This window comes from Canis lupus, chromosome 21 (genome assembly GCF_048164855.1).
Source record: "Canis lupus baileyi chromosome 21, mCanLup2.hap1, whole genome shotgun sequence".
In the NCBI taxonomy this organism is placed as follows: domain Eukaryota; kingdom Metazoa; phylum Chordata; class Mammalia; order Carnivora; family Canidae; genus Canis; species Canis lupus.
Window position 1 is genome coordinate 4,237,911 of NC_132858.1, and position 135,585 is coordinate 4,373,495.

Genomic DNA, 135,585 nt, shown 5'->3' on the forward strand with positions numbered 1-135,585 from the left:
TGTCCTGAGCATTAAGTGAGATAATTCATGCAAAGCCCTTCATACAGCGCCAAAGAAAACAGGCACCAAAAGTTGAATAGTATTCTTTTTAAAAGATTTTATTTATTTGAGAGAGAGAGAGAGAACACGAGCAGGGAGAAGGGGGAGGCACAGAAGGAGAAGCAGATCCCCCGCTGAACAAGGAGCCTGATGCAGGGCTTGATCCCAGGACTCTGAGATCATGACCTGAGCCAAAGGCAGATGCTTAACCAACTGAGCCACCGAGGTGCTCCGAAAGCTGAATAGTATTATTTCTATCACTGCATCATCTAGCTCTTTCTTGTTTCTTTTTTTTTTAAACACACTGCTTTGTGTTCTTTTTTTTTTTTTTATGATAGTCACAGAGAGAGAGAGAGAGAGGCAGAGACATAGGCAGAGGGAGAAGCAGAGAAGCAGGCTCCATGCACCGGGAGCCCGACGTGAGACTCGATCCCGGGTCTCCAGGATTGGGCCCTGGGCCAAAGGCAGGTGCTAAACCGCTGCGCCACCCAGGGATCCCTCTTTCCTGTTTCACAGAAACGTCAGGCCAATTCACATCTTGGTGAAAAACAAGAAGAAAAACTGACCCCTTTTGAGTGCCTGTTAGTGTGAAACTACAATAACGTAAGTTATGTTTTTCAGACTCACAGCTATTCAGCATAGACCACTTGGTACTGTGTGAACCTGACCTCCAAACCAGGCAGTCAAGCGGTGGCTGGAATAGAGTTGTGTGAGCATATGTGCCACCATGGTGTTTGCTGTCCCTGAGGAATGGGCCTAACTACCACCACGTCAACAATGCCACAGGTAGGGGCAGATGTTGGGCTGCCTCACTTCAGGGTGTGATAGATTCTTTGGTGAGGGAATAGTCTGAAAGAGCCCAAGCCCACTGCTTCCCAGACAACTGGTGTACCCACCACGATTGCTATGAAAAGGCTTTACTGTCAGCTTTTCTAGGATTTTCTGTGTACCCCTGTCAAGGACTGGGAAGGGGCTGAGATCGTCCCCTACTTGCAAACTAATAAGTGAGCCCACCACTGCTTTGTGTGTGCTGGCAGAAGACACGAGATTCTTGGGTCAGAGACAAAGGACTTTATTACTCATGATGTAGTAAACAGTGTGATCATCAGCCTATTGACATCAATCCCCTTGTCCCTAAGTCCCATGGAAAGAGCACTAGGGGGCCAGATAGATGTCTGCACACAGGGCATTGCAATGTGGAGAGGACTCTAAATTTAGAGAACGCCAAGTCTTTTCAAATGGTTAACAAGCACGTCTGTTCTTTGCTTTGGAGGAGACATCGTCTCCATCTTCCATGGCTGCTCATTACACAAACATTCCTGAGAAGAGTCCAGGACAAGGGAGTCAGTGCATAATGTGCGAGTCCTGGAAAATTGTTTTTGTGATAATAACCAACCCTCATTTCTGAACTGTCTTTGATTTTGGCAGATTTTCCCATGACTGCATCACTCTATTGGCAAACCTGATCAACAGGGTCTGGAGCCAAACCCATTCAATTTGTCACACAGCATTACTTAAGGCTGCTCTCAACAGGACTTTAAGCAGCAGGATGAGGCCAATTTACAGTACTCACCTCAACCAGACCCCTCAGGGTCTTAGCTGAACAAATTCATTGAAGCATCAGATCTGCCTTAAAAAGCAAGGTTGCTTGCTCCTTAGTTCTCTGTATCAGCCCCTCCACTTGGTCAAAAGTGTTAACCCAGGCATAGCAGAATATATTAACAGTCGCACAGACTCTGCCCTGACCTGCAAGGAAGAAGACCAGGGAATTTCTATCATCCATAGCAACGTTAGTGAATGAAAGGGCTCCTAAGAGCCTTCCAGGCCAACATTTGCCATCAATTACTTCAACTAAAGTTGGGGATAAGTTTCAAGTCATCCTGTTTTCAAGAAAGAGACAGGTTTCTGTTTGACTTCCATACAAGTTGTGTGGTCTTAAAGGTGCACATGGTGCCTCTGGAAAGAAATCTGGCACCCCCCAAGTGGGACAGACCTACATCAGCTGGGGAGCCCAGGTTGACAGTGCCCCCAGCGTGGCCACTCCACACATTAGTAGCCTTTGAGTTTCCAGTCCGAGCCAAAGAATTGAGTCTAGTCCCTGTTTTGGGATGGACCCACTGAGGGCCCAGCCTGTCCTGCTTGTCCATGCCACTAGCCAAATGGCATTCATCTGCCCCAGGGAATTGTGAGTGATGACGGCTACAAGATGGGGGATGAGGAGGGCACCTGGAGGTGCTGGCGTTGGCATAGTATTTTATGTGGGAAATATTGGAGCTGAGGATGCCCTCTGCTGCTTCCATGCCTTCAGTAGGATTAGAACGGCAATCAAATCAAGGTCAGACTGTCTAGTGGAGGATACCAGACCCAGCAGTCAGTTAAATTTAAGTGACAGTCCAACTCATACAAATTGGACCAAGATATTTTGCTCAGTAAGGGAGACTCCAGGTGGCTTGGAAATACAAAGATCATTAAAGTCTCTTCTTCCTCTATGTCTCCTGTGTTTGACGAACTCCTTCCCCAGCTGCTGAGGTGGTGGTTTTCCTTCCATTGTTATAAAATCAATCTATTCTATTCCAGTGGCTAGAATTTCACCTTTTCCTAAACATTCCCTACTTATACCTCTCATCTGGAAGGATATGGCACAAGAAGGACATTGTTTTTAAAAAGGTTTTATTTATTTATTCATGAGAGACACAGAGAGAGGCAGAGACACAGGTAGAGGGAGAAGGAGGCTCCCTGCGGGGAGCCTAATGAGGGACTTGATCCCAGGACTCTGGGATCATAACCTGAGCCAAAGGCAGATGCTCAACCACTGAGACACCCAGGTGTCCCAAAGGAAATTTTTATACAATGTACAGGGACTCATTATGTCCCCCCAGTCTACATGTGGGCCACTGACTCAAAGAGATATAACTGAACACTCCAGTTATTCTCATGATCCAGGGCCATAGCAGTCCAACAAGAGAACCTCAGTGGTTGAACCACAATTCAGTGTAAATCGTGTAGGCCCCCTTTTGACTGAGCTGCCACCCAGGAGATGCACCAACCAGGCTGGGGCTAGTGTGAGGGGGAAGAAAGAATCCTATGTCCATGAATGGTGAGTGTAGAAGCCTGAATTTTTATTTATTTTATTTTATTTTATTTTATTTTATTTTATTTTATTTTTTATTTATGATAGTTACAGAGAGAGAGAGAGAGAGGCAGAGACACAGGCAGAGGGAGAAGCAGGCTCCATGCACCGGGAGCCCGATGTGGGATTCGATCCCGGGTCTCCAGGACCGCGCCCTGGGCCAAAGGCAGGCGCCAAACTGCTGCGCCACCCAGGGATCCCTTTTTATTTATTTTAAAGTAATCTCTACACCCAATGTGGGGCTCAAACTCACAACCCTGAGATTAAGGGTCTATGCTCTCCTGACCAAGCCAGCCAGATGCCCCAGTGAATTTTTAACACTGGTCTATCTAAACCCCATACTTCGTATCCTGATCATTAAAAAAGGACCTGACCAAGAGGAGATGGCTTCATCCTGGGGACAGCTACATTCAGTGATTGAACTGCTGCACTGTGTGTGGGCCAGGAGGGAGGGCCAGAAATCTTTCTGAGTTTTTTCTTAAGTAAACTCTATCCCCAATGTGGGACTTGAACTCATGACCCCGAGATCAAGAGTTGAATGCTTTTTTGAGTTTACATATATATTTTAAAGATTTTATTTATTTACTCATGAGGGGCAGAGAGAGAGGCAGAGACACAGGCAGAGGGAGAAGCAGGCTCCTCACAGGGAAACCGATGTGGGAGTTGATCCTGGGACTCTGGGATCACGATCTGAGCCAAAGACAGACACTCAACCACTGAGCCACCCAGGCATCCGTTGAGTTTATATTTGAGGAGACCACTTCAACACTCAACACTCAACAGTATCCACTCAACAGTGGATAATAGAGAGCTTGGAAGGACCACAAAATACTTAGACTATCAGCCCATTGTTGAGTAGCTTTTGGGATAAAAGTTGCACTGTTGTTAAATGAAATCACCCAGAAAATAAAAAACACAGATAAGTCTCAGGAACCACAATGATGTGGCTGAAGTTGGCTGATTGGACTGGAGCAGCACCATTGTAACCTGGAAAAGTGTGAGCCATCACCCATAGCCCCAAGGAGGAGTAAAAGATTCTATGTATTTAAACCCCTTAGGAGTGAACAGGAGCAACACTGCATACAATGTGGCCTCTCTAGTTCCGGGACATACAGATGAAAGTTGTCAGGAATCACAAGTCTGGCATGGGGCAGTGGGCTCTGCACCAGAAGTAAAGAGTCCTTTACTTTGCTCCCACTCTGTGATGGTGGACACGTTGTCATGTCTGTTATGATGAAGGACCCAGGCAGAAATGGAGACAATCTGGGCAATGCAGTGTCAATCAACAGCTTGATTCCTGTCAGTCTCATTAGAGAATGACCCATTAGCATGGGCATCTACCTAAGTGCTCTAGATGGATCAGCTGTAATTTGTTTCCACAGTCAGCTGGAAATGTTACTGTCTAAAACCCCCTATTGGGTGGTCACTGACATTATTTACCTCACATCTGGGGACTCCTTGACTTAGCAACCACAGTCACATTGCTTTCCAGTTGGAGCTGCAAAGTTCATATCCTTTGGCTAAGCTGGGCTTGAGTTGGTCAGTCTAGGTAAAGGTTTGTCAATTTTGTTGCTCTTTTCAATGAATTAATTTGTAGGTTAGTTGATTTTCTCTAATCTTTTTTTAAAGATTTTATTTATTTATGAGAGACACAGAGAGGCAGAGACACAGGCAGAGGGAGAAGCAGGCTTCCTGCAGGGAGCCCAAGGCGGGACTCAATCCCAGGAGCCTGGGAACATGCCCTGAGCCAAAGGCAGATGCTCAACCAAGGAGCCACCCAGGCATCCCCCCTCCTTTTAGATCATTTCAGCCTACTTTCAGATTAACAAGTTATGGTGACACAATTTCATGGATACTGGCAGAGGACATGAGACTTGTGGGTCAGAGATAAAGGACTTTATTCCTCCCAACACACAAGTGTTATGAACATGAGTATATTTGTCACTTCCCCTTATCCTCAAGTCTCACCAAAGCAAGGCAGGTGGACTCATATGAATGCCTACACACAGCGGTGAGTTGTGTTACAGTGGAGGGACTAACTCTGAGCTTGGGGCATCTAGGTATTTTATAATGGGCAGTAAGTATGCCTGCCCTTTGCTCTGGAGGGAGCCAGTTATCTCTGTTGTCCAAGGCTGTTCACTATACAAGCATTCTGGAAAAGACAGTCCAGAACAAAGGTGGTGTCTCTGCTCACTAAACCTGCATTCATGTGAGAGACTGGGAGTCAATTGTCTCCTACCACCTATCTCCTCACATCTCACTAAATCCTCACGGCAACCCCTGCCAAGTAGGCATAACTGACCCAGTTTCACGGATGAGGAATTGAAGTCCAGAGAAATGAAGTGAATTACTCCTGGGGACACAGCAGCAGATCCAGGATCAAACCCAAGCCAGCCTAATTCCAGGCCTGTGCCTTGTCCATCCTCTTGCAGAACTTGAGGCAGGCAGGGGCCCTGAGGGGAGAAAGGTGATGGGAGTGCCCTTGAGTAGTGAGAAGGGGTTGTAGGGGGAGTGGGAAGGGATGAGCAGGGCCAGGAACCAGATTTGTGGGACTTTGGATTTTTGTCTAAGTGTGATGGGGGGATGCCAGAGAGTTTTGAGCAAGAGTGATTTGACCTGATTTATGTTTTTTTTTTAAATATTTTATTTATTTAGGGATGCCTGCGTGGCTCAACGGTTGGGTGTTTGCTTTTGGCTCAGGGTGTGATTCCAGATTCCGGGGATCAAGTCCACATGGGGCTTCTTGCATGAGCCTGCTTCTCCTCCCTCAGCCTGTGTCTCTGCCTCTCTGTCTCTCATGAATTAATAAGTAAAATATTTAAAAATATATTTTATTTATTTGAGAGCATAAGAGAGAGCATGAGCAGGGGGCAGAGGGAGAGGGAGAAGCAGACTCCCCGCTGACCAGGGAGCCAGATCTGGGGCTTGATCCCAGGACCTTGGGATGAAGACCTGAGCCAAAGGCAGATGCTTAGCCAACTGAGACACCCAGGCACCCTTGACCTAATTTATGTTTTAAAGACTTATTTATTGGGACACGTGTGGCTCAGCGGTTGAGCATCTGCCTTCAGCTCAGGGCATGGTCCCGGGATCCGGGATTGAATCCCACATCAGGCTCCCTGTGGGGAGCCTGCTTCTCCTTCTGCCTGTATCTCTGCTTCTCTCTTTCTCTGTGTCTCTCATGAATAAATAAATCTTTAAAAAAAGATTTATTTATGGGATCCCTGGGTGGTGCAGCGGTTTGGCGCCTGCCTTTGGCCCAGGGCACGATCCTGGAGACCTGGGATCGAATCCCACATCAGGCTCCCGGTGCATGGAGCCTGCTTCTCCCTCTGCCTATGTCTCTGCCTCTCTCTCTCTCTCTCTATCATAAGTAAATAAAAATTTAAAAAAAAATTAAAAAAAAAGATTTATTTATTTGAGAGAGCACATGTGCGCAAGAGCATGGTGGGGAGGGGTAGAAAGGAAGGGAGCTGAGTGAAGAGCCCCGTGTAGGGCTTGATCCCATCACCCCAAGGTCATGACCTGAGCCAAAACCAAGAGTCTGATGCGCAACCACTGAGCCACCCAGGCACCCTCTGATTTATGATTTTTGTTTGTCTTTTTTATTCATGGGAGACACACAGAGAGGCTGAGGGAGAAGCAGGCTCCCCACAGGGATCCCAATGCGGGACTTGATCCCCAAACTGGGATCATGCCCTGAGCCAAAGGCAGACGCCCAACTGCTAAGCCCCCCAGGAGTCCCTGATTTTTGTTTTAAAGGGATTATTGGGGACGCACAGGTGGCTTGGTGGTTGAGTGCCTGCCTTCAGCCCAGGGCGTGATCCTGGAGTCCCGGGATTGAGTCCTACATCAAGCTCCCTGCATGGAGCCTGCTTATCTCTCTGCCTGTGTCTCTGTGTCTCTCTCTGTTTCTCTCATGAATGGATAGAATATTTTAAAAAAATAATAAATAAAGGATTATTGTTTCCTGTTCTGTTAAATGGAGATAACAGTAGTATCTTCCTGGTAAGGCTGTCATGAGGACTAAATGACAGGGATTAAATAGGAGGACAGGGATCCCTGAGTGGCTCAGTGGTTTGGCGCCTGCCTTTGGCCCAGGGCGTGATCCTGGAGACCCAGGATCGAGTCCCACATCAGGCTCCCTGCATGGAGCCTGCTTCTCCCTCTGCCTGTGTCTCTGCCTCTCTCTCTCTCTGTCTCTCATGAATAAATAAATAAAATATTAAAAAAAAATAAATAGGAGGACAAATGCCAGGGTTTTATTTGGTTCCAGAAAGAATAAGCTGTTGAATGGATACTGGCCATTATGATGACCCAGAAGGGTACACTGAGGAATTTCGGATGGTGTTGGGAGATGAAGACAGTACGGACCTGGAGGGTCTGTGCACGCAGGCTAGAGTCCAAGAGTTCCTCTAATCAGCTTGGCAGAACTGACCTAGGGTCAGACCCTGAGTCAGGAACACCGCTGGCAGACAGCCTGCTGGTGAGTGAAGAGGGGCACAAGGCTCTGCAAGCAGGTGGCAGCAAGGGTCAGATGATGGCAGTTCCATGGAGTCTATGAAGAAGGAAGATGGCACCAGAAGGGCATTCGCTCTTCAGGTAAGAATGCAGAAGCACGGGCTGTCTAGTCAAAAAAGGAGGCTGCAGTGAGATTGTACGGTCTAAATCCTAGCTCCTTCTCCTCTGCCCTGATGTGCCGCCTTAAGGCACTTCAGGCGGCACATCTGGGCACCACTACCTGCCCTATCTGGCTTCTCCAAATCTAATAAGGGAGAGGATGCGTAAAGAAAGAGAACGCAGAAGAGGGGGCAACATTAAGGTCAGTGCTCAGGGAGCACTAGTAATTTTAACAGAGCCCACCTAAAAAAAAGCATAACGGTCATAAGCGTAACTATTAGGTCCTTCAGCCTCACCATCCACCAGGAACCCCTCTGCAGCTGCTGCGGACCCGGACCTGGGCAAGCCCAGGGCAGTGCTTTTCCAAGCAGCCTGCGTTTGAGGGCCTTAAACTTAAAACAGAAAAAAAAAAGTTAGGGGCGGAGTTAAGGGGATCCGCAGACTGGGCCTCTGAACATGCAGAAGGGGGTGAGGGTGTCTTGAAATAGGCTGAAAGGTATAGGAAGGGAGAAGGACCCCCGCCTGGCCCGCCTGGCCGGCTGAAGTGAGAAAGCACCGAGTACTGAAGGGACTTCAGTGGCCACTTGTTATCCAGGGGGTGTTGTGATGACGCCGCTGCCCCGCCTGGCCCAGGTCCGACCGGTGCGGAACGGGAAATCCAAGGGGAGGCGGAGGCCAGCGTGGATTTCTCAAGCCAAGGCGGCTTCTCCATCTGCGGCCGGCAGGAAGGGCGACCCCGCGCAGCCACTTTCAGGTCCTGCGACCCGAGCGACGTTACCCCGGGGACTGCCCTCCTGCGGCCCCGCCAGCCCGGTTCGTCCACTGGGTTCGGGCCGAGGGCTCGCCCCTAGGCCGGGATCTCCCGCCGCAGACACGCCCCGCTACCGGCATCCGCACGCCCGAGGCGCTCTCTCCGCGCTCCTCCCAGGTCTAAGCGGCGGGGGCGGAGCCGAGCGTCCAGCGCTCCGCTGGTACGTCACGTCCGTTGAGCCTGGTGGCGACAACGGCAACATGGCCCTGAACGGTGCTGGTGAGGACTTGGGCCGTGGGGGCCTCTGGTTGCGGGGTGCAGGAGGTAGCCCGCTCGGGCAAGACCCCTCTGCCTCTTGTGCCTCTCTAACCCCAGAAGTCGACGACTTCTCCTGGGAGCCCCCAACCGAAGCGGAGACGAAGGTTCTGCAAGCGCGAAGGGAGCGACAGGATCGCATCTCTCGGCTCATGGGCGACTACCTGCTGCGTGGTTACCGCATGCTGGGCGAGACGTGCGCGGACTGCGGGGTGAGGAGAGGCTCGGGACCTGGGATCGGGCATGGGGCCGCGGACCAGGCCGCACGGCCCTACCCCAGCTCTCCCCTCTGGACCGCATCGCCCTGCGTCTCACCCATGTCCCCGTGCTTTCTGCTTCTAGACGATCCTCCTTCAAGACAAACAGCGGAAAATCTACTGCGTGGCTTGTCAGGAGCTCGACTCAGACGTGGATAAAGATAATCCGGGTGAGGGGCCGAGTGTGCTTGGTGGAGAAGCCGCGGGGTGATAAAGGCCCGGTAACAGTAGGTTTGGGAGGTGACAGTGGAGTCTGTGGGTGAAGCGGAGGTAAGGCGCTTTCTACTTTCGGCTCTAGAGAGGAGCATTCATTTATTAGGGGCACTAAACACCTGTGTGCCAGACAGTATGAAAAGTCTGAGCTAAGTCGGGCATAGTGTTGATGGGAGAGATGAAGCAAGGGCATAAATAACTGTGACCCCAAGAAGAAAATGGATGAGTTACCTTATAGAGAGGCATCTCAAGTACAGAATGAACAGAGCAGTAAGGAGGAAGTGGTCCAGGGCTGACGCGGGACATGCTTCCTGATCATTCCACCCACTTTCTCCTCTTTTAGCTCTGAATGCCCAGGCCGCTCTCTCCCAAGCTCGGGAACACCAGCTTGCCTCTGCCGTGGAGCTCCCCTCGGGCTCTCGGCCAGCCCCTCAGCCCCCAGTACCCCGTCCAGAGCACTGTGAGGGAGCTGCAGCAGGGCTCAAGGCAGCCCAGGGGCCACCCCCTCCTGCTGTGCCTCCAAATGCAGATGTCTTGGCCTGCACACAGGAGGCCCTCCTGCAGAAGCTGACCTGGGCCTCAGCTGACCTGGGCTCTAGCACCTCCCTGGAGACTAGCATCCAGCTGTGTAGCTTGATCCGGGCTTGTGCTGAGGCTCTGCGCAGCCTTCGGCAGCTTCAACACTAAAAAAGCCCCGCCTGAGAAAAACCCTCTAGAAAAACAGCTGTCCTCTTGTGTGGTTTGTTCTTTCCTTGGTTCTGAGTGTGCATGCCAGCTCCAGTTCCGGTTGCCTTTTTCCTGCCTTTGGCCTCTTACCCTGCCACTGTTCTGCTCTCCTTGATGCCCTGAGAGATTAATTGGGCTTGTTTCAGCTTGGATTCCCCACTCAGAATGAGGGAGGAGGGAGAGAACTATGTGATAGTTTTTTTCTGAGGAGAAAGTCAGAGCCTTCTTAAAAGCAGAACCAAGAGAGATGGACCACTACAGCACCCCTTCAGGCTCCTCAGCCCTCCAATGCTCAGTTCCCACCCTTGAATGAGATTTTGGGTTCCAGGCCCCTTTGGGGTCTTCTTCCCCTGAGCATTCTGATACCATCATCCCGACCCACCTCATGCCCCTGTCTCAGACACTGAGACACTGACAGGGCATCAGGTTGCACGTTGGGGACCAAGTATGGACTTACCCTAGTCTCATGACCCCGCCCTCCCTCCGCCCCAACCCCAGGTTTAGATCTTACCCTGGAGACTTAAAATTGGGCAGAATAACTAAACATGTTGTTGTGGGGGGAGCAAAACGAGCCGTAAAAGAGACGTGTTCGTCGCTTTTGGGGTCTTTCCCCACCGCCCCCCCCCCACGCCCCTTTTTCTGGCTCCCTTTCAGCGGCTGCCCCACTCCCTTGCCCAGGATTCGCACTGTGGGCCCACCAACGTAGCCCTTTTAAGGGAGGCCCTGCCTATGCGAAGGGGGTGGGGCAGGGGCGGAGTCGGAGGAGTCGGGGGAAGGAACAAAGCGCGGCCTGCGGGCGGCGGCTGGGTTCGGCCGGCGGGGCCGCGCGGTGCGGAGCCTGCGGGCTGCGGCCCGGGCGGAGCGTTGAAGGGCAGTAGGCAGCGTCGCGGTCCGCGCCGGCCAGGCCATGAATGGGCTGCCCTCGGCCGAGGCGCCGGGCGGCGCTGGCTGCGCCCTGGCCGGGCTCCCTCCGCTACCGCGCGGCCTCAGCGGTCTCCTCAACGCAAGCGGGGGTTCGTGGCGGGAGCTGGAGCGCGTCTACAGCCAGCGCAGCCGCATCCACGACGAGCTGAGCCGCGCCGCCCGCCTCCCAGATGGGCCCCGCTACGCGGCGGGCGCCACCAACGCGGGAGCCGCCGCAGGTCCCCCCGGCCCGCGTCGTCCTGTTAATCTCGACTCAGCACTAGCAGCGCTGCGCAAAGAGATGGTGAGTAGCTGGGCCCCGGGCCAGCTGGGCGGGGGGCCGCAGCTGAATATGAGGGTCCCAGGATGGGGCGCAGCGCAGAGGCACGGAACCGGGAACTCATGGCTTGAGTTTCAGAAGATCTACAAAAGCCCTTTGGGTCAGAGGGGATATAGTAACAATGATTATAGTTATTACCTATGGCAGTACTTACCATGTATTTTTAAATGCTTTACTCATATTATTTCATTGCATCCTGCTAGGTAAATGTTATCCCCTTTTACAGTTGAGGATCAGTGACTTACCTAAGGAGTCAGCTTGCAGGTGGCAATCTGATGTCCACAAATCTTTATGCTTAAAAAGGTGCAGGAAGATTGGTTAGGGCTGAGGGTGGCCTGGACCCCAACCCCAGCCCACCCTCAGTCTTTTGCAGGTGGGGCTGCGGCAGCTGGATATGTCCCTGCTGTGCCAGCTGTGGGGCCTGTACGAGTCAATCCAAGACTATAAGCACCTGTGCCAAGACTTGAGCCTGTGCCAGGACCTGTCATCCTCCCTGCACTCAGACAGCTCTTATCCACCTGATGCTGGCCTTTCTGATGACGATGAGCCTCCTGATGCCAGCCTACCCCCGGACCCACCACCCCTCACTGTGCCCCAGACACACAATGCCCGTGACCAGTGGCTGCAGGACGCCTTTCACATCAGCCTCTGAAGAGCTGAGGGTGGGGGGAACATGCACCCATGCAAAAGGCTCAGAAACTCACCCCTTAGTAAGTACTCAGACTTATAGTGCCTGCTTTCCCCTATACCCACTTCACAAGGCAAGCCTTGAGCCCCTCAGAGGCAAAACTGCCAACCACCTCTTTTCTGACTCTGGTTAGCTAACACTGGGGCAGGCACCTGGGCCACAGCCTTTGCCCACCGCACTGGACCTCCACTACTCCCACATGTGTGCACCCCAGCTTGGCCAACCTTCAGTCTAGTGGTGGGGCCCAAAGCATCTGGCACTCCCCTTGACGTCTCTGGGATTGGGATGAGTGCTTGGTTCCCATCTTTTCACCTTTTGCTGCTATGGCAGCTGCTGGCTCAGGGGCATCCCACCTTTGGTCCCTGGGTTCCACTGCTCTAGACCAGGGCATTCCCATTCTTGCACCCACCCACGGCCGGGAGGGCCAAGGCTCCGTGCTGGATATTTAAGTTTAGGGGCCAGACTCTTGGGCACGTAGTTAAATAAATCCTCTCTCGGCTTTCTTGTGTTTTGAATGCCTGGCTCTGGGGCGGGGAGATAGCGGTGTTTCTGGCAAGTGCGGCCCCGCGCTCTGCCGGCAGGTGGCGCGCAAGACCCCCGAGTGGAAGAAAGGCCTGCCGGCGAAGGAGTGCGAGTCCTCCCTCCACTGACGAGGTTGGGGAGCACATCCAGCTGGCGGAGCTAGTCCCGCGGTTCTGCGACGGCGGGCGAGTAATTTCCCCTCTCTGGCCAGAGATCTGGGAGCCCACCCCCCACCCCGACTTGCTTTGGTCCTTCCCGGCGGGAAGGAAGGAGAAGGAACCGCCTATCTTGAGAGAAACTTTCCACCCCGAATAGGGGCGGAGTTGGGGCGGCACAGGAAATGGGTGGGCCTGAGCCCTTGGGCCTAGGGCCTCTAGGCGGGAGAGGGGAAGGCGCCTCCCGGAAGGGCCTGGGAGCTAGTGAGTGCTCTTTGAGTGGGAGGAAACCGCTGCAGAAGCTGAAGGGGGTGAAGTTGCATTGGCCCGTGGCTCCCTGGAGGCCACATAAACCCTGGGGCGGGGGAGAGAAGGGGGCAGGGTCCTGGGCTTCGGTACCTGAGACCCAGTTTCGGTGAGGAGTGATTGGGTGCCAGATACTCTGCACAGGCCTCCTGGCTGCCCCCCATAGCACTTGGAGCCTTTGGTCTGTATGTAAAAGGCTTTCTCTTACAGAGGAAACCGAGGACCACAACCCTGGGCCTGGGAGCCAGACCACGTGTCAGGCTCGCTAAAAGAAGCCTGCACATTTGGGGACGGTGGATGCTCAGACATCTGGGCACATACACCCCCGCAACTCCCTGAGACGAAGAGGAGAGGACCTCGAAGTTACACACTTAGGCTTACAGGCTGCTCATCCCCACACCCTATGCACAGTCACTTGCCTCTGGAGACAACCGCGATCACTCTTGGCAGATCAGACAGATACCCTGTTCAAACCAAGTATTAAGCACCCAGTTCATTCACAACCCTTGCTGAGTGCTGGCCAAGAGGGAAAGAAGCTGATGCGCTGCCCCAGGACAGTTCTCTAACTCCGGCTGTGATACTTGCTGGTGCTCATTACCATGCCAGGCCAGCGGGTGGGCGATAAGGGTTCTAATCGAGGTGTGAACAGGGCGGCTACCGCCTGGGGCAGGCTTCTTAGGGGAGAGTAAACACGTGTTTGCGCAGGCGCGCATACTCACGCACTTTCTCGTCCGCGATAACGGATTCTAATGAGACTGTAGAAAACCAGCCAGTCTCCGAACTAAATGCTTCCCAAGATTTCATGCTCTCAGTGGCTGTGTAAGAGACAGAAACATAATTATTTCTATTTAACAGAGGTAGAAACTGAGGCTCAGAGTGTAAGGCTTTGCCCAAGGTCCCATAGTTTTTGGAAATCGGCTGCTTGTGGGATGTTCGGACCATCCTCCCACTTGACAGCTAAGGAACTAGGTTGAGACTGGCAAATGGGTGCTGCCCACAGGTAGGGCCACCCAGGTTGATCCTGGACTCTGCTCCTTCCTATTGAGGTTGAGACGTGGGTGGCAGAGACTCCTGATGTTGAGAACAGCTGGCTCTGGCCCAGATTCTCGGTGTGGCCCTGAGCAAGTCTGTTCTTTCTGGGGCTCTATTTCCCCCGCCTGTGAAATGGGGCCATCAGTACGTACCTCCCAGGGCTGCGGGCAGGAAGGGTGGCGTTCCGGGCCATGCTCCCGGGGGCGGCACTAGGTTCTCTCCCCGGCCTGCGCGTCCACACCGCCGCCGCGCGCTACGAGCGGGCGCTGCGGTCCAGGCTTCCCCCTTGGTACGGCCCCCCCACCCCCCAACCGCGGCGACGGCACGAAGTCCCGGAAGCCGGGCCGCCCCGCCCCTCGCTCCCGCTCCCGCCCCGGCCGGGCCCCGCCCGCCTCCCGACGGGGGGTGCGGCTCCAGGAAACGGCGCGCGGGCCGCTCAGCGCTCCCGCGACCCGACGCGCCCCGGACGACCGGGCGGCCGACTCAGCCAGAGCCCCCGGCGGGCCCCAGCGGCCGCAGCGGGGAGATCGGCCCCGGGTCCGAGCCTCGGACATCTGCGACGGACGGGGCGGGCGGCGCGGATAGCAGCCCGGGAGGCCATGGGGACCCAGGCCGGGCCGGCGGTCGCGGGCCAGCGGAAGCCCCGAGTCTGAAGAGCCAGCAGCCGGGCGGCGGGGGCCATGACCTCGGTGTGGAAGCGCCTGCAGCGCGTGGGCAAGCGGGCCGCCAAGTTCCAGTTTGTGGCCTGTTACCACGAGCTGGTGGTGGAGTGCACCAAGAAATGGTGAGTGGCTGGGAGGCCTGGGGTACTCGGCTGGGACCCCATGGCGCTGCTGGGAGCCAGAGAGAACCTTTCCCCAGCCCCCTGGCCAACTAGGCCCCTCGCCCCCACCTTGGGCTCTGGTGTCCCAGACACAGAGACTCAAAAGTGCCCTTGCAGCTTGTGGGACCCCCGGAGTTGGGGCTGTGGGTAGCTTTTGGGGTGTTGAGGTCAGAACTTGCAGGCCTGAGAATCTGTCTGTGCTCACACCTTCCTCAGCTGCATGCAGCACTGGGGGAAGGGAGGCCTCATTTTTTTTTTGACTAGAGGGATGGTTCGGGATAACATCAGAAAAGGTAGCAAATTTTGAGGTCTGTTGGTGGCCAGGCTGTGGCTGAAACCTTCATGGACTGCGGTACAGCCCAGAACAAGGATGTTGCCTCCCCCACCCACTTGTTGAGCCAAAGGAACCCACACACCCACTTCAGCTGAGTGGGTGCTGGGAGGCTGGATATGTTTCCACTATGTCCTTAAAAGGGGAAACTGAGCATCAAGACGGATGAGGAGGGAGGCAGGGATGGCTTAAAGGGGCCTGCAGGCCTAGAAGGTTGTGAGTCGGGAAGGAGAGGTCTTGGGGCTGGTGAGGTGGCCTGGTGCGGGGAGATTTGTGAGAAGAGTACAGGACCTGGCCTGGACTGCCTAAGGGCCCAGAGGCATCTTGTCCACATGCTCCCACCCGCAGCTGCCCGGACCCCTGCGTCACACCCTAAATATACGTGTTCACTGGTGTCGGCTTCCCTTGGCTGGATTAGGGCACAGCTGTGGGGGCCTCACCCGTCAGGCGGGGCTAAATTTAGGTTCCCAAGAGGAAGAGCTGCTGGGGCAGGAAGGGATCATGGGGTCCAAAGGGAGGGGGGTAGTGAGCAGGAGGCTAGGGTCCCTTGGGCAGCAGCCATGTCCCTGGTTTTCACTGGGCCAGCCAGAAAGCCATTCACTCCATTTGGTGCGGCCCAGAGAAGACAAGAGCTAAAGTAGCACAGCACAGAGCTAGGACTTTAACTCTGGTCTCTGGCTTCTGCCTTCTGCCCCAGCATCCTGGGTGAGGCCAAGGGGACGCTGGGCTTGGTCCCAGAGAGCAGGCCTGGGGTGCGGGCAGTATCAATGCATCTGAGTCACGGGGGTGGGCAGGGCTTCCTGGGCTTCCTAGCCAGGAGCCCATGCTAGGAAGCTGCCCCTGCCCAGGTCTTGGCTCCCCAGGAAGGCGTGCCCAGCCTGAGTCAGGCTGCCTAGCCAGGCCCCGCCCTCTCTAGGCACCCCCTGTCTGCTTCCCCTTTCTGGGAAGTTTGCAGTTTGCATTGTCTGCAATTTAGGGTTCGGGAGGGGAGCTTGGCTATAGGCCAGAGAGCTCTGGGCTCGGCTTTGTGACCTACCCTGGCTCCCAACTTCTCTGGGCCTCAGCATTCTCAGGGGTTGACAGCAGAGCCAATTATCCTGGCTCAGCCTGCAGAGGGCCAGGGGGGTGGGTGTACCTAAGTGTCCTGGCATGGGGCTGGGTGCAGGCAAGAAGGGCTCCTGCATTGTCCTCGGCTTCATGGTCCCCTCAACCATCTCCACCCTCCTGAGCAGGAGCTGGACCTTCTAACCCAAAACAACCTTCTCCCTCCCAGGCCCAGCCACACATTAGCTCTGTGGGGCCGGGCCTGCTCAGGCAACTCTTTGCTCTCTTCACATCTCTGCCTCTCCTCTGAGTCTGCCCTGGCATATGCAGTTCAGCTTGGAGGTCACCCTCTGGAAGTCTTCCTTGATGCCCCCTGTGGGAATCAGGGGCCCTGCAAAGCTAGAGTCCCGGGCTCGGGGCTTGAGAGGTGGGGAGCATGGCTGACTCTCAGGGCCCCTGGGCTCAGCAGAGGGCTGGACATAGAAGGCCCTGGGTGGCTGTCTAATGACAAGCTGATGCTCTGCCTCCCTGACCACCTCCCAACCTCTGACTCTCACTCTAACCCTGAATCTCCCCACAATCTCAGACCTCTGTGCTTACCATTCCTTCTTCCTGAGCCTTCCTTCTCTAGACAACTCACATAGCCCATCCCTCCCCTGAGCCTCTGCTCAGACACCCCAACCTCAAGGAGACCCCAGTGGCTCTCTCCTATCTCCCTAAAGTCAGCTGGTTAATTTATTTCCCTTCTCGATTGGCACTCTTCCCCAACCTCTGTTGTCCTCAGCCTGAGAAGGTCTTGCTTCTCCTTTGCCCTGCTCTGCCTCTAAACTGGGCTGGGTTTACAGTCCACACTGCCCAAATATTTGTGAGCAAATGGGTTTGTTTTACTCCATGTCTGTCTCTCTGAGTCAGTGTGTCTCTTGGAGGGTCCTTGCTGTGTGCATGTGGTTCTCTCTGTGTGTGCTGGTCTCTCTGTATGTCTCTGTGTCTCTCATTGTCAGTCTTCGTAATCCCTGTCGACCCACTGGAGCCTTTGCCCTTCTGCCCTGGGCCCCACCCTGCCTCCACAGCCCCACCCTGCTCCTGGTGGCTCCAGATAAGGGGCTGTGCGGGGGGCCCTCTCCTGGGGGAGGGGGATGTGGGCAGAAGGAAGACCCTGGAGGATATGGAGAGGCTGGGTGGGTGGGCCTGACTGAGAAGACCCCCTCTCCCAACTCCCAGGCAACCGGATAAGCTGGTGGTGGTGTGGACCCGGCGGAATCGACGCATCTGCTCCAAGGTGGGGGAGGTTGTCAACTGGAAAGGGGTCCAGGTTGTGGGTTGTGGGTGAGGCTAACAGAGGGTGTGGGGAAAGTGGGTACATGAGAACTGATGGGGGAGTAGAGTCAGGTTCAGGTTTGGATTAGAATCCATAGAAGGGAGAGAAAGATGAGATCAAGTCTGGAGCTAAGGGCAGGTGGTGAGGGGAGAGTTAAGAGTCAGGGGAGGCCTTCCACCACTCCCTGCAGGCCCACAGCTGGCAGCCAGGCATCCAGAACCCATACCGGGGCACCGTGGTGTGGATGGTGCCAGAGAATGTGGACATCTCTGTGACTCTCTACAGGGTGAGTCTCTAGCCCTTCTGCATAGGTGGGAATGTGGGGGTGGGGGGACGATTACCACCCAGGCAGCCCCGGGGGATCCCCATTGAGTTATCCACCCAAATAGGATAGAACAGAGGGGTGAGATGGAGAACCAAGATGGGGTAGGGGTGGCCCAAGAGGTCTCCTCGGAGGGGGTGGCATGCACACATACTTGCCACACACAGTGAGAGACAGCTGGCCCTTCTCCCCACACTGCTCTCACCCCAGAGCCCTTGTACTCACTGGTGCCCTCGTTTCCTAGGACCCTCACGTGGACCAGTACGAGGCCAAGGAGTGGACATTTGTTATCGAGAATGTGAGTGGCCAGGCAGGCTGGGACCTGGGCTCTTGGGGACTCTGGGGCAGCACTGACTATCCTTCCCCGCCCGCCTCTTTTCCTGGCTCACAGGAATCTAAGGGACAACGGAAGGTGCTGGCCACTGCTGAGGTGGACCTGGCCCACTACGCGGGGCCCGTGCCTGCCCGAGCACCCCTGCGGCTGCGGCTAAAGCCCAAGTCCGTGAAGGTGGTACAAGCTGAGCTGAGCCTCACTCTCTCGGGGGTACTGCTGCGGGAGGGCCGTGCCACGTGAGTGCCCATCCTCCTTCCTTGGCCTGAGTCTGGAACCTCTGACCTCAGCCCTCAACCCTGACCTCTGACCCCCCAGGGACGATGACATGCAGAGTCTTGCGAGCCTCATGAGCGTGAAGCCTAGCGATGTGGGCAACCTGGATGACTTTGCTGAGAGTGACGAGGAGGAGGCTAATGGCCCAGGGGCCCCTGAGACACGGTCTCATGTCCCCCAGCCAGGTGGGCTCACAGCCTGCCATGGATGAGATCACCAGGATGTAGGGAAGGCTGGGGATAAGCCAGGCCAGGAGCTGCTGGCTGTGCAGTGGGGGGGACGGGGTGGTGCTTGCGCATGCCCAGTCGGGGGGCTCACCTGCCCAGGCAGTCCCAACCTGCCCAGCAGCTCTGACTATCCAAACTTGGCTCCTAGTCCCATGGCGGCCTGGGTCCTTAGCTGAGTCCCACAGGCCCTGTCCTCAGCCCTGAGTGGGTGCCTGACTGGGTCAGTACCTGCCCTGAACTGGCTGGGCCAAAAGCACAGTGGGGAGATGCAGTCTACTCTCTCCAGGCCTCACCACCCACCCTGGTACTCAGCCACTAGCTTTCTCATCCCTCCTTTTTGCTTGTTAAGGCTTTGTTTCTGTCTGTCCTTGTGGTTCTCTCTCTCTCTCTCTTTCTGTCTGCATCCGAGGGCCTGTCTCTTCTCGCAGGTCGGGGCAGTGCCCTGAGGCTGGGGCGTTTCCCAGGTAGGCCCAAAACTCTGGTTGGGGGGAAGCCGTCAGACCTGTGGGGTCCTCCCCTGGGCTGACCTGCCCCCCATCCCCACCCCAGATCCCTCTCGGGAGCTGAAGACACTTTGTGAGGAGGACGAGGAGGGCCGGGTACAGTCCCGGCAGGCAGGTGAGGCCCAGGCTGGGGTTGGGGTTGGGGAGGGAATGGACCTCCAGTCTGGGGCCCAGGCCTCAGCGCCCCTCCCTTCCTTCCTCCCCAGCTGCCAGCCCTTCTAGTGCGGAGGATACCAGTCCCACCCCTGTGAGTGCCCCTGCGCCCCCAGCCAGGGCCTCCCGGGGCCAGGGACCAGAACCAGCTACTGTAGCAGGGGGCCAGGTGGGGCTCAAGGCCCCAAGGCCCCTGGGAACCCCACCAGAGGAGAGGTGAGCTTTGGAATGAGCCCCACTTCCATCCCCTGCTCTACTGTTAGAAAGCTGCATTCCCCCTACCAACCTGTCTTTCCAGTGCCCTAGCAACCTGAAGGGTGGGGATGGGGCTGACAGTAGGCAGCCAAGTGGGTTCCCCAATGCTTCCTCCTGCTCTCTCCTCAGGTCCTCAAGACAGCCACGCCAGGATGTGGCCCCTACTCCAGCCCCTCGGTTCCGGAAAGGCTCTGATGCCCCCTGGCCCCCAGGCCCCCAAGGGGAAGATGAGGCTTCCAAAGCCTCAGGGCCCCCCCTAGCAGGAGTGGGTTCTTCTGGGGAGATCCAAGTCCAGGAAAGCCCTCAGGAAGGGACAGAGGCTCAGGGAGCCAGGCTGGGCCCAGGCATTGAGGATGAAGGCTCCAGAGACTCTCTGGTAGGGCAGAAAAACAAGGTTGAAGAGGGGAGCCCTGGGGACAGGCCAGGGGCTAGAGGGGTGGACACAGAGCATGAGTCAGAAGTCACAGAGGTGAACACTAAGAGATTAGACATCAGAGCTGGGAAGGCTGAAGAGAGTTTAGAAGTGAGTCAAGTGGATGCTGAGCAGAGGTCAAAGGTGAGACATGTGGACACTAAGGGACCAGAGGCTATAGGGGTGATGTCTGAGACAAGATTCAAGGAGACTCCCGAGGCTCCACCAAGAGGCTCTCAAGGGAGGACAGGGGTCAGGACTGGGGATGAGGCTCCTACAATCCTGAGCACACCTGCAGCAGAGCCTGTAGGGCACCCCAGGCATCTTGGTGACCTCAAAGGTGACAAGGCTGCTGCAGGACACGAGAGAGAGGGTACAGAGGTGAGAGGCAGAGTCCCTGGTATTGGGGGGACAGGCCCGGAGCAGGGTCCCTCTGTTGGAGCAGCGGATGTCAGGCCCCAGGTGAGCAGGTACAAGGGGGCCCCACCAGCAGCTGACCAAGGGGTGATGTCTAGAGATCTGGAGTTCTGGGAGGCAGAGGCTGGGGATTCGAGAATCCTGGGAACAGAGACTGGGGTGGCAGAGTCCGAGGTACTGGGGACCCAGGAGACAGAAGTGGGGAGATCAGGATTCCTGGAGATAGAGGCTGGGACAGCAAAGGCTGAGGCCCTGGAGGCCCAGGAGACGGAGAGCATGGGGTTGGGGGTCCTGGAGTCAGAGGCTGCTGGAATGGCAGAGTCTGAGGAACTGGGGACCCAGAAAACAGAGGCTGGGGATTCAGGATTTCTGGGGACAAAGACTAGAATGGCAGAGACTGAGATATTGGGGACCCAGGAGACAGCTGGTGGTTCAGGGATGCTGGGGACAGAGGCTGAGGCAGCAGAATCTGAAATATGGGGGGCTCAGGAGGCAGAGGTGGGAGGTGCCAGCATGCCAGAGATCGAGGCTGGGAGGGCAGAGGCTGAGATATTGGGGACCCAAGAGACAAAAGTAAGGGGCTCAGGGATAAAATACAAGATGGCAGGGACCCAGGAAGCAGAGATAGGCGGTTCAGAGGTTCCATGGTTTGAGACCAGGACAGCAGCAGCTGAGATACTGGGGACCCAGGAGGTAGCAGCTGGGGGTGCAGGGGTCCCAAGGATAGAGAATGAAGTAGCAGGAGCCCAGGAGACAGAGGTGGCTGATTCAAGGGTTTTGAGACCAGAGGTTGGAATGGCAGAGATGGAGGGACTGTGGACTCAACAGACAGAAACTACAGTTTTAGTGACTGAGAAAGTGAAGGCAGAGACTTTGGGGGCCCAGGAGGCAGAGCCTGGGCTCTGGGAGACCCTCAAATATGAGGCTCTACAGGACTCCATCACTAAGCATGGAGTTGTAGTGCCCCAGGGGGTAGAGTCAGAGGCAGAGACTACAGTTTTGAGGGTCCAGGAGGTGGAAGCTGGGGTTTGGGGGGTTTCAGAGGCCAGATCTGGGGTTTTGGGGGCCCAGGAAGCAGAGATGGAGGGTTTAGGGCCTCCCGAGAACGAATTAAGTATTTTGGAGCCCCAGGATGCAGAAACTGGGGTCTCAGGAACTGAGAAGGGAAAAGACGCTGAGTTAAACCTCCCAGAGGCCAGCCTGACTGAGGCACAGGTGGCCAGTAGGGCGGGGGCTGGGGTGCGCAAGCCCTCAGGGGCCTCTTCCCCAGAGGAGCCTGAAGAGGACGGGAGGCTGCTGGGCAGCCAGGTAGGGATGGGGGCCGCCGAGGGCCCAGTCTGCTGCTTCCCGCTAACCTGGGGCTGAGCTAACGGCGGCTCTGCATGGACCCACCTGGTCAACTGGGGTGTGGTAGGACCGGGGCTCAGCTACAAGGAGCCCCCCTCACCCTCTCCTCTCTCAGGATGCCCTGGCTCCCCCATCTTGTCTTCCCTGGGCTGCATGGAGCCAGACACCCCCCCTGATTTTCTGGGCTGACTTTTAGGTGTGGCTGCTGGTTACCTCTGATCTTGCCTGGGGCCACTGGCCTTTTAGGTGACCTTGGTAGATAACCACAGAGCTGGAAACCCTTTGCCTGGTCCCAGGGCTCTGGCCAGTGGTCTCTGGTGACCCCTGTAAACCCAGAGCTGGAGCTATTTTGTGTCCAAGGGGCAGAGGGCACAGTCCTATGTTCACATTCCCTGAGTGCATCCTTGTGTCTCTAGGCACCACCTGCCCAGGTCAGCTCCAGTCAATCCCTGCTGGAGTGGTGCCAGGAAGTCACTGCTGGTTACCGTGGTGTCCGAGTCACCAACTTTACTACGTCTTGGCGCAACGGCTTGGCATTCTGTGCCATCCTGCACCGATTCCACCCAGACAAGATGTGAGCTGCCAGAGGGGGTGGGAATGAAGGAGGGAGTCTCCTGGGAGGGCAGTGTGATTCCAGCCTCCGACCAGCCCTCTCCCTGCAGTGACTACGCCTCCCTGGATCCGCTCAACATCAAACAGAACAACAAGCAGGTGAGATGGGACAGGACCAAGGCCTGGAGGGAAAGGTTCCCGAGCTAGGCCCTAGATCCCAGATTTAGAGTCGGCCGGTCTTTGGGAGAGGAATCTATGGGCTGCAGGGCCCCCAGAGCGGACTTTAGAAGTTCTGCCACTTTTTACTCTCTTGGTCTTTACATTGTTCGTTTTCCTTAGTTTAGTTAGTTTTGTTTTAAAGCATATTTCCACCAGATGGTTTTTCCAAAACCACCCTTTGGTGTGCAGTTGCTGGGTGGCGGGAGGGCGGGCCCTGTTGCTGGATCTCCCCAGCAGAAGGGTGAAGGCTCGCTGGGCAAACCCCCGCCTGAGAGTCGCGGGACTCCGCCTGCGGCGGCCGAGGGCGGGGCGGGGGCCGCGGCGTCCCTGGGTACCGCCCGCCGCCGCTCATCAGCGCTCGGTCCCTAGGCCTTCGATGGCTTCGCGGCCCTGGGCGTGTCGCGGCTGCTGGAGCCGGCGGACATGGTGCTGCTGTCGGTGCCCGACAAGCTCATCGTCATGACGTACCTGTGCCAGATCCGCGCCTTCTGCACGGGGCAGGAGTTGCAGCTGGTGCAGCTGGAGGGCGGCGGCGGCGCTGGCACGTACTGTGTGGCCAGCGCCCGGCCCGGCCCGCCCGACAGCCTGGACACCGGGGGCCTGGCGCAGCGGCTGCGGGAGCACCGGCCCGAGGCGCCGGCGGAGCCCAAGGAGCCCGAGAACCGCGCTGACCGCGCGGCTCCCGAGGCCACCTCCGAGGACGGCGGCGCCGAGCCCGCCCTGGAAGCGCGCTCCGCGGAGGCCCCTGGCGACGGCCCCGGGGCCCGGCCATCCGCGCCCCCGGCCCAAGGGCTGGTGAACGGGTCCGGGGCCCCGGGCGCGGGGGGCGGCGCGAGGCAGCGGCGGCCGTCGGTCAACGGGGAGGCCGGGCCGGTGCCCCCGCCCCGCGCCCACGGCTCCTTCTCCCACGTGCGCGACGCCGACCTCCTCAGGAAGAGGCGCTCGCGGCTGCGGAACAGCAACTCTTTCTCGGCCGAGGACCCGGACTCGGGAGCGGCTGGAGCCAGCGGAGCGACCGGAGCCCCGGCGGCAGTGAGTGCCCTCCTGCGGCATAGGGGGGAGCTGGGCAGAGAAGCCCCAAGGGCGGAGCTGGCCCAGGGGTGGCCGCTGCCGGGCAGCAGGGCTCATCTGGACCCCGCGGAGTGCTTTCTGAGTGGAGGGACCATGGTGCCACGGAAGAGTACCCTGGCAAGGTAGTGAGCTCCTGCTCTGGGGACACATGCAAGCCGAGGCCCCCTGGGGGACGAGCAGCGGCCTGGGCAGGGTCTCCACCTTTGCTGCCAACCTTGGGACATATGCTAATGTGTTTTGCTTTTTAAGATTTTATATATTTATTCATGAGAGACACACACGGAGAGGCAGAGGCACAGGCAGAGGGAGAAGCAGGCTCCATGCGGGGAGCCCAATGTGGGCTCCATCCCGGGTCTCCAGTACGAAGGCGGCGCCAAACTGCTGAGCCACCCGGGCTGCCCATATATACTAATGTTTTTTTTTTTTTTTTAAGATTTTTTTAAAATTTTTTATTTATTTATGATAGTTACGGAGAGAGAGAGAGAGAGAGAGAGAGAGAGGCAGAGACATAGGCAGAGGGAGAAGCAGGCTCCATGCACCAGGAGCCTGATGTGGGATTCGATCCCGGGTCTCCAGGATCGTGCCCTGGGCCAAAGGCAGGCGCCAAACGGCTGCACCACCCAGGGATCCCTATACTAATGGTTTTTAATGCTTGACATCCAGGTAGAGTAGAATCATGGTAGTGGGTAGTTCCTAGAAGGCTCTAGGTTTTCAGCACTCAGTGCACTGCTCTTTATAGACTGTAAAGTGGGTTGGGGTGTTTCTTTCCCTGCAGGGGTCGACCAGCAGCCACTATTTGTTCTGTAAGTTGGGACAGAGCTTCTGTGCTCCAGGGGACCATCCAGGGCCTCCCAACCCCAAGTTTCTCTGACTTGGATCCTTAACTCAAGATCCTGGAAACCCATTCTTCTCTAATAATGGGAGGTTGGGGATGGTAGACCCTACCGGGTGCCCGTGTCCCTCACCCCAGCCCCTGCAGGTCTCAGGTCAGGGTCTCCCTGGGTGTCACATGATCACTGCACTGAAGGGGAGATGGTCCTAGAGAAGGTACAGATTTGCTCAAGGACTCAGAGCCACTGAAGTAGCCTCTGAGCTGGGGCTCCTTCCACTCACTGTACCCGTCCTGCCTGGGACAACAGGGGCAGCTCTGTCAGGCCACTCCAAGCCTTCAGCTGCCCAGGGATGACCCCTGAGTGCTAAAGAAAGGCGAGAATTGGGCAGCCCAGGTGGCTCCGTGGTTTGGCACCGCCTTCAACCCAGGGTGTGATCCTGGAGACCTGGGATCAAGTCCTGTGTCGGGCTCCCTGCATGGAGCCTGCTTCTCCCTCTGCCTCTGCCTGTGTCTGTGCCTTTCTCTCTGTGTGTGTCTCTCATGAATAAATAAATAAAAGCTTTAAAAAAGCGAGAATAAATGGGGAAGGTCTTTCTGGAAGCGGCCACCATGTGAGCGAGGCTGATAAGGTGGGCAAGCTCTCCAGGTGAAAACTGGGAGGGGGTAGTTCTCATGTGGAGGGACCTGCTGAAGTAAAAGTGTGTTAGCAGGAAGGCTCAGGTTTCGTTTTGGGGTCTGCCTGCCACTCCCCTCCCAGAATGTCAGCAGGCGGCAGTGGTGGTGAGGCTGGCTTATAGAACTGAAGCATTGAGAACAGAGTCAGAGGCACCGCATTGTGAATGGGAGACAGGGAGGGCTACCTGGGGCACCCATAGGAGATGTGATAGGCTGGGGTCAGGGGGACACAGCCGTCCATGGCTGTGGCCATGACCGCAGCCTTGTTCATGTGTGTCAGTGGCTCAGCAAATCTTAAGAGGGAAGGCTCCATCCCACACCCTTCTCTGCCCAAGTCCCAGCGTCTGGTCCTTCCAAGCCAGGCCACTCTCTAGCCCTTGTCCCACAGGAGGTTTTTGACCCACAGGCCTGGAGAGGACTCCTTCCCCCCCCCCCGCCCACGTAAAGATTTATTTATTTGAGAGAAGTGGGAGGAGGGACAGAAGGAGAGAGGATCTCACGCAGACTCCCAGCTGAGTGCTGAGCCCGCTGAAGGACTCAATCCCATGACCTCGAGACCAGCACTTGAGCGGAAACCAAGATCAACTGACTGACCCACCCAGGCACCCTGGGACTCCTCCATGTTGGCCAGTCCCATCCCCCATGCCCTATGCCTGTGGTGGGAGGAGGTCAGGCCCTGCTGCGCCCTTGGCAATTCCCAGAATCCTGGATGGGACAAAGTCGGGCACCAGAAGCTGGGATAGGGCTGACACAACACTGTGAGCAGGGCAGGGTGCCTCTCTTGCAGCCCAGTAAGACTTCCTGGAGGAGGGGCCACACATGAAGGTGCAGAAAAAGGGGAATTGGGGTCAGACATGAGGAAGCATTGGAATGAATTCCCATCAGGGCCAGTGTGAGTAAGCTCTGTTGTTGCTGAGGTTGGGGTTTCTCCTTCACTCCCCTGCCCCTGCCTGCTCTGTGGGTAGAGTGCCTGCTTCTCTGTGCCTGGCCCAGCTCCATGACCCCTCATCAACTCCTAAGTGACTCCACAATGCCCCTTCCAGGGAGGAACCATTACCCCATTTTGCAGGTGGGAACATTGAGACTTAGGGAGGTGAAGACAGAGGCAAAGGAAGTTGAGAACACCTGTGAACACAGAACTCTTAAATGGTGCTCTCTACTAGGTCCTGTGCTATTGACCCGCTGTGTGACCCCGGGCAAGCCATTTAACCTCTTTGTGCTCTTTCCCTGAGGATGAGAGCCAAACACATGAAAGTTCTTATGGAGTGGCCTTGAGACACCAGCTCAGGGTGCTGTCAAAAAAGCGGCACTGTGTTCTCCCCCAGATGCCTTTCAGGAGCCCTGCAGCCCCCAGGTTACATGAGTCTGGGATTTCTCTCACATACAAAGACACAAATGGAAGCCTTGTGGGTGTGATTGGCCCAGAGGCAAACAGTACATTGGTGGCCAAGCTTGGGAGCAAATCTTTGGATTAGACAGCCATGGGTCCAAGGCCGGGTTCTGTATGAGCCTCACCTCTGACCTCCAGTTTCCTCATCTGTGAATTCGGGATGGTGATCACCATGACTCACAGGGTTGTTGGGGGAACTGAAGGAGTCAATGTACATGCGCGGGGTCCAATGCATAACTGTGGTCAATAAGCTCTCATCAGCGGCCCTGAATGCCGGCTCTGGGCCCCACCCTGCCTGCAGAGGTGACCTCTGGGCAGGGAGACATGGGTCACCTCACCAGCGGCCCTGACTGGGGTAGGAGCTGTGCTGAGGAAGGCCAGGGAAGCTGTGAGGGGAGCATCGTGCGGCCTGGGGATCACGGCCTTGGGAGGCATGAAGGTCAGGAAGAGATACAGAAACCCAAGTGGGAACCCGAAGGGTGCTTGAAGAGGCTGAGCTGAGCTGGGTCATGGAGGTTGCTGAAGTGAGGCAGCCCCTGCTAGAGGCCAGCCCAGGCTGAGGAAACTGTTTGGGGAAGTGAAAGCCCAAGCCTGTTGCTATGGCTAGGCGGAGTCTGGGTGCTGTGTGGGGTACTAGGAGCTGAGGCTGGAGCTGGCCCCAGGCCTTGGCAACAATACTGGGGGCTGAGAGGGCTCGGGGGAGAGGAACACCATCGGGTGAAGCTTTTAGGCAGATCCCTCCGTTATGGCTTGAGGGGAGCGTCAGCAGGCAGGGCCTGGGCAGTGGCTGGTGAGGAGGCTGCTACTGGCCCAGGCCAGAGAAGATGGCACCTGAGTGGGATCTGCCCAGCGATGGCTCACAGAGAAGTGTGGGGTGGAGTGGACAGTAGAGTGGTTCCACCTCTTCTTCCCACCCTGTGACCTAGAAGGGTAGCCAGAGCAGGAGCCATCAAAGGGGCTAGGCTGTCTTCAGATCTAAGTCCCCAGCGCTGACTCTCCCAGCAAGTTGCCGGGGCAGGGGGCGGTGGGGAACGCACAGTAGGGGCCAGCCCTGCCTTTCCAGGCTAAAAGTGGTAGGTCCAGCCAACCTGTCCTGTTCTGAGTGTTCTAGGAAGAGCACTACGGTCCCTAGCATGGGAATTGATAAGGTGGGAGGGTGCCCTCTTTAGGACAGGATATGGAGGTGGTGGTTCAGGACAGCCTAGGTCTGGAGATGAGGTGAGTCAGGTCAGCTCACTGTCACTGTGTAGTCCCCTGACCATGCTGGAGATGCAAGAGCTAGGTCATGGGAGTCAGAGGTGACCTGAGGGAGATCCATGGAGGAAGGGGTGAGACAGGGAAGGAGAGGCCCCACTCAGGCCCTTCTTAGCCTTTCACTGATGACTCTCACAAAATCCCTATAAAGCCAGGATTATCAGCCCAGCCCAGGGAATGAGGACTGTGAGGCTCCAAGAGTGGGAGTGGACTGGCCCAGGACCACAGAGCCAGGGAGGGTGAAGGCCGTGGCCTTTGCTTGAGGAGGCATTTTTCCTAAAGGAGGTGGGGGTGGAGTTCTGTGCCTGCAGGACTGGAGAAGCAGCTGGGGTGGCCAGGGCCTGGAGTTGAGGGCCCCTCCTGCCCTGTGTGTGCACTGAGCCTCTGGCTGGCCCCAGGGTGGGGCTGTTGGGAAACCCCCACAAGCCTCACTGGCCTCTTTCTCTACAGGAAGCCCTGAGCCCTGACCCCAGCTCTGTCCCTGGCCCACCCACAACCGCAGCCCCACAGCAGTCCCCTGGTGAGTAGTTTTGGAGTAGTGACCGAGCTCAGCTCTGGCTGATCCTGAACTGGGGATACCCTGAGGGCAGATGTCAGTTGGAGGTGCCTTAGCTTGGTCTCTGTCTGCAGGTAAGAGTCTCCCATCAGAGGAGCCACCCCCAAGTCCAGGGGAAGAGGCTGGGCTGGTAAGGATGGCCGAGGTGGGTGGAACTGGTGGGTGGCATTTCCTAGGCAGAGCTCGGGCTGAGTCCACCCTGTCCTTTGCCCCCGTTTCTTGCAGCAACGGTTCCAGGACACAAGTCAGTATGTGTGTGCAGAGCTGCAGGCCCTGGAACAGGAGCAGAGACAGATTGATGGGCGGGCAGCCGAGGTGGAGACACAACTGAGGAGACTTATGGAGTCAGGTGGGGCAGGCGCCTGGAGTCCACTCCCCAGCACAATGTACCAGATCTGCTTAGCCCTGCAGCACTTCCTGTTCTGGGGAGGAGCTGGGAGAGGGCAAAGCTGGGGTCACTGTCCCCATTTACAGCTGGGTAAGGGAAGCAGCTTGCCAGAGGCACACTGGCTTCCGGGATGCCATAATGAAGCAAGCCCCTTCCCCACTCTCCAGCCACCTTACCCTGCCACCTGGGTTGGTGGCAGGCCTGGTGACACTCTTGGCCTGGTTCAGGTGCTGACAAGCTGCAGGAGGAGATGTTGATCCAGGAGTGGTTCACACTGGTCAACAAGAAGAATGCTCTCATCAGAAGGCAGGACCAGCTGCAGCTGCTGTGAGTGCAGGCAGGCCCCACCTGGGGCAGGCGTCCACCACCCCAACCCAGGGCCTGCAGAATAGGGAATCTTGGCTACATTGGTTACAAATATTCACAGCTTTCTTCTTTCTTCAAAGATTCTTTTTTTTTTTTTTTTTTCAAAGATTCTTTTGAAAAATTGTTCAGTCATCTTATTTTTTCTTTTTTTTCTTTTTTTTTAATTTTTATTTATTTATGATAGTCACAGAGAGAGAGAGAGAGAGAGAGGCAGAGACACAGGCAGGGGGAGAAGCAGGCTCCATGCACCGGGAGCCTGATGTGGGATTCGATCCCGGGTCTCCAGGATCGTGCCCTGGGCCAAAGGCAGGTGCGAAACCGCTGCACCACCCAGGGATCCCCTTATTTTTTCTTCTCAAAAGTCCAGTATAAGTTACATATCTCTTAAATTGGAACTGTTTTATGAATCCAAAACCCAAGAGAAAAACATAGTACAGGCGGGTCAGGGCTTAGTGCCCCAGTTTGACCTTGTTCTTTTACAATAAGGAAAACTGAGGCCCAGGGAGATCTGAGCTGGTTTCCCAAGTGGGATCAAACGTGATTCTTCTTTTTATAGTCCGGCATGATGAAGGTGGTTTTTCTTCCCTTTTGCATTTTGGATCAATTTTCAGAATAATTTTGTCTAATACTTGCTGTTTGTGAATAATGTTCATCCAAACAATCCTGCAAGATTGTTTCTTAATTGAAAAAAAAAAACAAAAAAAAGAGCAGCGAGGATGGGAGGAGACAATATAAACATTCAGCATTTGGAGAAGAGTTGGAAGGAAGACGATTTGGAGCAGGGACGGGGTATAGGGCTGCTCTCAGCCCAGGCCTCCGCGCAAATCGGTCATGGAGTGGGATGGGGGCCAGGGAGTGGTCAGAGCCCTGAGACCCCTCCCCCTCCCATTCCCTCTTCCTGACCCACCCCTACTCCCACCCCCTACCCCCACCCCCTACCCCTACCCCAGCATCGAGGAGCAGGACCTGGAGCGGAGGTTTGAGTTGCTGAGCCGGGAGCTACGGGCCATGCTGGCGATCGAAGGTGGGACATGGGACCTGGGAGATGGCGCCGGAGGGGGCCCGAGAGCAGGACCCAGCCGGGCCGGCGCCTCCTGACTCCTAGCCCCCTCCGCTCCCAGACTGGCTGAAAACCGCGGCGCAGCAGCACCGAGAGCAGCTGCTCCTGGAGGAGCTGGTGTCGCTGGTGAACCAGCGCGACGAGCTGGTCCGGGACCTGGACCACAAGGAGCGGATGTGAGTGGGGTAGGGTCGGCGCGGGGAGGCGGGGAGGGCCTGGGGCGCGCTCCCGGGGGTTGCTCGGCCCGGCGGCAGGGGGCGGAGGGGGCCAGCGCCCCGGCTCTGACCGGATGGGGTTCCCTCGCAGCGCCCTGGAGGAGGATGAGCGCCTGGAACGCGGCCTGGAGCAGCGGCGCCGCAAGCTGAGCCGCCAGCTGAGCCGGCGCGAGCGCTGTTCGCTGAGCTGAGGCCTCCGGCTCGCACCGCAGCCCTTCTCGCCGCAGCGCAGCACGGGGTCGCCGCCCCGGGGCTGGCGCCTGGAGGACCGCACGTGGTCGCAGCGCGCTCCACTCATGGGGCCGCCGTCGCCCACAGGGCGGGGAGCAGGGCGGCCCCCGAGCCCGACCGATGGGAGCGGCTGGACGGCCGTGCAGTCCGGGGCCGTATTTATTTGTTCGTGTGAGTGTGTGCGTGTGTTCGCCGGGGGCGGGGGGGGGGGGGGGTCCCAGGGTCCCAGGGTCCCAGGAGTGTCCCGAAGTACGACACCGCCCCCCAGGCCGAGGGCCCTGGGCCTGCGGGCGGGGGAGCTGGGATGGCCGCTGGACCGTGCGCCCCCGCCCTCCCCCATTCTTGATCTTCGTGAGCAATAAAGTTGGACGAAGCTACACCACAATGGCCTTTCTCAGGAGGGGGCTTTCAATAGACGGAAGGGGGTGGGGCAGAGGCCGAAGAGGTTATCTGCGATCCCAAGTGGGGCCTGCTCAGGCTTTGAGGTTCCCAGATGCGGAGGAGGGCTCTGCCCGGCTTTCACTTTCAAAGGACTGGGGGTAGGTGGTTAAGGATGATGGGGTTTGGGTCGTTGATCGCTCTAGGGGTCCCGTTTTGAAGGAAGAGACAAAAACAGTTGGGGTTCTTACACCACCCCCTTTTTAAAACACATTATTATCTGAGGTCCTTACAATCCCCCCTCCCATCTCTGGAGGCTTCGTTGTGGGGCTTGTCCACTTGAGAGGAGCTCCACTCCATCACCTGACACCCGTCAGCAGGTTGCGGCCTGTTCTGGGGCTGCTGCTGAGGGTGGCAGGGTGCTCAGAGCCAGTTCATCCTGGCCTAGGATGCCACCTTGGTCTTCAGCAGTCAGCAGGCCACTGGACCCAAAGAACTTCACCATGGCACGGACCTGTGGCAGCTCTGAGAAGGTCTCCACAGTCAGCAGCATGGCCAGGAGCCCAAGGAGCAAGTAACCTGGTGAGGAGAGGTTGCTAGGGCAGCTCTTGGGGTGCCAGTGATGCTCCTTGCCCACCTCCCAGGCAGGTGACCCCCTCCCCACCAGTACCTAGTGCCAGTCACAACTCTCTCAACTCCACCATCAGGGTTCTTCCAACTACAACTCCCACTCCACAGCCTAGGGCAGTGCTCCTTCACCCTTGAGGCTCAGCCTTCCTGGTGGCTTATGGGAGTTTTAGTCCAGGCTCCTCTTCCCTCCTCTCCTTTCTCCCACACTCTGTGGCAGCTGGACTCACCAAGAAGTGCAAGCTGGCCAAGGTGGTAAAGTACTGGATGAAGGCCACGGCTACCACCTGGCAACAGGTCCCCCAGGCCGATGGTGCTGAGTGAGCTGAAGCAGAAGTAGATGGCCTCCAGCAGGTCGCACTCACCCTGCAACCCCCACAGCACCAGTGCCGGAAGCAGCACGAAGGTCCCAGCCACCAGCAGGCCCAATCCAGCTGCACACAGCAGTGCAGCCGTCTCTGGGGCCAGCTGCCAGTGGATGGCCACCCAGGCCCCAGGATGGCTTAGCAGGGGCAGCAGGCAGCAGCGCAGAGCGGCCAGGAGTGCTAGGGAGGCTGGCAGCCCGAGGGTTGCGTAGACCACACAGAAAGCCTTTCCACCTGCTGAGAGTGGGGCCATGTTGCCATAACCTGGAAAGGAGAGAGGTGGTAGGCAAGGTCACTTGCATGGGGTGCCAGGTGTGGTTCCCCTCCTTCCCCCAACAAGGCCGCTGGCAGAAGGCTGCCCTCTGGTGGCTGAGATGATGGGAACTGTTCAGACCTGGGCTCTGGCTGGCTTTGCTCCTCATTTGCTGGGGGTCCTTTAACCAGTCTTTTAACCTCTGTAACTGCTCTTCCTAGGTAAGTGTCTGACTCTTAATCTTGGCTCAGGTCATGAACTCAGGGTCATGAGATCAAAGCCTGGAGCCTGCTTAAGATTCTCTCTCCTTTTCTCTCTGGGCACCATCCTCCTCCCCAACCTCCCCTACTCTTAAATAAACAAACCAACCAGCGTCTCTGGCCACTCTTTTCTGGAAAATGTAAGGATTAAAAGAAGCAGTCACCTTAGGCCTCTTGTAGCTTGGGACAGTTTTGAGAACTGCTGTCCTGCCCCAGAGGAAGCTTGGTTTTCTCAGATTCCTTAGCTCTGCCCTTGATACTTCCAAATCCCCTAGGAAGAATAATACCCAGTCTATCACTTCCCAAAGGTGTACTGAGACATCCTGTGTGCCAGGCCTTGCACTGGAATCTGAGTGTGCTCAGGCCCTGCCATTTGGAGACAGGCAGGAAAATCAGTAGAGACACTTCATGTGAAGGGTGGCAAGAGAGCCAGCATGCCTGAGAGAAGGCATTCAAAACTGGAAAAACATGTGCAAAGTTAGGGAGAGGTAGGGGAGCAGGGTGTGCTGGGCAAACAGGACCAGCTAGTCCAGAGGTTGTAAATTCAAATGCCTTGAGGAGCCTGTTGTGAGACAAGAGGGAGTGGTGGGGACTGGGCTGGCCTGGAGAGGACACACTCTGCCCAAAGTGCAGGCCTATTCCACTCCAGACAATACGGAATCCCTTGCAGGGTTTCTGGCTCCGTGCAAGTAGGTTTCCTGATTGTTCAAAAGAATCTGGCAATATAGATTTTAATTCAAAAAACACTTAGAGGGATCCCTGGGTGGCGCAGCGGTTTAGCGCCTGCCTTTGGCCCAGAGCGTGATCCTGGAGTCCTGGGATCGAGTCCCACATTGGGCTCCCCGCATGGAGCCTGCTTCTCCCTCTGCCTGTGTCTCTGCCTCTCTCTCTCTGTGTCTCTCATGAATAAATAAATAAAATCTTAAAAAAAAAAATAAAAACAAAACAAAACAAAAACAAAAACAAAAAAACACTTAGACACTTGGCAGGTGGAGAAACCTCCAGGGCTGTGGGTCCCATTCCTTTATTTCTCCAGGCCTTTGCACATGCTGTTCCCTCTGCCAGGAATCCCTTCATCTGCCAGGAATCCCTCATCTCTGTGCCCTCTCACCATGGCTAACATGTCATCAGGGCCTCCTCCCCCTGGACACACTCTCCTGAGTTGGTGGTCCGAATCTGTACTCCTGGGTCTACTCCATTTTCCTCCACTCAAGAATTCGTCCCACAGTATCTGTCCCTTACCTGGCCTCAGGCCACGGGGTCTGGGCATCTTTCCTGGGTCTGGGGGGCAGGCAAGAGGGTGTGGCTGAGTAGGCCACACCCCACCTGGCAGCTGAAGTTGAGGCACCAGTTGGGGTGTTGGGGTGGGAAGCCCCAGCTGTGACGTCAGGCCTAGTCAGTCTGGCATTTTGGGTCTGGCAGAAGGGCTACACCCCCAGTGCCCCCAGGAACCCCTCCTGCTGGGCCGTCTGGTGGCCTTACCCGTGGTAGTGAGGATGCTGGCAGTGAAGAGCAGAGCTGAGGGCAGATCCCAGGTCCTGGCCTCTGAGCCATTGCCCAGGCTGGAGACCCCGTGTACCTGGGCTTCCAGGGCAGTGCCCAGCAGCTCCTCCAGCGCCCCCGGTGGCAGGCAGGCCCCATACTCCGCCTGGAAAGCAGCCAGCTCTGCCCTGAGCTTGGCCTGGAGCTGGAGCGCTGGAGGCCCCTCCAGGGCCTGAAGCACAGCAGCCCCGATCCCCAGGGCCAGCAGGTGGGCTGCCACCAGGAGTGGGAACCGGGCCCAAGGCTTCAGAGTCCCCATGGTGAGCTACCCAGGGTTGGATCCGCTGTGAAAGCTGATGGCGGCGCCACCACAGGCACCTACCTCGGAGGGGCTGGGCAGGGTGGGGTAGGGAGGAGGTGCTACGTGGGTGGCTGAAGACAGAGCAATGCCTAGGACGCAGCAAGGGAGAGTGTGAATGAGCTTGGAGGGCATCTGAGTCCCTCTGCCCGGTTTCCGGGGGCAAGGCGTTGTTTGCTCAATTCCCTGCAGCTGGGGAGATACGGGTGGGGTGAGGCAGGAGGAGGCCCCAAGAGATAGCGACTGGCTCAAAAATCACACTGTGGTGGCTTATTCAAGGAGGAGCTCACCCCTCTGCCACACACACTGCATTCACCTACTCAGCACACACTTTGATCCTGAAGACACTAAGAAGAGGACAGACACAGGTCCCTTCCCTCCTGGTGTTGCCACAAGAAAACTGTTAGCAAGGAGATGTGACAAGTTCACAGTTACACATGCCTGAAGTTCTGGGGGCGGGGGGGACTCCCTGGGAAGGCTCTTGGAGGAGTGAAGAGTGACATTTCAGCTGGGGAACAGAAGAGGCCAGTCAAGGTGGGGGAGAGCTTGGGGTGTGAGAGGAACAGCGGGCTGGCTGTTGGGGGAGAGAGGGTAAAGACATGGGGTCTTGAGGACAAGAATAGCCTAGGGAGACCTCTGGGGGGCTACCGTAGGTAGGAAGGAAGAGGGGAGGGGAGTGGCAGGATCTGGGACAGGCCAGGTAGGGGCAGGGTGGTGAACTAAGAGAAGCCAAGGATGCCCAGAGGACCCTGGACAGATGATGCTCTCACACCTCCGTTCTGAGTCCTCCCTGAGAACCCTCTGCGCTGGGCCCTCCTGAGTCCTGCCCCACTGAACATGGAGGACCCAGAGGGCCTGGCTGCTAGGAAGTGTGTAGGGGAGGGGAGGAGCCTAGGTGTGACTCCCCTGAACCATGGAGGGCCCTGCCCTGGGGCATGATGTGAGGGCGGCTGCTGCCCATAGAAGCCTGCAGCAGTAGAAGCACGGGCAGAGCTGGGTGCCAGCGTGGGTCACTCTTTCCAGTTCCAGACCATGGAACAGACAAACCTGGGACAAATCCCCAAGGTGCTGCCCAGAGGGCTCCAGCCCCCCAAGCTTAGCAAACTAACTGTGGTGGGGGCGGCACAGCCAGGGAAGATGTCCCAGAGGAGGTGATGTTGGAGCTGGGCCCTGACGACAAGCAGGGACTGCCCAGCAGCAGGAAGAATCGGGGTGAATAGTCACCAGTCACTTGTAATGGCAGGAAAGGCCTGGCAAGGGCAGGGTAAAGGTGGGTGAGACCAGTGCGTGTGGATGCCGAGAACCGGCCTAGACCACCTGGCTGAGGCCAGGGGACTCAACTCCAGCCTAGACACAGGCCAACTGCTCATCGCGCTGGGGGCACTAGGTTACCAGGTGTGTGTGATGGGTTGGATCTCCCCCACCCGCCCCATTACCTTCAGAAAGGTGACAGGCTATGCCTGGGGAGACAGCTTGGAGAGTTTATTTGGCTTCATTGGATCCTGAGGCCGAGGCCCCAACCCTGGCCGGGGCAGCAGGAAGGCACCCAGAGAGTCCTAGCCCCAAATGACCCCAGGGCAAGGTGAGGGCGGGTGGGGGGGGTGCCCAGGCACTGAGCCCTGGGGCAGGGGCTAGAGTAGCAGGGCCTGGTCAAAAGTGCTGGTGACAGCTGAGGCTGGCCCCTCTCCCAGGCACATCCCCTCCTTCCTGCACCAACCCTGGGGGCAATTCCCTGAGACAGGCTCTGGTCCTCCCAACCAGCTGGGTACAGTGTTGGGCCCCAATGGGGCAGGTAAGTCGGGGGACCCACAGGTTTCAGGTGTGTCGGGGGACGTAGGCCCCCCCATCCAGTGTGAAGGCTTCCTGTGCAGTGTAGTGTTCCTGACCCCCAGAAGGGGTGGGGTCCCTGGGGGAAACCAAGGCAGCTACAGAGGCTTGCCCGGCTCCTGTTCCAGTGTATACTGTGGCTCCTTTAGGGCAGCTGGAGCGTGGGGGAGCAGCCCGGCCCACTCACGGCCCTGCCTCTGGCGCCCACGGGGCCTGGGCACCTATGTCTTTGGTCTGTGCCCTGCAGTCCTGAGGGCCCCCCCGGAAGGGGTTGGCGGGTGGAGAGTCCCAGAAGGGGTCTGAGTCTGGAAACAAGGTCCAGGGTGCCCGGCGGGGCGCAGGTTGTGGCGAAGACAAAGGTGAAGGCCGGGGCCCAGCTGACACAAAGCTCCACGGGTCGATGCGGCTGCGAAGGGGTGAAGGCCGTGGTCGGCTGATGAGGCCCAGGGGTGGTGAGCGTGGGGTGCCTGGGGTGCCAGGAGCCGAGCGCGATATCCCGGGTGGGGGTGAGACAGTACTTCCTAGGGAGTGGGGAGAGGGGGCCTAGGGTCAGGCAGCCAGCGGGTCCTGGGCATCCACCCGAGGCACGGCCCAGCTCTGGGCCTGGGTTTTACCATCTGCACAGGGAGCGCTTGACTCTGAACTTCCATGCCCCCCGCCCTGTTGTGCTCTGCTGGGTGTGTGTGTGTGTGTGTGTGTGCATCTGTTTAACTATGCAGTGGTTAAGAGCAAGATCTCTGGGGTAGAGGGGCCTGCACTTGGATTCCAGCTCCGCCTGGTACTGGTGGGAGCCTTGAGTCCCCCATCTCTGTGCCTTCGACTTCCTCATCTAAAACATGGGTATGACTGGAGTGCTTTGCGCACAGGGTCCCCCCCACTCCCCCGGTTGTTAAGTGAGACAAGGTCTCTAGGCAGTAGGAACAGCACCTGGCGCCAGTTAGCAACCAGTAGGCGTTTGCTCTCCTCACCCCACGATGATTATTCCTAGTATTTCACAACCCGCCAGGCCGGGCCCCACCCCATCCCCCCCCACCCCCCCGGGTGACTGAACTTGGCAGTCAGCCCCCCATAGGCGCCCCCAGTGCCCGAGGGCCCGGCCTGGCATCCAGCAGCCCCCTCCCCTCCGGCCCCACAGCGGGCGGCCACTGGCCACTCACCACGCCTCTCTCCGTCACGCCGGGGGCTCTTGGCCGACCGCTGGCCCACAGGGACCCCCAGCTCCAGCAGCAGGGGCGCGGGGGCCGGCGGGCCGGGGGCATCGGGGCTCAGCGGGGAGGCGGGGGCGTCAGGCGTCTTGGGGGAGAGGCGGAGGAGCGGGGCCGGGGGCGGCTCGGCCGGGGACACGGAGGGCAGTGCGCGGGGCGTCGGCGGGGTCTCGGCGCGCTCCCGGCCCGGGCCCCCGGGGGGCTGCAGGTCTCGGCCCAGGCCCAGGGAGGCGAGCAGGGCGGTGCCGCGCAGCAGGGCGCGCTGGATCAGCTTGGGCGTCCCCGAGCCGCTCCCGCGCTCCGACAGGCCTGGGCGCCGAGGCTCCTCAGGCTCCGGGCTCCCCCTCGGCCGCGGGGGGTTACCTGGCAGCGGGGGCGGGCACATGTTAGGCCGTCTTCGGGCGGGGACCCCAGGGACCCCTCAGTGGCCCTGGAACAAGGACTGAGTTCTGCTCCCCACCAACGTCTCCCCTGACTCCCTTATTCCCCCACCCAGTTCCTCCACCCCGCCGGCCTCCCCCCACCTCTCTCTCTCTCTCTCTCTCTCTCTCACTTTGGCCTTTCAGAAGGGGTGGGTATGGGAGGGCAGTGTAGGCTAAGGAGCCAGCAGGAGCAAAGCCTGGGAGGCAGCTAGGTGCCTTGGAGCCCAGAGCTGGGGGCTGGGCTGAAGAGAAGGGGTGGGGCTGGGTCCAGCAGGAGGTAAGCTGAGGTCCACCAGGAGGTAAGCTGAGGCCAGATCCCAGCTGACTTCAGTGGCCTTAATGGGCAGCCAGGGGCATCTGCAGGGCTCCAGGGACAGAGCTGGGACCTGTGCCCTGTGCCCACCTCCTTCCTGGCTGTTCAGCCCTGGTCCTTCTGCCCACCTGCTCTTATTCCATCCGTAGCTTGAACTGGGCACACAGGTCAATTATACTGTACACAACAGCCCGGAGAGGCACACATCACTGTCCTCATTCTAGAAATGAGGAAACTGAGACTCGGGTGGTCAGTTGTTTGTGCCAGGCCTGAGCTCAGTGAGTTAGGGGCATTATGTTGTCTGATCCTCGTGCCCCAGGGGTTCCAGGCTCAGAGAGGTTAAGGGTGTGTCTAAGGCTGCACAGCCAGTGAGGGCTAGAGATGGCTTCACTCCAGGTGGAGGCAACGGAGTCTTTTGCTCTCCACTACTTCCTGGCCAGACTCTGCTCTGGATTTCAGGACATCAGTGTCCTACCTATGGGCCTAAAGTTGGCCTGACTCCATTCTAGACCACCAGGGGTGAGTGTTGGGAACCTGACATTGAGGAGGGGGTGGTGGTAGCACCACCTATGATGGCCTCCCACAAAGCCCAAAGTCGTCTTTGGCGCTAGAACTTGCCACTCTCCATTACCACTAAAATAAAGTCCAAGCTCCTCGGCTAGGTTTTCAAAGCCTTCCCTTACTCCACGTACCTTGGGCCAGGCCTGGAGTGGGACATGGGGCTGAGTGTCCAGAGGAAGAAATGCAATGCTGGGGAAATTGAGCTTTTACTACCAAGACTTGGTTCAGGGTCCCTTTTCTCAGCTACAACCCTGATCCAGTCTTTGACTTATCCCTCCTTATCCAGGCCCCTGCCTTTAAAATGCAAATTGGCTAAATTCCCCATCACCGTTCCAGAACTGGCTCCTGCCTGCTTTTCCAGCTTCACCCACTCATTCACTCAATTGACATCTGTTGGGACTGGGCTGGGCCCCACAGACCTGGGGGATGAAGGCCTGCAACTCCCTGGCTCTCAGCTCTCCTCTGAGTTCCAGCCAAGCTTCCTTTTCCTCGGGTGTGATAAGCCCGGTGTCTGCACACACGCTATTCCCTCTGCCCAGCACACCTTCTCCACCTTGGCTTTCCATGATCTCTTATTCACCATTTAACACCTAGGTGAAAGGGCGCCTCCTCTGTGAAGCTGTGGTGCTGTTAATTATAGTAAGAAATATATATTTGGTCTTCATCTCATTCTTGGCACAGAACTTCTAACTAAAACTCTCAGATCTTACTCAGTGATAGGTGGGTAGAAGTAAAAGGAGCATCTTCCGCTCTTCCTAACCAGCCCCTATGAATCACATTTAAGTTCATATTAACAAAGTCATTTTTGGAAAGCCTGTAAAAAATGGAGGTCTAGTTGCCAGGGGAATGAGCCACATGACTAGGCAGCTGGAGATTGAGGTCTATCGCCAACAGCCAATGATTAATCAATTGATCATGTGCACATAATGAAGGCTCCCTAAAAACCCCAGCCAGAGGGTTCGGAGAGCTTCTAGGTTGGTCAGTACATCAAGGTGCTGGAGGGTGGCATGCCCAGAGAGGGTACTGAAGCTCCACACCCCCTCCGACATACATTGCCCTGCACATCTCTTCTCTCTGGTTGTGCTTGGTCTGTGGTCCTTTACACTTAGTTGGTAATCTAATAAGTACACTGCTCTCCTGAGTTCTGTGAGCTCCTCTAGCCAATTATCATGCCCAAGGGGGAGGAACCTGAGATTTAGAACTGGCTGGTCAGAAGCACAGGTGACACCTGGGACTCATGACCGGAGTCTGAACTCGGGTGGGGGGCAGGCTTATGGCACTGACCTTCACCCAGGGGGTCTGATGCTAATAACTCCAGCTAGACTATGTCAGGACTGAACATGAGCCACACCTGTGGTGTCAGAAGTGGAGTTGGCAACACCTAGAGGAGAACAAGAGCTTTTACCTCTTCTAGAAGCCTTCCCTGAACCCCTCTTCACCTGAGCAGTTATTGCTCACAGCATGCATGCCTGATACAGCCTCTGCCTCTGCCCCACCACTTACTACGGTCGGCTCTACTTGTTTGTTTCTGAGCTGCCCCATCCACCAGACTAGGCCCTCTCCCGGGTCAGGGCAGGGCTGATTTCTTACAGGTCCATGCCTGGCTCATAAAATGCATCAATACATGTTTGATGGAAGGGTCCATTCTTATGACCCTAGCAACAACCACCTAAGGTGACTGTTATGATACCACTTTAAGGTGAAGGAACTCACCCTTTACAGTGATATTAAACAGAATAGGGGAAAACATGTTTAAAACCAGGAAGAGAGGGCAGCCCGGGTGGCTCAGCGGTTTAGCGCCACCTTTGGCCCAGGGCATGATCCTGGGGACCCGGGTGAGTCCCATGTCGGGCTCCCTACATGGAGCGTGCTTCTCCCTCTGCCTGGGTCTCTGCCTCTCTCTCTCTCTCTCCCTCTCTCTTTCTCTCTCATGAATAAATAAATAAAATCTTAAAAAAATAAAAAATTAAAAAAGATTTTATTTATTTATTCATGAGAATACACAGAGAGGAGAGAGAGAGGCAGAGACACAGGCAGAGGGGGAAGCAGGCTCCACACAGGGAGCCCAATGTGGGACTCGATCCCGGTTCTCCAGGATCACACCCTGCGCTGAAGGCGGCGCCAAACCTCTGAGCCACACAGGCTGCCCAATAAATAAAATCTTAAAAAAAAAAAAAACAAAAAACAAAACCAGGAAGAGAAATGAGACAAAGTTAAGGGAAGGTGGACATCAGTACCCGCACAAAATGAGAGCATAAAGACGTTCCTGTGCTCAGTGGCCTGAGAAACAGGTTTCCAAAAGGTTAAGTGCCTTGCTCAAGGTAATGCAGCAAGGAGTTCCTTGAATTTGCCTCTAAGCTTCCTAGCATGAAGAGCTGGCAACCCCGTAGTTTAGGATAAAGCAGAGACCCAGAGACCCTTGACCCAGAGATGAAGGTGAAATCGCCTCCATGGGGCCTCACAGAGAGGAGGTGCCATGTGACAGTGGCTCGAGGACAACGTGCTGCACAGGGACGTTCTCTCGTTCTCTCGGTAGAGGCTGACTGCATCCATCAGCAGGCAGCTTACTGCGACCTGTTCCCCAGTAGTATGGCTGACGCCTAGGGCAATCTCACAGGATCTGTTTTGATTCTCAGCCAGGCTTCTGGTTCTGGCTGTAGGTCAAGTTCATGTACTCTTGTGGGCTCAAGACAGCCACAGGAGTGTGGGCTTATGCTCGGGGAACCCAGTGCTCGGCCAGCAGTTGGGCTGAGGTTGGTGAGATCCTTCCAGATAAGGTGCAAGCTTGAGAAGGAGGGGTTCAGGCCCTTGTGTCCCTAGTCCTGCTTCCTCCAGAGGGCTCTGCAGAATATGGTAGGGGCTGCTTCAACCTACACACCTGGGTTGATGGTACTTTAAGTTCTCTCCTGGCCCTTCTAGCTTGGTATGCTCCAGAGCAGGTGAATCCAAGCTGCCTGCTTGGCCTTCTAATTCTCAGTTCAGTCCCTGCAGCACAGCCAGCTGGGGGCAGTAAAATTTCTGGACTGGGGAGTGGTACTGCAGATGTCTAGGACCTGCCTCTGGAGTCAGTCCTTGGTTCAAATCTCTATTCTGCTGTGTGCCCTACATCAAACCACATAACCTTCTGTGCCTCTCTATGATGGTGCTAATGATCATACCCACCTCACAGCATTGTCTGGCACGTAGGAGGCACCCAGTAAATGTTACCCGTTGTTACTACTATCAAGTATAACTTAAGTAAGGGTGGAGGTGATATGCTGGGTGGGGTGACAGGGGCTCTGACGGGACCCAGAGGCAAGGAAGGATGCAGCTTCCTACCCTTTGCCAATCCTGAGCTGAGCCCTTATCCCTCTGAAACCGGGGCCCTGCTCTCTGCCCAACCCCCTAGCTTCCCAAGCAGTGTGTATGTACCCAACTCTTTCTTCAAAAAGCTTCTAAGTCTCTCTGAGTTCTAATCCTTAGCTGAAGGCTCTAGGTAGGTTACTTTACCTCTTGGAGCCTCAATTTTTTCATCTAAAATGGCAATAATAATAGCACATCCTTCACAGGGCTGTTGATCCGATGGAATGCCTGGCACCTAGTAATTGCTGCTATCCTCGTGGAGGACAGAGAAGCTCAGAACTGCCCCAGATACAGTGACAGTGGGTCCTGGATCCCCACCTGCTCAGCTTTCTTATCCTCTTCTCTACCTAGAGGATCCCTGGAAGGGACTCTGAGAAGTGCCAGTGTGGCAGCCACCTGCCTGGCTCCACTATGCATGGGTGGTCTCCCTCCCCTCTCTGAATCCAGTTTCCTTTGGATCCCAAATGGGGAGTACCATTCCCTGTCTTCCTTCCCTCCCTACAGCCTGCTGAGGCACAGTAGCTTCCACAGGGCTAGGAAAGCTCCCTCTTGCAGGCTAGGCCTGAACCCAGGATTAACTTCCTATAGTTCTCCCTGCAGTAGCCACAGGAGTACAGCAAGAGTCTGCTGTGGGGTAGATAAAACCACTCACCATTGAGCATTGGGGGTGTAGAAGGAGATCCCAAGGACGATGAGTCATCTGAATCCAGGTACCACGCGGCTTCATCCAAGCGGGACCTTCTCCTGGGGAGTGGAGGGGATTGGACTTCATGAATCTCAGAACTACTGGGAGGTGGACAATGCTGGGGTGGGGGCACTCAGGCGCTCACCTCCCATTCTGGGCTTCCCCAGGCTTGGGGGAACTGGGACCCCAGGCCCAGCATGCTCGCCGCTCTCCATTGCTGGAGTCCTCCAGACGCCGGGGGGATTGGCGGCCCCATGCCTGGCCTGGTTCTGCAGGCTCCACTGTAGGTGGAAAACCAGGGAGTCTGAGCTGAGGTCAAGAACCCTATCATGAGAGGTGGGCACCAGGGACAACTTCTTAGAGGATGGGGGATGAGGCTGGAACCCATACCATTCTGAGGGTGGGTTTGGGGCCACAGAGAATTTGAGCAGAACTGAGATGGAGTAGGTGGGTTTGTGTCCTGGGCTAGCAATGGGGTGGGACATCTCATCTAGTCCTTCCGCTGGCATCTGTGCTTAATAGTTAGCACACTGTGGCAAACTTGCCTGGGTTTGAATTCTGGCCCTGCCCATCATTAGCTGTGTGACATTAGGCAAGTTACTTTTTTCACTTTTCTCTTCTCCAAATTTAGATAAAATGAATGCTGTCCAGGGAACTTGGAGCTATCAGTCTAGAGACAGGGAAGGGAGCCTGGATGTGGGGAGTTAGAGGAGGAGACAGTGGGTGGAATCCACCTCCTAAGACAAGGTCTGAAAGAAAGATAAGGGGCGGGGGGAAGCACGGGAAGAGGTTTCTTACACTGGATCGCCCGGAACCGGGGGAAGGTGGGCGAATCCCCAGCTCCGACCTCGAAGACATTTCTCCTCCGGTCCAGGCCAGGTGAGGCCTGCACAGTGATGCGGTGTTTGAAATCTGGTGTTGGGGGGGGAAGCAGGGTACAGGTTTGTGGTGGACAAGAGCCAGGATTCCAACCCTCAGGGTCCTCTCGGCCAGCTCCCGGGCCACCAAGGCAGCGCAAGGACCGGGCCTGGCACGGTGGCTGTGACCGAGGCCAGCATCACTACCTTCACGGGCCCCGGGTTCTCGGTAAGAGAAGCAGCCAGCCTGGACGCCGCCACCACCATAAGTGAGGCGGACTCGCTGATTCCCGGGAGGACACCGTCCGGGTCCCCAAGGCCTCACCGGCACTTTCCTGACCCCGCCCCTGCCCGGCCGCCAGCAGAGATTTCCACCAGAGCCCGCCCACACACGGAAACAGCGCTGTGGGCCCCGCCCCCGGCCCGCCCGCCAACACCGCCGGCCAATCCCAGTGTGGCCAGCGCGGCCGCCCCCGCCCCCGCCCCGCCCCCGCCCCCGCCCCCTACCGAGGGGCATGCTGATGCGCTCGCCGCCGTCCCGCGCGCGGAGCTTGCTGCGCTTGAAGGTGCCGCGCCGGCGGCGTACGTGCGGCCGCTCGCGGTCCACCTGCTGCAGTAGCAGCGTCAGCTCGCGCTCGAACACCTCCAACTCCCACTGGGCCAGCAGGTGCTCGCGCCGCCGCAGCTGCTCCGCCTGTGACCGCTGCTCACGCGCCGCGCGGGTCAGCTCCTCCTCGCGGCTCAGAAGTTCCTGTGCCCGAACAGCGAAGGCGGTGGGATCAGCCGGGTCTGGGCCCTAGCGTCGGCGCCCCCCGCCCTGCCCCGCCCCAAGGAAACCGGGGAGGCACTTCCCGGCGTTCCTTTCCAACCTCGTGACCCCCCACCTTTTCCTTGGCCCGCAGCTCGTCGAAGAGGCCTTGGATCTCGCGCTTCCAGCCTTCCTGCATGGAATGGAAGGAGTCCCGCGGCATTTCCCGCAGGACTTGCGCCTCTAGCGCCTCCAGCTGCTGCAGGATGGAGGCAAAGTCGGGCCTGCGATGGGGGTCCTGCGCCCAGCAGTCTGGGGACACGGAGTGGAGGGGGGGACAGAATGAGAAGGGGTCTGTGGGTGGATGTGTCTTGTGCCCAGGAGCTCTGCCCCGCCTCCTCCAGCCCCTTCCCCTTACCTGCCATGAGCTGTGCGAAGGGCTCAGGGCAGGTGGATGGGATGGGCAGCGTGAGCTTGTTGACGGCTACTCCGTAGGCCACAGCAAGGCAGTCGATACCACGGTAGGGCACCTCCCCAGTCAGCAACTCCCACAGCAGCACCCCGAAACTGTGGGCGAGACAAAAGGTCTGTATCCACTCCTCTACCTACTCATTGCCATTTCACCCCAAAACAACTAGGAACCAAATGACGGGTCCCTCTCCACTGGGCACTGCCTCTCTACCCAGCCCTAGATTTTGGCAGCCACCTGTGTCCTCCTCAGCCCCACAGATGGCCTTGCCCAGTCTCTACCCAGGCCTCACCTCCAGACATCGCTGCCCTTAGAGAAGGTGGAAGCCTTGATGACCTCAGGAGCCATCCAGGCATAGGTGCCCGCAGCACTCATTTGTGTGGTTTTGTGCCACTCTCGGGCCAGGCCAAAGTCCGTTATCTTCAAGGTCTTGTGGTCCATGTCATCACCTTCAATGGGCTGCAGCAGCAGAACTGGGGAAAAGGGGGGCTGGATTGTGGGTGCTCCACATCAGGTAGTGGGGACAGGGGAGGAGCTAGGAGCAAGCCATCACCTGACAGACATGCAGGCTAGGTACTGGGAGCATAGAAGTGATCTTGCTCTGGAGAGTTTACAGCTGGGGTTGGGGTAAAATCAGAGAGAAATAGCAATACTGGGAAACTTGTGGAGGGGCTACTTGGGGCGGGGCATATACACTCAGCTCTAACACTCACAAAGCAATCTCTGAGGTACACACCATTATCCTCATTTTATAGAAAAGGAAACTGGGCAGAGAACTTGCCAAGATCATCTGCAAATAAAGAACAAATTTCCACCACATCTATGTGGTTCTAAATCCAGTGTTCTAACTTTTCTCTAGTGCTGCATTGGATAGAAACCCAATGTGTCTTGTCATGTTGCTGAAGCAGGAGAATGAACTAGAACCTCTCTTGGGAGGGGAGCAGGAGGGAGCAGGAGGGAACTCCTTGGTGAGAGAGGAAGCCCAGCAGGCCCCTGGTCCCCTTATCGCCTCTTGGCTAGTACAACCACTCCCGGGAGAGAAAGACTCCAACAAAAGACATCTACTGATGCAGTTGGATGTAAAGAAATAGGGGGTCTAAGAACTGAAGGTTCTTAGAAAAGAAAGAAGCTGGGGACAAATGTAGGATTGGATGGTCAGACTTGGCAGGGGCTCACGGTGTTGACCCAGATGGGGCCACCAAACTCTATACAGAGAGGAGAAGCAGCAACTTGCAAATCTCTCATCAGGACAAACATGGCTCAAATGAGAAGGTTTTGAGGACAGAAAGGGGATAAAGTCATAGACTCATCGAGGGTTTGAAAGGGCCTCTCACTTTTCTACTTACTGCAGAGAAGTGACATCCAAGCCAAATACCTTCCTGCACATATGTCATTTTAGGGCACATGCACCTCTCAGCTCTCCTGTCCAGGGTGACAGCACCCTTCTGGGCACAGCTCAAGGTACTGGGGCTGGGGCAGAGGGGATGGACACCTAACCTAACCTGGCGAAATGGAGGACTTCTCAGGGCTGGTGGCGGAACTAGGATATTCACTTTTCCAGGCATAAAGCTATAACCCCCGATCCTGCGCAGGCCAAACTCTCTGGGCCTTGTGGGGGCAACTGGCACTGCTGTCCACCTGCTCCCTTCTGTCTTTGATTCTGGGGCCTCTGCCTGCTTCTGCTGCCCCCCCCCCTTTTAAAGATTTTATTTATTTATTAATGAGAGACACCGAGAGAGGCACGCTCACTGCTGGTGGGACTCTGATCCCAGGACCCCGGGATCATGCATGACCTGAGTCACTCAACCACCGAGCCACCCAGGTGCCCCTTCTGCTGTTTCCTTAGGCCCTCCTCTAACCTCATCCTTTCCAGTGCCAGTGTTCCTCAGAGCCTGGCCTCTCCTCAACCTCTGCCCACTGCCCTCAGGCTGTCTTGGCCTCTCCCAAGTGCCCCACTGCCCACTCCCCATTGGCTTCTCCCACATTTGGAGCTCTAGGTCGGAAACCAATTCAGCTGCCCATCATCGCCCTGTCTGATGTCCAAAGGCCCTCAACAACCACCTTCATCATCCTACCATACCAGCAAATCTTCCTACAATTTCTCCTGATTCAGAGAATGGTCCTACAATCCACCCTCTCCTCTGAGCCAGACTGACGCTGAGTCCCAAACAATTAATAAAGCTAAGGATGAAAAAAAAAAATAAAGCTAAGGATGATAACAAAACCCACCTCAGATGGTTGTCATAAGTATTTAACAAGATCACACTTTTTTATTTTTTAAGTAGGCTCCACACCCAGTGTGGAGCCCAACATGGGGCTTGAACTCACAGCCCTGAGATCAAGATTTGAGCTGAGATCAAGTTGGATGCTCAACTGACTGAGCAACCCAGACACCCAAACAAAATCATACTTCTTAAATCCTTAGCCCAGGGGGTGACATCTAGTATGAGTACCCTAAAGATTGTCAGCTGTCCTAAAGATTAGTCCTCTACCTTCTCATATGGACTCTCCTTGCTGTCCTCTGTCAAGGGTCCTCCCGGCTTTGCAACAGCCTCTGTCCTGGCTGTTGGAAGCTCAGAACTGGACCACTTAGAAGACACTACACAAGCTCATTCCAACGCAGAACCACAGCAGGGTGGGGGCAGGTGGCTGGAGTGGGACCAGGCAAAGGGGTCTATGTATGGAGGTTGGAGAGGAACTCCCATCTCCTCTGGTAACAGGACCCACCCATCCTCTTGAAGACCAACTGGTCAGGTCTCTAGCCACTCGTACCTCACAGACCAGTGAAGGGCTTCTGCACCAGCCTCTCTGGCTGGGGGGCCAGCCTCCCCTTTTCCATCAGGTAATCTGAAGCCCAAAGACACGCAGCCTCTCATCCAAAATCTTGGGACATCTTTGTCCTAATGGCCTGTCACCTCCCACCACCAACTTGGCCTGACACTTCTGAAGCCTCATCCTCACCTCTGCATCCCCTGCTTTTTTCCAAGTGCCTTGAATTTGTCCCAACCTGATCTGCCCCTTTGGTGTCTGATATGGACCTTGGGGAAGGGGTGGTCAGGGGCCACCTGGAGCGGAGAAGGCTGGAGACCCCAAGCTCAGTCCCATTCAGGGCCCTGGCCCCCACCCCCCTCCCCAGGCCAGCCTCTGTGGGGCCAGGGAGTGGCCTGGGCAGCTCACGCCTCTTCCGCTTCCCTCCCATGGTCCCTACTTCTCCTTTCTGGGAGGCTGAGACCAGGTCTCCAACTGGGAAGGGAGTCCTTTGGGGGAGAAATTGGGGGAGGTCTGACCCAGGCTGGGCTGGCTGGTCAGTCCTGTGACTCGTGGGCCCAGAGAATTCCCCCTCCACTCCCCGCCAGGCTTCCTCACAAGGCCCCCATTGTCCAGGAAAATCACGCCATTGTTTCCTGCCTCTGCCCCCCCCAGCCCAGGGACTCCCCCCACCATCCCACAGACAGCACCCCAAGCCGAGGACTGGGGTCTCCAAGGTGGGAGGCCAGGCTCAGCGAGGCTGAGGGCACCTGGCCTGTCCTTCACCATCACCCAGACTCTGGGAGAGAAACAGGGGAAGGGGGGGGATGCAATCCCTGGCTCCTTCCTCTCCCACAGCACCCCCCTCCCTTGGTTCTTTCCTCCCCGGCAGGCAGCTGGGGTGGGGAGGGAGCAGAGGCTGGAGCAGGGGCAGGAAGCCGGCTCAGGGGCAGCAGGAAACGCAGGAAGCAGTGGGGAGGGTGGGGAGCAGGGGCCTGGGCTATTGTTCCATTTTTTCTGGAAAGAAAACTGGAGGAAAAACAGAAGAAGGGAGTCCCCTCCCCCAAAGCCTTCGGGGAATCTCCCTTGGATTGGGGCAGGGAGTGGGGGTCCCTGGAGGGCTAGCACCAGGCTGAGCAGTGAGAAGTACCCCACTGGATGAGAGGAGTAGGTGGGGTGGCTGGCAGGCCTTTCCTTGTCCCTCCGGGCCTGGCAAGGACTCGGATATTACTGGGTTATGGCGTCCTACTCCCCAGAAGCCACTTGTATATGGCCAGCCCAAGCCAGGCGGTCCAAAATATCTATGCTCACCCCCCACCAAGAGCTGCCCAAGCCTCTCCAATAACCCATCAGCTCCTTCTGCACTTCCTATTGCTCTACAGCCTGGACCCTGGTCCCCCCTTCCCTGGCAAATCTAGCTCTGTGTCCCCACTATTGGGGGCACGGTAGGTGGCTCTGAGTCCTGCCTCTTTGCCTTTGCTCTGGTCGTGTTCTACCTGAACATCCAACAGGGTGCCTGCTTTTGGCCTGGTGTGAAGCTTATCTGCTCCAGGAAGCCCTCGGAACCTGTCACTCGCTTGTCTTGGGCCCATGCTGGGCAGTGTGTTGGGCCTGAAATGGCTGGAGATGCTGTACTGGACTGCTTGAGTCTCCCTTAACCCCACCAGGCCCACCCTAAGTGCTAATTCCAGGCAAAGCCCTCTAGGTGATCCAGCCCTCGAATGTTCCCCCACATAGCTGCAGACCCACTGTGTGCCAGGCAGCAGACACCAGGCTCACCCAGCCCCTTACACCATTTCACCTTCCTGGTCACTCCCTTTTTACAGAGTCCAAAATTGAGGCTCTGAGTTGAAATAACCAGTTAAAGGTCATGTAGTCAGGGGTATGGGCAGAGCCAGAATTCCAGCCCTGTCCCCAGCCTTGACCACCACGGGGTTTAGTGGGGGCTTTCCTCTCCAAGATCTCTGTTCTGGAGGAGCTTTCTACCCCAAGAACAGAGCATCAACAGCATGGGCATGAACTTTAGGGGGGGAAGAAGATGACTGCCAGCATCCAGAGCTCTACTGCCTTGAAGTGGTGCCCATGTTAGGCAGGACACTTATGGCTCACTTGAGAGATCCCAATTTTTTAACCTGGTGGCTGTGAGCCAGGGTCAAAGACTCCTGAGGCTGGGGCTTGAAGGACTGTTCGGTGCCTGGGTCTCCTGCTTTGCGGCCAGTGTGGGTAAATGGCACCCCGACTCTACTAGGACTCCCCTAGGGAAGGAGCTCCTGCCTCGAGTAGATCCCCAGGGGACTCAGCTGAGAAGTTGGCTGGTGTGTGCTTGGGCTATGCCACCCTCCAACCATGCTCCCCAAAACTCACTGTTGTTGGACTTGAGGTCTCGGTGGATGACAGGCACCAGGGCCTCACAGTGCAGGTAATGCATCCCACGGGCAATCTGCACAGCCCAGTTGACCAGTACGTGGGGGGGCACACGCCGCCCAGCCAGGGCACGGCTGAGGGGCCCACCAGCTGCGTACTCCATCACCAAGCACAGGTTGGGCTCCTCCAGGCACACGGCCTTGAGGGCAATGATGTTGGGGTGTGCCAGCATGGCGAAAAGCCGGGCCTCCTGGCGCACACTCTCGGCTGTCACACTGATGTCCTCATCGGGGTCCTGGCGAGCTGCCTTCACAGCCACCAGCTCACCTCGCCAGCTGCCGCGGTAGACCTTGCCGAAGCCACCGATGCCGATCACCTCCTCCAGCCGCAGCTCTTGGAAGCTGGCCACCTCGCAGGGGGGTGGGCCACCGCCCCGAGACACATAGTTGGATGGAAAGATGCCCACCTGGCCACCCACCTGGCCGGCCCACCAGCCCTCATCGCCTGAGATAGCTGCATCCCGGGACAGCACCTCCACACGGTCGCCCTTTCTCAGGGCCAGTTCATCCTGCCCATTGGGCTCATAGTCAAACAGGGCTGTCCACACGGGGTTGGCATAAGCCGCTGTCTTCGGGGACCCCTCTGGCCAGCCTCCGCCACTGCCCCCACCGCCCCCACCGCCACTGCTGTTCCATGACCCCAGCGGGCTCTTGAGAAAGAGGTTCTTCAAGGGCTCCATGGCTGGAGTTGATTTGGGGGCAAGCAGGGTATCTTCCCTGGGTGCCCCTGGTCCCCACCCCTGCTGGCTGCTGAGGCCCTAGTCCCGGAACCTGGGCATCCGGGCCCTGGCCCTCAGCTCCAGACCCACACCTCTCTGGGGAGCCAGGAGTACTGACTCCCGGCCCCCCGCATCTCGGGCTTCTAGAGGGCCACCCAGGGCAGTGTGGTCAGGCTCTGGGGGTGGGACCCCGGGGCCTCCTGCGTCTCACCATGGCCAGCTTGGAGGGGCCTGAAGTCCCTCCGTCCCAGAGCAGTCCGGGGAGATTGGCTCCAGCACTCGCCAAGTGCAAGGTGGGGTCCGCAACGGGCAGCGCGGGGACTCCGTTGGGTCTCTTTGCGCAGGGGGTGGCTGGCGTGTTCCTAGTTTGGCCGAGCTGCCGCTTCCCAGTCCGGCTCCCTCAGCCCGACGGCTCCAACCCCGTTCCCTTCTTCCTCCTCCCTTTGTACTTTGGCCCCGGGGGCGGGAGGCAGAGGTGGAGGGTGGAGTTTCACTTTTTTCCGCTCTTCTCCTTCTTGCAGGAAACAGCATCAGATGACGCGGGCGGGTAGCGCTGCTCCCCTCCCAGAGGCTGCCGGCGCCGGTCCCGGGAGTTCCCGGGTAGGCGGGCAATGAAGGGCAGGAGGGGATGATCGCCCCGAACACCCATCGCAGAAGGTTCAGGGTCAGGGTTGGTCTTTGCTAAGGACAGGCCATCCCTTCCGCATCCGCATCCGCAAAACGGGGTAAAGAACCTGGCTTGGGAGTGGGGCAAGCCTAGTCTTGGCTCCGAAGTTGCAGGACTGCATAACTCATCTTTTCGCCTCCTTCCCTTCATAGCTGAAATAGGGACCAGAAGCTCTGCTTGGGATGGGAGTGGGCAAGACTGGAAGACGGAACTGGCTGCATCTCAAACTCTTGGAACGAGTTGTCTAAGACTGTCCTCTTCCCCTTACCTGGGAAACAATCCACTTCTTCACCCCAAGCCAAGTGGGCGGAAACCTGAGACTGTAATTCTGAACTTCGCCCAGTGGTTGGATTCAGAAGAGCCAAATTGCCCTTACAGCTGCTGGATGGACAGACCCCGCCCCCCCCCATTGCCTTGAGCCTGTCACTTTAAGAAAAGCGACGCTATCCTATTTCTATTATTCATGCCTGTTCTGGAGGGTAGCTCTCCACCCGCTAAGTCTGAGCTCTGACCCGGAAGTAGAGGCTGCTTGGGGCGTGAGTGCGGGTACGCGGTCCTACACTGAAAGGGGCGGACCGAGAGGGGCGTGCCTCGGTGGTGCACAACTATCGCAGTAGCCCCGAGAAGTCCACGCCTCCTTTTGCTCCACCTCCTGTAACTCACTGAGAGAGTTTTGTGCCAATTAATCCCGCCATTACTCAGTGGCCACTCAACTATCCCTTCGGTTCCGCCCAGGGGTGTCCGCTGGGTGGACAACGCCTGGGCGTGCGCATGCGCCCTAGCGCTACCACTTTTGGAGCTCTTTTAGGCCTGGACTCCGCGCACGCCCAAAGGGCTCCGCCGCGTCTTAGCGCTCCACGACCTTCCTGCGCGTGCGTCAGGTTTCATGCCTTCAAGTTTTCCTTTTCCGGGTCCCAACTAGGCCGGTCGGGCGCATGCGCCACTGCTGGCTGGCGGCTCGCTGCTCCTTCCGGCCTCCCCCTTGGGCCGGGTCCCGCAGTAGCCGGGCGATCGCGGAGACCGAAGCGAGTGACCTGTAACCCCGGAAGTGGACCTCAGGGTCCCGGGGCTCTCCCCGGGCCGGAGCCGAGGGAGCCGTCGCCTGCATCCCCGGAGCACCCACCCCACGCCCATCTCTGGATGCCGCCGACGAGGGTCTGGCCCGTGCCCCGCGCCTGTCTACCGGCTCGGCCTCTCGGAGCAGTTGTGGGCCAGGGGTGGGGGCCTGGACCCCGCCCCTGATGAGGCTCCACCCCCGCGTCCAGGCCTCGCACCGCTGACTGCCCGGGTCGGCCCCGCCCCCTGCCCGCCCCCTCGCCCAGCCGACCCCTCTCTCCGGCTGTGGGAGGCCATGGCGTGAGCGCGAGGCCGGGCCCCGGGGCCCTCGGGCGCCAGGCGGGGCGTGGGCCGGCGGCCGCCCCCATGAGGGTCCCGGGAGGGGGGCGCGCGCAGCAGCGGCGGGGCCATGGGGTCGCAGGTATTGCAGATCCTGCGCCAGGGGGTGTGGGCCTCGCTCACCGGCGGTTGGTTCTTCGACCCGCACCAGAGCACCTTCTCCAACTGCTTCCACCTTTATGTCTGGATCTTCCTGCTCACCTTTCCCTTCTTGCTGTACATGGTGAGATGCTCCCGCCACCTGTAACCCCCCTCTGGGGAAAGGGAGGGCAGATGTCACGGAGGGGTGCCAAGCTGGCAGGGATTTGGGGATATGCCTTGTGGAGACAGAGGACTCCCTGCAGAGTTTGGGGGTATATGGAGAAGTGGCCAAATTATTCCTTTCCTGGGCTGGGTGACCTTGAGTCTCTCACTTAATTTCTCTTCAGTAAGAGGACAGAGTTCCCTGAGGAGGGTCTTTGTAGCAGTTCCGAGGGATGGGTGATGAACTCTTGTGAACTAGCTATGATTTTGGTGGTAGGTCTACCCCATAGGGACAGGGCTGCGTGAGGGGGAACCTGACTTGTTGCCACCTCCAGGTCCTGCCCCCCAGCTTGATGGTGGCCTGCGTGTACTGCCTCGTGGTGGCTGTCATCTTCACTACCATCAAGACTGTGAACTATCGGTTACACGCTATGTTCGATCAGGGCGAGATTGTGGAGAAGCGTAACTCTACCATGGGGGAGCCAGAGGAGGAGCCTGCACAGGGGGACAGCAGTCTGCCCAGGTGAGTCTCGGAGGGGCTGTGTTGGGAATTAAGGGTGCTTAGTGCCTGGGCTTAAGCACTGGGGCCTTAGGGACATTGGGTCCATGAGCAGGTGGGCACTTGTTCTGTGGTCAGCCCCAGACTTGTGAGAGGACCTTTGAGAAGAAAGGAGTGCTGGGGTAGTGGAGGAAGTATAGTATAAAGGGGCAGGAGGTTAGCTGAAAGCTGATGCTTTTCTCCACTGCTAGGGACCCTGGAGTGGAAATGACAGTGTTTCGGAAAGTGAGTTCCACACCCCCGGTACGCTGTAGCTCCCAGCATTCTGTGTTTGGCTTCAACCAGGTCTCGGTGAGTGGTCCATAGCTACCCCGTCCCACTCCTCTCCTGGGAGCCCATCCCCATTGGGGTATGTCCTGAGTCTACTTCTTACTCTTTTTGTTCCTTCATTTTTCTCTTTGCTCAGGAGCTGCTGCCCCGGATGGAGGACTCTGGGCCCCTCAGAGGTAGGTGGCTGCTGCTCAGGTCTGAATTTGGCGGTGTGGAATGAGATGGCACAGCGATGCCTCGAAGTCCTGCTGACACCTGTGGGGCCGTGGTTGCAGACATCAAGGAGCTGGTGCGAGAGCAGGGCAGCAATAATGTGATCGTGACCTCAGCGGATCGAGAGATGCTGAAGCTAAGCTCACAGGAGAAACTGAGTGAGTGGGGGTGACGTGGCAGGGGCTTAGGGGGAGGACTAGCTATCTGGTCTTTGAGTCACCTCAACTTTTGCTTCTCCGGAGCTCTCTTTGTCCTTTAGGATGGGGCTTTCTCGTTGTCCTGCCCCATCTGCCCCGTCCTGTAGCCTACCTCATCCTGTGGCCTGGCCACAGGACCCCCTCAGCAGCTGGTTCCTTTTGCAGCATGCCCTCCCCTCATTTTGTCTTCCTTTTTTCTGATAGTTGGAGACCTTCCCCAGACACCCCCGGGGGCTGCCCCAGACCCCTCTCTCCCCAGCACAGACTCTTCAGAACGTTCTCCCTTGGCTGGGGATGGAGCCCCCTGGAGTGGGAGCAGTGTGGCCGACACTCCCATGAGCCCCCTTCTGAAGGGGAGCCTCAGCCAGGAGCTGAGCAAGAGCTTCCTGACCCTGACCCGGCCTGAGCGGGCCCTGGTGAGGACCAGCAGTCGACGGGAACAGCGCCGGGGAGCAGGCGGCTACCAGCCCCTGGACCGGCGGGGCTCGGGTGAGCCCACGCCCCAGAAAGCAGGCTCCTCAGATTCCTGCTTCAGTGGCACTGACAGGGAGACGTTGAGCAGCTTCAAGAGTGAGAAGACCAACTCAACCCACCTGGACAGCCCTCCCGGTGGGCAAGCCCCGGAGGGCAGCGACACAGACCCACCCTCTGAGGCTGAGCTGCCTGCATCGCCAGATGCTGGAGTCCCCTCAGATGACACGCTGCGTTCCTTTGATACAGTCATAGGAGCAGGGACACCACCGGGCCCAGCTGAGCCACTCCTGGTTGTGCGGCCCAAGGACTTGGCCTTGCTGCGACCCACCAAACGGCGGCCACCCATGCGAAGACACTCTCCTCCTGGCCGTGCCCCTCGGCGGCCCCTGCTTGAAAGTGGGGGCTTCTTTGAGGATGAAGACACCAGCGAGGGCAGTGAACTGAGCCCAGCCTCTAGCCTCCGATCTCAGCGCCGCTACAGTACTGACAGTTCTTCTTCTACTTCCTGTTATTCCCCTGAGAGCTCCCGTGGTGCAGCAGGGGGACCCCGGAAGCGACGGGCCCCTCATGGGGCTGAGGAGGGGACTGCTGTACCCCCCAAGCGGCCCTATGGGACCCAGCGGACGCCTAGTACCGCCAGCGCCAAAACACATGCCCGTGTGCTGAGCATGGATGGGGCAGGGGGTGATGTCCTGAGGGCCCCCCTGGCTGGCTCCAAGGCTGAGCTGGAGGCCCAGGCGGGGGTGGAGCTGGCTTCTGTTGAGCCTGCTCTGCTGCCTGCTGAGGTCCACAGGGGACCTGCTGCCAACCAACCCGGCTGGCGGGGGGAGCTGCAAGAGGAAGGTGCTGTGGGGGGAGGTGAGTGCCTGCTGTGCTGGGGGGTGGGGGTAGGGAGGCGAGCTAGGTTTGGGCGTGGGTTTGGACAAGGGCTACGCTGGAGTGGAGCCAGTCAGAGTCATCTTAGCCTCTGTCTCAGGCAGCAGGTGGATGTGGACTGAGTGGTTGAGTGACACCTGCCGAACCCCTCAGATAAGCAGGGCTGGGAGACCTCAGACACTCAGCTCCAGGTCCTGTAGTTTGCACAAAGCACCTACCCATCGACAACTCTCAGCATCCACATTCATTCTCCTGGGCTGTCAGCAGGGCAGGGGAAGATCTTGTCCTTATTTCCAAATGTGGAAACTGAGTCATGAGTGGTTAGGTGACCTGGCTAGGCCCCAGAGGCAGGTCACAGTTGGATTAGGCCTGACCTTTAGCTCCGTGCAGGAGCAGCTATCCCCTCCTGTCCTCCCTCGCCCCAACCATGTCCAAGGCTGTGTCCAAGTCTCTCTGGCTTACGCATGGGACCTCTCTCTGGGCAGCAGCTGAGGAGCCTGGCAAACGGGACCGCACAAGCAGTGTGTGGCGGACTCAGGCCATCCGCAGACGCCACAATGCAGGCAGCAACCCTACTCCTCCAGCCTCTGTCATGGGTTCCCCACCCAGGTGAGCACCTACTGGTTGGTCAGAGGGGCAGTGGGGGCCAGTGGCTCTGAGTGGCGCTCACTTAAGTGCTGACCCCTCCTCAGCAGCCTGCAGGAGGCTCAGCGTGGCCGGGCTGCCTCTCACTCCCGGGCGCTGACACTGCCCTCTGCCCTGCACTTCGCCTCCTCGCTGCTGCTCACACGGGCCGGTGCCACCGTGCACGAAGCCTGCACCTTCGATGACACGTCTGAGGGTGCTGTGCACTACTTCTACGACGAAAGCGGTGAGCCCCTCTCTGAGTCCTGTGGCCAAGCCCCTGATCCCAGCATTCCCCACCCCCCGCCCCTTTCTGCTGCACGTCTTTGTCGCCCCAGTGGTAGTACTTGCTCTATTGGGTACTTAGCACCCTTTCGGGTCTGTAGCGACCACTTTACTTGTGCTGCCTGCTGTCACACTTGCAGCTAGACGTGGGTGGTCTCGTTATCCCTGCTCTGCTTCTGTGGAAGCTGAGGCACAACCTGAAGTGACAGTTGAGCAAATGGCAGAACAGGGACCCAAACCCAGGGCAGGCTGACCCACAGGCCCGCTCTGCTCCAGCTTGTGGTCCCTAGGGGCTGGGCTGTCATGCAGGGGACCAGGGGATGGGGTTCTTCCTCATCAGATGGTCCACTTGGGTCAGGTCCAGGGCTCCTGTCCCTGACGTGCTGCCTTGTGTCCCACACCCCTGACCCAGGCGTGCGGCGTTCCTATACCTTTGGCCTAGCTGGAGGCGGCTATGAGAACCCCGTGGGGCAGCAGGGGGAGCAGGCAGCCAACGGAGCGTGGTGAGTCCCCAGTCCTGAGCTCTCCTGGCCAGCAGCCTGGTGGGTTGCCATTTCTGGGGATTTTCTCTTTCTTCGCAGGGGCAGCTCAGAACTTCTAGAAGGGAGTGGGGAGCAGCAAAGGCCAGGCTTACAGGGATCCTTTGACATTGTAGGAACATGACCTTTCTAGGCAGGAGGCTTCCAGGAAGCCCAGGGCCTGGGAGGGAGGCACTTCTGCCACTTGCTTTCTCCAGATCCTCCTTTTGGGTATCTGAGCAGCCCCCTGTGGCCTTAATCCCACCGCTGTCCCAGGGCTCAACAGTGGCCCCAGTCTTCATGGCTGCTGTTCCCACAGGGACCGCCACTCACATTCCTCCAGCTTCCACTCGGCTGATGTCCCTGAGGCAGCGGGCAGCCTGAACCTGTTGCAGCCAAGGCCCGTGGTTCTGCAGGGCATGCAGGTGCGCCGTGTGCCCCTGGAGATCCCAGAGGTGAGGAGCCAATGGTCAGGGAAGGACCTGCAGGAGGGGCAGCAGCAGGGGAGCAGGTCGCAGAGCAGTTGCCCAGGCACCCAGGGGGACTGGCCACTCGAGTGAGGGCTCTAGGGGGCCCTAGGTGTCTGTCCTGACCTTTGACAGCTGGCACTGGGTGTGCAGGCTCTGGATCTCTGTGATTCAAGGAGTTGTCCGTTTGCTTATCAGACAAGCGTGTCTGGAGTATCTTTATTCTGTAGGGTCCCATAGGTAGAGGGGGCAGTGGGTATCTATGGTGAAACCTGCAGAAGAGACTGGTCAGCTTACTGGGCTGGGCCCAGGCTCATGGCACGGCTTGGGGTACTCTGTGCTTGTTACCGTACCCTCCCATTTCACTCCTGGAAGTGTCCCAGTTTGAACAATAATTCACATGGTCGCTGTAGTAATAGTAGAAGCATTAAAGACACATAAAACACAGACTCGGGACTTGAAGAACAGTGGTAAAAGAGGTACCCACACATCTAATGCTCAGGGTCATAGAGCACATGCAGTGTCTGGAAGCCCCATGTCTCCCTTACTGAGGCACTTATTGTCCCTAATTGTCATACAGGGTAGCCACCATGGTCCTGATAGAGCTGATGGCCACATCCATAGGCGGGGGCTGTGCAACTTTGGCTCTGCATGGTATCTCCAAGGCTGGGTACAGGGTCAGGCCCACAGCTTGCCCTCTAAGTATTTACTGAATGAAGGACACAAGAAATTCCCAGAGATCCAGTAGTTTGTCTCGGGCCTCATAGCATAGCCATCAGCGGGCCTGTCGTCAGGGCTGGTACTTTGTGTGCTCTGCGGTAGAGTGGTCAGAGTGACCTTGATGCTCTGTCCGGGAGGATGGTAGCATTTGTACCAGGTCCCAAAGGACAGGGTGGATTTCACTGAGCCCAGAAAGAAGCAGGAGAGGGTACCCGAGCAGCGAGAACAGGCACAGGCACTGGCGATTCTGGCCCTCAGCAACCCTAGCAGCCCCAGCTGCCATTGAGCCGTGTCTTGGGGACCTGGAGAAAGAAAGGAGCATGCCTTTGTGGTGGAAGATCAGGATAGGCCATAGGGCCACTAGATGGCGGGGACTTCCTGTGCCCAAGGCAATAGCTGACGAGCCAGCGGGCCCTGGGAAGGGGAATGGTGGCAGTGGGCCAGGTTGGGGGGTGAGGGGCTGATGGCTGCGGTATGGGGACCGCAGCTTGACCTGCTGGACCAGGACTCCCTGCACGAATCCCAGGAGCAGACGCTGATGGAGGAGGCACCGCCCCGCGCCCAGCACAGCTACAAGTACTGGCTTCTTCCTGGCCGCTGGACATCTGTGCGCTACGAGCGGCTGGCCCTCCTGGCCCTGCTGGACCGGTGAGTGCCTGCCTGCCTGGTCCCCAGTCCCTGGCCCCTGGCCTTCTGGACCCTCTAAACGTGTGGAAGCCGTTATTGCATTAGAGAATCTAACTGCCGGGGGTCACTGAAGGTACATTGAGGGGTGGGGTCTGCAGTGGGGTTTTACTAGGTTCCTCTGGGGTGAAAAGAGGTGGCCGAGTGGGGGCTGCTGTGGTTATTCCCTGTTCAAAAGTTTCTTTTTGTGTATGTGTTTTCTTTTTTTTTTTTTAGGAGTTTAGGAGATTTATTTATTTATTCACGAGAGACACAGAGAGGGAGAATCAGAGACATAGATAGAGGGAGAAGCAGGCTACTTGTGGGGAGCCCAATGCAGGACTCGATCTCAGGACCCCGGGATCACAACCTGAGCCAAAGGCTGACACTTAACCGCTGAGCCACCCAGGCGTCCCCCTGTCCAAAAGTTCTGCTCAAAACAAACGATTCTCATCTAGTCTCTTGCTTTTATTTTCTTCTGAATTAGATTTGACAAAGTTGAGTTTTATGGTCTAAAAAAACTAGCAAACCCTTTGTCTCAATCTCCCCATTTCTTATGGGGTAACTGAGGCTGGGGAAGTCAGATCAGAAGTCAGATGACTTTTGTTGTCTATGTGGATGACTTGGGCCTTGAGCCTGGGTCCTGGCTTCCCACACTTTGGATTTCCTCCCTGGCACAGTGTTTGTTGGGCATGCTTGATGGGGCACACATTAGCTGGAGCCAGGCAAGCCCCAGGGTGGTGGTGCTTGGAGCCTTTAGAGTCTAGAAGGGGCAAAGATTCGTATGCAGGGTAGCAATGGGGCAGCTTCCTGAACAGGTGCGACCTGGCCCTGTCCCTAAAAGGTATATAGGTTCAGATATTTAGAGGATGAGGGGTGGTGTGGGCACAGCCTCAAATGTGGGTCCTTGTGGCTGGGTCCTGTCTTCCCACCCAACCTGCTTTTGCCCCATTAGCCGGGAAGGTGATGGATGTACCCTGACCCTGCTGTCTCTCCAGGACTCGCGGGCTGGTGGAGAACATACTTGGCGTCGGCCTCAGCAGCCTTGTTGCCTTCCTGGGCTACCTGTTGCTGCTCAAGGGCTTCTTCACGGATATCTGGGTCTTCCAGTTCTGTTTGGTCATTGCCTCCTGCCAGTATTCCCTGCTGAAGGTCAGGCTTTATTCCTTGGCTTTCTTTCCCCCACCCATCTCTTTCCAGACGTCTCTGTTCCCACAACCTGTTTTGAGGAGTGTGAGTTAGAAAGCAGATAAGGTGCTTAAAAGCCCCTGTAATCAGCCCCCCATCTTTCTAATGAGAGAATTGAGGCTCAGGATGGTTTAGGTTCCTGCCCTGGTCACTCCTGACGGTCCCAATGGTAGAACTAAGCAGTCTGGGGGTCTCTGACCCTCTCTTGGGCTCTGGCTCTTGTTGCCAATGTAGCTCCTGTCTCTTCCAGAGTGTCCAGCCTGATGCGGCATCTCCCATGCACGTGAGTACCTGTGCCTTTACCCAGGAGGCTCAGGCAGGGGGCTGAGATAGGCTTGGAGGGTCCTGGGAGGGTCCTGGGAGGTCCTCAGATCCTCAGTCCCGTGGCCCTCACCCTGCCAAGCTTTCTGTCTTGGATCCAGGGCCATGGACAGGGTACACGAGCATGCATTAACATGTGCGTGCATGCATGTGTGTGTGTGTGTGTGTGTGTACGTGTGTGTGGGTTGGTCAGCTAGGGAGATCTGGCTCCTCACAGTCCCACTTCCCAGGGCCACAACTGGGTGATCGCATATAGCCGGCCTGTCTACTTCTGCATCTGCTGTCTGCTCATCTGGCTACTGGACGCCTTGGGCTCAGCTCAGCCCTTCCCACCCGTCTCCCTGTATGGCCTCACGCTCTTCTCCGCCTCCTTCTTCTTCTGTGCCCGGGACGTGGCCACTGGTGAGACTGGGCCACGTTGAGGTGGCCCAGGGGAGCGAAGTCCCAAGGGTGAGCCAGGGGGTGGCCTGCGGGCTGACCGACTGGGCCTTTGCTTTCCCTCCCTGCCAGTATTCACCTTGTGCTTCCCGTTCGTCTTCCTCCTGGGCCTCCTGCCCCAGGTCAACACCTGCCTCATGTACCTGCTGGAGCAGATAGATATGCACGGCTTCGGGGGTACAGGTATGGGGCCCATAGGTGGCTTGGGGGTTGGGGGGGGCAGCGTGAGGCCCAGGAAGTGCTGTGGTTTAGGTATGTGGCTCCAGCCTTTTGCTGATCCTTCTCCTCTGTTTATACTGTGGATTTCAAGAGCCCATCTTGCCCCCTCCCCAAGCAATGGTTTAAACCCAAGAATGCCAGAAGATCTGAAGGCTTCTCAAGGCTTGGGGACCAGAGGAGAATGGGCTGGGGATGGGTTGCAGGGAGGTTAGCTTGTGGGAATCAAGGGGCAGTGGGGTGGGGGTGAGGTGAGGTGCCAGCAGATGGAAGTTAGGCTTTACCTGCTGTTTCTCCCCTCACAGCCGCCACCAGTCCACTCACTGCAGTCTTCAGCCTCTCTCGCAGCCTGCTGGCTGCTGCCCTGCTCTATGGTTTCTGCCTTGGGGCCATCAAGGTAGGGATGACCTATGGGGTGGGGGGGCATGCTGAGACCTGGGGGGTGGGGTGGGATAGGGCTGCGAAGTGGGCTCAGCAGTGGCTTCTCCCGTGGGGGGATCCCCCTACCACCACGCTTACCCTTGCCTCCCTTGACCAGCATGGGTTCTCTCCCCAGACTCCTTGGCCGGAGCAGCACGTCCCTGTCCTCTTCTCGGTCTTCTGTGGCCTCCTGGTGGCACTGTCCTACCACCTGAGCCGTCAGAGCAGTGACCCCACTGTGCTCTGGTGGGTGCCTGCATGTGCCTGTCTGTGCGCATGTGTGTGTTTGTGTGAGTGTCTGTGCATGGCAAGGGTTGGAGGGGTGGTCTTGTGCATGTGCCTGTCACCAACTGACCCTGGAATCTGTGGGAGGAAGAATGGCCTCCGCAGACTCCGGGCTCCTGCCTTTTCTCACCCAACCCAGGTCTCTGATCCGGAGCAAGCTCTTCCCCGAGCTGGAGGAGCGGAGCTTAGAGACTGCTCGGGCTGAGCCCCCAGACCCACTGCCAGACAAGATGCGCCAGTCGGTGGTGAGAGCCTGAAGTGTGGGGTTCTACTCTCGGGGCGGAGGGCTAATAGTGTGTGGTTGCCCTGGGTGGTGGGCACCCAAGCTAGTCTTTCCTGGCCTTGCAGCGTGAGGTCCTGCACTCTGACCTGGTGATGTGTGTGGTGATTGCTGTCCTCACTTTTGCCATCAGTGCCAGCACTGTCTTCATTGCCCTGAAGGTGCGTGTGCCCCCCCCCCGCCCCCATTGCCCCCTCAGTCTTCACAGGAGCCCACTCCACCTGAGGGCCCTGGGCACCCATGGCTTCATGTTCCTCTCCACCCCTTCCTGGCCTGTGCCCAGGCCCTGTGGGCTCCTTGGCCCGCTCCTCTAAGCTGAGCCTCTGGCCTCTCCCCTGCAGTCAGTCCTGGGCTTCGTGCTGTATGCTCTGGCCGGGGCTGTGGGCTTCTTCACACATTACCTGCTGCCGCAGCTCCGCAAACAGCTGCCCTGGTTCTGCCTGTCACAGCCCGTGCTGAAGCCATCGGAGTACAGCCAGTATGAAGTTCGAGGTGAGTCCCTGCCCTGGGACTGGGGCCCCTGCACCCCTGCTGCTCTGATTTCCCGCAGGACCTGCAGCCTGGTGAGAGGGCAGCCTTCTCTTGGCTGAGAGTGCCAGCAGGGGGCAGCCTCTGCCCACACTGCCCTGTCCACTTGGTTCCGTCCAGCCGCGCTGTCCTTGCGGGGCCCCTTTGCAGCCCTGCCCCTGTCCTCTCCTCATGCCTGCTGTGCCTTGGCTGGGCCCCTGCTTCGCTTCCACCCTGCCCACCCTGCCCTTTCTCTGCCCATCTTGCTTTCTGTGGGGAGATGGAGGATGTACAATTCCAAGGGCCCTGTAGGGATCTGTTGTCCAGAATTATCAACTGGTTGTCGATAGACTAGATCTCCCTGGCTGGTTTTCATTTGGTCTGTGCATTCCCACAGTCAGCTCAAGCCAGGTGCCAGTGACCTGGGTCTCTGAGGATGTGGGCCTTACCTAGCCTGCCTTGGCTCCAGTGGGCATCTAGGACATCCTCCTTAGGTTTGTTTATATAGACTGCAGAGCAGGCAAAAGCATGTACCCGAAGACCCTGACACGCCTTGCCCGGGCCTCATCGCCCTCATTTGAGCTGCCACAAATTCTCTGGGAACCTGGAGAGCCACATCTTATAGTTCGCCCTCCCTTCAGCCCTCCCTTCGGGTTCTCTTCAAGAGGGCACCTGACCTGACCTTGCAGGGAGAGGGGGATGTGGAGGACCAACAGTCCTGCCTTCTGTTGCAGGTGCTGCTCAGGTGATGTGGTTTGAGAAGCTCTATGCCAGCCTTCAGTGCATCGAGAAGTATCTTATCTACCCTGCCGTGGTGCTCAACGCCCTCACGGTGGACGCCCACACTGTTGTCAGCCACCCAGACAAGTTCTGCCTCTCGTAAGGACGGCCCCACCCCCCACCATCTCACAGTCCACATTCCCAGGGGCCCGTGGGACGCTGAAGCCCATGGAGGGAATGCAACCTGCCTCAGTTGCCCAGCAAGCTATCACAATGCTCTGGATCCTGATACCCTTCTGTTTGAAAACATGTGTCTCCCAGATGGGTCTTAAAACAGTGATGACTGAGAGTCCCTGGCCCCCCGAGAGTAGGGCCCAGCCCAGCAGAGCCCAGTCCAGGATTCGGGAGGGATGGGCACCCACCGCCTCCGCCCCCTGAGTCCCACTTGGCACACAATGTCTGTTCCTCACCCACAGCTGCCGGGCACTGCTGATGACTGTGGCTGGGCTGAAGCTGTTGCGCTCAGCCTTCTGCTGCCCACCCCAGCAGTACCTGACCTTGGCCTTCACTGTCCTGCTATTCCACTTCGACTACCCGCGCCTCTCCCAGGGCTTTTTGCTTGACTATTTCCTCATGTCCCTGCTCTGCAGCAAGGTGAGTTGGTGGCTGAGTTGTAGGCTCTGGGCTGTACAGGAGAGCAGGACTTTTCTGCCTTGGTGGTGGGGAGAACTTCCCCAGGGGCCTGCAGCGCCACATCAGCCCCAGGTTCCCGAGGGACACAGAGGAAGCTGTGGTTTACAGAGCTAAAGTGACTTGCTTCGGGTTCCCTAGAGAATTGGTGAGCCGGTCTTTCTGACTTCACTGCCTGTTCTCATCTTCCTCTTAAGCAGTTACTAGATGGTGAGGATTTGTCCTTGTCCTCTGGGAACCAGCCTCTGAGCTCTGCCCCTCTCCCAGCCACAGCCCTGGGGAGCAGTTAAGAACAGAGTTTCACAAGCCCCTGGGGCCTGGATGGATCGGGGTATGGGGTGGGGCTCCCTGAATCTGCCAAGCTGTGGTGTGCCCTGATCTGGGGTTGAGGGGGATCACCAAACAAAGAACCATTCTCTGGCACTGTCTGGAAGGCCTGTAGGGTTGCCTGCAGTGGGATCCCGGCAAAGCCCTGAGCCTTTTTCTCTTCTACGTGGGCGTTCCAGTCCAGTTTTCTGGTCTGGTTCCAGACGGTAGTGATCCAAACTGTGCCCCTCTCTGAGGGCAGGGCTTGTCTCGACTTTCAGCATCATGGTGGAAGCCCAGCCTCATCACTGATAGCTTGAGCAACTCATTGTCCTGCTCTGCTTTTTCTGAAGTTTCTCATCTGTGAAACGGGGCAAGAATAGGAAGCTCACAGGGTGGTCCTGCAAATAGATGGCTAATGCTCCCTTAGAGGGTTTGCTAACAGGAACAGGTGCTTTGAGCCAGGTCCAGAGAGAAAGGGCTGGGCGTGAGCTTGGAGCTTGACTCCCACGTGGCAGCCACTGGGGTAGTGGAGGCTCTGAATGGGTCCTTGGCCAACTGCACCTCTGTGTGACCTGCGTATTGTCTACTTTTACCTCCTCTGACTCTGCCAGCTGTGGGACCTGCTGTACAAGCTACGTTTCGTGCTGACCTACATCGCGCCCTGGCAGATCACCTGGGGCTCAGCTTTCCATGCTTTTGCCCAGCCCTTTGCCGTGCCACGTACCCAGCCTGCCGGCCTGCTGCCCGCCGCCTGGCTGGGGGAGTGTGGGGAGGGGGACTGGATGAGGGAGTGTGGGGTGGGTTGATGGGGGGCACGGGGTGGGGTGGTGAGGGAGGCCAGGGCGGGTCCGTATGCCCGCCGCCTCCTTGACTCGTGCCCAGACTCGGCCATGCTGTTTGTTCAAGCTCTGCTCTCCGCACTCTTCTCCACACCGCTCAACCCCCTGCTGGGCAGCGCCGTCTTCATCATGTCCTATGCTCGGCCCCTCAAGTTCTGGGAGCGTGACTACAAGTAAGTCTGGAGGGACCAGGCGGATCACCCACAGGGGCCTTGGAAGGAAAGGGAGCTTGGAGCCCAGGCCAGGTGGGGTGCAGAGACAGGGCACAGCAGGGTTGCAAGTGCTTAAGCACAGTGGGCTTCAGGTGACTGATCTGATGAGGGCAGAACCTGAGTTGGGCCAAGCCTTGGGCTCACACCCTGGGCTTCCTGGCTGGGTGCTCCTGAGGGAGTCCCCTCATGTCCTGGAGCCTCAGCCTCCTGTGAAATGGGACTGTCATGGCATTTGCCCTGAGAACAGGGGTGTGGGCTATGAGGATGTGGTGGTGGGCTGGCAGGATCATCATCTGAACCCTGGCAGCCTCACCCTGTTGGCCAACTGTGTTGTCATTCTGTCTGAACAGCACTAAACGTGTGGATCATTCCAACACCCGCCTGGTCACACAGCTGGATCGGAACCCCGGTGTGTACTCGGCCATCCAGGGGACTTTTGGGCGGTGCCTCCCTGGGGAGGGGGCCTCGCTTATTTGTCATTTTGTCCATTTGTCTGTCTGTCTTGGGTCTCAGGCGCTGACGACAACAACCTCAACTCCATCTTCTACGAGCACTTGACACGCTCACTGCAGCACACACTGTGTGGGGACCTGGTGCTGGGCCGCTGGGGCAACTATGGCCCCGGTGACTGCTTCGTCCTGGCCTCTGACTACCTCAACGCCCTGGTGCACCTCATTGAGGTCGGCAATGGCCTTGTCACCTTCCAGCTGCGTGGCCTTGAGTTCCGGGGTAAGCTGTGGGGCCTGGGCCTGGTGCTGGATTCTAGTCCAGCCCTGCCCTGGTTTGCAGAGTGACTTAGAGCAGAGCATTCTTCCTCCCTAGGCATGGGGTTCATAGGATGAGTGGTGAGGTAGCAGGGTCTCCTGTGGCCACACTGTATCCCTGCCCTGACTCTGGGTCCACTGGCCCGAGTGGGTGGCTTTGGTGGAAGCTCGGGCCTGGAGCTCTGGGTTCTCCCATGGCTCCCCCTGCCTGCTCTCTTTTCTTGGGCTTGGCTCAGGCTGGGCGCCATGTATAGCCCCTGGTAAATGGGCTAGCTCCTTGCCCTCAGGAAGATGTATGTGTCGGATGCCAGTTTCAGAAGAGGGTCCTGAGGGTACAGAACGGCTCAAGCCACCGCTCACTCCTCTCTGAACTGCAGTCTTCACCATGGCCTCTGGGAGTCAGGAGGAAAAGGGTTCATTTGTTGACCCCCGCATTTAACGATTACTCACACGGCATCCCCAGGCAGGGAACGGTGAAGGCCTGGGTGCTTGTGAGGGAAAGGCAGGCAGGGAGGTCTTGGCAGCCCCCTGACTGGCCGTTCTCTGCCTCCAGGTACGTACTGCCAGCAGCGTGAGGTAGAGGCCATCACAGAGGGCGTGGAGGAGGATGAGGGCTGCTGCTGCTGTGAGCCTGGCCACCTGCCTCGGGTTCTGTCCTTCAATGCCGCCTTTGGGCAGCGTTGGCTGGCCTGGGAGGTGACAGCCAGCAAGTATGTGCTGGAAGGCTACAGCATCAGCGACAATAACGCTGCCTCCATGCTGCAGGTGTTTGATCTCCGCAAGATCCTCATCACTTACTATGTCAAGGTATGGCCGGCGGGTGGCTGGGCAGCAGAGTCCCTGCTAATGAGCACTCACTGACTGGGAGCATCCTGAGTGTCATCTCCAGGATGTTTGGGAGCCCATTTTGCCCAAGGGAAACAGGAGCCTTAGAGAGTTTAAGCATCCTGCAAAGTGCCACCTGCCACTGGCCAGTAGGCCTCAGGGGCCCCAGCAGCTTATGTGGCTCTAATGGGGTCTGGGGTAGGGCTCCCTGTCACCCTCCTGGAAGAGGTACCTTGGACAGTGAGTATTGGGGGTAGGTGGGCAGCTTGTGCATGGATCCCCTCATTGGGAATCCATGGTGCTGGGAAGGGCAGCTGCTGAGGCCAGCCTTCTAGACCATCAGGACCCTGCCCAACTCCCACCAGCGGACAGTGACGATAATATTCACAGTGGTAGTGGTAAATGATAATCATAGGAGTGGCTACCAAGCACTGATGCCTACCGAGGGGTAAGCTCTGTGCCAGGCAACCCTCCTGAGCTGGGTGAAGCCCACCACACCCTCCCAGAGAGGTTCCAATGTCTCAGCTGTGGAAGCTGGCTGGGAGAACAAAACGATTAGCCTGAGGCCCCAGATAAGGTGAAGGTGGCAGAGGCAAGCTTAGACCCAAGCCTGGGCCTCCCTATCAGACTCCGGATGCTCTGAGAACCCGCAGGGTTGTTGAGGGTTGTGGGCAGTGTGGGGTCCAGCAGAAGCCCTGGACTGGGTTCTAGGAAGCCTCTTTTGGATTGTCACCTCCGTCACCTCCTCTCCTGTGCCTAAGTGTATCTCCTTGAAGAGGGATTAGTATGGGAGTGGGGTGAGGGTGGCTCCTGTCCACATTCCCTTGTGTCCTCTTAGCATCTACCCTGGGGCTCCCCATGCAGAGCCTGGAGGGGAGGCCTGGAGGGGCCCAGGGAAGCCTGCTCACCTGAGGTTCTCTCCAGGGCAGTCTTCTGCACCTCCCAGCTGTCCTACTACCCCATGGACATCCCATCTGGGACACATGTCAGAGAAGCTATAATTCCTGTAATTTTTTCTATCCACCCATCCACTCCTAGGGAAGGGTTTGCAAATCTTGTGCCCCTCGCCTTCTCCAAGAAAGAGGCTGTGGTCCAAATGGGGACATTCCCAGCCTCAGGTCATGCAGGGGTCACAGTTCTCTCCACCTTCCTCCCCTGTTGTCAGAGAAGTGCTTTTACCCAGGTCACCCTGCTCCCACAAACCCAGTTCAAGGCCAGTGCAGCCTCATGGTAGCACACCAGGCACCCAGCCAGTCTCAGGCTGGCAGACTGAGATGAGCTCCACCCCTGCCAAGTTTAATATCCCCTGGGGGAAGCTAACTCTCCATGGCTCCAGCAGCCTCAAAGGTTGGGCACAGTCAGAGCTGGGTAGAGGTGTCCGGGGTACCTGGGGAATGCTCTGCCAAAGAGAGAGTGTCAGGTGAAGTTTGGAAGGATGAGTTGGGGGTGCCAGCGGCAGTGTCTGGGTGGGGTGGCAGCTGTGCAGGGAAGCCCCTTGGGCCTGCATACTCTACCAGAGCTACCCGGCTGGACATTCCTACTCCTGCTGCCTGGGTGGCCTCTGTTCGTGGCCAGCTGTAGCACCCTCCCCGGCCCTGGACTTCTCACCCTGTACCCAGGCATAGGGCCAGCCCCATCAGCTCCATCCCAGGGTGGCACATGGAATCTTAATAACCTTGCTGGCTGCCAGCCGCCAGCCTTGCACTGCCTATCCATCCTGTCCGCCTTCCAAAAGCTCTTCTCCATTTGCTCAAACCCCTGTTTAGCAACCAGCATTCTTTTAAGGGGTACAAGAGCCTCTGACTTTGGACACACGATATGTGCTTCTGCCTTTTTTCTGAGGGGATGCCTTGTGGCTGTCACACCTCGGCTGCCTAAAGGGACCCGTGACTCAGGCACTTAGGCCCACTGGCCTGCAGGCAGCCCCCACCTGGCCTTCCAAGGCCTCTGAGATATGGATCCCATAGCATTATGATGTGGTAAGATCCTGGGGGTTCCAATCCTAGCTCAGTTTGCCCTGCTGACTAACCTCAGGCAAGTCTGCTGTCTTTTTTTTTTTTTCCTAAAGATTTTTTTGTATGTATGTATGTATGTACGTATGTATGTATGTATTTATTTATTTATTTGAGACAGGGAGGCAGAGACACATGTAGAGGGAGAAGCAGGTTCCCTGCAGGGAGCCTGATGTGGGACTCAATCCCAGGACCCCGGGATCATGACCTGAGCCAAAGGCAGATGCTCAACCACCAAGCCACCCAGGCACCCCAAGTCCATTGTCTTCCCAAGCCTCAGTCTGTCTTACAAATGGGGGATCTTGGGCAGCCCAGGTGGCTCCGTGGTTTAGCACCGCTTTCGGCCCGGGGTGTGATCCTGGAAACCTGGGATTGAGTCCTGCATCCGGCTCCCTGCGTGGAGCCTGCTTCTCCCTCTGCCTGTGTTTCTGCCTGTCTCTCTCCCTTTGTCTCTCATGAATAAATAAATAAAATCTTAAAAAAAAAAAAAAAGCGGGGCGGGGGGGAATCTTTTGAAGCAAGCAGGTGAGCACTTGCCACAGTGCAGACCCTTCCGGGGGATGCTCTATAAGGCAGGGGGTGGAGGGTGCTTCCTGGTAGCTTTCTCACTCCTCTTCCCTGGCCTTGGAGAGGGGAGCACACTAGCCTATGTGGCCTCAGAGAACTCAGAGGGGACATGAGGTTGGTGTCCTAGGAAGCATCCTGGTGCTTTGTCCTCTGAGGCTAGGGCACCACCCCAGTCACTGGCCCCAGCTCTGATGCCTGCCCTCTCCTCCCAGAGCATCATCTACTACGTGAGCCGCTCACCGAAGCTGGAGGCGTGGCTTAGCCATGAGGGCATCTCGGCAGCCCTGCGCCCAGTGAGGGCGCCCGGCTATGCTGACTCGGACCCCACCTTCTCACTGAGTGTGGATGAGGACTATGACCTTCGCCTCTCTGGCCTCTCACTGCCTTCCTTCTGTGCGGTGCACCTCGAGTGGATCCAGTACTGTGCCTCCCGGCGCAGCCAGGTCTGGCCACCACTACCCTGGGGCTGCCCCCCCTCCCTTCCCTGGATGGGTTCCTCTTTCGGCCTCCCTTGGTCTGGGCCCTGGCCCCCATCCCAGGTTCCTTGTCCTGGGTCTGAGCTGGGCTCTGGGGACGGGGTCCTTGTGCCACAGCCCGTGGACCAAGATTGGAACTCGCCGCTGGTCACGCTGTGTTTTGGCCTGTGTGTGTTGGGCCGACGGGCCCTGGGGACAGCTTCGCATAGCATGTCGGCCAGGTGAGTGCCACAGGTCTGGCCCTGTTCCCCTCTAACCCCTCCACAAAGAGCTCTGGGCCAGAAGCCCCCAGGAGCCACCTCAGTCCTTCCTTCAGGGTGGCTCTTCTCCTCGGGCAGGGTACCTCCCACTTATAGACCTTGCCTGTTCCTCACCACCCTACGAGGGACCTAGACAGACACTGGCCTTGTCAGGATGGAGAAACAGAGGCTCAGCATAAAGAATGGTCTCAGCTCAGACCACCATGTGGAGAGCCAGGGCTCAGAAACCATCATGCTTGCCTGTTCCTTCTCATCCCCAGCCTGGAGCCCTTCCTCTATGGCCTGCACGCCCTGTTCAAGGGCGACTTCCGCATCACCTCCCCACGCGACGAGTGGGTCTTTGCAGACATGGACCTGCTTCATCGTGTGGTGGCACCTGGGGTTCGCATGGCCCTCAAGCTTCACCAGGTGGGGAGAAGTGTGCCCAGGTAGGGTGGGCATTTGGGGGATGAAGCCCTCCCCGGGTCAGGGGCCACTGACCAGGCTTCCCATTGGCCCCCCAGGACCACTTCACGTCCCCAGATGAGTACGAGGAGCCGGCTGCTCTGTATGATGCCATCGCCGCCAATGAGGAGCGCCTGGTCATATCGCATGAGGGTGACCCGGCCTGGCGCAGTGCCATCCTCAGCAACACACCCTCACTGCTGGCTCTGCGCCACGTCCTAGATGATGCCTCCGACGAGTACAAGATCATCATGCTTAACCGGCGCCACCTCAGCTTCCGAGTCATCAAGGTGCGGATGGCCCATCCCTGCCAGGCACCTGGCCCCCTGCCAGGCACTGGCCCCCCCCCTGACCCTTGTGCATGGCCCCCCGCAGGTGAACCGTGAGTGTGTCCGTGGCCTATGGGCCGGGCAGCAGCAGGAGCTGGTGTTTCTGCGCAACCGCAACCCTGAACGTGGCAGTATCCAGAATGCCAAGCAGGCACTCCGCAACATGATTAATTCTTCCTGTGACCAGCCGCTGGGCTACCCCATCTATGTGTCGCCCCTCACCACCTCGCTGGCTGGTAGCCACCCCCAGCTGCGGGCTCTGTGGGGTGGCCCAGTCAGCCTGAGTGCCATTGCCCGCTGGCTTCTGCGCAGTTGGGAGAGGTGAGCCCTGAACGCTGCCCCGAGCCTGTGGGGCTGAGGTCCTGGAGTGGGAAGCGGAGGCTCAGCGAGGTGAAGCAGGTTCCTCCTAAGCCTCAGAGTGAAGAAGTGCTGGAGCCAGGCCTGGGTCCTGAGAGGTGACACTGCCTTAGAGCTGACCCATCTTCATGCTGCTTTCCCAAAGTTAGTGGTGGCCTTTTGCCTTCTGAGCTGTCAATGACACCTCTCTTAGAAGACCCTGAAAAGGAGATGGCAACATCTCTTAGAGACGGGATCCTGGGGCTCAGAGATGTTAGCTGGCTTGTCCTAGAGCTGGGGACTTGCGCCTCTGGAGTCTTAGGCCCTCCGCCTGCCAACCTGTCCCTCCCTGCCACCCCCTATTCCAGGCTTCATAAGGGCTGTGGTGCCGGCTGCAACAGCGGTGGGAACGTGGATGACTCGGACTGTGTCGGAGGTGGTGGCTTAACCTCCCTCAGCAATAACCCCGCCCTGGCACACTCCACACCTGAGAACACAGCAGGTGAGTGAGCAAGGCCAACCTAAGCCAGTGAGTGAGGAGGACAGCCTAGCTGAGAGCTTGACCCTCTTACCTGTTTCCCACAGGCAGTGGCGACCAGGCCCTCCCTCCGGGCCCAGGCTGGGGCCCTCGGCCTTCCCTGAGCGGCTCTGGTGATGGGCGACCCCCTCCATTGCTGCAGTGGCCACCCCCTCGGCTCCCTGGACCAACCCCTGCCTCCCCTGCCTCCACGGAGGGTCCCCGGCCCTCAAGGCCCCCTGGCCCTGGGCTCCTCAGTTCTGAGGGTCCCAGTGGGAAGTGGAGCCTGGGGGGTCGAAAGGGGCTAGGGGGATCTGAGGCAGAACCAGCCTCAGGGAGCCCCAAAGGAGGCACCCCCAAATCTCAGGTAAGGGTTCTGTGGAAGGATTGGGTCCTGAGCTACTCAGGTCTGCTCTTCCACCAACCGCTCTCCCCTCCCCTAGGCGCCCCTAGACCTCAGCCTCAGCCCGGATATCAGCACCAATGCTTCCTCGCCCCCCAGAGCAGCCAAGGACATTCCTTGCTTGGACAGCAGTGCTCCTGAAAGTGGCACACCTACTGGGACCCTGGGGGACTGGCCTGCCCCTGCTGAGGAGCGGGAGAGCCCGGCCGCTCAGCCCCTGCTGGAGCATCAATACTGAGTGGCCTGGTACCCTCTGGATCCCAGCCCCAGGATTCAGTAACTTGGATCCCCGGCCTCTGGCCCTCTCTCCTGGACCACAGAACTGAGTGGCTTTGGCTTCCACATCTGAACCCTGACCTCTGGCTGCCTTAGCCAGAGTATCAGAACTAAGTGGCCCAGACCTCTGACCTTGATCCCTGATCTCTCATCCCTAGTCCAGGGCCTGGGCTCCCAAAACTGAGGCAGGCAGCCTCCCAGCCAGGCCCTAAAAGCCAAATCCATGGGCTGGTCCCGCTTCGAGCCCATGGCCAGGACTGACTGGACTTGGCCCCTGGGCCCGCTCTGCCTTCAGAGGCGGCAGCCCTTGGCCTGGACCTGGGGCTGAAATGTGGGAAGGGTGGTTTCTTTTTTTCTTTTTTTTTTTTTTTTTCGTGCTTCGGAGACACCAGAATTAATAACACTATTTTTGATTTTGGTTGGTGTTTTCTTTTTCTGTCTGGGAATGTTTGGGTGGAAGATAGAGGCAGGTGGCCAGGTCAGGGTAGATGAGCAGAGAGGGAGATCAAGAATCTGGGGCTGGGTAATGATGGAGACAGAGGTAAGACCCAGGTGGGGTTCAAGTAGGCTTAGGTCCCCTTCCTCACAACTTTGTTCCTTTTTAAGCCTTGGCCTGAAGTTCATGTTCAGTTTCTCACCCCTGAATTTTCAAAGACTTCTACCTCATGAGGCTAGTGCCTAAAATTATCAGCCTTGACCTTGGCAAAAGCCTTTCTCTGAACCTCAATTTCTCCAGCTATAAAGCAGAGGAGAAAACACCTGTCTAAGGTGTTTTTAAGAACGAGAGCGTGTGGAGAGCAGGGTCCAGTGCTTAGTTAAGTGCTCATAAATGGTCAACTGTTTTCTGGGCACCTGCTCTGTGCTGGCCGGTGCGGGGTGGAGGGGTGTGAGGGAAGGGGCTGCTAAACACTAGGAATCCTGCTGTAGCCCTCCCAGTTGGTCTGGAAGGCAGGTCTACGTTTTTGCGTTTCTCAGCCGACGCAGGGGACCCAACCGCGCGCTGCACTGGGCCTGGCTCGGTTCTCTTGCCCGAGTGCGCCTGGTCTGCAGTCCCCGCCCTCGGGGCTTCCCGCCGCAGACTGCTCCCAGGCCGGCCCCGCCCCCTCCGCGCGGCCCCGCCCCCCGACGAGCCCCGCCCCCGAGGCGGAGCCGGTGCTGGAGCAGCAGCGGGAGAGGCAGCGGGACCCCAGCGCGGGAGGAGGCCACCAGGCGGGAGCCCCAGAGGTACCGGCGGGAGCGGGGGAGTGGAAGCACCGCGGTCGGGCCGGACAGGGGAAAAGGCTTGGCGTGGGCCCGGGGGGTGGATGTGTGGAAGGGGGTTCCTAGCCGCGTTCGCCGCCTGCACCCTCCTAACCTCTGGGCTCCAGCTCCAGTTCCGAGTCAGCGCGTCCACTCCCCTGAGTCCGACCGGCGGCCCCCACTTCTCGGCGTGACCGCCCGGCCCGGTCCGGCCAGTGTGCGGGCGATTGGATGAGGCGGTCCCTGACTCCTCTGGGCGGCGCTGGCGGCTGCCCCTAATGCCGGCCGTGTGTGGGACGACCCCGCTGTCCCGGCGCTCCCCTTGTCGCGAGGCGGCCTCCTCCCCAGCCTTTGCGCGCCGGCCCCTAGTCTCGGGCCTGGCCTGGGAGGAAACATCTGTCGCACCCCCTGGCAGCAGAAATGGGGTCATGACCTCCAGATGTGCTGGGAAGCATCCAGCGCCTCCTCCTGGGGCAGCCAGGCCTTCCGGATCTGTGGGGGCGGGGCCGGCCCTCTCCCCCCAGTGACACAGGCTGAGAGGAATGTCCCGGCCTCAATGGACCCTGTGTGAGGCTGCCGGGTGGGGGGCAGAGCTCAAGAACACCCCCCAAGGCAGGGCCAGAGCCCAGCATTGGGCCGGAACAAGAGGCAGCTCATGGGCTGTGCACACACACATAGGCAGAGCTCAGCCCACACAGAGCAGAGGCCCACTCGGCTTCCCTCTCATGTCCCCTCCCACCCCAACACACACATCACAGCCCAGGCCGAAGAGCTCGGCCCATGGAGCGAGCGCCTGCCTCACCACCACGTCCTTAACACATGGTCAGCTTTACACTCTTGAACCTTCTTGCGGTCTCCCCATGGTGTTGGGAAAGGGCAGAAGGATTAACCCCATTTTAGAGATGAGAGAACAGAGGCTCCGGGTCCGTGGCAAAGACGGGACTCTTTCTTCTAAGAGAAACGGGAGGAGGCACTCCAAGCTTCCTGGAGGCCCACACTTGCTTGGTCCTGGAGCTTTAGATGAGGGGTACACGGAGCCCCTGCCCCCACCCTGTCCTACCCCAGCCACTCACAGTGTCACTGGAGGATGCATGAAGACCTGCCAGCAGTTGTCTGTGTTCTTAGTGGAGCGTCCCACATCCCTTCCCTGCCTGCCCACACCTGCTGGGGTTCACTTGGGGTGGCTTCCCCTCACTTTCTCACACTACCCTTTGCACCTGCCCCTGGTCGCGACATTTCCGCATCTAGCAGGTCCCTGGGGCCTTGGGTGTCTCAGTCTTACATCCTGTGAGACTTTGAACCTCAGCCCAACCCCCACTCACCCAGCACCCACAAACAGGAGTGGGCAGGTACTACACTGTTTAGGCCCCAGAGATTGACAGACCCCAGATCCTAGCTGTAACATGGAATTACTTCAGGAGAGAACATCCCCTTTTCTGGACCTCAGTGTGACCCTTTGTCACATGAGGTTCAGCCTTCCCTGTCAGCATCAGTGAGTCCAGGTAGGCAGAGGACCCGTGGGTCCCAGTTCCTGCAAAGGGGCTCCAGCCTTGTGACCCCTCCCCCTGCCGCCAGGCATGGCCACAGTAGCTTGCAGAGAGTGAGCCTGGGCCTGTCCTTTAGGTCAGGGTGATGGGTCCCATGACTGAGCTGGTGTGACCCCAACACCTTCCTCAGGATAAGGGGCCGGGCTCAGAGCTGGGGCCACTTCCTGTGCTGAAGGAAGTCCTCTTGCCGTTTCTGTTGCCCTGCCAGTGTCCCCTGGGAACCCCTGTGTCCTTGAGGTATTGGAGTCAGAGGGCCAGGGCACCGAGATCCAGCTTCTGGGTGCCCAGCTCCTCAGGGACCCTGGAGGAAGTGGGAGGGGCAAGTCTCTGGGGACAGGACGTCCTCCCTTTGTCAAGCGGGCAGGACCCAGACACCAGTGGCCCCATGGACAGATCATCTGTCCAACTGGGCCAGGACTTGGTGGGGACCCTTATTCTGGTCCCAGGCCAAAGCCGAGGTGTGTGAGTAGGAACCGAGGGAGCCCGGCAGCCCCAGGGCCACCCAGGTTCCCAGATCCCCAGGGCTAAGGCGAGGACAGCCCAGTCCCCAGCCCTGCCCAGCACTCCGTGGAGGAGGGGGCTGGAAACCTCAGCCTTAGGCAGACAAGGAAGTGGCCAGGAAAGCGGAAGCGGCTTTGATGGTCGCGGAGGGGGCCGGAAGCCACCCTGTGCGTGGTGGAGGACCAGGCTGGTGGCCCGGGTTCCTGTTTTCTCCCCAGGCCCCTCTGAGCAGCCCCCTCCTCCCTCAGGGCAGGAGCTGGCCTGCCACTCGGGCACCGACCACCTGTGCCCGCCAATGCGACCCGGCCCCCGGCGAGCCAGGCCCACGGCACGCCCATGTGGGCTGGCGGTGTGGGGAGCCCGCGGCGGGGCGCCGCCCCTGCGCCCACTGATGACCTCTTCGCCCGCAAGCTACGCCAGCCGGCCCGGCCCCCGCTGACCCCGCACACCTTTGAGCCACGGCCAGCCCGGGGCCCGCTCCTCCGCAGCGGCAGCGACGCTGGCGAGGCCCGGCCCCCCACACCGGCCAGCCCCCGCGCCCGTGCCCACAGCCACGAGGAGGCCGGCCGCCCCGCCGCCGGCCCTACCCGGCTCTTCACTGACCCGCTGGCCCTGCTGGGGCTGCCAGCCGAGGAGCCAGAGCCCGCCTTCCCGCCAGTGCCTGAGCCCCACTGGTTTGCCCACTATGATGTGCAGAGTCTGCTCTTTGACTGGGCTCCGAGGCCGCGGGGGACGGGGGGCCATGCAGAGTCCGCCTCTGGGACTCTGGCCTCTGCCGAGGACCGATCTGCCAGCTCGGACCTACTGCTTGAAGCGCCCGGCTTTGTGAGTGAGCTTGGGGGTGAGGGCGAGCTGGGCCTGGGTGGCGCCGTGGCCCCACCTGTGCCGCCTGCGCTGCCCAATGCGGCCGTGTCCGTTCTGGAGGAGCCGCAGAACCGAACTTCAGCCTACAGCCTGGAGCATGCAGACCTGGGTGCTGGCTACTACCGCAAGTACTTCTATGGCAAAGGTAAGGGGAGGGCTTCCTGGCTGGGCAGCCGTCCCTGTCACCTGAGGAGCACACGGTAGAGCTCATGAGTTGTCCTCTCCCTGTTAAGTTCCCGGCCACATGAAGGATCAGGCTCTGCCTCTGAGGCCAAGGCTGTGCTGCGGAGCCTCGCTTTAACCACCTCCCTAAGTAAGGCCTTTGGCCTCCATCTGATTCATCCTCCTATCCCTGAGGGCTGGGGAGAGATTTCCAATCAACGTTTGTGGGAAGTGAGAACTGAGGCCTGAATACCTCTGCACCTGAGAACCTTGTTCTCGTCAGTGTCCAGAAGGGAGGGTCCAAGACATCCTGCCTCAGAATCTGGGCGTGGCGGGCACGGCCTTGCCAAGGGGGCGAGGCATGGGACCAAGCCTCCTAGGGGAGGATCTAGGCCTGGAAGCAAACAGGCATTGGTCCCCTGCGTCTGGGGCAAGGTGTGATGTGTACAGAGCCGCCAAGGCGGCTAGGCGTCGGCTGGAGTGTCAGGGAGCCTGCACGAATAGGGATTTGGCAGCAGAGGGAATGAGCCTTAGTCTAGGGTCTAGACTAGGTTGATGGTTTAGTCTCAGGAGTCATCACTAGGTGATGAAATGGGGCGTGGGCAGGGTTTAGCAATGGGTGTGGTCGAGCCCCAGTGGGACTCCCAGGGGCGCAGGAGCGGTCATCCACTGCCCTGGCTCCCCTCCTCGTCAGAACACCAGAACTTCTTCGGACTGGACGAGGCCCTGGGTCCGGTGGCAGTGAGCCTGCGGCGGGAGGAGAAGGAAGGCAGCGGAGGGGGCACTCTGCACAGCTATCGAATCATTGTGCGGACCACACAGGTGGGCCGGGGTCATGGGATCAGACCGCGGATTGCCTCCTCGGAAACCTGTATGGATTCTGAGGGTCCCTACATTCCCCTCCTCAGCTCCGGACCCTCCGCGGCACCATCTCTGAGGATGTGCTGCCGCCGGGGCCCCCAAGGGGCCTGTCCCCTAGAAAGCTTCTGGAGCACGTGGCTCCGCGGCTGAGCCTGACCTGCCTGCGCCTGGGCTCAGCGTCTCCGAAGGTGCCACGCACGCTACTCACTCTGGATGAACAAGTAGTGAGTAGCCAGTGTCCCCCCACCCCCACCCTCAGCTTAACGGCTATACCTGGTTGCCATCCAGCTTGTCCAGATGGGGAGCACTGGGGAGCCATGGAAAATATGAGAGGCAGAGCAGCCCTCTGGTTGTAGTATGGGAGCCAGACTGGAGGAGCAGGGAGGCCAGGCCAAAGGCTGTTGCATTCATCCAGGCCAGACCTGGTGGTGATGATGGCAGAAGTGAAGAGGAGGTGACAGTCCAGGGATAGATAGGTGGGATGGGAGGATCCAGTGAGAAGATGAGGTGCCAAGGTGAGGAAAGGACATCTGGGCAGCTGGAGAAGGGTGTCTGGAGCTCAGAAGAAAGGTGTGGGCTGGGGGCAGAGACTGGAGTGTGTTCCCATGGAGGCAGCTCTTGCAGTCACTGAGGGCGAAGACTGTGGTAGAGAAGAGGCCCAGGCCTGAGACAACAGGGTCGCTAGGGGCTCAGGCAAAGTAAAGTTCCAGCTCCCTATGGTGAGAGTGTGCCAGGATGAAGCCATGCTGTGGGCCCTCAGGGGAAGCTGGGGTTTAGGAGCTGGAGTGGAAGTGGGGCTGCAGGGCTTAGGAGGGATGAAATGAAAGCAGGGGCTGTGCTGTAGACAGGGCCAGAGCCAGAGGGGCCAGAGCACCTAGAGCTGTGCGTGATTGACCCCAGATGAAAAGAAGCCAAAGGAGCCGGGCGCAGGGTGAGCCGAGATGGTACAGGGTCAAGGCCTCCAGGGGCTGGGCTGGGGGTGCCGGGATTCCAGGGAGGGAAGGACAGGCTAGCCTTGAGATAAAGAGGGTGACAATGTGAACATTTATTGGGATTCAGGATCCTTTCCACCAATCACCTCCACTGTGATCATGTGAGAACTGACCGCCTCCCAGTCCCTTCCCACCTGTGACTTCACTACCTTCCTGAGCACTGGGAGCAGGCATCTTAGGAGTAGAGACCCAGAGGCAGCATAGGGAGGGTGATGCTCAGGGCCCTGCACAGAGATAGCACAGCCACCCTGGGCATCCCCAGAAGCTGTGGGTACAGGGCCTTCTGACTGTGCCCTCCCCTGCAGCTAAGCTTCCAGCGCAAGGTGGGCATCTTGTACTGCCGCGCGGGCCAGGGCTCGGAGGAGGAGATGTACAACAACCAGGAGGCGGGACCGGCCTTCATGCAGTTTCTCACCCTGCTGGGCGACGTGGTGCGGCTCAAAGGCTTTGAGAGCTACAGGGCCCAGCTGGACACCAAAAGTGAGGCCCAGGGGCTGGGGAGTGGGGCAGACCCGTGCCGAGGGGCAGACAGCCTCCATGAGAACCAACTGCCTTGTCATTTCTCTGTCCCGCATTGTCCCGGGCCTGGGGCTGGGGTTGGAGAGCTCTTTGGGTAGGCTGAGGACGCGGGTCAAAGGCCAAGCAAGCCATAGGCTGGAAGGAGCAACTAGGGTGGTGCCCCTGCTGCCTGAGCTGCAGCCAAGGGGGTTTTGCGGGCACCACGCCTGCCCCTCAAATACACATATTCCACCAGCTCAGCTTCCTGGGGAGCGCCCCTGCCTCCCTGGTTGGAAGGGCCCCAGGGCCCCTTCTGGAGCACCGGTCTTGCCTCCCACTCTCAGCAGCTCCACACATGCTGGTGCCTGGGCCAATATCCATCCTCTCCTGGGACTTCCACCCCCTCATCCCTCATAGCAGGCCATTCCTCATTGGGTCATCATTCTCTCTCAGCAACCCCATGACCGGAGCCTGGAGGCCGGAGCCTGGTGGGGAGGGAAAGGGAGCAGCCAAATCTGAGGCCCTTAGACTTCAGGGCCTGGTGGCGTGAAGGGGTAGCCCATCTGTTGGTTGGGGTCATAGGAGCTCCAGACTGCAGGTAGAGATGGCAAGTTCAAGCAGATCCCCCCTCCTCTCCCTCTGCGGCCACAGCGGATTCCACAGGCACGCACTCCCTCTATACCACATACCAGGACCACGAGATCATGTTCCACGTGTCCACGATGCTGCCTTACACCCCCAATAACCAGCAGCAGGTGTGAGGGGGCAACGATGGGGCTGGGGGAATGCCAAGGGCTTCTGGGGGACCAGGGAGAGGTATTGTGGGGGCGGGGGCATTTGAACCTTGGCCTAAGTTCTCCTAAGCTTTAACAACCCTCCCCAAAGACAAACACCCAGGCTTCACCAGGGGCAGGTCGGGGAGCCACTGATACCCAGGCTCTGCCCTGACTGAATGAGGAGGGGCCTGGGGGACAGACAGGTCCAGCTTACATCCCCCACCGTTCTAACTCCCAGCTCCTGCGCAAACGCCACATTGGGAATGACATCGTGACGATCGTGTTCCAGGAACCTGACAGCAAGCCCTTCTGCCCTACCACCATCCGCTCGCACTTCCAGCACGTGTTCCTAGTGGTGCGGGCTCACGCACCCTGCACTCCGCACACCTCCTACAGGTGGGTGCCTAAGTGCTCCTGGTTCTGCCGCTGTCAGGGATCCTCCCAGTTGCCCCTAATTCCCGCCTCCCTCCCCCCAGGGTGGCCGTGAGCCGCACCCAGGACACCCCGGCCTTTGGGCCAGCTCTGCCCCAGGGCGGAGGCCCCTTTGCCGCCAATGCCGACTTCCGTGCCTTCCTGCTGGCCAAGGCGCTCAACGGCGAGCAGGCAGCAGGCCACGCACGCCAGTTCCACGCCATGGCCACGCGCACGCGTCAGCAGTACCTGCAGGAGCTGGCCACCAACGAAGTGACCACGACGTCCCTGGACTCGGCTTCGCGCTTCGGCCTGCCCTCCCTAGGCGGGAGGCGGCGGGCGCCCCCTCGGGGCCTGGGGGCCGAGCTGCAGGCGGCGGGGGCTCTGGTGTGGGGCGTGCGAGCTGCGCCTGGGGCGCGGGGCGCGGCGGGGGCCGGGGCCGAGGCCGGCGGGCTGGACGACGCCGAGGTGCCCTGCCTGCTGGGCGTCTCGGCTGAGGCGCTGGTGCTGGTGGCGCCGCGCGACGGCCGCGTCGTCTTCAACTGCGCCTGTCGCGACGTGCTGGCCTGGACCTTCTCCGAGCAGCGGCTCGACCTGTACCACGGCCGCGGGGAGGCGATCACACTGCGGTTCGACGGGGCCCCCGGCCAAGCCGTGGGCGAGGTGGTCACGCGCCTGCAGGTGAGGCCCCGCGGTGGGGGCGATAGGGCGGTAGGCGATCCGGGCCGGCCCGCGCTTGGCCAAGCTGGGAAGGGGGAGGGGGCCCGGGGCAAGTGGCGCTCTGAGCCCCAGGAGGCCCCTCTGCCTGGGACCCCGCGGGGGGCGGGGGGCTGGCGCGCCCCGCTCACGCCCCGCCGGCCCTAGGTGGTGAGCCGAGGCTGCGAGACCCGCGAGCTGGCGCTGCCCCGCGACGGCCAAGGCCGCCTGGGCTTCGAGGTGGACGCCGAGGGCTTCGTCACACACGTGGAGCGCTTCACGTTCGCAGAGACCGCGGGGCTGCGGCCCGGGGCGCGCCTGCTGCGCGTGTGCGGCCAGACGCTGCCCACGCTGGGCCCCGAGGGGGCTGCCCGGCTGCTGCGCTCGGCGCCCAAGGTCTGCGTCACCGTCCTGCCCCCCGACGAGAGCGGCCGGCCCCGCAGGTCAGGGCGGGGACGCGGGGAGGTGGGAGGAGCAGGCAGCGGGCCCCCCGGAGCCTGTGCCTCCCGCGTGGCCATGAGCGTTCGCCCGAGAATACACGATCCCATGAGGAAGGCTCGCCTCCTCGGGAGAACCCCGCGTCTCTTAATCTGAGTCACATACGTGGAGTGAAGCCAATTGAGCAGGCTGTCTTCACTGCTCATTATTTAACAGCAGCCCTAACTTTTTTTTTAAGTTTAAAAAAATTATTTAGAGAGAGTGAGAGAGCGGGAGCAGGGGGAAGGGCAGAGGCAAAGGAGAGAGCCTCAAGCTGACTTCAGGCTCAGCTGAGTGCAGAGTCCACGCCAGCTGGATCCCGACCCAGAGATCACGCCCCGAGTCAAAAATCAAGACTCAGATGCTCAACAGACTGAGCCACCCAGGCGCCCCTACAACCCATCTTTTTTTTTTTTTTTAAAGGATTATCCACAGAACATACATGATTAATGACTTGCTGCCTTAAGCCAGTATATGTGAACTTTCTCTGTAAAGGGCCAGATAGTAAATATTTAGGTTTTCTGGGCTATCTGGTCTGTGCTACAGCTACACAGCTCTGCTGTAGCACAAAAGCATCCCTAGATGATTGGTAAATGCAGGAGTTGTCTTTATTCCACTAAAACTATTCGTGGACACTGAAATTTGAATTTTATTGATTTTCACATGTCATGAAATATCCTTTTTATTTCTTTCAACTATTTAACAATGTACAAACCACTCTTGGCTCACAGGAGTACAAAAATAGGCATAGCTGCTAAAACAGAAAAAGGCACAGGCTGGATTTGGTTCCCAGGCAGGTTTTAGATCTCTATACTAAGTGATTTACCTGTGTTATTATTGAAAGCTTCACAGCAAGCTATAAATCTACTCTTATCCCCATTTCACAGATGGAGAAATCAATGTTTGGAGTGAGTTGCCCAGGATACACAGGGGCAGCACTGGGTCTGGAAAAATAGCTAGTAGTCAGGCAAACATTTTCCATTGTTAGGGAGTTTGGAGAGTTCTCCTCCTGGAAGTGAGCCTCAGGCGCATTTGGGAGTAGGTTTGGAGATGCAGGACACTGGTGACTGGGGGTTCCTGCCTGACACTGCCCATTCCTCCCCGCAGGAGCTTTTCGGAGCTGTACACGCTATCTCTGCAGGAGCCCAGCCGGCGGGGGGCCCCAGAGCCGGTGCAGGATGAGGCCCTGGGGGTGGTGACCCTGCTGCCCAACACAAAGCAGCTGCTGGAAGTGTGCCTGCACGATGGTGGCATTCCCACAGGGCCTGGGGATCTGGCTGAAGAGAGGACTGAGTTCCTGCACAGCCAGAACTCACCATCACCCCACAGGTGCCGTCTTTCGGCCTTCCCTCTTCAGCCCGGTGAGGCTGGACAGGCACGGTCTGTAAAGACCAGAGCCATGGGGTGCAGCTTCTCTTGCTGAGCTATCTCTGCTCTCCCCAGCTCCCTGTCAGACGAGGCCCCAGTCCTGCCAAACACCACCCCAGACCTCCTCCTGGCCGCCACAGCCAAGCCGGCAGTACCCAGTATTGGCAGAGAGACATCCCCCACCCAGGTAAGCAGAAACAGGACTCTGGAGCCCAAAGAACAGGGGTGGGCACAGTGGTGATGGTGGACATCACTGCATCCATACTCATTAATACCGTCCAGGATGGGCCAGACAGCTCCAGTGGTTGTGAGGAGAGTGGACACCCGGCCCCCGAGCTGAGGGCCTCCTTCCTTCCACGAACCTTGTCTCTGCAGAACTCCATCAGCAAAAGTGAGTCTCAAGCAAGGTGGGGTATGGGGGTGGGGGCTCAGAGGAGCTGGCTTGGGCTTCCCTGGCTGAGCCCACCTCCTTGTGCCCATAGTCATATCCGAGGCGGGCAGTGAGACCCTGGAAGACGAGTGGCAGTCCATCTCGGAGATCGCCTCCTCTTGCAACACCATCCTGGAGTCACTGTCTCGGGATGGTAAGGCACGAGGCACTGGGGGTCAGAGCCAGGATAGGGTAGGGCTCTTTCTCCTTTTACCTACCTGCTCTAATGATCGCTGTCTCCCCACAGGACAGCCCATCCCAGAGAGTGGAGATGTGAAGGAAACTCCAAAGTCTGATGCTGAGTAAGCCTCCCTGTGGTGATCTAGCCCCTTCACTGTGCCCATGTGACCATACACGAGTTAAGCACTGTCCCAGGCAGGGCTCTGCCTTCCCCCATATACAAGTCTGCAAACGCGCCCATCTCATTTAAGTGGGCCTGGGAGCCAGCCAGAGGTACTGCTGCCGACCTGGTCCCATGACCTGACCCTTATGTCCTCAGGCCAGAATCTGGGAGCCTGTCCGAGAAGGTCTCTCACCTGGAGTCCATGCTCTGGAAGCTGCAGGAAGACCTGGAGAAGGTGACAGGGTGGGCTGGGGGTCGGCAGGGAATTACAGGGCTGCCCTGGGAAAGGAGCCAGCGCTCTGACACACGCCTTCCACCACCCCAGGAGAAGGCAGACAGGGCAGCCCTGGAGGAGGAAGTGCGGAGCCTGCGGCACAACAACCAGAGACTGCAGGCGGAGTCGGAGAGCGCAGCCACCCGCTTGCTCCTGGCCTCCAAGCAGCTGGGCTCACCCACCACCGACCCGGTCTGAGCTGTCTGGCCCAGCTGCAGCCTGGCCACGGACCTGCTTGAAACTGCTCAGGTCATCAGGATACCTGGGCCCCCTGGGGCCCTGGGCCCTCCTCAGGAACTCTCTCTTAGCACTGCCCCCCAACTCCCCCGCTGGATACTTGGTGGTGAAGTTGCCCTTCCCCCATCCTTTGTGTGTAAATATTCTGTGGAGAAAAGGGGACTTCAGGGAGTAAAGAAGCCACTACTCTGTGTCTGTGCGGGTGTTCATGACATGACTAGGGGGAGAGGTTTTGCCCCCAGAGGCTCCAGCCAAGTCCCCAGGACCACTCAGGACAGGCCTTTGGAACACTGGCTCGGGGTTAGGTTGGCACTCACTGAGGGCTTCTCGGGTGCTAGGCCACCCGTTGGCTTCTCTCACAAACACTGGTCTGTTGGGAAGCAGATGGTCACATCCCACACCTATTCTGCATTGTCGGGGGAGCCAGCCCCAGCTAGGCCCTTTTCCTGGAACCAAACGTGAGGGATGGAGATCAGGGGCAGAGGAACAGACGTGGACCTGCAGTGGACCTGCAGGGCGGGGGAGGGAGAGATGAAGTTTAGGGATGAAGGAGAGCCTGACTATGCTCTGATGTAAAGGCTCTGACTTTTTAGGCGTAGGCCCGTGCTCCCTTGGCCCCGAGAGAGGTGACTGTGACACTGGGAAAGCTAGGGAGGGGCGTGGCCTGGGCGAGAGGACGGGCTCACTCCTTCCCCTGGGGCCTTAGGCGGCGCGCACCGCTCTCGGCTGTCACCCGCTTCCTCTGGTGAGGAGCCTCCTCACCACTCGTGGTCCAGCTGCAGCCTGGCCACGGCCCGGGTGCTGGGGACCCATCGCGCCCCGCCTCTCGGGGAGCTACTCCGAAGGTTCTCAGGGGTCCTGACCTGACGACCACGCTCGGGACCGCCCATGCGCGGAAGCGCCCCAGGGCCTGGCCCCCGAGTGGCCCGCCCTACTCCAGGCCCCGCCCGTGGCTCCGCCCCCCGGGCCAGAGGCTTGGGGGACGCTCGGCGCTCCCGGCGCTCCCCGGTACCCCGACGCTCCGCGGCCCGCTGGCGTGTTCCAGGCGGCACGCTCCGTGGGAGTCCGCAGCCAGGGCCTGCTGTTCCCAGGGGACGCACTAGCTTTTGAGCAAGCTCCACTGATCACCCGCACGCCTCTGCTTCACCCTCCCACACACCCTCCTGTGCACAGCCCAGAACTTAGATGCCGTCGGACTGTGGGTAGAGGCTTCCCCCGGGCTCCATACCGGCTTCCCCGCAGAAGGCTGTCTGCGCCTGCGCACTTGGAAGGCAGGCTAGCGGGCTGGGCCCTTTCGCGAACACGACTTTACTGCGCCTGCGTGGGGCTGAGCAGGAAGTACTAGAGCTCCGCCGCTTCGGGCTGTGGCCTGGCTTTTGTTTAGGCCTCTCTACGCTGATTTATTTCTTCGGCCCTCGCAGAACAGGATGTCAGAGCATAGACCTTTACCTGGAATCTCCTCTTCCTCAACAGATGTGGACTTTCCCTTGGCCACTCAAGAGATGAAATTCAAACCGTTTTTAAATTCAGAGTCCTTGACCTTTATAGCCTGGCCCCATCCAAGCTTTTCAAGATTGTCTCACACTGGAACGCTGGTAGCGGCTCTGTAAAGACTCTCCTGCCTCTGTTGATCTAAGACCTAAAGCTGGTATGGCCTCTGATGCCCTTCCTGAAACTACTCCATCCCCACAGCCAGTGGGCCCCACTGGGCCTTCTTCTCTATGCTGAGCCCCCACCCACATTAGTTGCCTGCCTTGACCCACGGGCTTTGATCCTCAGACTTCTAGAAGGCACTGTAAATATTCATCCAGCTCTCACTAATGTCCAGCCTGACGTGACCAGCCAAGAGTGTTCGGTTTGCTAAAAGAAGGGAAACCAACGGCCAGCTTGGCAATGAATTTATTAGTTCAGAGTAGAAAGAGCAAGAGTCCAACTGCTTTCATTCTTCAGTAAAAACCGAGCCTCTTGATTGGAGAGCTGCCAGCCTGCCCTCCCCCCTACTCTCCAAACACCTAGCCCTACTATTAAGGCACTTGAGAAAAGGGGGAACAGAAAAGTCTCGGACTGAACCTCCCTGGATCCTGGAAAGGGCCAGTGTTGTCCCACCAGTCCCCCTGGGCCACAGTTGAGCAAGGGAAGAGCTGGTAGAGACCTCTGCTGGGCCAGGGGGACAGGCCCTCAAATGCTGGTGTTAGTTTAAGGACAATGCCAGCACCACAGAGGGGCTGGTAGGGGGCATTATTTTGGCACAAGGTGAGAATGAATCCATGATTTGAGGAAGACACTTGGTGATAAGGCTCTGTGGCCTCAAAGGCCATAGCTCCAGCCCGGCCCTCTCTAGGAGAGTATTAGAAGCTGGAGGGTAGGGATGGGGGCCCCCAGAATTCCTTATAAAGAGAAGGGAGCTGAACATTAGGATAGTGGAAGAGTTTGAGTCCTCCCTGCTCCCCCCTTTCCAGAGAAGTTAATGCTTCTGCTTAAGCACCTCCAAAAAGAGAGACACTGCCAATAAAAGAATAAAATGCACCCCCCCCAAGACATCACCCAAAGAAGGTGGGGGCAGTTGGAGCACATACAACCCCCCCCCCCGCCCCCAGAATCCGTAAGTGCTTGCTTTGGGAGGGCTTCCATCCCCTGCAACCCAGTGCTCTGAGCAGGGTAACACCCACTTAGGAGCTGATCTGACTCAGAAGGGCTGAGAAGTCCATGTCTGCAATGGAGGAGAAGTCTTCATCCCCTGAGAGGAGGCCGTTGGGGAGCCCAGAGGCCCCTACGGGAGCAGGAACTGGGTCAGGGGGCCTCTGGGACCCTGTCACCAGGCGTGTTATTGCCTCAGGGTACTCCATCAGCATGGGCTCGGCTGTGTGGGGGGCCACAGATACACCCTGGTTCAGCAGCTGCTGAAACTCAGAGTTGTCGACGGAGGCCAGGTCTGTGAACACGGCTGGGTCAGCGCTGTTGCCCAGCAGGGCCCCCAGGTCTTCATCAGCATCAAACTGCAGCTGTAGCAGGGCCTCTGTCAGCGTCCCTTCCCCGGCTTGGGTGGTCTTGGGGGCAGGGGGGGCCATGGCCTGAGCAAGGCCTGGGGCTAAGATTGGGGCAGGGGCTGGGGCTGGCGGGGCCGGGGCCAGGATTGGGGCAGGGGCAGGGGCTGATGCCAAGGCAGAGGTCTGGCTTGAGATCTGCCCCGAAGAAAAGACCATGGGGGAGAACTCCTCGAAGTTGATGGTGCTGAGGGATGGCGTAAAGGGATAGGACTGGGGAGCTGGGAGAAAGAGACAGAGAATCAGGGGCCAGAGGAAGCTGTAGAGACCCACCCCGTTGTCTGTGCCCTAGCCCCTGTGCTAGGGATTAGGATCAACACCTCCCTAGGAGCTCCCTGCCAGCACCCTCACTCCTTCCTTTTACTCCATCTGACCTGTGCAGTTCTATCCTCACCCCCTCCTGTGGGGCCCCACAAAGCTCTCCTAGCCTTTAAGAGAAAGGGATGCTGTCAGAGATCAGCTGGTAAAACTTCAAGAGACCAGGAGCCTGGACACTGAGCCCAAGTAGCATCCAGTGTCATGGCCTGAAGCAGGGCACTTTGTTACTCTTTTTTGTTACTCTGCTACCAGCTACCAGCATATACACTCTACTACATTGGAGGGGATTTTGCTTCCCTAATTCGATTGAGAGCTGAGGTCAAAGACTACATTTTTAAACTATCTCCCAAGGCATCCAATATGGGACCTAGCTGACACAGTGGCTCTCAGACCTCAGTGCTCACTAGTGCATTAGCTGCTTCCTGGGCCATGTTTCCAAAGCCTGATTGCACAGGTCAGTAAGGGGCCCGGGAATGCATGTCTTCACCACACCCCAAATGGCTCTGATGTAGTAACTAGGCCTCAAGCCCTGAGAAACATGAGCCCAACAGAGAGCAGGATTCAGACACCTGCTGGTGAAGCTGACTGCTTATCCCCCCAACCCAGAAGGTGTCTAAACCACAGGCTGAACAGATTTGAGCTTGTAGTTCTGGTGGGACAACAGGAAATCCTCACCTGGCTTGGGGACGGAAGTCGTGCTTCGGGAAGGCACAGCAATGCGCCGGGGTGGAGGCCGGGGGTCAGTGGGTCCTGTGGGGTGAGGATGGGTCAGTTCCTAGCCCCCACTTCCTCGTCCCCTTCCCCCATTGGCCACCTCTCTCATGCTCTCCACTGCCCCCTCACCATTGAAAGGACTCTTTTTCATGATGCTCTTGAAGGTCTCATATGTCCTTTTACGTTTCTCTTCAATCCGGTGACGATCATCTAGAAAAGTAATGGGGAGAAGTGGGCCTCGCTCTTTTCAGATGGATCCCCAAGGCTTTCAAAGGACCATCAGGAGGAAGAGGATGAGACAAGCTTTCCGTAAGACCCATTCTCCAAACCCACCCCACCAGGGAGAAGAGCTGCATGATACTTTGACACACAATTGTGAGACTCCCACAGCTTTCTGAGAAGGCCTGTATCAGCTGAATGTGACAGACCAAAGGCCACAGGGATGACTCCAAATGAAGCGGCCAGGCTCTAGGGAACAGGACCCCTCGTGGAGCCCTGTCTCCAGCTTCTTCTCTTACCTGCACTGCCCAGATTCTAGCTCACCCACAGCCTTGATCCAGGCCTGGCCATGATCTTTGTGCTCTGGGGAAGCTGAGGCACGACGGGCTTGCTGAAGACCAACAGAGACCCGTATTCATTTCTGATGGTTGGCTAGCTCAGTCCACAACCTCCAGGACTGCCTTTCTAAGTACTGTGGCATGTGGGGTAACCCCAAAGTACTCAACACCGTCGGTCCAAAGCCAACCTCATCATCTCACCTCAAAAACCTGGTTCTTCCTCCTCCAGTGTCCGCTCGCCACCCATCTTCCCCACCACCCGAACTAGAAACCTTGAAATCATCATCAACATCTTCCTTTCTCTCACTCCCCACTGTCCACTAACATGACACACATTCACCAAGCACCCACCCTGTGCAGGCTCCACTCTGGCCATAGAGGCTATGGCCGGGAGTAAGCAAAGCTCCTGCTCCCCCAGAAGTGGACATCCTAGCTACACGGGGCAGGGACACAACCATATACAATGATAGGAATGCTGAAGAAGAGACACAGGGTGACATAACAGAACCTGAAGTGAGGCTGGAGAGCTGAGTTTAGATGTGGCCATGGGAAGCTCATCATGTAAAGATCTGGGCCAAAGCATTCCAAATAAAGTCAAGAGCTGGAGCACAGGTCCTGAGGACGGACTGAGCTTAGTGTGTTTCAGACAAAAGGGCCTGGGGGCTCACGAGTACCTAGGGAGGACAGCAGCGGAGGGGTCCTTTGCCATCGGCTCCATGAGGTTCACAGCACTTCTCCTGAACCACTGCAGCACCTTCCACCATGGCCTTTCTGCCCTGAGTCTCTCCCTCTCAGCTCCTCTATATACTCCTGCCAGTGTGAGCTTCCAGATCCACTGATATCCCCTCCCCTTGCTTGAACCTTATGTGGCTCCCCGCTGCCTTTAGGATGAAATCTTGGATGAACGCCTCGAGTCTGACACTCAAGGCCCTCCTACCAGCGCCTGATCACTGCCCACTGACAGCTCCCACAAAGTTGCCCCCCAAACACAGTGGGCACCCTCCAACACGCCTGCACCTCCAGGTGCCTGTCCACCTGCCTGGAGAATGCACAGAATTCTGGGTCTTTCTCTACCTTAGATGCTCCCGCTCTGTGAGGCCGTCTCCAGTTCTCTGCACCACCTCCTTCCGGCTCAGGTCATTCTGTCACTTAAGAATCTGTTCTGCAGGTTTGTCTTTCTCATGTGACTGACCTTCCAGAGTGCAGGAAACACACTGCGTTCATCTTTGTATTCCCTCTACCTGCCATGGGCCTTGACACCAAGTGGGTGCTTGGTAATTATTTGTGGCAGGAAATGATGGCTGTTTCAGGGGCTGCTTTCCAAACTCTATTTGACTGCTCTGAGGGCAAGAAAACAGCCTCCGGCTAAACGATGGGCTTTGGATTGAAGATGATGCTGGCTGTTCCTAATGTGGTCAGGTGCCCAAAACCCATGATCATGATCAGATCATGACTATGTGGTAGAGACACACAGTGTGGCGACAGGACCCTAGAGCCAGAGAGCCTGGGTTTAAATACTAACTCTGCAACTATCTCTGTGACCCTGGGCCAAGTTAGATGCTATCTTCCAAAATCAGATTAATTCACTGATAGGCTTGGAATAGGACCAAACAGGTAATAAGGACTCAGTAAGTCTTGGGTATTCTTCCTATCAACTGAGGCAAGAAAGAGGCAGACAGTCCCTGCCCCAGCTGCAGACATTCCTGCCCCGGCCTGGGTGTTTGACCCTCAACTACAGCCTCAGGCGTCCAGCCTGATGGCCCTGTTGCTTCCCTCCCCAGCTGTGTACCTGTGTCTGGTAAGTACTGGAATTCCATGGGCTCGCTGAGCTCCCGATCAGAAGGCCGCCGCAGCTGCATGGTGACACGCACGGGAGCCTGCAGGCTGGGGTCCGCGTAGGGAGGTGTCCGGAATACAATGGCTACTTGTCGGTGTACATCAGCTTGAGAAAAGGAGCCTCGGGCCTCCCAGCCTGGTCCCGTGAAATACACTTCAATGTCCTCTGTGGGAGATGGGGCATCAGTGTGGGTCACCACTCAACTCACACAGCTCACTGCCCCCACAATTGCCGAGACTTGTTTCCCGAGATACATCAATCTGCTGCCCCCGAGGTGTTGGTGGGGAGTGTTTAAAGCCAGCCTCCTGACACTCACCATCTCTGCTCAGCCTTGCCCCTCACCTCCTGCTCCAGAGTCTAGCCCCCTTCTGGGTGTGTACCTTTCTGCACCTTGTCACAGAGCAGGAAGATCTCATCCCCCCCGAGGCAGCTCCCAGAGTTTCGGTTCACTCGGCAGATCTTGAGCTCAGCAGTGTTGGGGGCACCTGAGGGTGTGGGGAGAAAATAAGCCCCCTTCAGAGGTCTCCAGGACCGGCCTGCAGGAGTTGCAATATTCCCTATCCATCCCACAGTCAAGGTTGTCCAGAGCTTGCTGACCATACCTCTGCAGCTGAGGTTCAACCAATCCCATGGCTCCTCACCCCCAACTTATTTGGCAACTATTTCCATACTGGTATCACTATGGACCCAGTACCATTCTAGGAACGGAGAACACGACAAAACTCAAACATCTCTGACCTCATGGAGCTTATAGTCCAGGGAAGCAGTCTGGTCACACCTCTTTCCACCAGACCCAAGCAACCTTCAAGGCCCAGTTTGTGTGGCCACAAACCCTTCCCTCCTGACCTCCACTTCATCCTGGTTTCCTGTCCTAAGGGCTCCAGAGTCCTTTTATTTTCATTCATCCTTGCTGTTTACTTGATTAAAACTACAACTGATCAACATGGGCCCAATTCATCTGTGAACTTTTTTTTTTTTTTTTAAGATTTTATTTATTCATGAGAGACATAGAGAGGCAGAGACATAGGCAGAGAGAGAAGCAGGCTCCATAGAGGGAGCCTGATGTGGGACTCCATCCCAGGATCCCAGGACTCCAGGATCATTCCCTGAGCTGAAGGCAGACGCTCAACTGCCAAGCCACCCAGGCGTCCCCATCTGTGAACTTCCTATGAGCTTCATCATTGAAGTACTACTCTGTAACATCATCTTGTTCCCAGGAGTTCATTTCCCAGAGTCGTTAGTACAGTTACGGGCACACCATCCTCCCATCACGTATTCCAAGTACCTGTCTTCTATCTGACTTCCTGCCAGCCTTGAAGCTAACACCTTAAGGGCAGATCCAGGTCTTCTTTGTCTCATTAACCGCCCCCCCCCAACCCCCACCACAGCCAGCACAGAGCTGGACACAGAAGAGGTGACAAATACACTAGATGCCTGCATGAAGCCAGAGCTCCTCTAGTGGGCCATTCCCCGCCAACCCCTTCCTCCTCACAGGCTTGTCCCTCCCTCTACCCTTCCCATGGCTCTTTGGTCACTTACGGTTGTCAAAGATGGGATGGGAGAGGACAGGTGACAAGCGCAGGGGCCTGCCTGCCGGGTCCCGCACTGTCACCTGGAAGCAGAGCCGCACCGCATTCAGGTCATAGTCCCCACGCTGTTCTTCTATGGGAACTGCCACAAGAATAGACGGTCAGGGGACCGGGAGGCGTGGCAGGGGATGAGGGGGGCAGGGAGCTCTGGACCCGGGAGCATTGTCTGAGGGTGTGTCAAACAGTGGGAGTCCTAAAGGAGGAGAGAGAGAAGATTCTAGACCCATCACTGACCTGTGTGACCCACCTGTGCCCCTGGGTGTTATGCCCCCTCATTGGCTCCCAGTTTCCCCAGTGGTAAATGGGAGTGGGTACTGAATGGGCAGCAAAATTCCATCAGTACTAAGAGTCTTGGCCAATAAGGGAGGTGGCTTGGAAGAACCAGAGAGGGTGGGGGTGCTTCGGACAGGTCTCAGCCTTTGCTCCCTCAGCCCTCAACTTGTTTTTTATTTTATTTTATTTTATTTTTTAAATTTATGATAGTCAGGCAGAGAGAGAGAGAGAGGCAGAGACATAGGCAGAGGGAGAAGCAGGCTCCATGCACCGGGAGCCCGACGTGGGATTCGATCCCGGGTCTCCAGGATCGCGCCCTGGGCCAAAGGCAGGCGCCAAACCGCTGCGCCACCCAGGGATCCCTCAGCCCTCACCTTGGAAGGGGTTGTTGTTGGTCTGGATGCGCTGGCTGATGGCCTGCTCCAGGTCCCGCTTCTTTACACACTGGATCCCCAGGTTCTGGAAGCTGAGTCCCTCTCCATGTATTAGTCCCATTGTCTCTGCCCAGTCTGTTCCTCCCTCCCCTCCCCATTCACCAAATCACCACTGTGCTTCCTATTGTGCTGTAAAGAAACCCACTCTTTACCTTGGCTGACAAGCATCTGTGCCCTGCTGCCTGGGCTCCCTACCCTCAGTAACAGCCGCTTCTTTTCTGTTTCCCAAACACCCTAAACTCACCCCCACTTCAAGACCTTTGCATTTGTTCACTCTGCTTGAAATGTTTTTTCCCATGCTTCTCTGCTCTCCTCACTATTCAAGCCTTAACAGAGAGGCTTTTCCTGACCTCCAACTTGCCGACCTTCCCTCCACCAGTGGGCTATTCTTCCAACCTAACTATGTTATTTTCATCAGTGAAGTTACTTTGGGGGTTCAGAGGTTATTAGGGATCCATTCCTATCCCATGGAGCTCATATCTACTTGACAGTTGAGATGCACAGATGATTTCAAGGCAAAGAGAATCTGCTTGCAAAGCTAGGAGTGAAGAATTCTTCCCAGTGTCCAGAATGGAGTAACACTATAACAGCTACACACCCACCCAGCCTCCCGTCTCCTCACCTCACCCCCCATACCCGGCTGGTCAGGAGTTCACCTGTGGATGCAGCGGTCGGGGCAGAGCTCAGCCTCATAGAAGCCATCCCGGCAGTCTTTCCCCACAAGCTCATGGGGATGAGGCCGGTGAGGGGGGTCCTTGGTGACCAGGGAGATGCGAACTGTCCCTGGCCCCGTGTAGCCATTGATCTGTTCAAAGTACAGAGAACTTCTAGAGACTCCGGGAAGTCCAAACCTAACTCCCAGACACTGCACCCAGCCCCACCCCCCACCTGGAGGCGGCAAACCCACCCTGTGCCCCCCACACCACCACTAACAGTCATGCTGACCTTGATGGTGGGGTGGGTCTTGGTGGTGTCTGTGCTCCTCTCGCCCGGGATGCTGCCCGCTGAGCGGCCCTCGCACTTGTAGCGGAAGCGCATGCCCCGCTGCTTGGGTTGCTCGATGATCTCCACATAGGGGCCAGAGGCCTGGGCGGGCTCTGTGGCCAGACCCGGACCAGCTCCAATCAGGCGGCTGCCCTCCTCGCCCCTAACCCCAGGGCACTCCTCCCCCAATCACCGAGAGGGAAGGCGGTCCACTTACCAGCTGGGAAGATGAGGGGAAACAGGTCTGAAAGGGAGGGAGACAAGGATCAGCACAAGCCCCCTTTCCCCCTTTCCGTCCTTACCGGGGAGCGCCTGCTTCCTCACGGAGAGGACAGAGCGCCAGGCTCCCTCCCCGCCAAGGGCACTGGGGCAGGGCCCGCTCCCTGGAACCTGCGGTGAAACTAAGGGGAAGGGGTGAAGAAGGCAGAAACAGCTGTTTCCCGAGGGAAAACTGGCCAGAGCGCCTTCTCCTTACTGAGGGAAACGGAGTCAGAGGCTGTTCTACTTCCAAAAGGAAAACTACGGAGGGCACCCCCACGCCTCATCCTGAGAGCAAACGGAGTCGGATACACTTTCCCCTAACGAGGAAACGAAGTCAGACCTGCGCCCAGGGCCCCGGAGTGAAGCTGGGCCGAAGCTCCCCGCCACCCCGGAGATTACGGAGTCAAGACCCCGCCACCCAGTGGGGAAACTGAGTCAGACCCTTCAAAGCCCGCCCCGCCCCGCGCCACCATCCGGCCGGCCGCTCCCTGCGCAGCACCCGCCGGCGCAGGAAGGGGCGGAAGGCGGCGCGGGGGCTCCCGTCGCCATCCCCGCGGCCCCGACGCGCCCACCCCGCGGGGTCAGAGGGCGCCCTCACCGTCCATGGCTGGGGTCCCGGGGGCGGGGCCGGGGTCGCAGCTGGGCCCGCGGCGCGCGCTACAGCCAAGCCATTCGCCAGAGGCGGAAATGCGCCGCGCGCGCCCGCCGCCGCGTCACTGCCGGGAATCCGGCCGCGCCTGCGCGCTGCGCCACCTCCGCCGCCGCCGCCGCCGCCGCAGCCCCTGCCGCTGCCGCTGCCGCCGCCACCCTGGGGCGGGGCGGGGCGGGGGGCAACTGTGCCCCGCGCCGACGACGGAGAGGCCGCGCGCCGGACGCCACGGCCCGAGGCTGGGGACAGGTTGCGCCGCTCCGGGGACTAAGAGGCTGCTCGTCCCGACGCCGCTCCGGGGCTGGCAGGGCTGCTGGGCTCCCTCCCCGGTCTGGGCTCCGTCTGGAGGGCGGGCCCGGTGATTACTCACAATGTTTTTAGGGGATTTCGGGGGCCCCCTCCCGCTGATCGGAGGAGTTTGGTGATGTCACCGGGCCCGGTCTGGAGCCCAGCCAGGACTGCTGGCTGCGGCCGCCTGCCCTGCGCAGGGAAAGGCCCGGGCCTAATTCGCCCGCAAAGGCCAGGTGACCGAACTCCACGGGGCTTCTGACCGCTAAAGGTGCCTCTTGGTGGTGGTCGCGGTATAAGCATTTTTTAATTAGCCACCCACCGCCGTGGGGGCGAAGGGGGACGACCTGATCTCTCCACCTGGCAGCGCCTGCACCGTGGGCTTTGTGGAGCCTGCTGCTCGAGGGCGACCCAGGTGGCGCCGCGTCTGCTCCCGCTGGCGAGGGGGCACCTGAGGGCTCTTAGGGTTAAGAAGCCTGTGCGTTTACGGTTCCTCCATACTGTCGGCCCTCGGGGGCGATGGATGGACAAGAGGCGCCCAGGGGTAAATCTTCGGAGCCTCGTCTCTGCAGCCAGATATCCTTCTTAGAAAGTCCGGTACTTCTGGGGCCGCCTAAACCGACAGGGTCATTCCCGCCTCCGCTCGTCTCTCCAGGGCCTACTGCTAGGGTCCAAAGCATTTCCACTAATTACCCACCAAATGACCTCTCAGCGGGTATCTTCCCCAAGGCCGAGCTCAAGGCCAGTATGCGGTGTGAGGGAGGAGGCTGGAATACCCCCCACTCCAGGCTTTTTCCTCATCCCCAAAGGAAGAAGATGCTCGGTGGCAGGCCGTATGTTCTTCCCCAGATGGAGAAAGACCGTTCTAAATTAGGGAATCATGTGGGAATTGGAAAAGACTGGAAATTCTGACTTGCTTTCCCAGGCTCTGAAAAAACAGGAAGAGAAAAGTGAAAACAGTTAACCACTCCTCCCACTCATTTCAGTTTCAACTGTGGCTGGCCCGGATTTGAAGAGTCAGCTCACTTTTTTTGAGGAGGCCGACTTCAGGTTAACAGAATGGATTAATTATAATCTTTGGTTAATGACACAATTATTAATCCTTGCGTGGTCCTCTTTTAAAAATTCACATATACTTGTGACGTAACACACTGAATTGCAGCAAACCTATTGCAAAATTTAAGGGGTTAGGTAGGTAGAACACCCCTGGGACTTGTGTCCACCCATCTGTCCTCACCTATTCATCCCCTCCTTACCCTGGTGTCCCATGTACCATCACCCAGTATTCTGTGTTATTCTCTTGACACTTCTTAAAAAAGAAAAATAATGTAATCATATACATGTCTACACAATATGTTGTTTGGTTTTGATTAGTTTTGAACTTCTAAGAAGAGAGTTATATTACTTGTCCTTCGGTATTTGCTTTTATTACTCAATATATTACTAAGATTCATCTGTTCCATAGTTCATTCACTTTTTACTGCTGTATACTATTCTGTTGTGTAAATATACAACAGTTTATTTATTCATCCTGAGAATGGCCACTTGGGTTTCTAGTTTTTTGCTATTATAAACAATGTTATTAAGAACATCCCTTGAACATGCCCTGGTGTATGTGTATCCAGGTTTTTTTGGATATATACCCAAAAGTGGTTTATTAGGGTATAGAATTTCCCTTTAGTAATTTTCTAAATAAAGCTTTGATTCTCTAGTATCCTTGAAAATTGATCAATAGGCATTTTTTTTAAAGATTTTATTTATTTATTCATGATAGTCGCACGGAGAGAGAGAGAGAGAGAGAGAGGCAGAGACACAGGCAGAGGGAGAAGCAGGCTCCATGCAGGGAGCCCAACATGGGATTCGATCCCGGGTCTCCAGGATCGCGCCCTGGGCCAAAGGCAGGCGCCAAACCCCTACGCCACCCAGGGATCCCAATCAATGGGTATTTTTAAAAAGATTTTATTTATCCACTTGAAAGAGAAAGAGCACAAGCAGGGGGAGGAGCAGAGGGAGAGGGATGAGCAGACTCTGCTCAGTGATTAGCCTGCCATGGGGCTTGATCCCATGACCCTGAAATCACAACCTGAGCTGAGATCAAGAGTCAGAGGCTCGGGCAGCCCAGGTGGCTCAGTGGTTTAGAGCCTGCCTTCAGCCCAGGGTGTGGTCCTGGGGACCTGGGATCAAGTCCCGCATCGGGCTCCCTGCATGGAGCCTGCTTCTCCCTCTGCCTCTCTCTCTCTGTCTCTAAAGAATAAATAAATAAAATTAAAAAAAAAAAAAAAAAGTCAGAGGCTCAGGATACCTGGATGGCTCAGGGCATGACCCTAGAGTTCCTGGGATTGAGTCCCACAACGGGCTCCTTGTATGGAACCTGCTTCTCCCTCTGCCTAAGTCTCTGCCTCTCTCCTGTGTCTCTCATGAATAAATAAAATAAAATCTTAAAAAAAAAAGTCAAAAAAAATTTTTAAAAAAAATCTTAAAAAAAAAAAGTCAGAGGCTCAACTGACAGAGCCACCCAGGTGCCCCCATTTAAAAAAATCGTAATGAATACATAGATTTAAACATACCCAATGTGCTTTGACCTATTAATATTTGATCTATCGTTATTGAAGTTTGAATTGTCCCATCTTTGGCCAGTGGAAAGCTTTTCAACTTTGTTAAGTCCTTTTGACACAATTCCAGAATTCTAGCATCCAAAATCTGGAATTGGAAAGCTTTGCAAGGAGTCCTGGTTCTTCTTAGTAAGAAATGGTATTTAGAGGCCACAGTCTGAGTGCTAATATCAATAAGTATTGACACTGGGTCAGTCATTGGACATCTTTTCAATAAAGAGTCTATATATATAATATGAAACTCATTAAGAGTTCACATTGATCTCCTTTTCAAATTCAGGACTACAGGGTTAGTCCTATAGGGTTAAAAAAACTTAACCTCAAAAAAAAAAAAAAAAAAAAAAAACTTAACCTCAATCATCTTATGTATTTCTCCTGTGTTTTTTTTTTTTTAAATCTCAATTCTCTTTTTACAGAAATAGAACAATCCATCTTTAAGTTCATATGCAGTCTCAAGGGACCCCGAATAGCCAAAACAATCTGGAAAAAGAAGAACAAAGTTGTAAGAGTGATACTTCTTGGTTTCAAAACTTACTACAAAAAATGCTAATCAAACCAATGTGGTACAGACATATAGATCAAAGAAATAGAATAGATAGCCCAGAAAAAGAAACTTTCACATATATGGTTGAATGATTTTTTTAAAAGATTTTATTTATTTATTCACGAAAGACCCAGAGAGAGGCAGAAACATAGACAGAGGAAGAAGCAGGTTCCCTGCAGAGAGCCGGATGTGGAACTCGATCCCAGTACCCCGGGATCACAAACTGACCTGAGCCAATGGCAGACGCTCAACCGCTGAGCGGCCCAGGTGCCCCTGGCTGAATGAGTTTTGATAAGAGTGCTAAGACCATTCAATGAGGAAAGGACAGTCTTTTCAACAAATGGTGCTGGGAAAACTGGATATCCTTCAAAGGAATGAAGTTGGATTCTTAAACTATATACAAAAATTAACTCAAAATAGATTGAAGACTTAAAGAGCTGAAACCATAAAACTTTTTTTAAAAGAGGAGGAGAGAGTGAGGATGGGGTTGGGGGAGGGACAGAGGGAGGTGGAGAGAAAGAATCTTAAGCAAAGTCCATGCCCAGTGTGGAGCCCAATGCCAGGCTCAGTCTCACAACCTTGAGATCATGATCAGAGTTGAAATCAAGAGTTGGACACTTAACCAACTGAGTCACCCAGGTTCCCCAAACCATAAAACTCTTAGAAGAAAGCAGAGGGGAAAATATTCATGACATTCATGGCATTGGATTTGGCAGTGATTTTTTGGATGTGACACAACAGCACAGGGAACGAAAGAAAAATAGTTTTAAAAAATAGGTAAATTGGACTTTATCAAAACTGAAAACTTTTTTGCATCAAAAGACACTATCAACAGAGTAAAAAAGCAACCCACAGAATGGGAAGAAGTATTTACAAGGCATGATCAGCTAAGAATTAGTATCAGAATATATAATGACTCCTAAAACTCAACAACCACTCAAAAACCCAATGCAAAAAATGGGCAATGCACTTAGATTATTTCTCCAACGAAGATATGAAGTGGCCAATATGCACATAAAAAGATGCTCAACATAATACCTATCAGAGAAATGCGAGTAAAACCACAATGAGGGACACCTGGGTGTCTCAGTGGTTGAGTGGCTGCCTTCCACTAAGGCTGTGATCCCGGGGTCTGGGATCAAGTTCTGCATTGGGCTCCTTGCGAGAAGCCTGCTTGTCCCTCTGCCCATGTCTCTGCCTCTCTCTGTGTGTGTCTCTTATGAATAAATAAATCTTTATAAATAAATAAATAAATAAATAAATAAATAAATAAATAAATCAAACCACAATGACATACCACTTCACAACCATTTAGGATGGCTGCTATTAGAGAAACAAAATAACAAGTGTTGGCAAGGATGTGGAGAAATTGGAACTCTTGTGTGTTACTGATGAGAATGTAAAATGGAGCTGTGGAGAACAGTACGGCTGTTCCTCAAAAAATTAAAAAATTAAACAGAATAGCATATATCCAGAATTCCACTTCTGGGTGTATATACAAAACAAATGAAACCAGAAACTCAAACAGGTATTTATATACCAATGTTCATAGCAGCATTACTCACAATAGCCAAAACATAGAAACAACCTAAATGTCCCCAGACAGATGAACGGATTAAAACAATGTGGTATAGACATACAATGGCATGTTCTTCAACCTTACAAAGGAGTGGAATTCTGATATATGCTACAATATAATGTGGATGAAACTTGAAGGCATTATGCTATGTGATATATGGCAGACACAAAAAGAAAAATATTGTATGATTATACTTATATGATTGTACCTAGAATTGTCATGTTCCTAGAGACAGAAAATAGAATGGTGATTACTAGGGGCTGGGGAGAGAGAGGAATGGGGAGTTAGTATTTAGTGAGTACAGAGCTTATGTTGGGAATGATGAAAAGGACTCCAGAAATGGATAGCAGTGATGGTTGCACAACAATGTAAGTGTACCTAATGCCATGGAACTATAGACTTAAAATGGTTAAAATGGTAAATTTTATACAATGCGTATTTTACCCCACTAAAAAATCTGTTCTCAGTGATCAAATCACCAAATACTCATTTGATGTGTTTTACACTATACACAAAACACTCTCAGAATAACAACACCAACTGCCACCAATAAGGTGGTTATTGAAAACAGAAAATATTCTTTGCAGTGCTTGTGCTTAGGTATATATAACCTGGGGGCACATGTCCATGATCAGGTTAAGGTAGCTCGTTTCTAGTTCTAGTTCTACTAAGAAAATGTATGGTAAATGGGTATTAATTTTCTCAAATGCTTTTCCCTCATCTACAAAGATCATATGATTTTTGTCCTTTGTCTGTCAATGTAAAGTATGATGTAGATTTCCTAACAGTAAACGATCCTGTGTTCTTGGGATAAAACTAACTTGGTCACAGTGTGTTATATTGTTGACTTTGATTCCCTGATATCTGAGGAAGGGATTTTACAACTATATTTATAAATGAAATGGCTGTGGCTTTGCCTTTTTTAAATCTTCTCCTCCTGGCCTTGTTTAATTTTGGTATCAAAACTTAGGCACCCTGGGTGGCTCAGTGGTTTAGTGCTGCCTTCAGCCCAGGGTGTGATCCTGGAGACCTGGGATCGAGCCCCATGTCGGGCTCCCTGCATGGAGCCTGCTTCTCCCTCTGCCTCTGTCTCTGCCTCTGTCTCTGTCTCTCATGAATAGATAAATAAAATCTCTAAAAAAAAAAAAAAAAAAAAAAAAACTGTACCAGCCTCAGAATGACTGGAGGAAAAATCCCCCTCTTCTATTCTCTTGAAGAATCCATATAAATTTGGAATGATTTACTCCCTGAAAGATAGGTAAAACACACCAGTAAAACTGGCTGTGGCTGTTATTTTTTCAGTACACTTTCTTTATTTTAACCTTTTAATCATGAACATTTTCACATGCACTCAATGTTAGAGAGAATGGCATAATTAACTCACACATACCCAGCCTTTAGCTTACATAAGTTATTGACATTCCTGTTTTTGCTCCATCTCTGTCCTCACTGTTTTAGGGGGTGGTGGAGTATTTAAAAGCCACCATTACATTAACTCATAAATACAGAATTATGTATGTCTATGTCTAAGGATTTATTGTTTTAAAAAACCAACATTTTTGTGGAAAAAAATGTTCTTTGTTTCTTCAGTATAAAGGAATCTTTAGTATTTATAGGACTATTCCACTTTTTTGAGTCAATTTTGAAGGCGTATTTTCCTAGGAATTTATCTAAATTCTTAAATCTATTGGTATTAACTGATGACAGTTCTCTTATTATCTTTTTAACATCTGCTGTAACTATAGTTATGAGTCACCCAGGTTCCCCAAAAGAGAAAAGTTATCTCTTTTCATTCATTATGCTATTTACTTGTACATTCTATTTTTCTGTATACACCTTGCCAGAGGTCTTTGAGAATCTTTTCCTATGCTTCATATGCTTATTAGCTATCCATATATCTTTTTTAGTAAAGGATCTATGCAAATATTTGTCTATGTAAAAAAATGAGTGGATATTTTAGAATTATAAGAAGTTTTACACATTCTTTTTTTCTAAGGTTTTATTTATTTATTCATGAGAGACACAGAGAAAGAGTCAGAGACACAGGCAGAGGGAGAAGCAGGCTCCCTGCAGGGACCCTGATGTGAGACTCCATCCCAGGATCCTGGGATCATGCCCTGAGCTGAAGGCAGACGCTCAACCGCTGAGCCACCCAAGTGTCCCAGTTTTACATATTCTAAACACAAGTGCTGTTGAATGTGTTTTACAAATATTTCTCCCAGTCTGTGTCTTGCCCTTTCATTTTCTTTTTTTTTTAAGATTTTATTTATTTATTCATAGACACAGAGAGAGAGAGAGAGGCAGAGACACAGGCAGAGGGAGAAGCAGGCTCCATGCAGGGAACCCGATGTGGGACTCGATCCCCAGTCTCCAGCATCACACCCCAGGCTGCAGGCGGCGCCAAACCGCTGCGCCACTGGGGCTGCCCCCCCCCCCCTTTTTTTTTAAGATTTTATTTATTTATTTGAGAGAGAGAGATAGCGAGAGAGGGAGAAAGAAAGAGAGAGCAAGAGCAGGGGGTAGGGACAGAAGCAGGCTTCTCCCAGAGCAGGTAGCCCACTCTGGGCTCTGGGCTCAATCCCAGGACCCTAGGATCATGACTTGACCCGAGGGCAGATGCTTAACTCACCCAGGCGCCCCACCTTTTCATTTTCAAAACAATATTGTTTGCAGAATAAAACATTTACATTTTGCTGAAGTCCATGAAGGTATTTCATTCATTTTGGTCATATTTAAGAAATCTTTGCCAAATCCAAGGTCACTATGGTTTTCTCCAATTTTTTTTTTTAAAGATTTTATTTATTTATTCATGAGAGATACAGAGAGAGTGTGAGAGGTAGAGACACAGGCAGAGGGAGAAGCGGGCTCCATGCAGGGAGCCTGACGTGGGACTCGATCTGGGGACTCGATCTGGGGACTCATCTGGGGACTCCAGGATCACACCCTAAGCAGAAGGCAGGCGCTAAACCACTGAGCCACCCAGGGATCCCCAGTTTTCTCCATTTTTTTTCCTAAAACTATTCAGTTTTAGCTCTTACATTTAGGTCTATGATCCATATTGGGTTATTTGAAGTAAGGGTGTACTTTCCCTTCCCCCTTTTTTTTCATACAGCTATCCAATTGTTTCAGAGCTATCTGTTGGAAAAAATTACCCTTTCTTCATCGAGTCCCTTTAGCACCATGTTGAAAACCAATTGGCCAATACATATCTCAGGTACTTTTGGATTTTCTATTATGTTATATGTGTCTTATGTTTATTTTTATGCCAGTACCACAGAGTCTTGATTATAGTAGCATTAGAATAGATCTTGAAAACAGAGTGTAAGTCCTCCAACTCTCCTCTTTTTTTACATTTCTTTCCATCTCCTTATTTTTTTATTTTTATTTTTTAGATATTATTTATTTATTGAGACACAGAGAGAGAGAGAGAGGCAGAGACACAGGCAGAGGGAGAAGCAGGCTCCACGCAGGGAACCCGACATGGGACTCGATGCCAGATCTCCAGGATCACACCCGGGCTGCAGGCGGCACCAAACCACTGTGCCACTGGGGCTGCCCTCCATCTCCTTATAAATGTTAGAATCAGCTTGTTAATTTCTATAAAACAGCACCGAATCTATAGATCACTTTGGGGAACATTGACGTCTTAATATCAAGTCTCTCAGTCCATGATTATGGTATGATCTACACTTGGTTAGGTTTTCTTTAAATTTTTATGCAATGTCATAGTTCTTAATGTTCAAGTCTTGCACATCTTTTGTCAAATTTATGTCTAGGTATTCAACATTTTATGGTATTTTAAATTTTTGATTGTTGCCAGTTTATAGAAATATTAATTAATTAATTTATTTGAGAGAGAGAGAGAGAGCACGTGCATGTGCACTTGCATATGGGGATTTGTGAGGGGAGGGACAGAGGGGGAGAGAGCCTTAAACAGATACCTCGTTGAGCATGGAGCCCAACATAGGGCTCAATATCATGTCCCTGAATCCATCCGGGCTGAAACCAAGAGTCAGATGCTCAACCAACTGTGCCACCCAGGTGCTCTGAAATATAATTTATTTTTGAATATTGCATCCCAGTTTGATAAACTCATATTTTGTTCTGGTAGCTTTATTGTAAATTCCTTAGGATCTTCTACATAGATGATCATGCTGCAAATAAAGTCAGTTTTGCCTTTTCCTTTTTTTTAAAAAAAAGATTTTACTTATTTATTCATGAGAGATACAGAAAGGGAGGCATAGACATAGGCAGAAGGAGAGGCAGGCTCCCTGCCGGGAGTCCAATGCGGAACTTGATCCCTGTACCTGATCTCGGGACTCTGGGATCACATTCTGAGCTGAAGGCACTCAACCACTGAGCCACCCAGGTATCTCTGCCTTTTCTTTTCTAATCTAGATGCCTTTTAATCTCTTCCTTCCTCCCTCTCTTCCTTCCTCCCTCTCTTCCTTCCTCCTTTCTTTGCTTTCTTGCTTTCTTGTTCTAGCTAGAACCTCCAGTATAAGTCTGAATAAAAGTGGTGGCAGTGGACATCTTTACTTTTTCCCAGATCTTAGGAGGAAAGCATTCTCTTTCATCAAGTAAAATGTTTGCTGCAGGTTTTTTATAGATGCCTTTAATCAGGTTAAGGACATTCCTTTCTATTACTACTTTGCTGAGAAGTTTTATCATTATTATTGGATTTTGTCAAGTGCTTTTTCTACATCTATTGAGATGATCATCTTTAACTTCAAAAAGTGTTAATGTAAAACAATATCTGAACTGCCTCATTCACTTCCCTACAATAAAAAGACCTTAAAAAACTCTTTGGTTTTTTGTCTTACCCCTCACGATCAATATAGAATTGTAGCAGAATATCTCAGATTCACTTTTTGTTTTAATTACATCAGGTAGACACTATTCTTATTGCTCTAAGCATCTGTGTTTATATGGATTTAACTACATGTATGCACTTTTATAGTTGGTCATTCCTTCTCACAACTCAAGTCACCCTTCTAGGATAATTGTCTCTCCTCTTGAAACATATCTTTTAAAAGATCCTTGTACATATTTCCTGCTATTAAGCTCTTAATTTTTGATTATCTGCAAATGACTTCATTTTACCCTCATTCTTGAAAGATAATTTTGGTAAGCACACAATTCTCTCTTGGTTATCCTCTCAATATTTTACAGATTGTCTTGTGGCTCCCTTTGTTGTGTTGAGAAGGTTGTTATTATTCTAACTCTTATTTCTTTATTAGAAATCCATCCTGGGATGCCTGGGTGTCTCAGCGGTTGGGCGTCTGCCTTTGGCTCAGGGCATGATCCTGAAGTCCCCGGATTGAGTCCCACATTGGGTTCCCTACATGGAGCCTGCTTCTCTCTCTGCCTGTGTCTCTGCCTCTCTGTATGTGTGTCTCTCATGAATAAATAAATAAAAATCTTTTTTTCTAAGAAAAGAAATCTATCCTTTCTTTTTGGCTGATTTTAGGATCTCCTCTTTTTTTTAAAGATTTTATTTATTTATTCATGAGAGACACACACACAGAAAGAAAGAGAGAGAGAGAGAGGCAGAGACACAGGCAGAGGGAGAAGCAGGCTCCATGCAGGGAGCCCGATGTAGGACTTGATTCCAGGTCTCCAGGATCACGCCCTGGGCTGAAGGCGGTGATAAACCCCAGAGCCACCGGGGCTGCCCTCCTCTTTGTCTTTGATATTCCAGTAGAATCTGTCTAGGCATTGATTTCTTTCTACTTAACTTCCTTGGGATAAATTATGTTTTTCAGATCTGTGGATTGATGTTTTTCATCAGTTTTGAAAACTTTATATCCATTATCTCTAAATATATTACCTTTCCTCTATGCTCTCTCTATATTCTTTCTGGGACTTATTAGTAAAATAACTAGATAGGCCTCAGGGGAAAAAATATTTGCAACATATATAACTAAGAAGGTCCTTATACCCAGAATACATAAGTAACTCCTCAAAGCCAATGATAAAAAGAAAAACAATAAAAATGGCAAAAGAATTGAACAGAGGGCAGCCCAGGTGGCTCAGCGGTTTAGCTCCGCCTTCTGTTCAGGGTGTGATCCTGGAGTCCTGGGATCAAGTCCCCCATGGGGCTCCCTGCATGACGCCTGCTTCTCCCTCTGCCTGTTTCTCTGCCTCTCTCTGTCTCTCTCTCTGTCTCTCATGAATAAATAAATAAAATCTTTAAACAAAAAAAGAATTGAACAGAAACTTCACAAAAGAACATACACAAAGAATTGTCAATAAACACACAAAAGAGTATTCATCAAGAGTCATCAAAGAACTGCAGATTAAAACTATACTAAGATACCACTATAATATATACTAAAATAAAAAAAAACATCAAATGAGGAAGAGGATGTGAAGCAACTTGAACTCTTGCTGGTGAGAATATAAAGTGGTACAACAATTTTGGGGAACTGTTTGGCACTTGTAAAGTTAAATATACATTCACCCACTCTATGACCAGCAATTTCACTCTCATGTATTTTCCAAAAATGAATTTTAAAAAATGATTTCACAAAATATACAAGGGTGTTTAAAGCTTTTTCATAATACAAAAAAAAACCCTGTAAATTACTTAAATGTCCATCAGTAATAATTTATTTGTGAATGGATAAACAAGTTGTGGAATAGTCACACGATGGACTACAGTTATTGCACCTTGCACTTTCTGCCATGGAAAAGCAGCACAGTGTCTGCTAGGCAGTTTTCTTTCTTTCTTTCTTTCTTTCTTTCTTTCTTTCTTTCTTTCTTTCATTCATTCTTCTTTCTTTCTTTCTTTCTCTTTCTTTATTAAAAAGATTTTTTTAAAAGATTTATTTATTTTAAAAAAAGATTGATTTATTTATTCATCAGAGACACAGAGAGAGAGAGACACAGGCAGAGGGAGCAGCAGGCTCCCCATGGGGAGCCCAGTGCAGGACTCAATCCCAGACCCTAGGATCATGCCCTGAGCAGAAGGTTGAGGCTCAACCACTGAGCCACCACCAGGTGCCCCAGCTAGGCAGTTTTTAGATTTAGACAACAGTACATACAACATTTGGGAATTCTGTTCTGATCCATTCACTGAGCCGCTTGAAGGCTGCCAGGTTTAAGTAGAGCCCAGAGCAAGAGAGAGCTCTATGTATGTTAGGTTAAGGTACGAGGGTCTCTGCCTATCATGATCTATGAACTGTCAGCCCCACCAAATTCAGAGTGGTATATTCAAGGTTGGGCCTGCACAGATCCAAAGGGCAAATGTAAGTTTCATGACAATATGGCCTGACCTCCACCTGTATCTGTGGCATCAATACCTCTCCCTCAGCTCATGCCTATGGCCTCTTGGAGATTCTCTATTACCAGCTAACAGCAAGGAAAAACTCAGGCTTGGTTCATTGATGGGTCAGTATGATAAGCTTGACTGAACCAAAAATGGTCTGCTGCTGTTCTACAGACCTACCCAGGGTAAAAAATAGTGGTTAGGGGTAATCTTCACAGTGGGCAGAGCTTCAAGTAGTAGCCTTGGTCATCAACTTGGTGTAGAGTGAGAAATTAATGTCCTGGAATAGGGATATGTATGGATTCCCAGGCAGTGATGAACTGGTTGGTCAGGGGCCTGGAAGTAGCAAGGTTGAAAGGTTAGAGACAAGGAGATGTAGGGAAGAAGCCTATAAGTGGACCTATGAGAGTGGAAACAAAGTGCATAGATCTTCGTGTCTAGTGTTACTGCCTACAGCATCTGTCACAGAGAGAAAATAAACAATATGGTGGAAAAGGTGACTTGTCTCATAGATGTAAGTCAGCTTTTATTTTAGGCTACTCTAGTGTTTCTACAATGGGTTCATTAGTAGAGTACTACAGTGGCAGGGATGCACGTTACCTATGGCCCAATAATGTAGGCTCCCTTTCATCACATCTGGTGGCAAGTGAATTACATTGAGTCCTTCTGCTATGGAGCGGCTGTAATTTTTTTCCTACTAGGCTTGGCGTGCATTCTGGGTATGGATTTGCCTTCCATACATTGTAGTGCCTTGGCCAGTACCACTGTCTGAGAGCTTAAAGAGCATTTGGTCTACCAACCTGTGACCCACTTTATAGAGAATGAGATGTAATGATGGTCACATTACCACATTACAGAATCCTCTAGTGCTACCATATACTGCATCACCCAGGAGTTAGACCTGAGAGAATGCTAGAATGACCTCTGAAAGTTAGTTAATGTACCAGCTTGGGAATGACACTGCCTTCAAGGTGTAGTATATGGCCATAACATAGCTTCAAAGGGAATATGCTTTTACCAAGAACATAAAGTTCCACCAAACCTAAAGCTATGGTTAACACTCAGTCATGTTGTGCTCCTGGTGCCAGTAAGCCAGCAGCCAAAGAAAGGAATTCCTATGCTGACAGAGGTAACTAAACCTATTATGAGAAGGTAAGGTTCTTTTTTTTTTTTTAAAGATTTTATTTATTCATTCATGAAAGACAGACAGAGAGAGAGGCAGAGACACTGGCACAGGGAGAAGCAGGCTCCATGCAGGGAGCCTGATGTGGGACTCGATCCCGGGTCCCCAGGATCAGGCCCTGGGCTGAAGGTGGCGCTAAACCGCTGAGCAACCGGGGCTGCCTGGGTTCTTTTATATAAGGGGCGGGGGGTGGGGGGTGTGGGGACAGTGGAAACATCGCTGAAACTCAAGAGATTCACTGACATGCCTCTTGGTGTTTCCATGCCTATCGATAAGTATGTATGGGCAACTTCAGCAGCCACAGTGTGACAAAGATGAGGTTAAGCCACTGAACTAGCAAACACGTTCATGGATTGGAAGATTCAGTACTGCTATCAATTCTCCTCAAATTTATCTATTGAATTAGTGCACTCTCAATTAAAACACTGGTAGAATCTATCATAGAAATTGACAAACTGATTTTAAAATTTATATGGAAATACAAAGGACCTATAATAGCCAAACATCTTTGAAAAAGAATAAAGTTAGAAGAATTGCATTACTTGATTTCAAATTTATTTTATTTATTTTTAAGATTTTATTTATTTATTTATTTGAGAGAGAGAGAGAGAGGACAAGCAGGGAGGAGAAGGAGAAGCAGGCCCCCCATGAACAGGGAGCCTGGTCCCAGGGCCTGGCATCACAACCTGAGCCAAAGGCAGATGCTCAACTGACTGAGCCACCTAAATGCCCCTCAAATTTATTTTAAAACTGTATATTGGACTTTGATTAAAGAAGATTTCTTGAAATTAAAAGAAAAAGCTGTAATAAACAAGAAAGTGTGATATTAGTGTAAGGACAGAATATAGATAAATGGAACAAATTAGAGAGACCTGAAAGAGATCTACTCATATACATACATGATCAATTGATTTTCAAAAGTGGGACCAAGGCAATTCAATGGGGAAAGGTTAATCTTTTCAAGAAGTGGTGCTGGAATAATGAGACAGGGGATGGGGTGGGAAGGAAAGAAACTTAATCCTTACTTCATACCATATACAATAAGTGATTTCTTGTCTCTGCTGAGATTTACTGCTAGTAGTATACATTCACATGTTTGGTGGTGGTTTGAGAAATCAAACAATAGTCTTGTAGGCTTAACTTGAGAAAGCTTCCCTAATTCAGCCTTTCTTGTGAGTTTAGCTCTACCTGGAAGTCTCAAAATCAGTATTTTATCTTTGTTCTTGTTCTGAGAATTTAAGAGTACGGCCTAATGTTAATTGTGTTTGCTAAATACTGCAATTTTATTGTTCTATTGATAAAATCATTGTTTCTACAAATGACTGACACAAAATTTAACACAAAGATTAGCACAAATATGAACAGAGGAGCTTAATAAAACAATGTAAATATTGTCTATGAAACCATCTAAATAGTTTTCTTGTTGGAGCTGGTTGTTGTATTGTTTTTAAGTAGGTTCCATGCTCAGCATGGAGCCCAACATAGGGCTTGAACTTATGACCCTGAGATTGAGACCTGAGCTGAAATCAAGAGTCGGGCACTTAACCCGACTGTACCACCCAGGTATCCTGTTGTTGTCTTTTAAGTACGCTCCATGTCCAATGTGGGGCTTGAGCTCATGACTGTGAGATCAAGAGTCACATGCTCTACCAACTGAGCCAGGTAAACACCTATGGAGTTGCTTGTTCTAATAAAGAAGAGCAGAACTAGTACTTTTTTAAAAAAATTTTTTATTTATTCACTCATGAGAGACACAGAGAGAGGCAGAGACACAGGCAGAGGGAGGAGAAGCAGGCTCCATGCAGGAGCCTGATGCAGGACTTGATCTTGGAACCCTGGGACCACCTCCTGAGCTGAAGGCAGACGTTTCACCGCTGAGCCACCCAGATGTCCCAGAACTAGTCCTTAAGCCTTCTAGTTTACTAATTTATTTTTTTAAGTTGTATTTATTTATTTGTGAGGGGAAGGGGCAGACGGGGAGAGAATCTTAAGCAGAGTCCATGCTTAGCATGGAGCTGGCATGTGGGGCTTGACAGGGGGCTCAATCTCATGACACTGAGATAATGATCTGAACCAAAACCAAGAGTCAGACACTCAACTGATTGCACCACCCAGGCACTCCTATTTATTTGTTTTTTAAAATATTTTATTTTTAAGTAATCTCTATGCCCAACATGGGACTTGAACTCACAACCCCAAGATCAAGAGTCAGATGCTGTACTGACTGAGCAGGCCAAGCACCTCAAACCTTCCAGTTTAAGTAAGGGACTTAGAACCAGGTTATCTGTCAGTTTTTCTGACATATATGAGAAATATCTATACCAGTTATGGATTTAGTATCTGTTTCTATTAAATCTCCTAAAAATGGCGTCTTCCCTATCTCTTGGTATTGTCCTCCCAGTGGTAATTTGGGGATGTATGAATCATAACTATATCAAACTAAAAAAGTACACCTAGATATTTAAAGAAATCACTGCCTTGCACCTCTCTGGCTGCCAACCAGTTGATTTATTTTACATGTGACTTGTCTTAGTTCACTGGGCCCTGGGAACTAGCTCCCCTGGCCCATTTCCAGCATTGTAACAATAGCTAACATTGAGAATTGGTTGTGTGCCAGATATTGCACTAAATGCTGTACATGGGTAGTCACTTGAATCTAATGCTCACAGCCAGTCTTTGAGGTAGGTGTTGCACCATTCATCTCCACATTACATGTGAAGTAGCAGGTTCAAAGACATTGGTAACATGCCTAAGGTAACACAGCTTCTGGAAAAGCCAAGATTAAAACCCAGTTCTGTCTGACTTGATAGCTGACATTTTGTTGCAATTACCTTCCACAGTGTATGTGACCATGGCCAAATTCCAGATGCAGTGGTGGGAAGGACCCTTGGGGCCCTTCAGGTCTGCCTTGTAGCGAGTCATCTTCCCTAGTGTCCCTCCATGTTTACTTTTGGCTCCAATATGGTTAGTTCAAGCAACATGATGCTCAAAGTAGCTCTGGGTTTTCAAAGCCCTTTCTGATATAAAGTCAAAATCTGCCTCCTTTTGGCTTCCATTAGATGGTCAGCCTTTTGCCTTATGGGGCCTTATAGAAGACATAAATCTAGTCCCCATCCTAGGGAATCCCCTCAGATCTCGACTCATTCATTTACCAGATTTTTACTGTGTACCCACAATGTGCCTGGGACAGAGCACTGAGCAAGACAAAGTTGTAGCCCTGGTGGAGCTGGCATTTTAAAAGGGGAGACAGACAATAAGTTCCTTATTGTCTCTCTCTCTCTCCCTCCCTCCCTCTCTCTTTCTCTCTCTCTCTCTCTCTCTCTCTCTCACACACACACACACACACACTTCTAGTCTCTCTGGATTATTCCAGCTTTCCAAATTTAAGATCCTTTGAAAATGTGGTCCCAAATTAGGTAGCAATACAAAGAGCAAGGCCATTGGGCTGGCTCTAATGAGCCCACGTAAGAAGCTCTGGCTTATTTCTGGGGTTTGGAGGGGCCATAGGTCCAGGGTAATCCCAAAGCTTTATTCTGTCCAAATTCTGGCAAAAAAGGAAAGAAAATCTTGTCTCCATATACCAAACAAGCAAGCAGCAAACAAGCCCAATTCACTGGCCTCCCTACCTTCTCCCAAACTCCAGAGTTCCCACTCCTACCACTGCCAACTATCTCCTACACCTGTCCCCAGATCCTCTCCTAGCCAGAAAGCATGGGCACTTCTGACTAAACTCACATTCTGCTCTTCTTCAGCCCAAAGCTTCTTTGCCTGTTCTCACTGCCTCCCACTCCCTGTCTCAGTCCTCTTTACCCTCCCCCAGGCTTCTGGCCTCTTCCGCCTCCCAAATCTCTCTATTTCAGCCATGCCCCAAGATCAAGTGTTGGCACTGTTCCCTCAGACTTACATCCTTCCTTTTCACCTCCCCAACCCTACTCCAACAGATAGTTGGAATAGGAGAACATCTGAGATAGTATCACAGGTCAAACACACACACACACACACACATACACACACACACACACACTTCCTTTTATCCTGTGACTCTCTGGTCACTGACTCAGGGCACAGTGGAACAAAAGAACTCATGATGTTGGTTTCAGTGTCATAACAATAGATTTGGAAGAATGAATGCCTACCGAAGGGAATCATGAGACAATGAGGAGCAGAGATGACAGGAACAGCAGAGGTTTCAGGAAGGATTCAAAAAGTTGGGGTGTCCGCCTGTATCCCAGGCCCCCCCCAACCAATCCCCACCCTGGCTGAGGTACAGAAATAAAAATAGGACCCAGAGAGATTGGGTTGCTGACAGCCCCATGTCTGTGTCATGTTTCTGGGCTGGAGCCAAGGTCAAGGATATCTTCAAGGATGATGGTCAGTGGGAGCCCCTGTGATCTGACGGGACTCAGAGTCCCTGGGCTTCAAGAGGGATGGGGCACAGAAGGGTTCTCCTGCCACCAAGAGTTGTATGGCTTTGGCATCAAGAGTTGGTAGACCTGGAATGGCCCTGCCTTCATGGCAGGGAGGGCCAAGATGCAGAAGGGACCAAGTAGACTTCCCATAGGTGCCAGCAGGGGCTGGAAGCCCTCCCCCAATAATATTACCTAGCCTTTGTGGAGTGCTCACAACATGACACTTCATGTGAATGGACCTCATCTACATCTCAAAACAACCTTGTGAGATACTATTATTCCCATTTTACAGATGAACAAATTGAAGCACAGAAAAGTGAAGACACCCACTCAAGGACACAGTACACGAGTGGCAGGGCAGGTATTTTCACTTAAAGAATCAATTTTAGGGCAGCTCTGGTGGCTCAGCAGTTTAGCGCAACGTTCAGCCCAGGGTGTGATCCTGGAGACAGGGGATTGAGTCCCACGTCAGGCTCCCTGCATGGAGCCTGCTTCTCCCTCTGCCTGTGTCTCTGCCTCTATCTCTCTTTCTGTGTCTCTCGTGAATAAATAAATAAAATATTTTTTGAAAAATCAATTTTATTAAGACATATATGCATACAATAAATGCATATATTTTGAGTGTGCAGTTTGATGAATTTTGACAAACGTAAATGTCCATCACCACAATCAAGACATAGAACACTTCCATTTTTCCAAAATGTTCCCTTGTGCCTCTTCCCAGTCAATCTCCATACCCATTCCATGCTCCAGGCATTAAGTGATCTGCTTTCTGATACTATTAATTCAATTAGTCTTTCCTAAAATTTCATAAAATGTAATTATACAATACAATCAGTACTCTTTTATAGCTGGCTTCATATATCCTCTATTGTGAAGTTTCCATTCAAGTTTTTTGCTCTGTATTTGTTTTGAGTTTTTAGGGTTCTTTATATGTCTGAATACAAGTCTGAATACTTGTATTGCAAATAGTTTCTTCCAGGCTGTGGTTTGCCTTTTCATTTTGCAAATGATGTCTAAGGGTCGATTTTTATTTTTTATTTATTTATTTATTTATTTATTTTTTAAATTTTTATTTACTTATGATAGGCACACAGTGAGAGAGAGAGGCAGAGACACAGGCAGAGGGAGAAGCAGGCTCCATGCACCGGGAGCCCGACGTGGGATTCGATCCCGGGTCTCCAGGATCGCGCCCTGGGCCAAAGGCAGGCGCCAAACCGCTGCGCCACCCAGGGATCCCTAAGGGTCGATTTTTATTTATCGATTTTTTCTTTTATGGTTCGTGCTTGTTATGTCCTATCAAAGACCCCTAAGGTCACAAAAAATTTCTCTTACATTGTCTTCTAGAAGTTTTATTTATTATTTATTTATTTATTTATTTTAAAAAGATTTGTATTTATTTATGAGAGAGAGAGAGAGAGAGAGAGAGAGAGAGAAGCAGAGACACAGACAGAGGGAGAAGCAGGCTCCATGCAGGGAGCCTGATGGGGGACTCGATCCCAGGACTCCAGGATCACACCCTGAATGGAAGGCGGCGCTACACTGCTGAGCCACCCGGGCTGCCCTCTCGAAGTTTTGTAGTTATAGTTTATACCTTATTAGTTTTAGTTTTGCATTTAGGTTATATGATCTATTTTGAATTAGTTTTTGTATAGGTTAAGAATGAAGGATCAAAGTTCCTCCTCCCCCTCCCCCACCAATGGATATACAGCTGGTCCAGCTTCATTTGTTAAAAAGCCTATCCATTCCTCATTAACTTATCCTGACTCCTTTGTCTCAAATCAATTGACTGTATATGTGAGGATCTATTTCTGGACCCTATTCTGTTCCATAGATATGTTTTGATATATATTTATGTTCTTTTTTTTTTTTAAAGATTTTATTTATTTACTTATAGAGACACAGAGAGAGAATGAGAGGCAGAGACACAGGCAGAGGGAGAAGCAGGCTCCATGCAGACAGCCCGACGGGGGACTCGATCCAGGGTCTCCAGGATCACGCCCTAGGCTGCAGGTGGTGCTAAACCGCTGCGCCACCGGGGCTGCCCATATATTTATATTCTTATGCTAATATTACACTGCACTGTATGTCCTCTGATCTCATTCTTCTTTTTCAAAAATTATATTGGCTATTCCAGGTCCTTTGAATTTCTGAATTCATTTTATTCATTCTTTTTTTTTTTTAAGATTTTATTTATTTATTCATGAGAGACACAGAGACACAGGCAGAGGGAGAACCAGGCTCCCCGAAGAAAGCCCAATGTGGGACTCGATCACAGGATCACAACCTGAGCTGAAGGCAAATGCTCAAGTCACTGAGCCACCCAGGTGCCCCTGTATTCATTTTATTTTTTTTTAAAGATTTTATTTAGAGACACAGGCAGAGGGAGAAGCAGGGCCCATGCAGGGAGCCTGATGTGGGACTCGATCCCGATCCCGGGTCTCCAGCATCACTCCCTGGACTGAAGGCGGCGCTAAACCGCTGAGCTACCCAGGCTGCCCCTGTATTCATTTGAGAATCAGCTTCTCAATTTCTACCCATAAAGCCTGCTGAGATTTTGACTGATTTACTTTTTTGAGTCTATAAAATTGAATCTCATTCTCAAAATGAAAAGGCTGCTTAGAAACAGTATACTCTTTAATCAAATTTCTAGGATATACAATTATTAACTGTAGCCATCAAACTTAATGTTTAATTAATCTGAATAATTATTAAATTTAAATCCTTATTAAAAAATAAGTGTGAGGACATGGAGAAATGGGAACTTTTATGCATTGCTAGTGAGGATGTAAAGTGGTACAGGCACTATGGAAAACAGTTCCCAGATTCTTCAGAAAGTTAAACATAGAACTAGCATATGATCTAGTTCTATGCAATTCCAGCAATTCCACTCCTAGGCATATATCCAAAAAAAAAAAAAAAAAAAAAAAGGAAAGAAGGGACCCAAACAGATAGGTGTACACCAATGTCTATAATAGCATTATTCACAGTAGCCAAAAGGCAGAAATAACCCAAATATCCATCAACAGGGGGATCCCTGGGTGGCTCGGTGGTTTGGCGCCTGCCTCTGGCCTGGGGTGCAATCCTGGAGTCCTGGGATCGAGTCCTGCGTCGGGCTCCCGGCATGGAGCCTGCTTCTCCCTCTGCCTGTGTCTCTGCCTCTCTCTCTCTCTCTCTCTCTCTCTCTCTATCATGGATAAATAAATAAATAAACTTTAAAAACAAAAACAAATATCCATCAACAGATGCATGTGTAAACAAAATGTGGTCTATACATACAATGGAATTTTTGGGGTATATTTTTTAATTGAGTTCAATTTGCCAACATATAGCATAACACCCAGTACGCATCCCGTCAAGTGCCCCCCTCAGTGTCCATCACCCAGTCACCCCAACCCCCCACCCACCTCCCCTTCCACTACCCGTTGTTCATTTCCCAGAACATTTCTGTCACCCTCTCTGATATTTCCCACTCATTTTCTCTCCTTTCCCCTTATTCCCTTTCACTATTTTTTATAGTGAAATGAAATGAATGAAACCATATAATGTTTGTCCTTCTCCGATTGACTTACTTCACTCAGCATATACCCTCCAGTTCCATCCACGTTGAAGCAAATGGTGGGTATTTGTCTTTCCTTTTTTTTTTTTTTTTTGGTATTTGTCTTTCCAATGGCTGAGTAATATTCCATTGTATACATATACCACATCTTTACAATGGAGTTTTTAAAAAATATTTTATATATTTATTCATGAAAGAGACAGAGAGGGAGGCTCTCCAGAGGAGAACCCGGCGTGGACTCAATCCCAGGAACTCAGGATCATGACCTGAGCCACCCAGATGTCCCCATACAATGGAATTTCATTCAACCATAAAAAGGAAGGAAGTTCTGACACATACTACAACATGGATGTACCTTGAAGACACTATGGCTAAATGATGTAAGCTAGACACAAAAGGACAAATATTGTATGATTTCACTTATATGAGGACCTAGAATAAGGAAATTCATAAAGACAGGAAGCAGACTAGAGGTTACCGGGAGTGCAAAAGGGAAATGGTGAATTATTGTTTGTAATACAGAGATTATGTTGGGGATGATGAAAAAGATATATAGCAGTGATAGTTACACGACATTGTGAATGCATTTAATGCCATTCGATTGTACATTTACAAATGGTTATAATGATAAATATTATGCTATATTTTACCAAAATAAAAACTAAATCTTTATTAATGAACCAATGGCATATACCTAGTTACATTTAAAAATGGAATAGTAAAAAAAATAAAAAATAAAAAATAAAGAATAAAAATGGAATAGTATTCCCAGGGCGCCTGGTGGCTCAGTTATTTAAGCATCTGCCTTTCGCTCAGATCATGATCCTAGGGTCCTGGGATTGAGCTGTACATCAGGCTCCTTGCTCAGTGGGGACTTTGCTTTTCCCTCTGCTTGTGCTCTCTCTCAAATAAATGAATAATCTTTTTAAAAATGGAAGTGTGGGCCAGGACTGGGGTTCCTCATTTTAATCTTTTTAAAATGTGTCCCATTATCTTCCTTTGTACTTGAGCTCACAAGGGCAACAATGTGTCTCTTGAAATCACCTGGGAATTCATCTCTTAATCAGTCAACAGATATTTATTTAGCATCTAGTATTGGTCAAGCACTGTTCTAAATTCTGGGATGGTGGTGTGGAGAGAATGGCCATGAACAAAACAAAGTCCTTGCACTCAGGGAACTTATATTCTACTTGGAAGATACAGGTAATATATCAAGTACAGTAGCAATATATCAAGTAGAGATACATGTAATGGAGAGAAGGGATTATCTGATAATATTTTGTTAAAGAATTTTGTGTCTATATTCATGCCAGATACTGATCCATGTATTCTCTCCTTGTGATAGCCATGGCTTTGAAGGCAAGGTAATGCTGGCCTTATAAAACAAGCTGGGATGTGTCTTCTCTTCTGTTTCCAAAAGAATTTGTGTAGGGTTGGTATTATTTCTTCTTTAACTTTGGTAGAATTCACCAGTGAACCAACAGGACCTAGCATTCCCTTTGTGGGAAGGTTTTATGAATTCAATTTCTTTAATAGACATAGGACTATTCTGTATTTTTTACTTCTTGAATCAGTTCTAGTCATTTGTGTCTCAAAGAATTTGTCCATTTCACATAGATTACTGAATATATTAACATAATGTTAAAAATATTTACTTGTTACCTTTTTTTATCTTTTAAAAAAGTTTAAGTAGGAGCATGTGGGTGGCTCAGTTGGTTGGGCATCTGCCTTCAGTTCAGATCATGATCTCAAGATTCTTGGGTCAAGCCCTGAGCTGGGCTCCCAGCTCAGTAGGAACCCTACTTCTCCCTCTCCCTCTGCTGCTCCCCCTGCTTGTGTATGCTCTCTCTCTCAATAAATCAATAAACAAATCAATAAATTTTTTAAAAGATTTAAATAATAATTAAAAATCTTATATTTTTATTCACATAGTTACCATTTTTGGTGTACTTCATTGCTTTTTGTAGACCCACACTTTCATCTGATGTCATTTTCCTTCCACTTAAAAGGCTTAACATTTTTTTCCCTAACATTTCTTATGGTGTGAATTTCATTTCTTTAAAAATCTTTATTTGTCATCATTTGCTGGGTACAGAATTCTACTATACCGACAGCTTTTCTGTTTCAACACTTTAAAGATATTGCTTCACTGTCTTCTTGCTTGCATTGTTACCAGTGAGAAATCTGCTGCCATACTTATCTTTATTTGTATATAACAAATTACTTTTTTCCTGACTGCTTCCAAGCTTTTCTGTTAATCACTGGCTTTGAACAATGTGATTATAATCTGTCTTGATTTGGGGTTTTTTCGCCTCATGTTTCTGGTGCTTGAAGTAAATTGAACTTCTTGGATCTGTGGGTTTACAGTTCTCATCAAATTTAGAAAATCTTTAGCTATTATTTCTCCAAATATTTTTTGTCCCACTCCCCTCATTCAAGGACTCCAATCACACACATCTCAGGCCACTTGAGGTTGTCTCACAGCTCACTGATACACTTCAGTTTTTGTATTCTTTTTCTGTTTCATTTCGATAATTTCTTTGATATATCTTCAAGTTCATTAATCTTTTCTTCTGCAGTGTTTTTTTAAAAAAGATTTTATTTATTTATTCATGAGAGACACAGAGAGATAGGGAGAGAGGCAGAGACACAGGCAGAGGGAGAAGCAGGCTCCATGCAGGGAGCCTGACATGGGACTCAATCCCGGGTCTTCAGGATCACGCCCTGGACTGAAGGTGGCACTAAACTGCTGAGCCACCAGGGCTGCCCTCTTCTGCAGTGTTTAATCTAGTAATCCCATTCAGCATATTTTTCATCTCTGATATTGTAGTTCTCATCCCAGGAAATTTGATATGGGAATTTTTATATCTTACATGTCTCTTCTTAGCTTTTTTTTTTTTTTTAAAGATTTTATTTATTTATTCATGAGAGACACAGAGACAAAGGCAGAGACAGAGGCAGAGGGAGATGCAGACTCCCTGCGGGGAGCCTGATGCGGGACTGGATCCCAGGATCATGACCTGAGCCAAAGGCAGACACTCAACCACTGAGCCACCCAGGTGCCCCTCTTATTAGTTTTTTAAACATATAGAATAGTTATATTTTTAAGTATCCTTATCTGTCAATTCTAACATCTGTTAATTCTGGGTCAGTTTTAATTGATTGATTTTTTTCTTTTCTCTATGGGTCCTTTTTCCTACATTTTTGCATGTTTGTAATCTTTTGTTGGATGCCAGGCATTATGAATTTTGCCTTTTGGTAGACTAGAATATTTTTGTATACCTATAAATATTCTTGAACTTGTGTTTTGGGGCACAGTTAAATTACTTTAAAATGGTTTGATCCTTTTGAGTCTTGCTTTTAAGATTTTGAAAGTTTTTTTCCCTCACACCAACCAGTTCTCTGGCCCCAACTGAATATCCAACTATTCATTTCAGTTCTGATACTATTTGTATTTAGCACAGCCTTTACAGGATAAGGGGTTAGTCTCACAAGACTAAGTTCACTTCAGATGCCAATTTCAGATGGGATGCCCAAACTACCCACATTTCTGCCTGGTGTTCTACAAATTTGGAGGTTTCCCATGCCCCGCCCCCCCCCCCCAGGTTCAATAATTTAGTACAACTCACAGAGCTCAGGAAAATGCTTTACTTAGAATTACTGGTGTATTAAAAAGGACATAACTCAAGAACAGCCAAATAGAAGAGATGTGTAAGGGAGGGTATGGGGGTTACAGAGCTTCCATGCATTCTCTGGACTCACCACCTTCTGACTGTGTAGATGTTCACCACTCTAGAAGAACTCCGCATCCTATTGTTTAGGAGTTTTTATGGAGATCTCCTTATGTAGGCATGATTGATTAAATCATTGGCCATTGGTAATTAACTCATTGGCTATTGGTAATTAATTCAATCTTTAGTCCCTCTCCCTTCTTTCAGGATTGGGGGTGGGGTTAACAGTTCTAACCCTCTAATCACATGGCTGGCTCCTCTGGCTACCAGTTCCCATCCTGAATCTATTAAGGGGCCCACCAACAGTCACCTTATAGCACAAATTTGAGTATCACTTTAAGGAGCTTACTATGAATAACAAAAAACATTCCTATCATTCAGTAAATTCCAAGGGTTTTATGAGCTCTGTGCCAGGAACCAAGACAAAGACTAAATGTATATTTTTTATTATAACACAGATCTATTAGGTGGGACCAGAGCAACATTTAGTTTGGCTAATTATTCCTCACTACTGAGGCAAGACCCATCTAGGACCGATGTATTATGAAGTCTTTCATTCTGACTGGTGGGAACAGAGACTATTTTTGGCCCATAAATATCAGTTAGGTCAAGGTGGTTAATAGTGTTACCAGGTCTTCTATATACCGAATGCTATTTTCTGTACTGTTTTTATCAATTCCTGAGAGATGAGTGCTAATGTTTCTATGCATTTTTCTGTTTATCCTTTTGGTTCTGTCAGTTTTTGCTTCATGAATTTAGAAACTTTTATTGAATACACACACTTAGGACTTCTATATTTTCTTGATGCTATACCCCTTTCACAACTATAAAATGTCTCTCTTTATCCCTGGTAATATATTTTCTTCCAAAGAGAGTTATAGCATTCAACTATCAGGTCAAATGACCAATACCATGGCTCCACGTTAGGCCCTTTTCTCTCCATCTCTACCATAGATTCAAGACCACATCACAAAAATTACTAAGATTAGTTCCCCCACCCTCCAGGCATGGTGGATCCCAAGGCAGAGATGAAGCTGAGTTATGGAAAAAATAAAGATTCTCTGCTTTCTCAACAGTGTTGTGACTACTGCACAGATAGAAGGATTGATGGATAGATGGATGGATGCTCCTTATTTTTTTTTTTTTTAAGATTTTATTTATTTATTCATGAGAGACACAGAAAGAGAGAGAGGCAGAGACACAGGCAGAGGGAGAAGCAGTTTCCATGCAGGGAGCCCAACATGGGACTTGCTCCAGGATCAGGCCCTGGGCCGAAGGCGGGGCTAAACTGCTGAGCCACCAGGGCTGCCCAAGGATGCATGTTCTTTAATGTCACAAAGTCCATCTATTCTTCCTTTGTTCCCTGTTAGTCAACCTACTCCACAGCAGCAGCTTCTTTCTTGAATTCTAAACCACTCTTTTTGTTTTTTAAAGATTTAATTTATTTATTCATGAGAGACCCAAAGAGAGGCAGAGACATAGGCAGAGGGAGAAGCAGGCTCCCTGCAGGGAGCCTGATGTGGGGCTTGATCCCAGGACCCCAGGATCATAACCTGAGCTGAAGGTAGACGCTCAACCACTGAGCCACCCAGGAGTCCCTAAACAACTCTTAACCAGCAATTCTCCCAGATTCTCTTGCACATCCTCTTCCATCCAGGTCCTCCACACTCTGCCCAGCAATGTTCCTGCTCCCTTTGATCCATCTTCTAAGGACACCAGAAGCCCCCTGACTGTTAAAGTGAAGTCATTTTTCATCCTGTTCTTAGCCCATCCCTTGGGCAGTTCCCTCTCCAGTTCTTATTGTCAACTACTCCAAACCCAAACCTCTTTTGCCTCTACACTCATGCACATCCTCAACAAAGCACCTGGTTAACCACTCCCCCCAAAAAAGATACCAAGGAAGGGTTCTCAAACTCAAAAGACCTCACCAGTGCTAAGGCCCCATGATATCACAAACTAAACATGCCTTAATTCAACAAAACTTATTTTAGCTACTATGATTGTGTACTTATGCTACTGAGATCTTTACATTCAATAGTTATTTATCTGTCACAACCACCAACGGAAAGAGGTGTAATTATTCACACCTTATACATTAGGAAATTGAGGCCCAGAGAAGTTAAATTACTTGTCCAATCAGATAGCTAGTAAGTGGCAAAGCAAGGGTTCTTTCTGTAACATCACTTTTACTCTCAATAGTACATTAAAACATTAAAATAGATAAGATTTATTTTAAACAAAAAAATAAAAGTAAAAAAAGTAATAACACAAAATAAATTCAAACCATAATGTAACATTGACAGATTATAAGCTAAGTATATCATTCATTATACAAAACGTGGGGGGACTGAAATGCTTACTATAAAAGGTAAATTACCAGATTAGGTTAAAAAAAAAAAAACAGCCAAAAGTAGTATAATTCTGGCAGTCCAAAAATAGACATATGGACTGGTTGGAATAGAATGGAGACCCCAGAGGGACTCCTGAGTGGTCCAGTCAGTTAAGTGTCCAACTCCTGATTTTAGCTCAGGTTGTGATCTCAGGGATCATGGGATAGAGCCCCAACCTGGGCTCCACGCTCAGCTCAGTATAGACTCTGCTGGAGATTCTCTCTTTCCTCTCCCGCTGCTCCTCCCTGTGCACTCTCTCTCTCAAATAAAAAAATCTTTAAAAAAAATTGAGACCCCAGAAAAAACTCTTGCATATAGGGGGTACCTGGTGGCTGAGTCCCTTAAACATTATCTGACTTTGGCTCAAGTTCATGATCCCAGGGTCCTGGGATGGACCCTCACATTGGGCTCCCTGCTCTGTGGGGAGCCTGCTTCTCTCTCTCCCTCTGCCTGCTGCTCTCCCTGCTTGTGCTCACTCATTCTCTCTGTCAAAAAAACCCCCACAACTTTCACATATGTGGACAATGGATTTTCAACAAGAGTACAAAGACCATTCAATGGGGGAAACGACAGTCTTTACAACAGATAGTATCAAGGAAGCGGAATATCCACATGCAAAAGAATGAAGTAGGACCCTTGACTTACATCATATACAAAAATTAACTCAAAATGGATCAAAGATAAATCTAAATTTTTAAGGAAAGCATGTAGCAATATGAACAGAACTATAATATCACATTGAAAGACACTTTAAAAATGCAAACCTGGGGGGCTTAGTTGGTTGGACATCTAACTCTTGATTTTAGCTCAGGTCAGGATCTCAGGGTGTGAGATTGAGTCCCACATCAGGCTGTGCACTGGGCATGGAGCCTCTGCTTAAGATTCTCTCCTCTTCTCTCTGCCTCCACCCCCTCACCCCACTCATGCATGCATTTACACTTTCTCTCCAAAAAAAAAAAAAAAAAAAGGAACAAATAGGTATCTCAGGTTTTGACATGGCTAGACAAAATAGCATTAGCATAAAGTAGTCATGTGTTGCCAAATTAGTAGATATATTTCACACAATTTAAATTAGAATTCAAGGGATGCCTGAGTGGCTCAGCAGTTGAGTGCCTTCCTTTGGTCCAGGGCGTGATCCTGGAGCCCTGGGATCGAGTCCCACATCTGGCTCCCTGTGTGGAGCCTGCTCCTCTCTCTACCTGTGTCTCTGTCTCTCTCTGTGTGTCTCTCATGAATAAATAAATTAAATAAATAAATAAATTAGAATTCTAACAAGTTTTCTCTTTTAAATGGTTTAAATGATCCTAATTCTTAACCTGAAAAATACTAAGCCTGGGAATAGTCAAAATATATAGAAAAGAATAATGCGGGGTCTTGCCTACCCAGAAAGAAGCCATTATAAGGACACTATGACACAATCAATATAGAATTTGCAAAGAAGCAGACAAACAAACGTATGGAGCCAAATCAGGGACATAATATTGGGTTCCAGCTGGGATATCTGGGTGGCTCAGCGGTTGGGCATCTGCCTGTGGCGCAGGGTGTGATCCCGGATTTCTGGGATAGAGTCCCGCATCGGGCTCCTTGCATGAAGCCTGCTTCTCCTCCTTCTGCCTGTGTCTCTGGCTTTTTTTCTGTGTCTCTCATGAATAAATAAATAAAATCTTAAAAAAATATATTGGGTTCAAATCCATTTTATTAGGATTAATATATGACACATAGAGTATTTTGATTCAGCAGGAAAGAGCTGAATTATGTAATGAAAGGTACTGGCACACAGCTCACTGTTAATCTGGAAGAAAATACAGTTGGGTCAGTCTCTTACACCTGTTTCCCAAATAAATTCCAGAAGGATCAAACACTTAAATGTTAAAAATAGCATAATAAAAATCTCATGAGAAACTTGAAAAAAATGAGAAGACTGTCTTTTTTTTTTTTTTTTAAGATTTTACTTATTTATTCACAACAGAGAAAGGCAGAGACACAGGCAGAGGGAGAAGCAGGCTCCATGCAGGGAGCCGGACGTGGGACTCGATCCCGGGTGTCCAGGATCACGCCCCTGGGCTGAAGGCAGCGCTAAACCACTGAGCCACCCGGGCTGCCCCAGAAGACTGTCTTAATCAAGCCTGCAAACCCAGAAGTTATCATGGGAAGGATTGCCATCTCTGACTTAAATTAAAAAAACCTTCAATGTACACATGCCACAGATGCCAGCCACAAAGCAAAGAGACAAAGGATAGATTTAGAAAAGATATTTGGGGATCCCTGGGTGGCGCAGCGGTTTGGCGCCTGCCTTTGGCCCAGGGCGCGATCCTGGAGACCCGGGATCGAATCCCACATCGGGCTCCTGGTGCATGGAGCCTGCTTCTCCCTCTGCCTGTGTCTCTGCCTCTCTTTCTCTCTGTGTGACTATCATAAATAAATAAAAATTAGAAAAAAAAATTAGAAAAGATATTTGCAAAGCAAAATTTCTACCATCAAGGTGGGACAAACAACATAGCAGAAAATGAGCTAAGCATATAGAAAGGCAACTCACAGAAGAGAAGCTCCAGTGGCCAACAAACAGAAGGAAAGATGCTAACCTGACAAAAGGCCACAACATGCAAATTAAAGTTATGCTACTCCATCACTTTACCCATCAATCTGGCAGAAATTAAAAAGGCCTCTAACACCTGTTGCTGATGGGGATATAGGGAAATAGGAATTTTCACACATTTTTCATTGCTTTTTTTTATTTTTTTATTTTTATTTATGATAGTCACAGAGAGAGAGAGAGAGAGAGGCAGAGACACAGGCAGAGGGAGAAGCAGGCTCCATGCACCGGGAGCCCGACGTGGGATTCAATCCCGGGTCTCCGGGATCGCGCCCTGGGCCAAAGGCAGGCGCCAAACCACTGCGCCACCCAGGGATCCCACATTTTTCATTGCTTAAAAAAAAAAAATCCCACTCACTTAGCTAGTAATGAGTTTAACTGAAAAATCTTTCAAACCCAGCAATCCCACTCATGGAAACCCATCCCTTAGACTCAGGGATTTACTGTAGCTGTGTTCATGTTGGCATAAAACCAAGAGCAAAGCAAAAGGCCCCAGAGAGCTGACTTCCACCTGTGGAATATTATAGGCATTAAAGAATGAAGCAGGACTTGAACACCTGGCTTTGAGGGGGGTCCCACGAGGTATTGCTGAGTGAGGAAAGTACATTTGGTCCAAGCACTAAGAGTGACTAAGAAACCAAATGAAAACATATCCTGTGTATAAACATTTGCACATATTTACAATCCTACATAGGCGTAAAAACACATGTGTTATGGCCACTAATTCATCAGGTTCTCCAGAGAAACAAACCCAACAGAATGGTAACACTGAGGGTAGACCAGGTGTTGTAATGGTTGTCTATAATCAAAGAATAGAAATAGTTTTTAAAACTTAAGAATAGAAATATTTTTAAGCAAAAAGTATATTGAGGGTGAAATAAAACTTAAAAAAATTAATTTGAGAGAGAGAGAGTGTGTGTGTGCATACTCACGCAGAGGGGAGGAGCAAAGGGTGAAAGAGAGACTCCTCAGCAGACTCCATGCTGGGCGTGGAGCCTGACATGGGGCTTGATCCCAGGACCCTGAGATCATGACATGAGCCGGAACCAAGAGTTGGACGCTTAACTAATCTACCCAGGTACCCCATGAGGTAAAATAAAACTTGTGAAAAGCCTTCCTGAACCCTCCATCTTCAGGATGATTCTAGGCAGAGCCCTACTCAACCTTACGATTCAGAAAACTACCTGATGTGCAGAAGTGTGTTTATTAGGACAAACAGAGCAAGCACCAGATGAATGCTACCTAGTAACAACAATAATGAAAAAACAACACAATGAAAGCCCACTCCTTTAAATTCAAATTTAAAAATCTCAGATAAACTTTAAGATTACTCACAGTACCTAAAGGATCTCCTGCCCAGCAGTCACTGTTGTAGCCACTCAGACCACACCCTGGGTTTCTCTGCTGAGGTGGGGGATCTGTGCTCCCAGGGTCCCTGCCCATCGGCTCTGGGTTTCCTGGAGCAGGGCTGGCAGTAGGTGCGATAGTGGATTGGAAGGTAGGGTCTGTGTCCAAATGATGTCTCTGCTAATCCTTGGTTCTATGGCTTGGTTAAGTCCCCAAAGCTCCGAGCTTTTGTGGCTTATCCATTTATGGATAACTGTGGAGTCAGATTCATTTCTCCAGTAAATGTTCACTGAGAGCCTCCTTTGTGCAGGTGCCATGCTGGCACTGGGGAAATTGGGATGGACGATGCAGAAATGTCCCTGGTTCCACAGAGCCTGAGTTTGGGAAGGTGGGGAAAGAAATTGACATGTTACCAGATGACAAGCAACCTGGGCTGGGAGGCCCAGAGGAAGAGTCATCTGAGCTGAGAAAGCATTTTCACACTGTCGAGGGGGCAAATAGGAAGAGCAGTAAAAGGTCAGAAGGAGGGCTCCAGGGATCCCTGGGTGGCGCGGCGGTTTGGCGCCTGCCTTTGCCCCAGGGCGTGATCCTGGAGACCCGGGATCGAGTCCCACATCGGGCTCCCGGTGCATGGAGCCTGCTTCTCCCTCTGCCTGTGTCTCTGCCTCTCTCTCTCTCTGTATCTGTCATAAATAAATAAAATATTAAAAAAAAAAAAAAAAAAAAGAAGGAGGGCTCCAGATGGGAAGGGAAGTGTCCTGGATCTCCTGTGAGAGGCATCAGCTCTGGTCTGTCTCCAGCCTCTAGGGGGCCTCTCTCTCCCCCAACACCCTCCTCTTACCTATGTATTCCCCATGCCCCATGTATGATCCTACCAAGTGCACAAGTCATTTTGTATCTTTCACAATATTTTATGTATTTTTAAATAAAAATGACTGAACATAAACATTGAGTCATTTTCCTGTAATAGACTTGTACTAAGAATTTCAGAGCTTTCTATAAAAAGATATAGTAATTGAAAGGTTTATCAGGGCATCCCCAGTGGCACAGCGGCTAAGTGCCACCTGCGGTCTAGGGTGTGATCCTGGAGACCCAGGATCGAGTCCCACGTCAGGCTCTCTGCAGGGAGCCTGCTTCTCCCTCTGCCTGTGTCTCTGCTTCTCTCTCTCTCTATGAATAAATAAATAAATTATCTTTAAAAAAAAGAAAGGTTTATCATTATGAACCAATATCACAAGACTATATATGTCAATGACAACTAAAAATAATCTCTAATTCAGACATTTGATTACAGAAAAGATTAAAAGAAGAGAAATGAAGGGCCCCTGGGTGGTACAGTCGGTTAAGCACCCAACTCTTGGTTTTGGCTCAGGTCATGACCACAGGGTCATGGGATGGAGCCCCAAGTGGGATTCAGTGCAGAGTCTGCTTGAGATTCTCTCTCCCTCTCCCTCTGCCCCTCCTGCTGTGCACTCTCTCTCTCAAATAAATAAATAAATAAATACAATTTTTTAAAAAAGGAGATGAATAAGTTCAATGCCAATTAAAAGCCAATTATCAAGAAATAAATATAATGAGTACTTAATTTTTAGAGGTTACCACTTCTTAAAACGAAAACATAGAACATACAAAATATTAACTGGCCTACCTGATAGTCCTGATAATTGTTTTGTGACAAATATTCTAGATGTAAAAACCTCCCTTTCATTTTTCATTGACCTTGATCAAATTGTTGAAAAGGTGTCCACAAGCAACTTCAACTTGGGCATATATCCTTCATGTAAACCCATTTCCTTTTTAAAATTTTTTTTTTCTTTTTTAAATTTTTTAAAAGATTTTATTTATTTATTTATTCATGAGAGACAAAAAGAGAGAGAAGCAGAGACACAGGCGGAGGGAGAAGAAGGCTCCATGCAGGGAAGAAAATACAAATGTTCATTATTCAAATACCACCTAAGAATGTTCACTGGAGTATTCCAGCATTTAAGTATCAGCTGTAGGTGGGGTGCCTGGCTGGCTCGATCCCGGGTCCCCAGAATCACACCCTGGGCTGAAGGCAGCACTAAACTGCTGAGCGACCCAGACTGCCCTGTATATTTTTTTATTGGAGTTCGACTTGCCAACATATAGGATAACACCAGTGCTCATCCCGTCAAGTGGCCCCCTCAGTGCCCATCACCCAGTCACCCCAACCCCCCACCCACCTCCCCTTCCACTACCCCTTTTTCGTTTCCCAGAGTTAGGAGGCTCTCATGTTCTGTCACCCTCACTGATATTTCCCACTCATTTTGTCTCCATTCCCCTTTAATCCCTTTCACTATTTTTTATATTCCCCAAATGAATGAAACCATGTTTGTCCTTCTCTGATTGACTTACTTCACTCAGCATAATACCCTCCAGTTCTATCCATGTTGAAGCATCATTTCCTTTTTTTAATGAGGAGTATCTTTTGTCTGCTTGCCCTGATTTTGGTTTTGTTGTTGAAATCAATATTGTTAATTCAGATTTCAGACCAGTTTCTGCTTTCCTGTTGCCAGTATTTCACCACATTCACATCTTCTTCATCTCCTTGGATTTCTCCTCTTGAAGTTTTTGCAACAGCTGTAGCCTACAGCTAATATATGTATCTTTTAATTTTTAATTTTATTTTAAGCAGGTTCCGCACCCAACGTGGGGCTCAAACACAACCCCAAGATCAAGAGTTGCATGCTCTACTGCCTGAGCCAGCCAGGCACCCCACCTACAGCTGATACTTAAATGCTGGAATACTCCAGTGAACATTCTTAGGTGGTATTTGAATAATGAACATTTGTATCTTCTAGCAAGATGTACAGTATTACACTGCCATGTAATGGCATGGAATGCCATGTCAAAATAATCAATTTAAGGACTTATTGTACTTCCAAAAGGTGTTAGATCTTGGAACACTATTCATAGGATTTGTATAAAGGATACTTTGCATATAGACTTATTAGTATGTGAGTTGCAAGAAGGATTCACTGATGTGGTCTATCCATGAAATAGAATGTTATTCAGCCTTAAAAAAGAATGAAATTCTGACACCCGCTACAGCACGCGTGAATCTTAAAAACATTATTTAAGTGAAGTAAACTAGCTACAAAAAGATGGATATTGTAGGATTCCACTTACATCAGTTACCAAGAGCAATTCAATTCTTAGAGAGAGAGTAGAACAGTGGTTCCCAGAGGCTGAGGAAAGAAGAGAATGGGGAGTTATTGGGTAATAGGTACAGAGTCATGTTGGAGATGATGAAAAATATTCTGGAGATGGATGGTGGTGATGGTTACACAAAAATGTAAATGTACTTAATACCACTGAACTGTACACTTATAAATGGTTAGAATGTTAACTTTTAGGTTATGTATATTTGGGGATGTCTGGGTAGCTCAGTGGTTGAATATGCCTTTGGCTCAGGGCATGATCCTGGGATTGAGTCCCATATCAGGTTCCCCACAGGGAACCTGCTTCTCCTTCTGCCTATGTGTCTGCCTCTGTCTCTCTCATGAATAAACAAGTAAAATCTTCAAAAAACAAATAAATTTTAAGTTATGTATATTTTACCAGAATTAATTTTAAAAAACGATGCCTCACTGTTAGAAGAAATAGGACTATGAGAACCCACACTTGCAAATGGAAACAACTAAAGGCAAAACTAATTTCATCACGATGACTTCTCCCTTATGTACTCCTATTTCTGCATTTGCTGTCAACCGGGCATCAGTGAGTTAACGATTGCCCACTAAGCATTAATGTGTCCACGTTGACTGCTAAGCTTTAACTATTGTAGAATTGTAAGATTTTTTCCCCCCTGATTTTGGTGAGTGGAGAGAAGGAGAGAGAGAATCTTAAGCAGGTTCCATGTCCAACATGATGTGGGGCTTGATCTCACTACCCTGAGATCATGACCTAAACCAAAATCAAGAGTTGGACACTTAACCGAATGAGCCACCCAGGCACCCCACAGCTAAGATTTTTATAATTTTCTTCCATTTTTCACTTAAGCTTCTCTAACATTTCAAATTCAAACTACCCTAAAGGGGTGTCTGCTGCTTCCACTTCCTCAATCCTTTCACATACTAGCTTTCACCTAACGCCACCTCTGCAAAGAGCCCCCCCTGAAATCTACACTGGCCACTCTACTGAGTCCAGTGGGCATTTTCTTGGCCTTGCTGCTGTCTAGGCTGGGGATTCCCAGACCTAAGCCTTCAGCCTAGGACCCCATGCCAAGCATCCTTTATCCTCACTTTGAGTTCAGCAAGCATTCCAATGGATTGGGATCTTATTAGGCATAGCTGCAGTGCATGCTTTTGGAAAATACAAGTCCATGTTAATTTTTTCTGAAGAGATAAGCTCTTGGAATAAGTATTCTCCTCCTGCAGGATCTGAGACCCCCCCCAGAGTTTTGGGGCCTGGGTGGAGAACCACAAGCTCCCCCAACAGGATCAGGACCCCTGTCCCTCTGCCCTGCCAGGCAGGGACTTTTCTCTCACCATGCTTGGGCTACACCTCAGTCTGCAGGCAGCTTCAGTCCCTGCCCATGGCAGTAAGAACCAGCTGCATTCAGTCTGCTACTTGTGTGTTGTGTCTTCAACAACATTCTTTCCCTCAGTCATCTTTTAAAACTTCAATCAGGGCAGCCCCGGTGGTGCAGCGGCTAAGCGCTGCCTGCAGCCTGGGGTGTGATCCTGGAGACCCTGGATCGAGTCCCACGTCAGGCTCTCTGCGTAGTGCCTGCTTCTCCCTCTGCCTGTGTCTCTGCCTCTCTCTCTCTCTCTCTCTGCATCTCTATGAATAAATAAATAAAATCTTTTAAAAAATAAAATAAAATAAAACTTCAATCAGACACTTTGGTTTCTTATTCCAAATTCTTCAATGGCTTCCCACTGCACTTAAAGCAAAATCTGACTTCCTTACACATGTGCCATGAAAGGCTCCGTGACTGGGCCCTGCTAGCTCTCTGACTCCTGGAACATCAACCCCCCTACTCACACTGGCTTCTCTTCCCCGCTGAAGCTGACCTCCTTACTTGCCATTCCTGCTGCTTGAAACACATGTCCTCCAGATCTTCTAAGGGTGCCTTTACTTTTTAAAAATTTTTTAATTCCAGTATAGTTAACCTATGGTGTTATATTATTTTCAGGGGTACAATATAGTGATTCAACAATTCTATGCACGACTCACTGCTCATTGTGAGAAGCGTATTCTTAATCCGCTGCACCTATTTCACCCAGTCCCCACACCCCTCCCCTTTGGTAACCATGTTTGTTCTCTGTATTTAAGAGTCAAGGTTTTTGTCTCTTTTTCTCTTTGTCCATTTGTTGTTTTTGTTTTTTAAGATATTATTTATTTATTTATTTTGAGAGACAGCGAGAGAGAGACACAGAGAGAGAGCCAAGAGCATGCATGCACACAAACAGGGGGTAGGGGCAGGAGGAGAGGGAGAGGGAGAAGACTCCTCACTGAGCAGGGAGCCTGATGTGAGACTTGATCCTAGGAACCTGGTATCCTGACCTGAGCTGAAGGCAGACACTTTACCAACTGAGCCACCCAGGTGCCCTGTTCATTTGTTTTTTGTCTTAAGTTCCGCATGAGTGAAATTGTATGGTATTTGTCTTTTCTGACTTATTTTGCTTAGCATTATACTCTCTAGCTCCATCCATGTTGTTGCAAATGGCAAGATTTCATTATTTTTATGGCTGAGTAACGTTCCATTGTATGTTTGTACCCCATCTTCTTTGTCCACTCATCTACCTCTTTGTTCAGGTCTCAGGTCATGGGTCAGCTTCTGCAGTGGCCATCCTGGCCACCTCAACAGCTGTTCTAACCTCTCCCCGCTCCAGCTGCTGTGCTGCTTGGATGGACGGACCCTGCTTTGTCCAAACCGGTGGAATTCCATCCCCTCACCAGAGGTATTGGCTGAGGCAGAGGCACATGCCCTAAAATGGTTCACCCTGAGGGAAGCCCAGGACTTCCCTTCAGTAGGTGGGTAAGATATTTTTCTCCTTGGCTGTGGCCTCAAACACATGTAGGCCTGAAAGCTAGGGGTAGCTGTCCTGTGATCATGAGAGGAACCCACCATGATGTAGGAGGAAGGTAATCATGACAAAGGTGCAGTGGAAAGACATGAACTTCGTTGTTGATGACACTGACAATGAAGCCATCCTGAATTCAGCTCTGTAGGCCTTCGGGCCACCTGGGCCAAGACATTCGACCAGTTGGAAGCAAGGCATTGTGAGACTCTGGGTGGTAGAGATCCTGACTGGCTGCCCTCAGAGAAGCCCACACTGACCAGTACCTCAATCTCAGCCAGCTCTCACTGTTTTATCACTGACACTCTCCACATGGATTATTTTTGTTTTGTTTTGTGAACTGCTCATGTCTATCCCCCTCAAACAGGGGCCTCCTTTGTTTTCACTCAAGTTGCTCCTGCATGGTATGGCACACGGTTGGTGCTCAATTAATGTTGCTGAATGCCTTTTGCCCTGTTCAACAGCTGTTCCTTTTCTCCTTTTTTACCCTCTTTGCAATTGCCGTCCTCACTTCCTGGGATGTCCCCAAGTCCTTCCTCTGGCCAACAGTCATCCTCTAAACTGCAGGTCAGATCTCAGCTGCTCTGGGATCCCTTCCTGGATCTGTCTTCTCTGAGCCCTAGCTTTCCTTTCCATCTTACAAGACCAATCACTCTCTATAGTAAGTATCAGTTCACATCTCTGGCTCACTGGGGAGACCATGTACTTAATCCATTTGACGGTAGGCACGATTCTAGAAGCTGGGAAAACAGCACTGAAAAGAAGCACTACAAAACAACACGGACAAAACAATATAAACACTGTGTCCAGGGATCTTATATTCTAGTGACAGAAAGACAGTTAACAAGTGAATAAGCAAAATATATGGTTCAACAGCTAATCAATGCCACGTAGGACAATGAAGCAAAGGAAGGGGGGTGGGGAATGAGGTGGGTGGGGGATGGGCAGACCTACCTGGGGAGGTCAAAGGTGGCATCACTGAGAAGGTGACATTTGAACCAAGGCTTGAATGAAGTAGGAGATTAAGCCAAGTGGATAAATGGAGAGAAAATGTTGTACGTAGGAAGCAGCAAAGGACCAGAGAAAGGAACTTCCTGCTATGTCCTGGAAACATGGCGAGGCAGTGTGGATAGAGGGTAGTGAGTAAGGTAACAGAAGAACAAGAAGCAGAGTGGTAATGGGGCTGATTTATACAGGGATTTTGGGTTTTACTCTGAGTAAATGACAAACCACTGGTGGACTTTGATCATCAGGGTGACATGGTATGAATTATATACATATAATGTTTAGAATTTTTATTTGAGAGAGAAAGAGAGCACAGCACAAGCAGGAGGAACAGAGGGAGAACCAGACTCCCTGATAAGGGGCTCGATCCCAGTGCCCTGAGATCATGACCTGAGCTGAAGTCAGATGCTTAACTGACTGACCCACCCAGGTGTGAATTATATTTTTGAATGATCCCTCTTGTTTCTATGTATGAGGCTATTGCAATAGTTCTGGGAGGAGATGGTGGTAGCTTGCAGCAGAGTAGTAGTGTTGAAGGCAGAGAGAAATGATAGAGCCTAGAATATCTGCTGACTGGTTGAGTGAAAGGTAAAGTGAGATGACTTCAAGGTTCTTGGTGTGAGAAACTGGATGGATAAATCATCACTAGCAGGGACAAGAAAGATAGTGGGAGGGGCGCTTGGGTGGCCTTGATGGTTGGGCGTCTGCCTTTGGCTCAGGTCGTCATCCTGGGATCGAGCCCCGTGTCAGGCTCCCTGTTCAGTATGGAGCATACTTTTCCCTCTGCCTCTGCCTCTGCCCGTGCTGTGCTCTTTCTCTCTTAAATACAAATAAAATCTTTAAAAAAATAAAGATAAATCAATCCCATACCTGTTTCTTGATCCACTTGTCAGTGGCATTTGGCATGGTTGGTCATTCTCTCATCCTTGAAACACTGTTGTCCTTGTTTCCAGGATACCAGACCCTCCTGGTTCCCATCCAACTTCTGTGGCTGTGCCTTATCTCCTTTGCTTGTTCCTCTTCCTGTCCATGACTGCTAAATGTCCACGGAGCCCAGGTTCAGTCCTGGACTTCACATCTGTTTCCACTCCCTTCATGATCCCCTTACAGGCTCATGGCTTTAAATACCATTCACATGCCAAGGTTTCCCAAATTCCTATCTTCAGCTTAGATTTCTCCCCACCAAACTCAGCTGAGGGTGCCGTTGAGCGGTGGTTGGGCTGCAGACAGGAGCTGGAGGAGAGCAGCAGCCATGGGATTGACAGGGGGGTCACTGGTGACTTTGACAAGGCAGCAGGGACTGAACCTGTACTAACTGTGATACATATCAGCCCCTGGATAAACATTTACTGATTTATTAGTGAACAGTCAATTTTGACAATCTTCTGATTGGTTCTGTTCTGGTTTTCAACCCAAGGACAGTGCCACCAGGGTGATCTTTTCAAAATGCAGATAAAATCATTCCCCCACTTATATCTTCAATGCAAATCATGCTGGGATGAATAGCTGGAAAGTTGTATAAGGAAGGATGCTGTTTGTAGTACTATGTAATAAGGGAAAATCAGAAGTAACTTGGAGTATTCAACAACTGGAAACTGGTTATGGTGGCTAACATGCATCTAAACAACAAAACACTACATACCCATTGAAGTACTGCTGAAGAGTAGTGACAAGTGTTCCATTTATGTTGCTAAGCAAATGAGTTGGGAACAGCATAACATACACGATCAAGAATATCCTTTTGTACTGAACAGACAACACAACAGTCTATAAAGCAGAGGTTGCCAAACATTTTCTGCAAGGCACCAGAGAGTAAAAAATTTAGGTTTTATGGGACATATCCCAAGCACAATCATCCAATCTTAATGTGAAGGCTTCATAGATAAAATGTAAATGAGGAGTATTTGAACACATAACTTTCATGTATCACAAAATATTATTTTCGATGTTTCCACAACCATTAACAAATACAAAACCATCCCACTGGCTTTAAAAAAAAACCAGCAGAGGGCTGGATTTGGCCCACCAGCTTAGTTTGCCCACCTCAGGTCTCCAAGACAATCAAACAAAACGTTCACTGCAGGTATTTTCTTGTGATGATCTGAGATTATACTTTTCTCCCCTTTATTGTGGTGTTTTTTTGGGGACAGTTTCCTCCCAGATACCTGCATGGCTCATCCCTTCGGCCCTCTAAAGCTTTGCTCAAGTACTCCATTCCAGTCAGGCTTGCCCTGAGCACTCTATTTAAAACTGCAACCAACCCACCTACCCATCTCC

At 53.1% G+C, this 135,585-nt stretch overlaps 8 protein-coding genes and 3 long non-coding RNA genes across 31 annotated transcripts; 7 read left to right on the forward strand and 4 right to left on the reverse strand.

Annotated features, from left to right (window-relative positions):
- Positions 1–7,409: 7,409 nt before the first annotated feature.
- LOC140613276 (uncharacterized) lies at positions 7,410–14,329 on the reverse strand. Of its 2 annotated transcripts, none has more exons than XR_012014434.1 (4): positions 14,150–14,329; positions 13,685–13,780; positions 11,540–11,588; positions 7,410–7,796 (listed from the first exon to the last, which is right to left on the reverse strand). It is a non-coding gene; the product is annotated as an uncharacterized lncRNA (long non-coding RNA). The 2 variants fall into 2 exon arrangements; XR_012014433.1 differs by having other exon boundaries at positions 13,689–13,780; positions 14,150–14,327.
- Positions 8,664–10,048, forward strand: ZNRD2 (zinc ribbon domain containing 2). Of its 2 annotated transcripts, XM_072791832.1 has the most exons (4): positions 8,664–8,819; positions 8,916–9,067; positions 9,198–9,282; positions 9,669–10,048. In XM_072791832.1, exons 1-4 carry the CDS (start codon positions 8,801–8,803, stop codon positions 10,010–10,012), a joined length of 600 nt encoding a protein of 199 aa, XP_072647933.1. In that variant the 5' UTR covers positions 8,664–8,800; the 3' UTR covers positions 10,013–10,048. The 2 variants fall into 2 exon arrangements, with proteins under 2 accessions (XP_072647933.1, XP_072647932.1); XM_072791831.1 differs by having other exon boundaries at positions 8,764–9,067.
- On the forward strand, positions 10,198–12,484 carry FAM89B (family with sequence similarity 89 member B). Its single transcript, XM_072791834.1, has 2 exons — positions 10,198–11,258; positions 11,668–12,484. The coding sequence occupies exons 1-2, from the start codon at positions 10,959–10,961 to the stop codon at positions 11,944–11,946; spliced, it is 579 nt and encodes a 192-aa protein (XP_072647935.1). The 5' UTR covers positions 10,198–10,958; the 3' UTR covers positions 11,947–12,484.
- Positions 14,330–14,418: 89 nt separating the features above from the next.
- Positions 14,419–32,561, forward strand: EHBP1L1 (EH domain binding protein 1 like 1). 9 transcript variants are annotated; one of them, XR_012014430.1, is made up of 22 exons: positions 14,421–14,781; positions 17,417–17,474; positions 17,704–17,799; positions 18,080–18,133; positions 18,227–18,405; positions 18,485–18,627; positions 19,098–19,133; positions 19,219–19,287; positions 19,379–19,541; positions 19,710–21,717; positions 22,173–22,330; positions 22,419–22,467; positions 22,897–23,559; positions 28,200–28,269; positions 28,380–28,435; positions 28,531–28,654; positions 28,921–29,020; positions 30,010–30,083; positions 30,181–30,295; positions 30,426–30,736; positions 31,392–31,525; positions 31,791–32,561. XR_012014430.1 is itself a non-coding variant. In XM_072791825.1 (20 exons), exons 1-20 carry the CDS (start codon positions 14,678–14,680, stop codon positions 30,523–30,525), a joined length of 3,156 nt encoding a protein of 1,051 aa, XP_072647926.1. In that variant the 5' UTR covers positions 14,420–14,677; the 3' UTR covers positions 30,526–30,944. The 9 variants fall into 9 exon arrangements, 8 of the variants coding, with proteins under 8 accessions (XP_072647929.1, XP_072647926.1, XP_072647927.1 ...); XM_072791825.1 differs by lacking the exons at positions 31,392–31,525; positions 31,791–32,561 and having other exon boundaries at positions 14,420–14,781; positions 19,710–20,454; positions 30,426–30,944; XM_072791826.1 differs by lacking the exons at positions 31,392–31,525; positions 31,791–32,561 and having other exon boundaries at positions 14,420–14,781; positions 19,710–19,956; positions 30,426–30,944.
- On the reverse strand, positions 31,188–35,608 carry KCNK7 (potassium two pore domain channel subfamily K member 7). Its single transcript, XM_072791833.1, has 3 exons — positions 33,931–35,608; positions 31,801–32,199; positions 31,188–31,522 (listed from the first exon to the last, which is right to left on the reverse strand). Exons 1-3 carry the CDS (start codon positions 34,247–34,249, stop codon positions 31,317–31,319), a joined length of 924 nt encoding a protein of 307 aa, XP_072647934.1. The 5' UTR covers positions 34,250–35,608; the 3' UTR covers positions 31,188–31,316.
- A 137-nt stretch (positions 35,609–35,745) lies between these two features.
- Positions 35,746–51,930, reverse strand: MAP3K11 (mitogen-activated protein kinase kinase kinase 11). Its single transcript, XM_072791830.1, has 10 exons — positions 49,830–51,930; positions 45,010–45,190; positions 44,667–44,815; positions 44,385–44,560; positions 44,008–44,251; positions 43,442–43,555; positions 42,789–42,924; positions 42,611–42,702; positions 37,273–37,683; positions 35,746–36,636 (listed from the first exon to the last, which is right to left on the reverse strand). The coding sequence occupies exons 1-10, from the start codon at positions 50,566–50,568 to the stop codon at positions 36,299–36,301; spliced, it is 2,580 nt and encodes an 859-aa protein (XP_072647931.1). The 5' UTR covers positions 50,569–51,930; the 3' UTR covers positions 35,746–36,298.
- On the forward strand, positions 51,916–72,830 carry PCNX3 (pecanex 3). 6 transcript variants are annotated; one of them, XM_072791820.1, is made up of 35 exons: positions 51,916–52,892; positions 53,248–53,435; positions 53,663–53,762; positions 53,878–53,917; positions 54,017–54,112; positions 54,356–55,483; positions 55,987–56,110; positions 56,194–56,372; positions 56,823–56,913; positions 57,248–57,383; positions 58,621–58,763; positions 59,777–59,930; positions 60,217–60,249; positions 60,518–60,689; positions 60,798–60,908; positions 61,247–61,338; positions 61,498–61,607; positions 61,786–61,891; positions 61,995–62,087; positions 62,268–62,418; positions 63,168–63,312; positions 63,630–63,807; positions 64,764–64,872; positions 65,035–65,164; positions 65,554–65,612; positions 65,717–65,932; positions 66,521–66,774; positions 69,584–69,814; positions 69,965–70,068; positions 70,368–70,515; positions 70,611–70,841; positions 70,927–71,201; positions 71,585–71,718; positions 71,802–72,100; positions 72,177–72,830. In XM_072791820.1, exons 1-35 carry the CDS (start codon positions 52,740–52,742, stop codon positions 72,372–72,374), a joined length of 6,111 nt encoding a protein of 2,036 aa, XP_072647921.1. In that variant the 5' UTR covers positions 51,916–52,739; the 3' UTR covers positions 72,375–72,830. The 6 variants fall into 6 exon arrangements, with proteins under 6 accessions (XP_072647921.1, XP_072647919.1, XP_072647920.1 ...); XM_072791818.1 differs by having other exon boundaries at positions 51,918–52,892; positions 56,197–56,372; positions 58,603–58,763; XM_072791819.1 differs by having other exon boundaries at positions 51,918–52,892; positions 55,990–56,110; positions 56,197–56,372; positions 58,603–58,763.
- Positions 72,831–73,541: 711 nt separating this feature from the next.
- Positions 73,542–84,281, forward strand: SIPA1 (signal-induced proliferation-associated 1). The gene is made up of 16 exons (XM_072789903.1): positions 73,542–73,636; positions 75,948–76,708; positions 77,420–77,547; positions 77,634–77,810; positions 78,884–79,058; positions 79,728–79,831; positions 80,091–80,248; positions 80,329–80,944; positions 81,128–81,402; positions 82,544–82,765; positions 82,880–82,991; positions 83,087–83,195; positions 83,287–83,388; positions 83,482–83,536; positions 83,734–83,812; positions 83,903–84,281. The coding sequence occupies exons 2-16, from the start codon at positions 76,036–76,038 to the stop codon at positions 84,047–84,049; spliced, it is 3,132 nt and encodes a 1,043-aa protein (XP_072646004.1). The 5' UTR covers positions 73,542–73,636; positions 75,948–76,035; the 3' UTR covers positions 84,050–84,281.
- Positions 84,282–84,957: 676 nt separating this feature from the next.
- On the forward strand, positions 84,958–89,332 carry LOC140612430 (uncharacterized). Its single transcript, XR_012013640.1, has 2 exons — positions 84,958–85,736; positions 88,379–89,332. It is a non-coding gene; the product is annotated as an uncharacterized lncRNA (long non-coding RNA).
- Positions 85,972–94,851, reverse strand: RELA (RELA proto-oncogene, NF-kB subunit). 6 transcript variants are annotated; one of them, XM_072789905.1, is made up of 11 exons: positions 94,698–94,851; positions 94,056–94,082; positions 93,800–93,972; positions 93,511–93,659; positions 92,795–92,886; positions 92,098–92,229; positions 90,939–91,043; positions 90,511–90,723; positions 88,294–88,374; positions 88,126–88,200; positions 85,972–87,353 (listed from the first exon to the last, which is right to left on the reverse strand). In XM_072789905.1, the coding sequence occupies exons 1-11, from the start codon at positions 94,702–94,704 to the stop codon at positions 86,758–86,760; spliced, it is 1,650 nt and encodes a 549-aa protein (XP_072646006.1). In that variant the 5' UTR covers positions 94,705–94,851; the 3' UTR covers positions 85,972–86,757. The 6 variants fall into 6 exon arrangements, with proteins under 6 accessions (XP_072646006.1, XP_072646007.1, XP_072646010.1 ...); XM_072789906.1 differs by having other exon boundaries at positions 93,800–93,951; positions 94,698–94,831; XM_072789909.1 differs by lacking the exon at positions 94,698–94,851 and adding an exon at positions 94,541–94,590.
- On the forward strand, positions 94,815–104,558 carry LOC140612429 (uncharacterized). Its single transcript, XR_012013639.1, has 3 exons — positions 94,815–98,150; positions 102,884–102,985; positions 103,164–104,558. It is a non-coding gene; the product is annotated as an uncharacterized lncRNA (long non-coding RNA).
- The last annotated feature ends 31,027 nt before the right edge of the window (positions 104,559–135,585 follow it).

What these genes read in the sequence shown, in the direction of transcription:
- MAP3K11 (XM_072791830.1), bottom strand. Translation starts at nt 50,568, where the DNA reads ATGGAGCCCTTGAAGAACCTCTTTCTCAAGAGCCCGCTGGGGTCATGG. An exon ending in AGACCTCAAGTCCAACAACA is followed by an intron (nt 45,191 to 49,829) that starts GTGAGTTTTGGG and finishes CCTTTTCCCCAG; the next exon opens with TTCTGCTGCTGCAGCCCATT. An exon ending in CCGGTTCCGGGCGATCCAGT is followed by an intron (nt 42,925 to 43,441) that starts GTAAGAAACCTC and finishes TTCCACCTACAG; the next exon opens with TGGAGCCTGCAGAACCAGGC.
- KCNK7 (XM_072791833.1), bottom strand. Translation starts at nt 34,249, where the DNA reads ATGGGGACTCTGAAGCCTTGGGCCCGGTTCCCACTCCTGGTGGCAGCC. An exon ending in CAGCATCCTCACTACCACGG is followed by an intron (nt 32,200 to 33,930) that starts GTAAGGCCACCA and finishes TCTCCTTTCCAG; the next exon opens with GTTATGGCAACATGGCCCCA. An exon ending in TGGCCAGCTTGCACTTCTTG is followed by an intron (nt 31,523 to 31,800) that starts GTGAGTCCAGCT and finishes TCTCCTCACCAG; the next exon opens with GTTACTTGCTCCTTGGGCTC.
- PCNX3 (XM_072791816.1), top strand. Translation starts at nt 52,740, where the DNA reads ATGGGGTCGCAGGTATTGCAGATCCTGCGCCAGGGGGTGTGGGCCTCG. An exon ending in TTCTGGGAGCGTGACTACAA is followed by an intron (nt 65,165 to 65,553) that starts GTAAGTCTGGAG and finishes CTGTCTGAACAG; the next exon opens with CACTAAACGTGTGGATCATT. An exon ending in TCAGCTTCCGAGTCATCAAG is followed by an intron (nt 70,842 to 70,926) that starts GTGCGGATGGCC and finishes GGCCCCCCGCAG; the next exon opens with GTGAACCGTGAGTGTGTCCG.
- FAM89B (XM_072791834.1), top strand. Translation starts at nt 10,959, where the DNA reads ATGAATGGGCTGCCCTCGGCCGAGGCGCCGGGCGGCGCTGGCTGCGCC. An exon ending in CAGCGCTGCGCAAAGAGATG is followed by an intron (nt 11,259 to 11,667) that starts GTGAGTAGCTGG and finishes AGTCTTTTGCAG; the next exon opens with GTGGGGCTGCGGCAGCTGGA.
- SIPA1 (XM_072789903.1), top strand. Translation starts at nt 76,036, where the DNA reads ATGTGGGCTGGCGGTGTGGGGAGCCCGCGGCGGGGCGCCGCCCCTGCG. An exon ending in TCACTCTGGATGAACAAGTA is followed by an intron (nt 77,811 to 78,883) that starts GTGAGTAGCCAG and finishes CCTCCCCTGCAG; the next exon opens with CTAAGCTTCCAGCGCAAGGT. An exon ending in TGCAGGAAGACCTGGAGAAG is followed by an intron (nt 83,813 to 83,902) that starts GTGACAGGGTGG and finishes CCACCACCCCAG; the next exon opens with GAGAAGGCAGACAGGGCAGC.
- EHBP1L1 (XM_072791822.1), top strand. Translation starts at nt 14,678, where the DNA reads ATGACCTCGGTGTGGAAGCGCCTGCAGCGCGTGGGCAAGCGGGCCGCC. An exon ending in CGACCGGAGCCCCGGCGGCA is followed by an intron (nt 23,560 to 28,199) that starts GTGAGTGCCCTC and finishes CTTTCTCTACAG; the next exon opens with GAAGCCCTGAGCCCTGACCC. An exon ending in CAGGACCAGCTGCAGCTGCT is followed by an intron (nt 29,021 to 30,009) that starts GTGAGTGCAGGC and finishes CCCCTACCCCAG; the next exon opens with CATCGAGGAGCAGGACCTGG.
- RELA (XM_072789905.1), bottom strand. An exon ending in CCATCCCATCTTTGACAACC is followed by an intron (nt 91,044 to 92,097) that starts GTAAGTGACCAA and finishes CCACACCCTCAG; the next exon opens with GTGCCCCCAACACTGCTGAG. An exon ending in CCAGTACTTACCAGACACAG is followed by an intron (nt 88,375 to 90,510) that starts GTACACAGCTGG and finishes TTACTTTTCTAG; the next exon opens with ATGATCGTCACCGGATTGAA.
- ZNRD2 (XM_072791831.1), top strand. Translation starts at nt 8,801, where the DNA reads ATGGCCCTGAACGGTGCTGGTGAGGACTTGGGCCGTGGGGGCCTCTGG. An exon ending in AGACGTGCGCGGACTGCGGG is followed by an intron (nt 9,068 to 9,197) that starts GTGAGGAGAGGC and finishes TTCTGCTTCTAG; the next exon opens with ACGATCCTCCTTCAAGACAA. An exon ending in CGTGGATAAAGATAATCCGG is followed by an intron (nt 9,283 to 9,668) that starts GTGAGGGGCCGA and finishes CTCCTCTTTTAG; the next exon opens with CTCTGAATGCCCAGGCCGCT.